The following is a 121,896-nucleotide window of genomic DNA, read 5'->3' as shown; positions in this document are numbered from 1 at the left end:
TTCACTCAGGGTCGCCTGACTTGGAGGTTTGCTTAGCCTGTGGCTGGCTTCCTTGTGCACTAAGGGCAGAATGAGAAGGAGGGACACCATTCCCAGTGGTGTAAGGTGCAGGAGATGCTCCTTGGGGATGTAGGTTAAGATTCCCCACCAGTCCATAAGGAGACTGTGTGGTTGTCCTACTGGAGGCCGTGGCACATAGGGTTAAGTCCCATCTGCATCAGGACATCAGAACATTGGGACAACCCCCAGGCTCCTCAAGGGCCCAAGAGTGGGATGTTAGCTAGCACCAAAGTACTTTTGGGGGTGATGGAAATGTTCTGAAATAGGACTGTGGGGACAATCAATATTGTCATTATCAACTCCAAAAGTTAACAACAACAACAGAAAACATTGCAATTTTGGGGAAAAGGAGACACCAGTCTAATAACCTGGGAGTCTCCCACTGCAATGGGAGGAAGACTTAGTTTTATAAGTTAAGGTTAGCATCTTTAGTGATGGACCAGATTGAAGGTCTGTAATGGAATGACAGTTTTTTTCTTCTGCCACATGGGGACACTTCAGAGCTTTCATGCAGTTGCACCTTGCGATTTGTGTACAATACCAAGAACTGATAGTGTGTGTATTTATTTTGTCAATGAAGCTACTGTAGGATTTATATCCTTTTTCTTTCTCCAAAATTATGTCAAGCCATTCTTTTGGTAGGTGCAGAGTATGATTAGCACATTCTGAACTAATGATAAATGTGTTGGACATATTAATTATATAGGAGTAGGGAGGTGAGCTTGCTTAAAGAATGTGTTTTTTGGGGGCCATAAACAAACAAACAAATAAATAAATCCTCTGCAAACAAACCAAAAGCCCCACCTAATTCTTGGACCTGTAAACTCTGACTTCCTTAAGAAATTTCCTAGAAGCCAAGGTTTTATTTCTCCCAGCCTCCAACCCCAACTACCCACTAAAGTAGTCATTAACCCTTCTTTCTTTGCTCTAGAACGAGGACCAGCATTCTCTAGTGCTTTGGATAAACCAAAGAAGTGGGAGATGACAACCTTCATTCATCTTACCTTTGCATTGTTATCTGTGAGCCAGTTCCTTCTCTTCTTCCTCTGGCCTGTGCCTCAGGATCTCTTCCTTCTCTCCCTTAGGGCTTTTTGTCAGATGACACTTTCTAGTCCTGCCAACTTATTATTCCTTCTCCCTACTGGTTGAGCTCTTGCTTCGGGCAGGATTTCTGTTGCCCTGCATCTCTACATAAATGCCAAGCTAGATTCCCAGAGAACATTGTCCTCCCAGGACAATGTGGCTGGACTTGCCATCCTGGCTCTGATTGGTTTTGACGGTGTGCTATTACCATGGGAAGGAAAGTGTGGTCTAATTCTAGTGTGTCATGATCACTTAGAGGAGGGAAAGAAATCCATTTATTCAACAGTAGGGTTCCTTTCTGTGTTCCTCTTTATACCAGGCTGCACAGATATCTCGTGGCAGAATAAGGTCTGGCGCTTGGGGGTTTGGAGGGAGAGAACGTATCTTCCCACTCACGGGCCACTGGGAATAAGGACAGATGGGCTCTTAGTTCTCATGTTGCTGGGTTTCCCAATGCACCACTTTCCCCTTCTGGGCTTGCAGTCCCTGCGGAGTTGCAGATTGTCCTGTTTTCATGTCCCTTTGTTCTGAACTTGAGGAAGTAGTTTAGCCTGCTTCTTTGTTCCTTCTTGGTCCTCATCCCCTTGCTTCACATGTGACCCTAAAGGAGGAGTGGAAACCTATCAGTGACACTTAGGAAGTGTTATCCCAACAGGAAACACTGGTCTAGCCTCTGCTATCACTTGACCTATTTGGGGCCAACCCTGCTGCGGATTATGGCAAATTTTTTCTTCTTCTTCATTTTACCCAACTCCAACCATATCATTGTTACTATATGGAGAATTTTCTCTCAGTTGCTCCTGTGCCCTGGATGATACACTTTGCCTGCCCCTGGGAAACATTTTGGACCCTTAAGTTGCCTCTGCTGCAGTTTGCAAGGAAGGTAGACAGACCTTGGCTCTTTGGCGAGAGCAAAGCCGACATTTCAAAAGGAAATTGCAGCCCCGCAGTCTGCTGGTGCTGGTATTTTTGACATGCTTGCAGTTCTCTCAGGGCTTGACAACCGCTGTCTCCAGGAGACAGACAAACCCGGTCTTGGCAGCAAAGACATCACTTTGAAAAAGAACATAGCAAGACAGTCCCTTGGCTGGGAGGGGCTGGAGAATGCCCATTCCTTCCCTCACCTCCAGGAAGCCTGCCAGGCACCTGGCTAGCATCTGCCACCTCGACGGCAGCTTCACTCTCCCCTGTGAACTGGACCCTGCTGTGCAGCCTCCCCTCTGAGGGGGGTTCTCATAGAAACAAGAAGGAGGCTCTCCTCTGAGAAAGACCCACCCAGCGCTCTCCTCGGGCAGTAAGCTCTAGAATAAAATGGTAAGGGCCATGAACGCCGGAGCCAGGTGGTTAGGTCCAAGTCCCTCCTCTGCTGGGTGACACTGGGGCAAGTTATGAAATTACTCTGAGCCTCAGTTGCCCTCTTGGTCAACTGGGGGGGGGGGTAAAAATAGCTCTGATAACATAGGGCTGTTTTGATGATTAAATAGATTTTTAAAAAATATTTATTTTTTAAGTGTAGATGGGGAACTCTACACAATGCCCTTATTTTTATGTGGTGCTGAGGATCGAACCTGGTTCCTTCTGGTTCTAGGCAAGCACTCTACCGCTGAGCCACAATCCCAGCCCCGATTAAATAGATTAATACACGTACAATGTTTAAACTCACAAGCACTATATAAAGATCGACTATGATGATCATGTGCCTACTACCACAAAACAAGGCAGGTAGGCGGGTTGTTTTCCTCTTTGGTGGAGAAGAGAAATTGAGGCTCAGAGGGGTGGTGACATGTTCAAGGGCACATGGCCATATGTGGTCTGTCACAGATGGTGTGTGGAATGGAGTGCAGTGAGCGTCTGACCCATACTGAGAAGAAGAAAGAGCGAAGCTGTGGCTCCTAATTGCATAGATAGATTTTTGTTTACGTGCCAATTTGTCTGTGATGGAGAAGCTGCAGGTGTGCTAAGCCCCTCCCCCATGGGGCTCTGAAAGCACCTGGAGATCTCTCCTGTGTCTGTGTGGATGTCTCAGATAAATAGAACGTTGTTCTACAGAGCCCTTTGTTACTCTGTTCCAGTCTTCTCCCTCTGGTCATCATCCTCACTCCCCATTTGGTTCCCGACCACTTTCATGTCCTCTCCACTTTGCAGGCTGTTTCAGCTTCCCTGTTCTTCTCAAAGGTGGAGAGAGAGGAGACCCTGAAGTTGGAAGAAGCCAGCTTCTTCTACAAATGAGTCTCATTTGCCTCCTCCTGGCTGGAGAGCAACTCTTGCAGCTTTCCTTGGGGGTCTCAGTGCAGCCCAGAATGCTCTGCATGCCCTCATCGCACTGCTGTGACCCCTTCAGCTTCTCTTGAAGGACCCAGACCAGGGCAGGAAAGCATGGCTGCCCTCCTGTTTCTGGATTCAGAGCTTGCCTGCCTTTGGAGTTGAACTTGGGCCTACACCTAATTTGACCTTGCTAAGCTTTAGTTTTGTCATCTGCAAAACAAGGAAGCTGATATCACTTGCCTCTTAGGATTGTGGTGAGGGTTACACGAGGCTGCCAGTTGAAGGGCTTAGCAGGAAATGAACTCTCAGCAAAGCACAGTTCTGATGAGTGACACTGAATGTCCACCTGAGAGCAGGCCCAGGCCTACCTGCTCTCTCAAAAGAAAGGCAGGGTCCTCACCTTTCTGTTTTGTTCTTTGACACAAACATTCAAATGAAAAATGATATAAAAAATAGACTTTGGTTAGCTCTCTGCTTTACCAGAAGGCTCTTTGCCTAGAAGAATCACAGCAGAATTTCTTTAAATAATTGCACTTAAGATATGAATGAATGTATAGAAATGTCATATATATATTACCAGTATATCCATCCTATTCCTCCGATAATCATTTGGATGACATTTCTATACATTCTCATATATGTATGTATGTATGTATATATATATATATATATATATATATATATATCCAACAAGGTTCATTTCCAACCAAAATAAAAAGGAGAAATTTTACTTAAACCTTTCTCTGAGCACCAGAGCATTGCCAAGGGCAGTACTGAAGGTCACAGACAGATGGGATGTGAGAGCTGGAAGGGGCAGTAAATGCCTCTTTTCATGAAGGAGGAAACTGAGGCAGAGAAGTGAACTGATTAACTCAAGACCCCACAGGTATGTGGGCAGAGCTGAGTCAGGAACACTGATTTACTGACTCTGATCCCAGCATCCTTTTTTCCCAGAAGATGGAAATCTAAGGATTACTTGAATATTTTCTTTTTAATGAATGACTTTATTTCCTATCCAACCAAACTCCTTAGCAGAACTTCCCATAGGAAATGGAATTAAATTGTTTGCAATTTTATCTTTCCCTCCCCAGACTTTCCAGGTTACTGAAGCATCAGGCTTAGCTAGAGAAACCCCTGTCAGAAAAGCAGGGGGTCGCTTGAGGCTTCTGTTTTGGATTCAGGAAGGAAGAAGGAATGCAAAAGTTTAGCATCTTACCCAAGAGTGCTGACTTCAGATGCTCTGGGAATTAGAAACTAGCGTCTCCACTCTTCCCTGCACTTGCTTGCCCTGGTAGAGAAGGAAAAGTTGCTTCTGGGTTATAGATGTCTTTTATAAATCACAGGACTAGGGCAAGAATGAACACAGATTCCAGAAGCCATGGTAGTCGAGCCATAAATCAGACAAGCACTCCCCAGCTGCCTTAAGGCAATTTGGCATTGCTGGAAAGAGAAGAAAGGTCTGGAATGATGGGGAAAATAGCTTGTGTTCCCTGCAGTAACTGCTTTCTGTGCTTCACAGCAGGGACCATATTCACCCAGGAGAGCACACACATTTGCACCTGTAGGAGACCAACACACGCACCTGGAAGTGTGTGTGTGTGTGTGTGTGTGTGTGTGTGTGTGTTGTTATTTATTTATTCATTTATTTTCTGCATATGGAACCTTCTTGTACATGACTTTAATGACTATAGAAGGAGCACAAGCAGAGTGCCTACCCTAAAACTGTAGGTTACTCCTTTCAATAGGTCCTAAGTCGTCAATTGGGTATGACAATAATGATGTGATATTAGGAAGTATTGGGAGATTTCACTCACAGTTCTGTATTTTTTGTATTGAAAAACAAAAGGTCTGGGCCTGATCTGCTTTCCAACAATCATCAGCAGGAGCTGGGTTATAGTTGTTCCCTTCAGAGTGAGTTGAGTCTCTTTTTGCTTCCAATAATCCTCATTCCTGATTTCCAATCCATGACGATTTCCTTTACCAAGTCAGTAAATTTAACAGAAAAAGCAAGTCTCTGAAAGGTAAAAGGACCCTTAATCCATGAGACCAGAAGCCTGGGGTCCTGCTGCCAAGGCCAGAGGCTGTCCGTGAGCCTTCTGAATGCGGAGACTGGGGCTGTTGGTCAGCTTTCATTATGCCCATGGCCTTATTTTCCTCATGGGTGGAAAACATTTCTCTATATGTCCATTTCTGCCAAAGGTTATGAAGCGAAAGAGCAAAGGGTGCCATGTTTAGGGAAACTATACTGACCTCTGTCATCCTGTGACCCTGTAGACTTTGGTGACTGTGGCCTCTCTGCAGAGCTTTCCTCTGTGATCTGACTTAACTGTGTCTCTGGTTCAGAGGTAGCAGGTTAGATGAGGTGGGAGTGCATGTGGCTGATAGAAAAGACAATGAGCATGGAAGTGGAAGCTTGTATCTGGGAGAAGATGATCCCTGTGACCTAGGAGAGACAGGATCATGAGGCTGAATGAAGACAGTACCACACAGTAACAAGAATGTGCTGTGTCCTCTGTCCAGTTAAGCAGGCAGAGAAATATGTGATGCAATTAAGGATTTCCAACTAAAGTGATTAACATGGCTTGTCAGGCCATGTTAGTCAGTTTTCCATTACTATAACAAATACCCCAGATAAATAAGCTTATAAAGACAAAAAGGTTATTTTGAGTAACAGTTTTGGAAGTTCCAGTCCATGACTGGACAGACACATTACTTTTAGGCCTCTAGTGGAAGAATAGCAAGCACATCATGGTAGGGGCTGGGATATGGAAGAGAGAGAGACAGAGGAAGAAGAAGGGACCAGGGTTCTACTATCCCCTCTAAGGTCATATCCCCTGATGACTGAACGCCTTCCCTCTAGGCTCCACCTCTTAAAGTTTTCACCATCTCCCAATAGCACCAAGCTGAAGATTCAAACTACACGGCAGGGCAAAATTCAGTATTTGGATATTTTTGATTTGAGAACTGCCTCCTATTTCCAGGGTATCAGATAATGAGACACCACTCTATTCCTTCTCGCCAGCACCAAGAGGGCGTGAGACAGGGACTCGTCACTTTCCTGGATAATGACTGGCTGTTAGCTCAGGTTCTGCGCTTGTCCTGTTGGGGGAATGACATCATCATGCTTCCCAGATCCTTTATGTTCCCAGATCCTGGGTGGTTCTCAGTATTTTGGCTTTGAGGTGGACTCTCCTGCCTTGGAAGTTTATTGATCGCAGATTAAATGGTCATAGATCTGAACCAACTGCTGTTGGAAGGAGATCAGAAAGACCTTTCTCAGCTTCTAGTTTTACCTGTAATTTCATTAAAATATTTCAGGGCCAGAATTCAAGAGGTCAGTTGCCAAAGCAATTAGAACTAGAGTTAGCTCCAAATCCTTGGGATTCCAAGAGATCAGTGACTTCATGTGGGTCTTCTCTCCTTGGGGATATCTTTTATATCTGAAAACCAGAATTTAAAAGGATCCTGCTGGATGCCCACCTGTAATCCCAGGGGCTCAAGAGGTTGAGGCAGGAGGATGGTGAGTTCAAAGCCATTTTCAGCAATTTAGTGAGGCCTTAAGCAAGTCAGTGTGATCCTGTTTCTAAATAAGATATAAAAATGGCTGGGGATGTGGCTTGGTGGTTAAGTGTCCCTGGGTTCAATCCTCAGTATATAACAAATAAAAAAAAAAGGAAAAGGATCCTCTACTTTCATTTCCCCCCAAATATATGCCCTAACTTAACTTTGTCAAAGTTGGCTCTCGTTCAGATGTAGCAGGTTAGATGAGACAAGAGTGCAAAAAAAGTTAAATCAGGCTGCAATTAAAAGAAATCTATCCTGAGCCTCCATTTCAATGTCTGTCTGCTTCAGTTTTTCCAGTATACACCTTCCAGAAAAGTTGTGTGTGTATAGTAGTATCATTTTGCTATCAGAGGTGCTTTTTCATATAAGTGGGCCCAGAGAAAGCAATGAGATGACTTGTCCATTCTGAATCTCTGGAATCATTTGAGAACTTCTATCATGCTTGGGGATTGACTGAGAGGTTGCATAACCAATTGTGGACAGTGTGCTCAGATCAGAAGTCCCTGGCCAATCCCTCTCCAGGGTTGGCCCTGGGGAGAAGAGCTCTCAAGAGCTGCTCAAGGACACAGGTGGAATCGCCTCCTCTACGCCTGCCTTTGATGATGTGTGAGGTTAACATGCTTCTTTGGAATTGTATCAGTGGAAAATATGACTCCATTTACAAATAATATATTTGCTTTATACACAGCATTTCAGGAATGTGTTTCATTTGCAAGTAAGCCATCTGCACTCACTTAATGGTACATAAATAGAGAACAAAGCAAAGTGACAGAGAATAATGGAGCAGGAAGAGACTTAGGTAAAACTCATGGAATCCATCATTCTGCATTTCTAAGTTATTACAGACCTGTTCTGAATATTCCCCAGAGAAGGAGCATCCCAGCACAGATAACTTTGAACTCTTTGTGTTTGAGCTTCATGATCTTTTTTGTTGAGTTGTTTTCCTCCTGTCTTAGATATACATCACCTGTCGCACTTTCGACTTCCTTTCTCCTATTTTGTCCTCTACTGAGATGGATGCTTTAACTGGCCCTGCTACCTACAATAACTCATGCCAGAGTTCCCCAGATGTGATTTGCAGAACTCTGGTCCTACATGGGATTCTCATGAAAAGCCATCCCCAGGCACTGAGCTTCAGAATGTTGCCTCTGGGAGACACACAGCACATGTGCGCCTCAAATTAAAGGCTCTGAGAAGTCTTGCAGCAAGTAAGCCCAGGTCAATTCTTTAACCCAGTAAATATTGTGACTTTTTATGTAACATAAATTAATAGATTGAGAGTTATTATGATGGGTTGTAAAAATTATTATCATTATTATTTTGCCTGTCTCTCAAGTTACCCTATGGAAAGTTTAATCCAAGAAATACATTTTGAGAAAGTCAAAGAGATCTGAAACTCCTTCCAAGGGATTTGAGTCCATGGAGTTTCTGCCATAAGAGATTTTTTCATATGGACCATGTTGTGGCTTCAATCCTCTTAGCGATCTCCACACACCTCTTCAGTTGGGCAGAAAGTGTTTGTTTATTCTTGGTTTTTGATTGCCCTGGGGACTGAACCAAGGGCCTTGTACATGCTGGGCACATGCTGTACCACAGAGCCACGTCTCAGCCCCTAATAGGAAACCCATTGTGAGTCTCCCATTCTTCTGTTTCCACTAGCCATTCTTGTTTACAACCTATCACAATAACTCTCAATCTATTAATTTATGTTACATAAAAAGTCACAATATTTACAATTATTGATAAGACTCTGGATAATGTGAAAGGAGACACCCTCTCCCTATGGCCCTTTATAGCCTTCTTGAATAGAAAGTCTTCTAAGAAGGTAGATGTGGGAGCTGGTCTTTGTAGATTCCGTTTCTGATCTACTTTGTTAGCAGTTGTCTACAATTTGGATGCTCTTCCGGGTGGATGAGGATGCCTGCATCACTTCGCTGTGGTGTGGTCTTAACTAATCTATGCATGTTCTTAACGAAATCAAAGATTGTCACATGTTTGTTTTCATGAGCACTATTCTAATGAACTAAACCTACTAATGAGAACATAACCTTACTAATGATCATATTACTCATTGTCATATTTACAAAAATCTTTTTTTGTGGGTGAGGTACTGGGGATTGAACTCAGGGCGCTCACTCCACCACTGGGCCACTTCCGCAGCCCCATTTTGTATTTTATTTAGAGATTGGGTCTCACTGAGTTGCTTAGGAGAACTTTTGTTTTAGAAGGAACATTTGTTACAAAGAGCTCCAAGCCTGCATTTCAGACAGCCTTACTTTAGTAGGCTTCACGAGGGAATTTGCCACAGTGCTTGGGACTGAATGTCACCTTCTCTTTAGGGCTTCCCCCAGACATCCTATTTATATGCACCTACTGTTTTGATGACTTATCTATCACGTAAACTGTCTCCCCTGGATTACATAAAGTTCCAAGCACATACTGGGTGTTCAAAAACGTCTGTTTGATAAATGAATGGATGAAAATCAGACTGCACGTGGTGTAAAGGAGGAGGACAGACTCCCCTCATACAACCAGGGCACGTGGCCAGGGAGCTCTAGTGCTCTCTGACTGGCAGTGCCATGGCCTGCCCTGCAGCGATGCCCAGTGGGCAAGGAAGCACACCACCTCTGCCACTTTTCAAAGTTGAGGAAGGTCAAGTATACCCCCCACCTCCCTCCCTATATCTTTCATATGCCTGAATACTTTAAATCATCTCTAGTTAACTCAGAATATCTACTACAATGCAAATGCTTTTTTTTAAAGAAAGAGTGAGAGGAAGGGAGGGAGGGAGGGAGGGAGGAGAGAGAGAGAGAGAGAGAGAGAGAGAGAGAGAGAGAGAGAGAGAGAGAGAATTTTAATATTTATTTTTTAGTATTTGGCGAACACAACATCTTTGTCTGTATGTGGTGCTGAGGATCGAACCTGGGCCACACGCATGCCAGGCGAGTGCGCTACCGCTTGAGCCACATCCCCAGCTCCCAAAGTAAATGCTATGTAAAAGTTTTACACTGTATTGTTTATGGAAAAACAATAAGAAAAAATGTCTTACATGTTCAGCATAGATTTTTTTTTTTTTTGGCACTTGGGATTGAACCCAGGGCCGTCTACCACTGAGCTACATCCCCAGCCCTTTTTATTTTGAAATGGGGTCTTGCTAACTTGTCCTGGCTGGTCTTGAACTTGTGATCTAACTGCCTCAACCTCCCTAGTCCCTGGGATTACAGGTGTGCACCGCTGTACCCTGCCAGATGCAACTTTTGAAAAAATGTTTTTGAACCATGGTTGCTTGTACCCAGGGATGTGGCTGGGGCTGTGTACACACACACACACACACACACACACACACACACACACACACAGAGTCACACATGGGCGTGCCTGTGAAGAGATTGAGAGAAAGCGGTAATCCGTATTACACAACTTTCACTGATTCACATTTTTAGTCCACTTTAAAAACACGTTTACAGTAACATGGAGATTGATGTTTGAGCTGCCAACTGGGCTTAACCAAGTTCATACATAAGATTAACCGTCAGGGAACCTCGTGTTTGTTTTATATTCTAAATGCTTTAAAAAAAAAAAAAGACACCTTTGAGTGGGATAGATGAGTTGGGAGGGTGAGCCACGAGAAGCAAACCAGAATCTCTCTGTGTCTCAGTGCCAGGGATGTTGCTCCTGGCGGTGGCAGGCTGGGGGAAGCATTGTGTCTATCTGGCAGCTGAGAGCCCCCCGACCTGGAGGTCTGGGAGGAGTGAAGCTGAAGACAGAGGCAGGTGACAAACTCTGTGACAAAAAGCTCAGAGAAGGAGGAACAGTGTGACCTGAGGGGCAGCCGTGTCTCCATGGCTCCTGGAAGCAGGACAGACCTATTCAGAACGTGGTGACTGCAGGACTGGTGCCCTTTCCTGGGATCTCTTCAGCTTGGGAGGGCATAATGGTAAGTTCAAAATTATTAATAAATTAATCATTTCTTAAGACATAATTTAAAAATAATAATGACATCAAACCATTCTTTAGTTCCGAGACATTAAAATCAACTTCTATTTTCTGACAACTCAACGAAAGTGTCTTTGGCTTTGAGTCAATGAAATGTGGCTTCTATCACAGGGAGTGTTTCCTGGAAAGAAAGAGGAAGGTTGTCCGTAAACCTCTGCCGAGGGACAGCAACCTGGGACACACAGGGCTTCAAACTCCTGCAGAGATTGTCCAAGGTCTTCAGTGGTTATAAACAGCCCAAGTCACAATCACTTATTTTCCAGATGATTAAAAACTTGAAGGCATAAAATTTAAGACTGTGTGTCTTAAGGACCGCTGTGTCCTTCCTCTCATTGTTGGACAGTCACCAGCCCGGATGCCCCTCCTGTGTTCCTGGTTGGATCCTGTCCCCACATGCACACAGCCGGGCCAGCAGCTGGCTCACCCATGCTCTCTCCTATCAGGGCTCAGCATGTGGTGCACTGCTGTTTGACTGCCCAGCTGGATCAGAGCTCAGCAGGGCAGAGGCAACTGGAGTCCGCACAGCACTCAGGACATGTGAGACAAGGGTGGTGACCAAGCTGGCTGTCCATCAGAATGGCCTGTCCCCTCCTCCTCTGTCTTCCAGCCTTTCTTGCAGGGAGGTGCAGCCATGAACTAAATTCCTGCAAATGGAATGTGGGGGCTGTTTCTGGCCTGGGACCCACATCACTGTGTAGGTCTTGTCTCCTCACCTTTCCCTTCCTGCTGCCTGGATTCCAGGCTTGGTGGCAACTCAGCTACATTCTGTGCACAGTGAGAATGGGCTAGGAGACCAGGCTGTGTCACAGAAGGGACCCTGCTTCCTAGGTAATGATGTGGAGCTGAGCCACACTGTGGACTTGGAATGCTGGGTAAGACAGAAGTGAATTTCCATGATCTAAGGCCACTTCAAATGTCTGAAGAGCTCACCAGGACACACACGTGGCGCACACGGGTTTAAGGAAGCATACCCCTGCACAGGGAGTGTGCAGGCTGGACAGCGGACTCCCCCTAAGACCCGGAGGCAGGTAGAAAGTAGGGAATGCCCTGCTCAGGCAAGGAAGCCACCTTTGGATGTCCAGAGGGGCAGGAGGAGCTCAGCTCCAGGTCCTCTTGTACATAGGCCCACATGTTGGCCAGAGGTTTGGCAGTCAGAGCTCTCAGGCCAGGCAGCTGAGGGGTGGGCTGACAGGCTGAGTCCATTAGCAAGCACCCAGACTCGGACTAAACAGAACCAGCCTGTAAGATACAAGTCCTCAGGCTGGCCTGGGTCCAAGGTGTCCATGCAGCAGGCGATAGCATCTAGAGACTGCTGTGGGTGCTCTATTCAGAGAGAAGGCAGGAGGGCAGGGCAGGGCAGGAGCGTCCCTGCATGCCTATCACATACCGGCTCGATGCTCTTATGCTCTCATTTAATCGTCAACAGCCCTATGAAGTGGGCCAATAACCCTGCTTTACAGCTAAGTAGACAGAGGCTCACTTGCCCAAAGCCACCCAGGTAGTAGGACAGCTGTCACCCAGACCTTGGGTCTAAAACAAACTCTCACTCTCCTGTACTGCATGGCCCCAGCATAAGCCACAGGCATGAATGCACTTTCAGTCAGGATCATGTGGGACTTTCTGCTCTGCATCGATGGTCCTCCCTGGTCCTTCTCCAAGGCCATCACTGTCCACATCTTATAGCAAGAGCCCCTCGTCCATATGGCCTGGGGTCTCAGGGCGGGGTATGTATACCCCCGAGGGCCAGGGCCTAAGGTGTCAGCCTTCTGGGGGACACTGCCATCAGTCTGCAAGGGACGGGAAGGGCTTTGATATGAGGACTCTAAACTGTTCCCAGGTTTCAGATCTTGTCCCGTGAGCAACAGCACCAGAGGGTGCTAGCACCTTACCACATCCTGGTCACAGCAGGAAAAATTATATTCCATGCCTTCTGTCCTGCACTAGAGACCCCAGGAACACATCAAACAAGGCCACTGGGTGCCCCTGTGGACCCAGCACTGGGAGTGACACGGGAGCCAGACAATGGCCTTCAGAGGGGCCATCAGAGAGACTGGCCCAGAGACTGGGGATTCTGATTTGACTTAAAGAAGGGTAGGGGAGGCAGGGCCTTCAAGGGTTCTTGGATGGACACCTGGAGAATTCTGGTTTTACTTATTGTACCCTCTCGCATGACATATCACCATTAGAGCTTAATGCCTTTAGATAAGGAAGACTTAAGATTTTGAGACTCCCCTTCCCCAAGACAGTCCTAGAGTCCCCAAGGAAGAGCAATGCCACAAGCTATCGCTATTTGAGGGTCAGAGTTAGTGACCTCTGGCATCCTGGCCCTGTGGCAGGGGACACAGGATGGGTACCTAAGATGAACAAGCAGCAGAAGGAGGAGGACGGAGACAGAGGAACAGGGTCCTCGGGACAAAACTCCCCCTCGTTCAGAGGCCTGGGCTTGGGTTCAGTTCTCCACTCTCTGGGGAGAGTTTTCTTTTCTTGCACATTTGTTAAAACACGTCTGCATTTTGTTCTGAAGGCCTTGAATTTTCCACTAACGAATAAAAATTATTCTCCTTTGAGTAGCACAGTAGAAATCAGTCTCCTAAAAATTTAGTCCAGATTCAAGTTTCTGCTGTTGCCCCAGCAACATCATGCCCGCCTAGTGGCTCAGACTCACTCAGTGCCGTAAGACATTCATATCTAGGTGTCCCCTAAAATCAGTTTTATAAGTGTAGCCAGAACTGAATAAGCACAGACAATTTGCTTTGAAATTCCTCCCTGGCCACCATACCACAGCTGTACACTAACTCTGCCCAGGGGCTGGGAGAGTGTCCCTCTCCCACACCAAGCCCTGGGAGGCAGGGAATTGTCTGGGGAATGATCCCAGCTGGCCACCCCACCTCTGTCCTCAGAGGCCCAGAAACTGCTTGGTTCTCTGCTGTGACCTGGGGCCAAACTGGGAAGAAGTGGAGGAGTGCTCCTTCTCCCTATGGGCTCTGGGATCAGGCTTTTGTGGAACATACCTTGGGATTTCCATCACAAGCACCTTTTGCTATTTTGCAAACACCCCCCGCCCCATCTTGGCTTGGACATTCCAAAGCCTGGGCCATGTGGCAGGGACGCTTCAGCCTCTGCTCTCTGTAGCCCTGTTGCGGGGGAGGCTGGGCAGGGCAAGCAGAGGCCAGGGTGGGCTCCTTAGCCCCAGCTGGCCTGGATTCCATCCCCACGTCCCTTTCCAGCCTTCAAGATGGCAGTGTTTCCTGGCTGCTGGGCTCTGCTGCCAGTCAGGAGAGACCGTCCACCTCTCGCCATCCGCACACATGTGCAGACATGAAATGCTTACATAGCAAATACTGGGCCTGGCAGAACCAGGAAAATATTGATACAGCCAGGCAGGAAGCAGCGCTCATTCCTTCTGTCAGCATTCACAAAGCACCTACCGAGTGCCAGGATCCTCCAGGTGCTGGGCAAAACCAACACGGCCCTGCCTCCTGGCAGAGGGGGCCGGCCGCCTGGCTCGAAGCACATTGAGTTCTAATTTTTTAAAAATGTTTCAGTGGCACAGAGCAGAGATTCCATAAAAATTTTCAATTGTGTGAGCAAGATCAGAGCCAGAGGGCAAGTTCACGAGAGCAGGCTCCTGAGCTGCCTGGAAGAAGGCATTCAAAAGAAAACCAGCTTCATTGGGTTTTCCAGCAACTCTTTCAAACACTTCATGGGGAGGGAAACAAAAATAATAATAATAATAAAATAAAAAATAAAACCAGTTTTCCTCTTGGAGATGGATACAGTATTGTTTTTCAATGTTTCAAACCCCGAAACAATCAGCCCCAAGGACAAAATGGGGATTTTGCTCCAGAATCGCCTGTCTTTATCCCAACTCACCTTTACGTTTCTTGGGCAGAAGAAAAACACTAACCAGAGTTGGGTGCCCATCCCATTAACCCTGAGAGGAAGGACGGGGAGGCTCAGCTTTCTGATGTCGCATTGGAAGGGGCTCGGCCTGTCACCTGAAAGCTTTTACCCAGCACAGGAAGGGCTTCCTGCTGGCCAGGCGGCCCCTCAGCAGGGATATAGGGAGGAGGAGCCAAGGAGGAAATTCTGAGCAAGACTTTGAAAAATGGAGCAAAATCCTTTATTGTCAAAGTGGAATAAAATTACTAACGACCTTCCCGGCAGTCCAGAGCAAGGGATCCTCCCCTCTGCAGAGACTGTTCAAATAATTTTGCTCTAGCAAGAGTTCCACAAGTTGGAAGCTTCATTCCAATTCTATTGGCCACTTGTGTTGGCTTAACCCAGTGGGGTCAGAATCCATTTGCAGCCGTGGATAACCCCGAGCTCAAAATGCCACCCCCTGCACCAACATAAAGCACAGCATCTCTTATTCTTAGCATGCTGCTTGTGAGGTGCTACAGGCATTTCTCTGAAGATTTACACTGCCCACTGAAGTCCCAGAGAAGTTCACAGTGCTACTGGACCATTTCCCTACCAGGAAGCCACATTTCATGTGTGCATGAAAGCAGGGATAAGACACAGTGGCAAGGTAACTAGGCTTCCTGACTACAGAGGACCAAGACGATATAGACAAAGCAACTTGTAAAAAAAGAAAAACAACAAGAATAACTGCCCCCAACACACACACAGTCTCCATATAATGGAATATTATTTAGCCTTAAAAAAGAGTAAAGTTCTGATACTACAGTGTGGATGAACCTTGAAAATATGCAAAGTGAAAGAAGTCAGATCCAGGAGACCACATATGGTATGGTTGCATTTATGTGAAATACCCAGCACAGGCAAATCCACAGAGACAGAAAGCAGAGTGTGTTGGCAGGGGCTGAGGACACAGAGAAATGGGGAGAGACCACTTAAAGGGAATGGTATTTCCTTGGAGGGGTGACTGCCCAGCATTGTGAGGGTACTAAATGCTGCCCAATTGTTCATTTTCAAGTGGTTAGTTTTGTGTTACATAAATTTCACCTCAACATACACACAGTTGTTATTTTGCAACCCCAAAAAATCCATGATTTGAGCCTTTTGATTTCTCCTGATGGCTCTTGAAAGCTCTATTTATGTTTTTAAAATAAAACTTTTCCAAGAACACACAATTTCTAAATTTTGATAATGTTTTCTTAGAGGTGTAGGGTAACATCTGGTGTGGGGCCCCAATTCCCAATTCTCTACCCACAGAATCATACATTGAAAGAGGCTTGATAAGAATAGTTTGCTTGATGCTTGATAAAATGCATCATGTCTTCACGATTAAAACAAAAACAAAAAACCAGAAATTCAGCAAGAAGGAAGATACCCCAACACAATTCAGGACACGCGTGACAGACCTACAGCTAACATGTATTGAACAGGGGAAAGTTGAAAGTGTTTCCTCTAAGATCTGAACAAAACAAAATGACCACTTTCACCATTCTTTTTTGGTTTTTGTTTGTTTTGTACCAGGGAGGGAACCCAGGGGTGCTCAGATACTCAGCCTTTCTTTTTACTTTTTATTTTTGAGACAGGGTCTCACTAAATTGCTTAAGGCCTCTCCAGGTTGCTGAGGCTGACTCTGAATTCAGGATCCTCCTACCTCTGGGATCACAGGCATGCACCACCCAGCCCACTTTCACCATTCTTGATTAGCATAGTACTGAAAGTCCTAGCTAGAGCAATCAGATAAGAGAAAAAACTAAAATGCATCCTAATTGGGAAGGAGAAAGTCAAACTACAACTGCTTGCAGGTTACCTGTTCTTACCTGTACATATGGAAAAACCAAAAGACTTTAAAACATTGTTAGAACTGATTAGCAAATTTAGTAAAATTGCAAGATATAAGAGCAACATATACAAATTAATAGTGTTTATATAAATAAATAACAAACACTCCAATTTACAATAGCTACTGAAAATAATTACAGTCTCTATAAATAAATTTAACCAAAGAAGTTCTATTAGCTTTCCATGACTATAACCAATTACCTGAGATTATCAACTCATAAGTAGGAAAGGTTTATTTTTGCTTGTGATCTTGCAGCTTTCAGGCCATGGCCAGTTGACCCACTGCTTTTGGGTGTGTGGTAAGGAGTGCATCATGGTGGGGACACATAGTGGGCAAAGCCATTCTCTTTATGTTGGCCAGGAAGCAAAATCGAGGAGGAGGTGGGACCAGAGTTCCAATATCCCCTTCAAGGGCACTTCCCCCCAACAACCTAACTGCCTCCCACTAGGCCCCACCTCTCGAAGGTTCCTCCACCTCCTGCTGGCTCCACAGACTGGTGACCAAGCCTCTAACCACATGAGTCTTTGGTTTGCTTACACAAACCCCAACCAAGGTGAAAATTTTTAGAATGAAAATTTAAAAACACAGATGAAACAAACTGGTGAGAACACACACATACAAAACATGAAAGACCTCCCACCTGAATGGATTGGAAGAATCGTAATGTTAGAATGTTCCTATTCCCCCAAATAATCTACAGATCAATGCAATTCCCATCAAAATACCAATGACATTCTTCATAGAAATGAAAAAGGAAATTCTAAAATTCACATAAAACCACAAAAGACCCCAATAACCAAAGCAATGCTGAGTAAAAAGAACAAACCTGGAGGCATCCAAACACCAGACTTCAAAACACACCACAAAACTAGAGTAACCAGAACAGTATGGCACCAGCTTCTGCCCAGACACATATATGGGCCAGTGGAATAAAAAATAACCTAGAAATAAATCCACATATTCATAGCCACGGTGCCAAGAACACACATTGGATAAAGGACAGGGAATTTAGAGATATAGAAGCCAAAGAATGAAGCTGGACCCTTATATCTACCATTTACAAGTAAAAAAAAAAAACTCAAAATGGAAAAAGATTTAATGTGAGACCCCAAGCTATGAAACTTCTAGGAGAAAACAGGTCAGGACAAGGTGTGGGTAACAGTCTTTTGGATAAGATTTCAAAAGCACAGGAAACAAAAGAAAATGGAATAGACAAACGGAATAGTAGATAAATGGATTAATACCAAACCCCAAAGCTTCTGCACAGCAAAGGAAATGGTCAACAGAAACAGAAGAAATGTTTGCAGACTATTCCTCTGACAAAAGATCAATGTCCAGAGTACATAGGACCTCTAACAACTCAACAGAAAAAAAGAAAAGTAAGAGGCCACACCGTCTGATTTTAAAATGGTCAGATTATTGGAACAAACATTTCTCAAAAGGGGGCATACAAATGGCCAAGAGGTGGATATTGAAAAACTGCTCCCCATCACTCATCATCAGGGAAATGCAAATTAAAACCACACTGAGATACCATCTCACCCGAGTTAGAACAGCTATCATAAAAAAAAAAAAAAAAAAACATGCTGGTGAGGATGTGGACAAAGGAGAATTCTAATACACTGCTGGTGGGAATGCAAGTCAAACAACCATTATAGAAAAAAGTATGGAAGTTCCTCAGGAAAGGTTTTCTAATTACCACATGACACAACAATCCCACTCCTGGGCAAATATCCAAAGGGAGGGAAATGGGTGAGCTGGAGACACATCTGCACCCCTGTTCATTACAGCACTATTTACAATAACCAGGATATGAAACCAACCTAAGTCCATCAGTGGATGACTGCATAGAGAAAATGTGGTACATTTACACAATGGAATATTATTCAGCCTTTAAAAATGGTAAGTCCTGCCTTTTTTCAATGTGGAGGAGCCTGAAAGAGTCATGTTAAGTGAAATAAGAACACAAAGACAAATACTGCGGTTTCCCATTCATGCAGAATCTGACAAGTAGAAAATAGAATATTGGATACCAGAGGCTGTGGGTGGGTTATGGAAAGAAACTGATTACTGGTTCAAAAAATACAGTCAGATGAAAGAAATAAGTTCTCATGTTCTGTAGCACAGGAGAGAGACAGTAACTAAAAGAATTGTCCTTTCCAAAATAAAGATGGGGTTTTGAGTGTGTGCAACACAAAAAAATAACGGATGTTTGAGGTGATGGATATGCTAATCATTCTGATATGGTTATTATATATTATAAGCATGTATCAAAATATCAGCACTGTACCCCATACATGTATGTATGAGTTATGTCAATCAAAAATAAAAGCACAAAACTTTTTAAAAGAACAACTTACTGGGGCGGGGTGGCGGGTATAATTCCAGAAAGTGTGGATCTCTCCTTTCCAAGAGACGTACCATCCACTCAGAAACAAGGGTGTGAGGCAGAGTCCCTGACCCCCAGGATTCTCACCAGCCCAGGGCCAGTGTCCTTTAGTGGAACGTGCCAATGACCACAGCTTCCTGGGAAGCCATGCCTCGCCTCTTCACTTCCACATCTGTGACAGGTTGAATGACATGCAGCTTCTTGTTTGGGTGCTCGAAGTGATACAGTATGTCAGATGTCACAGGACATTAAATGAAGCCATACCAAGATGGAAATTGGTACCATATTAATTTGGAAGTGCCAGAAGCTGCTTAATTGCAATTTGCAGCAACAAACTATTGATGGAGCACTCGTCTGATAGGATTATTTGTTTCTGCCATTTCTAAGGGGAGCCGTAAGCACCCGGACATCCTTTCCCAGTCACGGACAGCCAGAGGGGAGCCTGGGTTGGGTCATTCTTTCAGACTCAGGAATCATTCCAGGGCACCGGCATGGGCTCAGCATGTGCGAAGCCCTGGGTTGGATCCCCAGCACCTCAATTTTTTTTTTTTTTTGAGATTTACTCACCACACAGCTGAGGTGATTTATATATTATAAACAATGTCAGGCTTGGGTTTAAAGTTCCGATTTTTCACCCAGAGCCTTGGATGGAGAAAAGCTTCCTTGTCATCTGAGCCCCACACTCAAGAGGGTGTTGCTCGGACCTGCAGCCTCTCCACCCTGCTGCCCTGGCTTCTGTGACAACTGCTCTCTTCCTGCTGCTCGCGGGCCCTGTTTCTAGCACTTTCTCCTTGTGTAAGCTTTGCGCCTTCTATTTTCATGCAATGGTTTTCCAGCTTCTGTAGACATTGCATCCAGAGCTGTTCATGTCACTCAGGGTCACTGCCAGAAGTCCACAGCAGATACTTGGTAAAACACTCTAAAAATTAAAATAATACAGAACTGCATTGACGAACTACCATCCCAGAGAAACTGAGACTTCCCATCTACAGTCAGGTTGGCCAGCCCTGCATGTCTCTGGTTGTCTGAAAGACAGACAGAGAGCTGGGATTCGGCTCAGTGGCAGAGCGCTTGCCTCTTGTGCTCGAGGCCCTGGGTTCCATCCCCAGCATCACAAAAGAAGACAAGCAGATACTCCTCAACTCACAACGAGGCCATGCCCCAATAAACCCATCCCAAGTGGGAAATACTGTAAGCCAAAATGCACTTCATACTCCCGGCCCACTCCCTGGCCTAGCCACATGGCAAGTGTGGAGTGCTGGCTGTTCACACTTGGGACTGTGGCCAGCAGAAAGCTGCAGCTGGCTGCTGCCAGTGTCTAGAAAGAGTATCATGTACATGTCACTAGCCTGGGAAAAGGTCAAACTTTAAAATTCAAAATAGGATTTCTACTAAGTGAATGTCCCTCTCGGGCCATGGTAAAGCTGAAAATCCTGCCTAACCATGCCAAGTCAGATGTCTGTATAGAGAACATCCCTGGTGCCACTCACCTTTTTCCCATTTAGATTGCAAGTTTGTCCTCGTCAACTAAAGAAAAAGAACAATGATCTTGGCAGCAATCGATTGCCAGCCTAGAAGGTATTTATGTGCCGAGCGCTGGACTGCATAGCAAGTGCTTTATACACATGATCTCATTTGATTTTCACCCCAGCTCTGTAGGGTGACAACGGTGTTATCATAAAAACTTTCTCAATGCTGAACTTGTATGCTCCTGACGTATTTGCCTTGACTGTGTCCTCAGCTACTAAACAGGTGTGGGGGGCTGAAGTCAGGTCATTCCAACTTCAAAGTCTATTTCCACTAAAAGAAAAGGAAAGCAAGATGGCAGAACAGGTGGAAATCAGTGCCTCTCTTCTGAGCTCCATTGCCTTGGCATCCACAGAACCCTGGCTGTGAGAAGGCAGCCACAGTCATCTTGTCCTTTAACTTGGGTCCCACTCACCCCTCCCACCTCCTTTCAGCACAGAATTGCATTCACATTATTGGATGCTTTCTTTGGCTCATTCACAGCCCCGTTCCACCTCCACCCATCACCTTCATTTCCCTTGTACCAGGTTCAGATTGCTGAAGCCCACAATCTCTCATGCTCTGGTTCGTGAGTCTAGGTTTGCCACTAAACACTTCACAGGGTATGAATATTAATAATGCCTTTCATCTCCCCCAGCCCCCAACCTTCTTTCCAAGCTGGGTCTAGCACAAGAGCAAACCATTGGTTCTAGTTCTGTTCCCTAAGGTGAGCTGGGTCCGATGGCATGTTCCTGCCCAGAGGCATACACACGAGTGGCCTCTTCCTTGTGGCGCAAACAGCATTAAGTTTGCCTTCCGCAGATCATGGTCCAGAGACAGCTCAACATCAGCATCTGATTGCCCCACACTTCTTCCCAGGGAGGGTGGGATCTACTCTCTGCCAATCTAGGGCCATTCAGAGAAGGGCAACCTTTAGAGTTCCTGTACAGGACATTTTAGGGAGTGAAATGAACAAGGGGATAAAAGAGATCCTCAAGAGAGTGTCATGATGTTTGACAGATCCTGGTGCCAAAGCATGCATCACTTGGCTGGAATCCTATGGCAAAGCTCATGAGACCACTGTCACCTGGCCCCCTGTTCTCAGAGCTGCCCAATAACTTTTCCAATAACTTTCCATTTTCTGGTTTTGTTCTCCTGGCAAAACTTTTATTCCTTCCTCATCAATGTCCCAGATCTGAACCTGAAAAAAAAAGACAAGTATATCTACTCCCCCTCCATATCTGCAGAACACCCCCCACACCTGACAGCTGACAAAGGTGAATGTCTGTGTTTGTCATTTAGTAGGAGACCAATAGTGACATTTTAAAAGGTTATTTCCCTTACAGTAAACTGTAGAGCCCAGGGACAGTCACCTTGTGAGCGTCTTTATTCATGAATCCCCACTTCTCTTTCCAGGATTGATGAGTGACAGCTCCTCACTCCCAGCCTTTCCTCTATATATTTACAGTAGTCTCTGAAGTACATCCTTAATCAAAGGGGCCATGACTCACTGACACATCTTTGGAATATTACTGAGTAACTCATTAAAATTGTTAATAGCTTCTGTCCAGATGTATTGATCTTGATGTCAACTATTCTTGGAATAATAAATAAAGTTGAGTTTTAAAATTTTATCTTCCAAACATGCTGAGTGATAAGTGAGCCAAGGAGTGTCTGAGAGGAAATAATTCACTTTAGACGCCTCCAGCTCAACAGGCATCAAATAAAGAGGGTTCAATCAAGCAGCATGATGAAAACGTTATGGCAGGCAGTTGAGCTAAGTAGTACAGAGAGGGGGGAATGCCCCAAATCCAGAGACTATGGGTTTCTTTTTCTTTAAACAAATCAATCAACAAGGGTGGCTTGGAACCACTAATTTGTAACTATCTCCTGGCCTCCCCAAGTGTTCCACAGTAGGGACATCCATAAACCCAGACTGCAAAGGACCAACATTGGGGAGCTCTTTGGGGTGCTCCAAGACTAGAGCCTGCATGGGCTCCTTCTAGCTTCCAGCCACATGCCCCCAGCTTCTCTTCTTCCATGCTCACCTTCCCACATTCGGATATGGAGCAGGTCCAGGCCATATCTTACTGACATTGTGTCTTGCTGTTCCTCTGCCTGGAACCTTCCCCCAGCCTCAGATGTTCCCGGGGCTCTGGAAGGCCGGAGCCTTCCTGCTCTCCAGCTCTGAACACAGCTGCCCTCCTTGATGGGCTGCCTGGACACCCCATCCTGAAATAGCCCCCAGCCTGTCTCCCACCATGAGCCTGCGACATGAGCCTGCTTGACCTGTAGATCACACACCCCTCTTTGAGGTAACCAGTGCTGTATGCCCATCTCTCTTTCCATCTGCCTCCCCCCAGGACCAGCAGGACTGAGTTTCTTCTTCCCTCTGCCTCATCCACAATCTTACTCCTCACCATAACCCAGCACCTGGGTCCACTTTGGGCACCTGGTAGGGCTCATAAGCACTGGTTGAATACATGAAGGAAGGAATAAATAAATAGAGGAAGGGATTCTGGGAAGCCCAGAAGGAATTCAGCTGGAAAGGTCTCTACCAAGGAAAACAGGGCAGAGGCTGGGAGGGTCAACCACTCAAGAAATGCTTCCTACTCAGGCCAGAGAGGAGGAAGCGGCTCAGTTGGGAGGCGGGTCTGGACCCCCACTTGCTACCTGGAGCTCAGTTCCACAGGGAAAACCCTTCACATGGATCTGTGACTCAGGACCTGGGGAGCCGGGGCTGGAGGGCGCACTGGAGCCCTAAGTCAATGTTTCCAGAGCAAACACCACCACCTGAAGTGGCAAGGTCACTGACACACCACATGGCTCTCCCCAGCCAGGACCAGGTCCCTTTAGGAACATTGTTATCATTCCTGGATCCGCCATCCCGGCCCTGGCGCTGCCATCCCGGCCCTGGCGCTCTGATACTCCTCAATGGGTCCGTTCAAACAGAGCCCCATTTTGCATATTATTCTTAATAAACATTCATAGTTCAAGCCATAATGGCCCTTTCAAAGCTCCTGCTTTGAATGCATGTTAACGACAGAATGTCTTTGTATACTTACATGTAAAAATACACTGGCCACCCTGTGGATATGCAGCATGTATATTTATAAATATTTATCACTGAGTCATGGCTGACATTTTCAAAGTGCTGTATTTGAACTAGACCTCGTTTTTTTCTGTCTCCCAAGCTGAGAGGCCAGATGAGGTTAATTAATCCAATTTTGCCTAATAATGTGTGGCGTAATGATCTCCATACCCTGGTTTATTTGTCAAGGGGGAGGGGGCTCCTAGGGAAGGCCTCAGTGCCTGGGAGAGGAGGGGTCCTGGCTCCAGGCTGGATCTCCAGACAGCCTGGGGTGATGGAGGGTACTCATTGCACCGACTAGGGCAAGAGAAGCAACTGGTCGTGAATGAGACCTGTGTCCAGACACAGGTTGTCCTTGGGGAAGGGAGGGGACATAGAAGTGGATGGAGCCTCTCTCCTGGGTCTATCCTCTTTCCCTGCCCGAGGCCCTGGGGGATGCTCTGAGTATTCAGAAATGACATTCCAAGTGCACTCAGATGAATGGGGATGGGACTTTAATGCTGGAGTCCACAGGGGACACTTCACACCAGGATCTCGGGCAGACTGAGCATTGGGTTGGTAAGGACTGGCCAACAGTACTGCCTGGTTTTTAAAAAGTGGGTGCAGTGATGTCAATGGTTTTGGCTTCTTGCATTAGCTTGGTTTCATGGGGGAAGCAAAAGATGCTTTTGCAAGCCTGACCTCTCTCCATCATCCCCCAAGGGCCTCCTGACCTGTGTATTTTGGTCCATACCCACACCCTCTTCTCACTGGCAGAGGGAGGCAGCTCAGCCAGGACCGTATCTGGGGAGGAGGTCTTGACGCCGCCATATCTAGTCCCCTAAACTCTCTCAGTCCCACTCGGTTCTGCTCAGCTCCAGGTGGGACACAGCCCCTCCGGGAATGGCAATGTGTCTCTCCCCTGAGGTGGCGGTCACAGCCATCTTAGGAATCTCACTGGCCAGCCTCTGCTCTCCAGCCCCAGGTGGCTTCCCTGGTCACAAAACAGACCTCCCAGCTGACTACTCATCCTGCCATGTCACCTCTGGGCTGTCATGGTCCAGCTCTGGAGGGCCAGCAAGGTTTTCCATCCCATGCCACCTTCACCCCCTGCCTCCCCCATTGAGCAAAGCTGGGCCGACGGCCCGAGCAGCTCCCACTCTACATGGATCCAAACAAAACCTACGTAACAAAGTGAAACTACTTTTTTAAAAGGTCAGTTGGCAGGCCAAAGCCATGGAAGATTTTAAACTACCTCTTCTGGGGACCACTTGTGTGCCATGGGACTCATCAGCACCTGCAGCTCAGTGCTGATGGGGTCTGAGTCTCAGTAACAGTCACTCAACTCACCCCCCCAAAGGCTTGGTGCCCAAGTGGGTGTTCCCTGCACCCTGTGCTCACTTCCTCCTACCTTGTGGTCAGAAACCACTGACCATGTGGTCAGAAACTACTGTGTGGAGACCGGTGACCTTGCACCAGTTACCTGCTATGACTAAACTATAATTTCTTCAACCATGAAGCAGGGCCAGTCAGCTAATTCCACAGGGCGGTGGTGAAACTAAGTAAGAAAAGGTAAGAAAGTGCCTAGCACATGGCCTATTGAATCAGTGACTAATGGAGTGAATTTAGAAATGGGTTTATCTGTGTTATTTTAAATATGTTCAATGATACGTAAATAGATCCAGCTACTACGCCTTCAACCTCATAGAGATTATGGGCATTCCTAGACCTGTGAATGTATCCAGCGTTGTCCAAGCCAACATCACCCCTCATCTGGATCCCATGGTACCTTATTTATGTGGTCAGGATTGTGTCTCATTCCTGGACCATCCTACCAGGCTGGAATACCCTTCTTTACGTGCATAAATAATGCTCCCTGTGCATTATAAATCCCAAGCCATGGAGGCCCTTAATGAATATGTATGAGTTGGGTCTGAATGGGCTTGTGTTGGACACACCTAGCACACCCTTCAGATTCTCTTAGTCACCCCTTCCTCCAAGACCCTCAGTGCTGGCTCTGCATCAGTGGCAGACCAATCTCCTGGGCCTGTGTGGTTCAGCTGTCTGAGGCCAATTAGCTCCATGCGCAGAGTTCCTGGCTCATCCTCACCTCTCGGGCCCATAGGGCCGGCATCTGCCTCTACCTGGATGGAGAAGGTCATCACCTCATGGGCCCAGGGGGCTGGCATCTGCCTCTACTGGGATGGAGAAGGGGCCAGGGGAGGCAACTGAGGGTGAGGGGAGTTCATCCCCAAAGAGTGGGCTTGGCCCAGTGGAGACCAGAAGGCTGGGGAAGCCAGGCTGATGCAGTCTTCTCTCTTCCCCACACAGAGAACTACTCTTTCTTGCTGCTCCACAGAGCCCCTCTGAAGACAAACACCTCTGCACAGTGACTGCCTCTGTGGCTCGCTGTGCTGTTTCCCATCCTGCTCCTTCCGTTCTCTGTTCCCTCCCTCTCACCACCTGGGATTGCACCTCCCATATTCCATATTTGTGCGGGACCCTTGCCTCGGGCTCATTTTCTAGGGATTCAGTGCCAAAACAGGTAATTCAAGGATGTGAAAGTCAAAGAACAGGAAGGAAAACGTTTTCTGAATTGAGACCACATAAGAGACAGGCCACGACTGTGAATAAGTCCATTCGTCGATTTCATTAAGCGGCTTCATTGACATGATCATGCCAGCTGTCCCCTTGGAACCTAAGTCACCAGAAAAACAGAGGTATCAGGCTCTAGTGCTTCGTGCCAGCTCGCCTAACTGTGCCCCGGCTCATCCCAGACTGATGCTCCAGCAAGGTCTGTGTCCAGCCACTTGGGGTCTAGGACTATAGCCTCTCATGGGCTCTCAAACTTCAGCCCAGGAAATAAGCAAGGGTGGAGGATAGAGCACCTCTCTTCTTTGCCTTGTGCTGTATTTTAATAATGAACGCAGCAGACATGGGCGCGTAGAGAAGCTTCACTGTCAAGCAGTGAGGAAAACACAGGTGAACAAGTCAGACAGGTAGTAGCCCTGCCCCCAGACACGCCTGTCTTCTCTCCGGTAAGCTGGTCCCCAAGAAAGATCTCATTCTAGTTTTGTCCATAGAAGAGTTCAAGGGGACACAGGCCCAGTGTGCTTGTGATGACCAGGTTCCACTTGCCATCCCACACAAAGATAAAGGTTGGCTCCCTTTGAAGGATCTTATTGAGAACTCTTCCAAGTAAATTATAATTTAAATCCACCAAGAGGTAGCCACTCGGACAAAACACACTCCTTAGACTCATATCCTGCAGTTTCCAAGAATCCTCAACATGGATTATGCAGCTTTATAACAACCGCACAAGCTACATATCTCTGTGCCAGCCTTGTGTTAAGTCAAACCATGTAAAATGGATAATTTCATAAGTTGGAAATAGTTAAATATCAGCAGTTTGGTATGTAATTTAATTTATTACACAGTCCATGTCTGAATTCTGGGGGAAAGACCAAATGAGTGAGCAAGGGCGCTTGGAGAAGACTTTCAGGATTCAGGATGCAGGGAGAGGATGAGGAATGGGCATTAAATCAAACTGTACCAACAACCTCTGCTTTTCCTAGTAGGAGCTCAGTGCCATTTCAAGGTCAGATTTTGTTCTGTGTTCTTCCAACAAAAGAATCTTATTCCACATGTAAAAGTAGGTGTTTAGCAAGTATTTGCTGGCTGATGAATGAATACAGAGGTCAACAAGAGGACTACCTGCACCCCAAAAGGAAGAAACATAGAGCAAAATCATGGCTTGTTTGTCTAAGCAACAAGGGAGCTGGAACATCTGTGATTTCCAATAGGAACTGATTTGTCAAGTGACCTTGGATGAGAATGTTAACTCTCTTTTTATTGCCATGAAAAAGGGAGATGATATGTATTCCATACAGTGCAGTGCTAAAGGAGGATAAAGGTAATTGATCACCGTGACTGTGAGGAAGGAAGACGGCATCATAAATACTAATTATAATAACCATTCCTGGCTTTTAAAAAAACTGCCTTTAAAGAAGAAGAAGAAGAAAGTAAAGTGAAATTCCTCCAGAAGGGAGCCTCCTGGGCAGCCTTGTGTGTTTGAATGAACCTGAAGGGGAAAAGGCTTTGTGGCAGTTTGCTGCAGCTGAGTAGGCAGAAAATCTTATATTTTAAAATTGTTCTTATGTTAATGGCAAAAAAAATTGTTCTCATGTGAATTAACTTCATGCTTCAATTGCCAAATTTTCAGAAACTTAGATTAATAAAGTCAGGATCAAACTTGCAAATAATTATGTATTTCTTCACTTTCTTTACATAAATGCTAAATATGAACACTTAAAATGCCAGGTCATGGATTAGCCCCCTGCAGTAACGCTGTTCTAGTCCATGATGACTGTCTCTCTGGCATCCCCCAGCCCCTAGATCCCCTGGTTGGATCCTGGAGGGGATATCTCAGCACCCTGAGGTTTCGGGTGCGCTGTTCCATGTCCTAAACCCTCTGCAGGTCATCAGCAAACAAACAGGAACACATGGCTTGATTTTTTTCGAGGTGGATTTATCAACCCTGAGTCCTTTCCCTCTTGGTTCATCTCCTCCCTGCTTCTCGCACGCATGTTTACAGTGTGGTTTGCAGTGCTTTGAACCCAAACAGAACACTCGGGGCAGGGCAAGCACTGGCTGCTTTAGCCCACAGCCAGCCACATAAGTGGTGGTAACTGACGCTCGAATGCAGGACATGGAGCATTCCTTCATATCACGGCCGTAATTGAATACACATGAACCACCCCTGCATGGGTGACCCTGGAGTGTGCCACACATCTGGAATTAGTGAGGTTCAATTAACATGTCACCATCACTAATAGCAGCTACTGGTGAGAACCACCAGTCGGCTGCCACAGCCCAGCAGCCTGGGAACAGAGTGTCAACAAGCAAGCCCCAGGCTGCTGCTCCCAGCCCTGCTGTCCCCACCAGCATGTAAAACCTGGAGTTTTTTTTTCCAGAAAAACTTATTTGCTTTTAATTACTCTAATTAATTTTACTTAATGGTTTGGCCATATCTCACTCAAAGAGTTATTTGGGAGCTAAAATTACCCCAGTAGCAAAATGAGAAAAGATGGCAGAGACTCAGCAAAATTTTTGTGACAACATATTAAATATAAAAAAAAAAGACAAGAAATGGAATATGGCCTGAAAGATGGGACGGAAGGCGAGGAAAGGCAGGATGTGTGCCATGAATTCCCCTTTTCCCTTCTTTCACTCACTCCCAGGGTGCTGTGCACTGAGAATGGCCCCAGACACTGCCAGGGTTGGTGCCAAGAGCTCACAGGCTCCGGTGAAAGAGCCTGGTGAGATGGCGGGGGACTTGGGGCCCAGTGGAAGACAGGGTGGCCACTGAGAGCAGGGAACAGCCTCAGTGGTGCCTGCCCTGGCCTGGAGTCTCGGATGGCTTCCTGGAGGAAGTGGCATCTAAACTCAAGGAGGGGCCTGGGGCTATAGCTCAGTTGGTAGAGTGCTTGCCTTGCCTGCACAAGGCCCTGGGATCAATCCCAGCATCACACACACACACACACACACACACACACACACCTCAAGGAGGAACAGGAAGCAGAAGGAAAAGGGCCAAGGCGAGAGATCTGAGAGAAAGCGAAGGAACTTCAGGGGTGGGGAAGGTGGGGGAGGTAGGGAGGAGCTTTATGCCAGTGTCTTCCAGAAGTGATGGTCTTCCCTTCCTTTAAGCAAGTGTGCACACACAAAGAATATTCAGATTCAAAAAACCACAAGGTGTGATTTTGGCATATTCTGGGGAAAAAGAGAATTGATATTTTATAGTTTATACTTCCATTTGTATTTGATAAATCCCATTTAATTGAAACCTCGTAGCACTGTTTGAGTGGCAATAAGAGGACACTGTCCTCCCTGACCACGCCCCCAGCTTTGCTCTGCCTGGCCCCGCCCACACCCTGGTTGCTTCCTGCAGACTGGGATCTTCAGGCCAGGGTAGTTCTCTGGCTTCCTCTGAAAGGAAGGAAGGTGACTTAGGCACAGGTTGCTTTAGCACTTTGGTTGGCCTCCAGGGGAAACAGGGGCCCTCGGGACCTGCTCTGGGCCCTCTGGACACACTCCAGGCCTTTAAACCTCCTGAGGAAGAGATACCTCTGGAGAGGGGAATCAACCTAGGTGGCCCTGGGGGGCACTTCATTTTAGTGGTTGGAGCAGACAGGCGTTAACTTCTCCTTAATTCCCACACAAATGACAGTAAAGCCAGAAAAAGCACAAAAAGACCAGGAGAAGAAGCACAGAGACAGGAAAAAAATAATAACAACAGTTTGAAAGGGAAAAGAGGAATGGACTGATGATATTTAACTCAGCAGGAGGAAAAGAGAGGGCCCCTCCCGCTGGAGTGAGGGGGAGAAGGTTCAGTCATTGCTGCAGAACCTCAGAGAGGCTCAGGAATTGGGGTACTAGATATTTCTGACTGCGAAGGTACACTGCCAGCTGCAAACCGGGAGGTGGCCAGCGATCTGGGAGTGTTGTAACCTCCAGCCCCCTCCGCAGAGCACATCTGTGGTTTGCATTGCCTACTCTCTGAATGTCCACCCTTGAGCACTTCTCCCTCATACTAGAAGTTTCCTCTCTGACCAGTGGAAGCAGAGACTCAGCACTGGACCCAGATGAGGGTGGGGGACATGTAGAGCCCACTCACCTAACAGGAGCTAAATCCTGCCCTGTCAAACGACACTGCAAAGGCCTTTGCATTTTGGAGTGGGAGATCATTCCTAGAATTGCAGAATTTTACTAGTTTCCAGGTTGGAATTCATAGTTTGGCTTCTTTTAAAACTGGTGAGCCAGCTGCTATTCTCACACCCATCTCCATTTTTTTTTCACTGACTGAAAGGGAGAATCCTGTGGAGGGGCTTGCAGAAGGGAGGAACATAACAGGGGGGGACCCAGCAAGGAGGGAGTACCCCATAGGCAGCTACAACCCCCCAGTCTCCTGGGCTGGTGCAGAGATTGTGAGACTGAGAATGGGCAGCGTGTCTTCAAGGTCTTGCTCTGTCCTTAAGGTATTTGCTGTCCCTCCCTGCGGAGGGCTACACTTCCTTACCCTGTTGGCAGTGAACTTGCCACATGGCTTCCTTGACCAATGAACCATGAGTGGAAGTGATGCATGGTGCTTCTGAGGAGTAGCAATTACACAAGGCTTAGCTCTGTTAGGCCACCGCTGTTGGCTCCTTCTTCCTCCTCCACTATGAAACCAGCTTGCCCTGATTTTTATGGCTTGAATCTGGAATGTTCCCCCAAAGTCTCATGTGTTGAAGATTTGGTCCCCAAAGCAGCAATGTTCAGGGCTTTTATGAAATGATTGGGTCATCAGAGTCTGACCCCATCAGTGGATTAATCCATTTAATAGATTAATAGTCTGAATGGAGTATTGGGAGGTAGTAGAAACTGTAGGCAGGTGGGACTCCCCTGAAGGAAGCAGGTCTCGGGGCCATGCCCTTGGAGACTATATCTTGTCCCTGGACCCTTTCTACTGTCTTTCTCTCCTTCCTGGATGCCATGAATTGACAAGATTTCTTCTACCACCTCCTTCCACCATGATGTTCTGCCTCATCTCAGGTCCAAAGCAATGGAGCTGGTCAACCATGGACTGAAACCTCTGAAACTAGGAGCCAAAATAAATCATTTCTCTCTTAAATTGTTTATGTTAGGTATTTTGATACTGATGGACACTGGGTCCTGGATCTTTTGTGTGTGTCCAGGGGTGAGGAGAACTAAACCTCTGTTGAGTTGTGTATCTGTGATTTTTGGGGCTGTTTGTCACTGCAGCATACCAGTAGCAAAAACTCTGAAAGAGCTCTGGTGACAGTGCTGTCAGGATAGGCAGGAGAGGCATTCTCTGTCTCCTGCAGGGATGATCACCTTTCTTGGCTCCCCAAAGACAGCTGTGTGGGCCTGATGATGGCACTCTTGGCCCAAGCAGGACCACCTTCCCGGAGGGTGCCAGCAGTGATAGCATAAAGAAGTACCTCCTTCTCATGGACTGTGGGCTATTGATGTGTACAAGGAGGCCAGAATGGGAGGACAGGAGGAGAGCATCTCCCTTGGGGAATCCTAACCATGTACCAGAACTTTGCAAGGCCCGGAAGCTCCTGTGTAGGAATGTGGGAGCAATGAATGACCCTGAAAGAATCTGGACACTAACGATGCCAATTATGAGTTTCCCTTTCTCTATTCTTTTTTTTTAACTTTATTTGTTTATTTTTGTGTGTGATGCTGAGGCTTAAACCCAGCGCCTCCCGTGTGCAAGGCAAGTGCTCTACCACTGAGCCACAACCCAGCCCCTCCTCTCTCAACTCTGAATGTACTTCTACATTGGGCTTTTTGATGCTTACCACAGCAGGGGACGTGGGAGGACACTGAGAAACATGGACAATGACCTCAGAATGTCTGTCCCAAGCCCCAGGAGCCAGAGGGTTGATAAACATGTACTCGTTGAGTGCCAGTGTGATGCTCCAAATTGTATGAGTGTTGTGAAAGATACAAGATACATAAAATAAGGTGCTGCCCTCAGAGTGCAATCATAAGAGGGCTCTAGGGGACAACGTGCAGATCCAGGGAAGGAACATGTTACGAAAGGCAGAGGGTTTGAAAAGACCAGACTTCTGCCCTGCACAGGCTCACACCAGCGATCCAGGTGTCCCTGGGGCTGACACAGGTGCCAGGTCTGACCTCCTCCTGGTGGAGAGGTGGGGCTGCAAAGAGTTTACCCCTTTTGCAAAGTCACGGCAAATTACAGATGTCAGAGACTGGGGCTGGGGGTGGGGCTGAATGGCAGAGCGCTTGCCTAGCATATAAGAGGCACTGGGTTTAATCCTCAGCACAACATAAAGAGAAACAAATAAAATAAAGTCATTGTGTCCATCTACAACTACAAAAAAAAATTAAAATTAAGAAGAAAAGATGGCAGAGCCTATGTCAGATTTCCAGGAACCAACACTTTTTTCTCCATAAGAGCAAACAGAATAGCTGAAATTAATAGGATGGAGAATGTCAAATATAAGTGCCACCCAGGGACCAAGTTTTGAACACACAGGACTTTTGGGGACACTCAAGAGGAAACTGAAAAGGTGTCCGATATAATTAATCCTGGACTGAGGAGGAGAGAGTGGCTCATTACATATTCACTGCTGGCCGTCTTGGGACAGAACTGTAACCCACTGGCCCCTGGGACAGCAGCTGCTGTGACGCTTCTTTGACGTGGCAGTGGATTCTGTACTCACCCTTCCCTGCGCTCTCTCTGGGCCACTGTGAAGCCAGGTGTCCAGTGTGCGGGTGTCCCCAGGGCCTCTCCTGGGCCTCTCCAGGTTTCTGGCCTGCTTGATCCTCTGGCACTCAGGAGCCTTCAGAAGGACTGACTTCCACAGGGTCAGAAATACACTCGTGCAGTGAGTTCAGATCCCCCGACATTTGGTTTGGGGAAGGGACAGACCATCTGCTTTTATCTATGACTTACATGGGTGCTCCAGGCCATTTCTGGGGTGGAGGGAGTATTAACCTTGCCAAGTGGAGGTAAAGTCCAGCTATTTCCCATTTAAAACCTTTAAAAGTAACTGTTCATTCCAGAACCTCCCCTCCCTGTCTTCCCACTTGGGCTGCCCTCTTTCTTTGTGTTGATGATGTTCCCTGCCAAAGTCCCACCCCTGTTTTGGCTGGATCTGGCTTCTAGTTGATCCCACAGCCCAGGCCCACAGAGCCCACTCAGGGCTGGGGCCCACTTCTGCTCTTGCCCTCCCTGGGTCCTGGGGCTTCTGTGTTTCATCTAGGTAAGGAGGCCATCCCCTCATGCCTGGCTTCGTGGACCAGACGTGAGACCCCACGAGGGGCCCTGCAACTTGACTGTGCACACATGGGTTACATATACATGACCCAGATCCATCCTTCATCCAAGGAAATTCAATTTTAAATCTGCTTCAGGTCTCTTCTAGCCAAGAAGTCTTTTCTTCTGCTTGTCAAATCAAAGAAGTGTCTCTGGAGCCTATTTTGTCTGTCAAAGAACCTTCTTTCTCTTTCCTCTTTCCAATTCTCTCTGTGAAGTATAACTGAAGGAGAATTCTCTTTGCAGTATCTAATCAAATGCAGAAACATAAGAGATATCTCAAACCCACAAGACAGCAAGTTTGTTCCTGCAAGCTAAGTAACATGGAGAGACTAGAGTGGGCCCTTCGTATCTGTGGGTTCTACATCCTGAGATTCAACCAACTGCAGAATACAACATTTAGGGGGAGAAATTGCATCTCTACCAAATATGTGCAAAGATTTGTTTCTTTATTCCCTACAGAATATAGTATAATGACTAATTATAGTATAATGACTAATGGAAATAGTCATTATACTATAATTACATTATACTATATTTACATTGTAGTAGGTTTATAAGCAAAATAGGGATGATTTAATTATGTAGAACAACGTGTACAGGTTATATGAAAATACCATGCCACTTTTTTTTGTACATGGATTGAACTCAGGGGCACTGGACCACTGAGCCACATCATAGCCCTATTTTGTATTTTATTTAGAGACAGGGTCTCACTGAGTTGCTTAGTGCCTTGCTAAATTGCTGAGGCTGGCTTTGAACTCAAGTTCCTCCTGCCTCTGCCTCCTGATCTTCTGGGATTACAGGTGTACCATGCCATTTTATGTCAGGGACTTGCACATTGAGGCTTTTAGTGTCCAAGGGGATCCTGGGCCAATCCCCCAAGGATACCGAGGACAGCTGTCGTGTAAATGAAGAGACAGACAGGAAGCAGATGAGCTAAACAGCCATGCATGATAAGCAGAGGGACTGGAGGAAGAACTAAATGAATGGGGAATGACCAACAGCAGAATTACGGCCGACAAGTTTTGGCAGTGGGGACTCTGGCAGGGTGTGTGCTTGGGGCAAATGAGCCTTCAGTCCCCCATCTCTGAGAGTATACCAGGTGGGAGGAAGAGGGCCCTAGCCACCAGCTCAGAGCCTCGGTGACACCTGGGTGAGTTTCTGTGGCCCTGACGTCCTCACCCACCTGCTTCCCAGCTGGACTGGCCCCAGGGAGGACCCTGTCCTCCCACCACCACAGCCTCCTGTGGCTCTGAAGGTGCAGCTGCAGCAGCCTGGCACCCAGGCTGATGCTGGAAGTGGGAAGGCAAGCCCACCCAGGAGAGACGGGGAGGAGGCAGCAGTGAGTGGCTGGCCCACCTCCCCACCCACAGCTGGCTCCAAGCAGCAGCGGTTCATGTGGCTTTTCCCGAGGTGTCTCCTGTGGCCATACAGCCCTGGCATCCTGAGAAGACGTGGTCATGGGAAAAAGTCTCCCCTGTATTCACTGACCTTCCCTTGTTCACACCCCCCACTCTGACTTCCCTGGGATACACCACCAAAATCAATGTCAACACACATGCTTTCCTGCAGGCCATTTCTTAGGGCACTGCTGGCCTGGCCCCTTCAGGGCATGCCTCGGCAGAGCCATGAGGGCCGAATACTGTCGGTTATGACCTCAGTGATTTTCTGGGACTGGTGCTAGAGAGTCACCTGGGTATCTGTGGTAGTCTCTGCCAAGCTACCACATGCTGGGTGGCTTAGAACAACATAAATTCTCTCTCTCTCAGTGCCGAGGCCAGATGTCTGGCGTCCAGCTGCATTCCCAGGAAGGCTCTGGGGAGGTGCCTGCCTCTCTTCTTCTAGCTCCTGGCAGCTTCTGGCAGCTCCTGGCGTCCCTTGGATTGTGGCCACATCACTCCAGTCTCTGCCTCCGAATTCACCTTATCTGAGCCTCTGCCTCATTCCTTATCAAGACACATATGGTGGCACTTAAGGGGCACTCAGAGAGTCCAGAATCTCCTCACCTCAAGATCTCACTTAATCACCTCGACAACTTCTGTTTTCCAAATAAGTCTGCCTCCTCAGTCTCCAGGGATCAGGGTGGGTCATATTTTTGAGAAGCCTTTTTTCCACCTACTAGACTCTCCCTGCTCTCCTGGCTGAAGTGTACTGCAAGGAAGGAGGAAAAAAAATCCAGTGAAACTCTGACTTCACCACCCAACAATTCTGTGGAGGGAGAAGCTTTAGCAGGGAGAAGCCTAATGTTTCCACTCCTGATGACTTCTGGGACCCAGGAGGGACCTGACAGTCAATCTTCATGTCAACATGTGCTATTTCTTCCCTGAGAGAAACAGAATGGAACAGTCCAGTGTTGCTGGGTGGAATACTGGGCTCGTGCAAGACCAGAACGGGCTGTGAGCTCCAGGCACCTGGAGCTGTGACTCGCACACCCAGCCTCTCCTGCCTCCCCTGGCTCATCTCGGCTCCTTTGGGTCCAGCAGTCCCAGCCTTGCCAGAGCTGGGGAGAAACTGACAGAGCTCCATTTGCAATCCACCTGTGGCAGGCTCATAAATCACATCACAGAAAACTAGCTCCTCACGGCAGCGGGCGGAGGAAAGCTCTGCTCAGAGACTGAAACACATGTGAGTGGGTAGTAGGTTGTTTGCTTTTTCAGCAGGGGGTCATGTGTAAGAGGGTTTTGCACCATGTTCTCTCAACTTTTAATGTTAATAAAACCAAGAATAATCATAGGCTTGTCCCCAGGTGTACAAGTCTATGACTATGAAGTGTGACTTCAGGGGAGAAGGGACGGTCGTAATCCCCCATACTCCTCCCCTGTTGACCCTGAAAAGCCAACTAAGTTAAAACCTCAAATTCTACAAATCCTCCCTTTGAATTTGCCCATGGTCGAAATGTTAATATTGCTGGATAGAGTCGCACTGTAAGCATGGCTCTGTTTGTACTCTTCTCCCAGTTATTTCCAAGAATGAGGTGAGTGTGACCTGAGACACTGCTGCAGATGGGACAAGGAGATGCTGCTGAGGGTGGAGAGGAATAACAAGCCACAGTCGAGTCTCATACCTGGAGAGGGTCTATATGATTCTAACTTCACAGGAAAACCAACGTGTTATAAGTGAAACCCATAAGCATGTGCATCCGTGTGAAGGTAAGTTCCCCAAAGAACTGTGGGTGATAGCTTCTACTTCCCCATCATGAGAAACCAGCAGCTGGAGAACTGGCTAGCTCCAAAACAACACTATCTCAAACAGGACTATCTCTGCAGCTGAAGAGGGCTCTGGGGATGCCGTGAAATAGACACAGATGGACAGAGGAAAGCTGAGCCTCAAAGGGCAGGGGTGGCCAGGGGAGGAAGGGAGTCACCAGTAACTCCAGAAGTAGAGCAGGAATCACCCAAGATGGCAGAGGCTGGATGAGAAAGAAGAGGCTGAGGGGCAGGGAGACGGGGTGTGAGTCACTGAGAGCAGGGAGAGTTGTCCTGAGACCTGGTCCCTTGCGAACCTGAATCTGAGACTCTTACTTGGGGGATTCTGAGGTGATCTTTCATAGAGGAGAGGGAGTTCCTCTAGCTACTGGCGAAAACAGAGGTAGAGTCTCTTTGGAATCATAGTTTGTCTAAGTTGGTCCTGCCAGAATCCTACAAATAAAACATACTGTACTGATAACTTCACAAAGAAAAATTGACAAATAAATGGAAAGGCAAGTCATTGCTAATTAGAGCTAAGAGAAACAAGAGTCAACAGCCTTAGATCCCCAAGGATTACAGGTGTTTCTATATTTGCTACAACATGCAGAAGAGGTAAGTACAAAATGCTTAGAGAGAATACACTCATAAAGACGGGTAGGCAACAAGAAACTGTCAGGCATGAATAGATTGAATCAGGAGGGAAAAAATGGAACTTCTAAAACTTATTACTTTAAATATCAAATTTTTAAAAAGCTCAATGGATCAGATAAACAGTAGATTGCAATCAAAGAGAGAATTAATGAACTGGATGATAAATCTGAAGAAGTTATCCAGAATGCAGCAGAGAAATAAAGAGATGAAAATGTGACAAAGTACAAAGGATACAAAAACTAGAATGAGAAGGTCTAGTAGAGAGGTTGGCCTAATGTCCCTGGGTTATTCCTACTTGGCCACTTGATTCTTTAAATAGTTTTATTAGAATACAACCACACTTGTTTGTTTATATATTGCCTCTGGCTTCTTTCACACTATAACTGAGTTGATTTGAATCCGTAGAGACTGTGTATACTTCAAATTCAATAAAATATTTACTCTCTGGCCTTTTACAGAAAAAGTTTAGTCCTGCCTTGATATATGTCTGGGAACCCAACAGGGATGAATGGAGAAGGGAAAAAAATAGAGGCAATATTTTTAAAGAGAATGACTGAGTTTTCTAGAACTAATTGAAAACACAAAGCCAATGATCCAGATAGGACAACATATTCCCAGCAGGATAAACACAGGGTTATGTCTGCTTTAGTGCATTGAATTGTATTTCTCTAACCCACACCCAGTACCTGTGAATGTGAACTTACATGGAAATCGGGTCTTTGTAGATGTAATTAAGCTAAGGTTTTTGTTTTACTTTGTTTTGTTGTTTTTGAGGGCCTTTTTGTTTTGCTGTGTGTGTTTGTTTTGTGGTGCTGGGGACTGAACTCAGGGGCATGCACATTAAGCACTGAGCTGCATCCTCAGCCCTCAAGTTAAGGATTTTGAGATGAGATCCTCCTGGAATTAGGTGGGTCCTAAATTCAATGACTGGTGTCTTTCTAAGGAAAAAATTAAAAAGTGTGGGTGGAAGGAGATAAAGAGGGAGTGGGAAGGAGGCCAGTGATACAGAGATTTTGTCTCTTGTCTAGAGACAAGAGCTATCCAAGCCAGCAGAGTCCTGGAGTCACCAAAGTTGTAAGAGGCAAGGAGGGATTCTCCCCTAGAGTCTTTGGAGGGGATAACTTCATTTGAACTGTGAGAGAATAAACTTCTGTGTTTTAAGCCACTCCATTTGGGGTGATTTGTTATGGCAGTGATGAGGAACTCAGATTGTGTTGTTTAGTGTGGTAGAGTGAAAACGATTCCAAGGTCTTCTTTGTTCCCACATCAGAGATACCAAGTTCCTCAGCTCTTGAATCTGGCCAGGCCTGCGAGTGTTTAACCACAGAATGTTCAGAAGTGACGCTCCCCCAGCTCCAGGCCTAGGAAGCCCCAGCAGCTTCTGCTTTCACACTTCTGGGAACTCTGAGCTGCCACAAGTTCAGTGACCCTGCTGAAGAGTACATATGGAGGAGCCCCAGGGGAAGAAGAGACTGTGGGTCGTGAGGAGAGAAAGGGCAGCCATCAGCTTCCAAACCTTCTGGACACCCCTGGTACCCAATGCTGTAGAGCTTCTCTTTGGTTCTGTTTCACTTCTGCCTCATTCCAGAGCCTGGCTCTCAGGACTAGATCCCCTAGTGCCTTCTGGACCCCAGGGCACTTCTTTAGAGGCAGCTCAGCCTCCACCAGGGGTCCTGTCATATGTGGGTGAGCCTCTTGGTAGTTCCAGCCCCAAGATCACTGCAGCTTTAGGTAGCTCACAGAGTCACCGGGCGTTGGCAAGCCTGAGAAAGAAGAGGCCTTACAGTTATAGGTACCATGGGCTTAACAGGTGGAGACGATTGTTCTTGCTCCTGCTTTCAGGAGATGAGCTGATAATAATGCTCAGGCAAGTGCAGGTAGAGCTTCCAGACAGGAGCCAAGTCTCAGTCTCACTGCAACAGGACTTATTTTGTTAACATGCACAGGAACGTTTTATTGCAATCATCATTATCATTAATATCTTTTTTACACCAAAATAAACAAAAACTGAACAAATAAAACAAAATGTTCAATTAATCTTGTATCAAAACAAACTCCTGGTTAAATATGTGCCTTGGGGCCAGAAACTTAACCACTAGGTGGAACTCTAGAGGCAAAGTGGGATGGAAACCATGCATATTCCAATCAGAAAGAAAAAGTAAAGGAAAGAAGAGACAGAGGAAGGGAAGGGGCTCGGAAAGGGGAATGAGTTCACTGTCCTGAGACAAATGAGAGTTACCAAAATAAAGGAAAGCTTTTGCACTTTCCGAGAGCTAACTAACTGCCTAACAAAACCTGCACCCCAGGCGTTGGCAATGCTGCTGCCCGGAGATTTGCCGGATCCTTTGTGAATATGACAGTCATATTGGCTGTTTCTCAACCAAACACAGTTTAACTGTAAACTCACCAGCCTTGGTAATTTTGTGGACTTATTTTTCATTTAAATACCTACTTTTTCAATTAAATACCCAATTTTCTTCTTCTTCTTCTTCTTCTTCTTCTTCTTCTTCTTCTTCTTCTTCTTCTTCTTCTTCTTCTTCTTCTTCTTCTTCTTCTTCTTCTTCTTCTTTTTCTCCTCCTCCTCCTCCTCCTCCTCCTCCTCCTCCTCCTCCTCCTCCTCCTCCTCCTTCTCCTCCTCCTCCTCCTTCTCCTTCTCCTATTCCTTCTTTTTTTTCCCCAGGATTAAACTCAGGGACACACTACCACTGAGCCACATCCCCAGCTCTCTTTTGTATTTTTTAGAGACAGGGTCTCACTGAGTTGCTTAGTGCCTCACCATTGCTGAGGCCAGCTTTGAACTCTCAATCCTCCTGCCTCAGTCTCCTGAGCCACTGGGATTACAGGCGTGGGCCACTGCACCCAGTTTATTTTATTATTATTATTATTTAATGTAGTGTTGGAGATTGAACCCAGAGCCTCACACATACTAGGCAAGTGCTCTATCACTAAGCCACATCCCAGCGTCTGTTGTAATTTTTAAAATATTTTTTAGTTATACACAGATACAATATCTTTATTTTGTTTATTTTTATGTGGTGCTGAGGCTCTGTCACTGAGCCACAACCCCAGCCCCTCTGTTGAACTTTTATTTCATGATTTACTCCTTCTGAATCTGAAATTTTTGCAGAGGGGTGTGTGTGTGTGTGTGTGTGTGTGTGTGTATGTGTGTGGTTTCATTTTGCAGTACTGGGGATTGAACCCAGGGCTTCAAGCCTGCTGGGCAAGTACTCTACAAATAAACTACCTCCCCAGACCTTTGCAGATCATTTTAAAGCAATCTTTTTATTTTCCTTTTTTCCCCTATATGATTTTGCCTCCAATTCTTTCATTTCCAGAGGCCCTGAACTCAGGGAGAGAACCACAATGAGAGCCAGGAGTAAGACCCTGTGTGCAAGAGAGAAGCAGCTGAACATTCACTGCTGAATAGCCCCACTCAGCTCCCAGCCCTGGAAGTAAGATGTCTTTTCTCCAATCAAGAAACTGGGGGAACTAGAGAAACTAAAAGCCCCCAGTAAGAAGACTTACAGAGAATAAGAGCTGAGGCCCCAATAAGGAAATCCCAACCACTTTCCAGTGGCCCTGCAGAGAAGCTGAGCCACAGTAGGTCCCACCAAACACCATGAGCTTCTGGCCAGCTCCTTCCCATCTGTGCCCAAGATCTCCCCTTTTCCATTTGTTTGTTCTGGTTTCTGTTTGTTCTGTTAACCCTTATTTAGATACCACCCTCCAACGTCTTGTGATGGACATTTTTTCTGGCATTCTAATGTGAGGTGGTCTCTAATGTGAGGTAGGAAATAAAAAACAGGAAAGAAAGGCGAATGTCAGCAGAAGAAATCTTCAACAACGACAACAAGAATCCCCAGGAGAATACCCGTGCAGAAACGACGATGGAACGTGGAGGCAAAGACAGCCCAACGAGCAAGGCACATTCCTGGAATACAAAGATGCATGAGCTGGAATGAACACTTTGATAGTCTGGTTTGAAAACAGTTGGAAAATCACCCCCCGGGAAATAGGAGACAATGATGGAGAAAAACGAGAGGAGAGAGATGAGAAAATCAGTCAACACAGAAGCCAATATCCAACAAAAGGGGTTCTCGGAGACCATGTGGAGAGGAAGGAGCTACCAAAGAAAGAAGACCCACAAATGTCACCACCGAGAGGCACGATCCCCCAGAATGAACAGGCAGGGAGCACCCGGCACAGTGAACAGGGGGAAAGGGCACCCACACACAGTTAAAAAAATCAAAATATTTCAAAGAAGAAAAAAATAGTTCAGATTTTTAAGATTTAGAGTGATATCAACTGGGTAGGACCATTGGGTGCTGGAGTTATAATGCAATGGCTGCAATTCTGGCTCCCTCAGAATTCTATAGCTAATCTGGCAGTTCAGGAATAAGGGGGACAGATAGGCCAAATCTCAAACTCCAGTCCTCACAGGCGTCCTTCCTCAGGAAGTTCATTGGAGATGGGCTTCACCAAATGAGAAGTGGACCAGGTAAGACAACGGGAGAGAAAGAGAGAGAGAGAGAGAATGAACACATAAACACACAAGCTGGGTTTAGGAAAGGCATTTTATATCATCTCAAAGCCCCACAGAAATACTTACTAAAGGGAATTGGAGTAAATTGTCATAGGAAGTCTGAGAGATCCCACCTTCATCAAGGGATGAAATTCAACATCAACAGGGATGGGGCAAATGGAAGCCCTGTGCCATTTGATAGGATGCAATGAGCGCGAGGTGTCCCCTGGAACTAATCCCAAGGGACATCAGACAGGAGGGCTGAGGAGCCACTTCAGAATAAAGAAACTAACAAGACCGGACAACTAAATGCCGTGCACGTTCCTGGGTTGGATCCTGGGTTAGGTTACAAAGAACATTAGAGGGAAAATGAATGGAATTTGAATACAAACTCTTGATTAGATAGTAGTGTTTCAATAGCAGATTTCCTAATTTTAATAATTTCATAGAGGTTATGTAAGGAGTATTCTTGTTCTTACTGAAGTATTTGGGGCTCAAGGGGCATGATGTCTCCAACTTATTTTCAAATGAATGAGAGAGAGAAAGTAATCAAATGGGAGGAAATGTAAACGCTTTGTGAATCTAGGTGAACGGGTGTGGCTCCTCGTACTATTCTCGCCACACTTCTGCAAGCTGGAAATTATAGGAAAAGCTGCAAAATGTTTCTTCTATTCCATTAAGAGTTCACGTCCTCACAGTTTGCCCTTGATGGTTTTACTAAAAGCATAAATGAACTAGCTGGGCACAGTGGCACACTGCTATAATCCCAGTGGCTTGAGACTAAGACAGGAAGTTTGCAAGTTCAAAGCCAGCCTCAGCAACTTAGTGAGGCTCTAAGCAACTAACCTAACCCTAACCCTAAGCCTAACCCTAACTAATGAAATATAAGAAAGGCTGGGGATGTGGCTCAGTGGTTAAGTGCCTGTGAGTTCAATCTTTGGTACCAAAATAATAATAATAATAATAATAATAATAATAATAATAATAATAATAATAATAGAACTAACAGAGCTTAAGTAAGAGCAGCTATGCAGAGATAGGTTGGACATGAATTAATTTCCCTTTGTCTCACTTTCCTCAGCTATGAAATGGACTAAAAATAGTATTTACAACCCAGATTTTGAGGCCCACATAAGAAAAATGCAGTGTTCACACTTTCTTATTCAAAAGCTCACTTGTCCTGTTTCACTATCTCAGAAGTATCCACGCTCCAGTGGCCATTTATACAGAGAAGAAAGGCAAGCTGAGAGGCACATCCCTCTTTCTAAACACAAGAATAATCTAAGAGGCACACCCCTCAACAACTGGGTGTCCAAAACCAACACACCTGAGACAGTCGCCACAGGTCTGGAGACACAAGCCTGGAATCAAGGACATGCCGTGTATGACTCCTGTCCCCATCCATGAAGAAACAGCAGAGCGAACCTTACCCTAAGAATAAGCGTGAAAGCTGGGAAAATACCAACAATGGCCTCCTTGTGAGTTGAATAGTGTCCCCAGAGACTCCTTTCTTCCCAGAGCCTCAGAAAGTGATCTAATTTGTGTATTTAATAAATAAACAATTTGAGATGATATCATCCTAAATTCTGAGTGTTCTCTAAATACACCGGTTGGTTGTCACATCATGTGACAATGGAGGCAGAGGCTTGAGGGGTGCAGCCACAGGTCAAAAAATGCCTGGGGTCACCCAGAAGCCAGGTTGGAAGAAGCAAAGAGAGAGTCTTCCCTGGAGTTTTGGAGGCCGCATACCTGCCAGGGCCACGATTTCAGAATTCTGGCCTCCGGAAGTGTGAGAGGACTTATTTCTCTTTGTGTAAGCAACCTAGTATGTGATCACTGACAGCCCCAGAAAACTAGAACAGGTCTGGTGGTGCTGAAGGTACAAAAGTCAGGATTCAGCACCTTCCAGAGAGGAAGAAACCGGTAAGTATTCCAGGCGTCTAATTGAGACCCAGGAGCACTGGCCCTAAAAGAAAGGGGGATAAGATCCCACCTGGACACCAGAGGGGTCTTCTGACGGATGAAGACACCAGGGCCTGCATCTGGGTCATGGGACCCAGTGCAGAGATCTACGTATACACGTATGTATAACTGGTGGGGAGAAGGGACAGAGAGAGGACAGGGATGAGGAGAACCTCCAGAAACACTAACTGATGCCAGGTGCGGTGGCACATGCCTGTCATCCCAGCAACCCAGGAGGCTGAGGCAGGAGGATCACAGTTCAAACCCAACCTTGGCAACTTAGTGAGGCCCTAAGCAATTTAGTGAGACCCTGTCTCAAAATAAAAATTAAAAAGGGTTGGGAATGAGGCTCAGTGGTAAATTGCTCCTGGTTCAATCCCCAGTACTGAAAGAAAAAACCAAAATGATAAACTTCTAAAGGACAAGTCATTTTTAGGAAAAATCAGTAAAACTGATGAAAACCAAGACCAGAACAACAACAACAACAACAGAAAAATCTTCTTTTCTTCACCAACTTTATTGAGGTAAAAATTGACAAAATAAAAAGTATACAACACGATTTGATATAGGTATACATTGTGAAATGATTACCACAATCAAATTAACTCCTTTGCCACCATTTCTTATCATTTGTGGGAGGGAGAACACTTAATAGCTACACTTATCACATATTTAAAGTAAATAATACAATATTACTAACTACAATCACCATGCCATACCAAAACAAAACAAAGAAACTTAGAAGTGCAAAGGGCCCATGGGTTAAATCATCACTACAAAAATCAATCAATAAATGTTTGTGTGTGTGTGTGTGTGTGTGTGTCCTAGACAATGTGATGAGGCAACAAATAACTAGAATGAGAAATACAATGGATTGTAAAGGACCCAGATAGGTCATAAAAACAGCACAGCATTTTCTTCTTCTGGGTAGTGGTGAGACTCGCCCATCCCTGATGCAGGCACCGTGTGTGTGCAGATACCAAGGCCACCGTCCTGTGGGGGTCACCCATCCATGTGGGTTGAGGTGGCAGACTCAGGGGAAGGAGGGATGCCTGGCTTGCCTTAGCTACCTCTGGCCAGGTGCAGGACATCACTCTGGTGGCTGGCAGGAGGAGGAACCCAGCAGCTGATTGCAAGGTGGGGCCCTGGAGCATCTGTAAGAGTCTGAATTTTCCATGAAATAATTCTCATACCTGAGCAGCAGTGACACTAAATAACCAAAAAATAAAAACAAAACCAACCACCCATGACAATCAAGAGATGATGGCAGGAGAGAGGAGAGGTGTTGCACGTTAGTATCTTCAGTGTCTCTTCTTTCCTGCTTCTTGGACAAGAGTCTCATGATTGCATTTTCCTGGGTGCAGCTAATGATGGGCTTAGCTCAGACCAGGTGCCCTCAGTGTCCACCAGAGGCAGAGTTGGGGGAGCTGCAGGAGGAAACTCCCAGCTGAGACCGTCCTCTTGCTGGGGCCAAAGGAATAGAGCTGGAGAAGTTTGCTCTTGTCTATTATTTACTGAACACACCCAAGGGGGGCAGACGGAGAAGTCCTAACAATGGACGTACATGTGGGAGAGGGGGGTGTCATCCTTGGAGAACTAAAAAGTCTTACAAGACTCTAATACACACGGTCTCATTTAGATTTTCTTTTAGTTTCTAAGCAGTTGGTATGCATTTCTAAAAAACAAGAATGCTTTTCTTAAAATATACATGAATCATATCATCATTCATTGTACCTAAAAAAATTAACACGAACTCTTTGATAGCTTCAAATATCCAGTCAGTTTTCATATTTTCCTGATTTTCTTATAACATTTGCTGGAGCTCAGATGAAAACAGGTCCCTGCTTTCATCCAGCACCAGCTGATATGCCTCTGAAGCGTCTTCAACTACAATTCCTTCCTCCCCTCTTTTCCCTCTCCACTTAGCTGAAGAAACTGGGCTGTCTTTCCTGTAGTTCTCCACTTTCTGATTTTCCAAGAGCATTCTGGTGTGGTTTCAGTTATTTCTACATCCCTGGATTTCCTGAAAACTGGTACGTTAATCAGCATGTCTAGTTAGAGACTGAATCCACTTCAGCATCTCTGTTTTTGGTAAAATATTTAATAAGGTGTGTGCCTGGCATGGTGGCACACTCCTGTAATCCCAGAAGCTTGGGAGGCTAAGGCAGGAGGATCTGGAGTTCATAGCCAGCCTCAGCAACAGTGAGATGCTAAGCAACTCAGGGAGACCCTGTCTCTAAATAAAATACAAAATAGGGCAGGGGATGTGGCTCCATGGTTGTGTGCCCCTGAGTTCAATCCCCAGTACCCAAACAAAAAAAGATAAAAATAAAAGGGCTGTGTGCTCCATCGGGAGGCAGGCAAGATCTCCATTCACTCTGGAGAGATCCCTCCCTCTCCTACTCACCCCCGAGATTAGCAGCCCCTGACGGATGCTGCATGATCAGGAAGGAGATTCATGATTTCAGCAGAGGTTTACAACATACATGCTGTACCCCAGTTCTCTAGCTTTTGTTTCTATATGAGGTGAATTCTTCTGTTCACCATCTGTCTGCCCTTGACGTGCATCTCACACATGTTCTTTACCATTTTCTTTTCCTTCAGTCCCCATTGGGCCATGTCTGGTGGAGCTGGAGTCACTGTTTCCCATCACGATTCCCTTCTAGTTGTATGGACTGGTGAGATCTGTGATTGCCTTTCTCCATTTTCCACTAAGTTTTCTAAATTAACCAGGAAGGAATGCAAAAAAAATGATCCAGGGTTCTGCAAACTGCACGGAGCAGGCAAAGAAAGGAAAGTGCTAAGCTCTACTGGAGACTGAGAGTCCACCATTAGGCAAGAATCCAAAAGCGTCCTTCACTGATGGGATGCACCTGAGGCCAGACACGACAAGCAACAGGATGCCAGTAAGCAGTGGACAAGACCAAATCAGAGAGCGTCAAGGGTGCTCGGGCACATAAGGCCACATAAGGAGCCAAGCCTCACCCTTCTCCCAGGAGGGGCACGGGTCCTGGGTCTGACTCCAGCAAGCCCAGGGCGTGTTCCAGCTGAAGTGGAGGCATCTGTTCTCAGCATGGAACCCCAAGCCTCCAGGGGTACAAGGAAGAAAACAGGCAGACACAGGGAAAACCTGTGGGTACATGTCTCCCCAAGTCAAGGGCCTGGTGCTCAACATGTGTGCCTTTCAGCCAAGGAAGACATGTGGTTTTGTTTCTTTTGTGGTTATGGCTTTCTAGCATTGGACACTGTGAGTCACAATCGTGTTTAACGCATGAACTCTGGGCAACTTGACCGATAGGACAGACCATTACTATTTTTAGGGAATGGCTCACAATTATCAGAATAGACTCAAAACAGCAGAAATTCTGAGTAAACATGCAGAGAACTAGTCTTTAAAAACCAAGCAGCTCACCTAGTGCTCAACAGGAAAGGAAACCTCTTTGGCTTTGACCCATGCTCTTCCTGACCCATTAAAATATACAAGGGCATCAGTCATTGAAAGCTAAAATTAACGCCTCATGGGTCTTGCCAGAAAGTTCTGGTGTCTCTAGTGGGGATTTTCCATGCTCTTGCAACAGTCCAGCCTCCGCTGCTGTTGGCTTGCAGGGAAATAAAAGCTGAGTTTCTTGCCTGGTTTTCACAGCCCTTGACACATGGGCACCCTGCTTGGTCTTTGGTGAGAACTCCACTCTGGTCCCATTCACTCAAGGGCACCTATGATGTGCCTGATGCAAGGAGGTACACAAGACAGGCAAGAGCATCCGCTGGACCTGGGAACTCGGGCCTTCTAGACCTTCCACTCCTCACTGGCCACAAGATCCCAGGTCAAGTCTCAAAACTCACGTAGCTTCTAGGCTCTGGAGGGACTCCTAGTGAAAGCAGCATGCGCCTAGTCAGGTTGCTGGATTAAGTTCCCAGCCGAGCTCTCCCTCACCAGCTGTGTGACAGGAGCCTGCAGCCACTTAGAAATGGTCAGGAAGGAGCAAGTGGCTGGAATGGAAGTTTGAAAGGAAGATCAGAAAAAGACCATGTGTGACCATTCCCTCCTTTAATCCAGCTGTAACTTTCACAAAGTGAAACATAATAACATATAGACTCTTAGGAGTACTGCCCCGTGAACTCTCCACACAAGTCCCAAGTTGAGATATAGAACATTTCCAGCAGCCAGTAAAGGGCAATTTCAATGTGCAAATCCCACCAGTCAAGTCATGTGACTTCTGTGATGTTGCCATAATCGTCCTCCTGCCTGGCTTCAGAGCTGCTTCCTGAAGTGGAGATGGGTTGACAAGTCTCTCATGTCATTCCCTGGAGCCCAAGAGCACCACATATAGACTAGTCATTGGTTGTGGGGGTCACAGATAGAGTAGGCAGCATACAAGACCAAATAAGTGGGAGTCAAGGACACCAAGGTCACAAAAGGTCATGTAAGGGGTAAAGCTTCACCTTCTTTTGGATGGGGCACAGGTCCCCTTGTGCATCTTGAGTCTGTCTCCAGTGACCCAAAGGCAGCTTGGCTTGGAGTTTCAGTGTGTGCCCTGTTTACTGGCCAATGATGCAAGGACAAAATCTACAATATTGTCTTCCTCCTAATGTACTATGTAGACCAGATTTTCTTTGTTATTTTTTTTCAAAATACTGATAAAATTAGTACATGGTCAATAAAAGTTGGGCAATACAGCAGCGTTATTTGAAACAGCCAAAAGGTGGAACCACCCAAATGTCATCGATAGATAAGTGGATTACAAAATGTGCTCGCCCTGTGCAGTGGAATGTTACTCATCAGTGAAAAGGAATGAAGTAGTAATACAGGCTACAACATGGATGAACCTCAAAAACATTACATAAGTAAAAGAAGCCAGTCACACAAAAGATCTCTACTTTATGATTCCATTCATATGAAAATCTATAGAGTGTGGGAATATAGAGAAACAGAAAGTAGAGGAAATGCAGATGAAGGGTTAACAGCCATGCGGTGTGGGGTTTCTTTGTGAGCTGATGAAATGTTCCATAATTGACTACGGTGAGACTGGAAATATCTGCAAATATTCTAAGACCATTGGATTGTACACTTTAAATGAGTAAATTGTACAGTACATGATTATATCTCAGTGGTATTTTCTTTTTAATTTTTTTTAGTTGTAGATTGACACAATATCTTTATTTTAATGTATTAATGTGGTATTGAGGATCGAACCCAGGGCCTCATGCATGCAAGGCAAGCACTTGACCACTGAGCTACAACCCCAACTCATAAAGTGGTATTTTAAAGAAGAAAAAAGAAATTGGGGTATAGTTAGGGGGTAGAGGGTATGCTTAGCATGTGTATGGGTTCAATCCCTAGCATCTCTCCAAATTTTTTTTAAATTCAAGTTTTTTTAAGTTAAAATGGAGGCAAGAAAAGATAAATTGAAAGACCACTCCCAGTCTTACTACCTAAACATGCTCATGGCCAGCACCGTAAGGAACCTCCTTCTGGTATACTCCTATATATAGTTATGTTGTTTTACTTAATTATATTCATATAATATAGAGAGCCTTATAGGGCTGGCATGATTTCAACTTGTATCATTCAGGATTTAATTGCCAATATTAGGAATCACATGAGCTATTTGAAGAGAAAAGGGATTGAACAGAGAAACCTCAGCACTAACAAAATTATTGGGAGGACTGGGGAGAGCAGCCAGGCTGGTTCACCAGAAGAATAACACATGCAGGACTGGCCAGCCAGGGAAGCTGTGGATAGTGCCATAGCCAACGTTAGCAGGATAGGAAGCTGTCACTGTCATTGTCAATCCAGCAACAGCCTTGCTAGCTGGGACTCAGGATCAGCAAACCACCTCTGGGACTCTTGGCTTCACAGCAGTGTCATTGGGACCTCTGCCAACACAGCCATAAATGCATGTGTGCCCACATGTCACACTCACACACAAAAAAAGTGTTCACTTCTTGGGCCTCCTGGCAGAAATCCAGCAGCAGAAAAGTGACTTCCACCTTGATTCTTGAATAAGTTATTCAATTGTCTGCAAATAATTCACATCAGGAAGCCTAGCTTCAAGGGATTCTTAGAAGAGTAATTGTATATAGGAAGGTTTTTATCGCACCATCTTGTTAGAAACTTTAAAAATCTTTTTATTAGCTGCTTAATTTTTGTTGAATATCTGTATCAACATTTAATTAATCACCCCCACCCATTTATGAAAGTTTGCTTCCAGAGTTTAACATTGTAACTATTCCAGGCTTGGGTGTAGCTCCGGGTAGAACCTGCCTAGCATGTGTGGTCGCTGGGTTCCATCTCCAGCATGTCAAAGCAAATAAGTAAGATTCTACCGTTCAATATTACAAGTCATAATGTGATGATAATGCCAATAATAACAGCTAAAGTTTATTCAATCCTTGCTTCTCCCAAGCAGTGTGCTTGGCCCTTTATATTCATTATATTTATCAATGATTTTTTTACTTAAAACTCACAACCTCCTTATGAAATGGCTATTAATCCCCATTGAACAGATAACAAAACCAAAGGGCTTACGAAGTCAAACCTTGATTTGACACCAAGTTTTGCACCCTTAACTACTATACAAATACTCAGGCAAAAAGGCTTTGCGGGGGTATTATACATGATTTCCTTGGACACATAACCAGAAATAGAATTACTAGTTCAAAAGTGGTGAAGCTTTCTAAGGCCTTTGATACACATAATCAGGCCAGATTCTCACAGTCATTGTCAGGACCAAAAATATCCTCAGTGGCAGAAACTCAGTTTTATCATGCAAATGCCTGGCTCAGGGGTTTGGCATACTGTGGGCACTTGATGAATGTCTCCTGAATGAATAACAGTGTGTGTAGGAGGACACGAGGGCTCTCCAGGCCAGACAACTGCATTCCTTTGGCCACAAGAAGTGTAAGCTGCTTCTAAGTCAGTCCAGCACCGATTGCACATGGAAATGAGCAATGAGCCAGAACATGCAACCCATCACATTAGCCACCTTCACATGCCAGGGGAGTCACTACACCAGCCCAGGACTGGCTGACTGTGAAAGGACTAAAATGATCTGGCAAGTCATAAGTCAGGCACATGTGTGACCATGTATGGGGCTGGAGATGGCCTCTATTCTTTTAGGTAGATAAATGGGGGGGGATTTTTTGTTTTGTTTTGTTTTTAGCAGGTACAACCACTTTGATTTGGATTATTTGATAAGCTGATTGCTCTATTAAATGCTGGTTCTCTATATACATACTAGACACTAGCAACTAACATAGATTGTCACAGTCCACCAGGGCCCAAGGCAAGTTAGACTGGGAGGCCAATGCATTAGCTGCTGCTGACCTAAATACCCTTTACAAGCTCTGCCCTGCTTTTCTACCAGGAAGGGGTTTAAACCCACATAACCAACCACCAGCTAAATGAGTTGATATTGCCAATACGTTGCCACCTCCATGTACTGCTTTTCCCTGCAAAGGGTAGTAGCAGGAGAGTGGGTCCTGGGGATGTCACCACTAATGTGCAAAACACCTGCCACAATCAGCTGGCTGATAACAAGGTGGGTCTGGGTGGCAATGAGTGTGCTGTCTTTTGTCATGTGGGGGTTTCCATATTCCTTTTTTTGCAAACTTATCACCTTTTGAACTGTGCTATTTAGGGGCTTTTGAAGAAATACAATTGTAACTTGCATCATCAAGACTTTAAAAATACCTGAAGAAAATGTCCGTGTCATTTGATTCCTATTACCCAGGCTGTTCTTAAATCTGAGCATCTGTATCAGATCCTCCTGGTACAGTCAGAGGAAGGCTGGGAGGCAGTATTACCCAACCAGACCCTGATTTTATTTATTCCACATGGCCTAAAAACATGTTTGAACATAACATGCCATAATTTTTCTGGTGATTTCTATGAATCATTTTTAATTATGAACAATGTTTTTAGAGACAGTCCTGCGAAATTTTACCCAAGGTTCCCTTGACAACCATCCCATAAAGTATCTAAAGTGCAGCAGCTCCCATGACCCACACAGAAAACCAACCTGAAAGCATGGATTCCTAAAAGATTCATAAGTCATCTTTGCTTAGACCCTGTCTCACAATTCACACATGCAAAGGGTGACTGAGAAATTTAGATCAACAAACATAGCCAGAAAAAAGTTCATTTACTGTCAAATGATTGTTCAAAGGGTTTTTGTACAATATAAATTCCCAGCTCCACTTGGAGCCTTCATTCTTTTCTTAAAGCTAGGAATTTTCTATTTTAAATTATTGCCTTCCTGAGCTTCATTCTAGGGTTTTCAGCTTCTAAGAGATCAGCTGTGATTATGGCAGGATGCGTTCTTGCTCCGTAGCTCAACCCAGGTCACTTCCAAATTAAAATGTTTGATGATGAGTATGATTTCCATTTATGGGATTTACTTTCAGAAAAATATCCAGCTGCTCAAATCAAGTAGGGTCCAAATAAGGTATCCTTGGGATGGAGGGTGCGCTCAATGGTAGAATATTTGCCTAGCAAGTATGAGGCACCAGCACTACAAAGATAGATAGATAGACAGATAGATGAATGAGATACTCTGAAAGAACAGGATGGGTGGGGTTAGTCTAGGAATTCCAGCACTTTTTACAGGTGTATCTCTCCTGGAGTCCACATTCCTTCATTTGACAGTTGACAGCTTCTCTTTAAAAACAAAACAGGGAGGTGTTTTCTAGTCAATTACTGTAAGTAGACTTCAAAAAAACATTTTGTAAGTTATGCTTGTGTGCTAACAATGACATGGTGTTGATCTTTTTCCTTCCCAGCCCCCAATTATACAAGAATCAAAGCAAATTCACACATGATATTTCCAAAACTGGCAACCTTGTTTAAATTATTTTAAAGGTATTTGATGCTTTGGCTCTATATGCAGACATTGGGGGAAAAATACAAGACAAGTGGAAAATGGCTGTTTTGCCAGGAGAAACTAGCACTGAATGGTGATCTCCCCACTCGAACACCTGATATTCTTCCCCCAGTGCCTGGTTGGATTTACTCATATGTTAGATGTCTCAAAACACTGATCCCCTACGCCCAGCTCAGGACCTGGCAGATGGGAAGGACTCTCCAAAATAAATGCAAGGTTGAAATTGAAGCCTCTCACACTGCAATAAAACTGTTTAATTGGCTAAGACTTTGGGAGAGAAGTAGTACTTGCTCGATTCCAAAACATGGAACCGCGCACCCTGACCTCCTCTTGGGAAAAGAGTACAGCAACAAATGTGCGAGCCCAGCTGAGGAAGCCTCCAGAAGGCACACCCGCCTGGTTCAAAGGCTCTGGGAGAGAAAGCAGAGAGAACTCCGTGGTCAAGTTAAAGGATGCCTTTATTCTATACCGCAGGGTATAGAATGAGTTGGTGCAATAACCAAGATTATTTTTTCCGCCCTCAAAAAACTGAAGAGGGTGTTGGAATTGCCTCCTCCAAAATACATATATACTCAGAAACCTCACGGTCTGAATCTACTCTGAAATGATGCTTCTTCCTGGGAAAATAATCTTGAATTAAGGAGAAGTGCTTATTTTAAAAAGGCTTTCGTTTTACACGAAAACGTGCTCCCCTCTGTTCCTCATCCCCAGGGTGCTGGCTCTGGCACCTAGAGGAAATTCTGTCTGGGGGCAATTTAAAAGGGGAAAGGGACAAAAGGGGGATGCTGGACTCTCTTCCTCAATCCGAGAGTCTCCCAAAACTCTGCCTCCAGCGCTAGAATTCCAGATCCGAGCTGTGACTAGCACGAAAGAGCTAGGGCCAGCTCCGGAGGTTTTGGAGACGCTAAGAAGATGAAGTCCTCGCACCAGATACCCCATCCACAGGGCCGGGTATCGCTGGCTCCCGTCGCGATACGGGCCTCGCTCCCTCCTTCCTTCGGGTCCCTACCTCCCTTGTGGAAAGAATCTGGGGAACAGGAACGGAGCCCGGCTGAGAGACTCGAGTGGAAGAGGATGCGGATGGGCCGGGCAGCCCACCTCAGGGCTGGCCGTGGCCGCTCTGCCCCAGGCTCGCCTGAGAGATCCGCTCAATCCCACACGACCCCACCCCGAGTGCCTAAGCCCCAGGCCCCCTCCCCGTGCATGCGTACTGCACGACCTTCCTGCTCCCTGCGTGGACCCCCAGGCCGCTGGGCACAGGCCCCTTGCGCTACAACCTGCCGGCCCCGGCTGCGGTTCTAGTCCTGTCGGCCCTGGGGGACTCTGATGGCCTCAATTCGGGAAGCCCAAAGATGATGCCATCCCTGAGATGGCACCCTGCTCCGGGGACGGGATTACCCAGGCCCTTCTGCGGAATTAAGGAAACCTCTTGCGACGGAAGCCTGACCTCCCCTCCCGCCCCCTCCTGCCCCTGCAGCCGGCCTGGCCGCGTGCTACACTGTGGCCGGCAGCTCAGCGGTCCCCACTCTGGCGTGGCCCCGCCGCCGCTCCGCTTCCTAGCCCAGCTCCGCTGGTCCCGCGGTGCTTAACTTCAGTCCTGGAGTGAGTACCCCAGGCCCTGGACTTCACCCCCTTCTCCCCGAAGGCACGAGTGTGTTCCGCTTCAGACGCACCTCTCAGGAAACCCACCTTCCACGCCGGCTTCAAAAGGGAAAAATACAATCCGCCCGAAGGGGGAAGGTGCCCACACTCGGGTTTGGGGCAGCCACACGTGCCCAGGCCTGGCTGGAGGGCCCCAACCCAGCCCGCCCGCCTGCACACCCCCCCCCCCCGCCTGCACCACCCCCCCGCCTGCACACACCCCCCCCCCGCCTTTCCGCAACTTTTTCTCCATCAACTGGGAATGAATTAGCTAACTTCCTGAAAATTTGTTCAGAGTAGGCAAGACATTTCTCACCATAGCTTAGTTGTGCAAATAGATCCATTGTGCTAATTAAACGGAATGAGGAGTTTGTGTCCTTAAAGAACCAAAGAACCGGGACTGTCCTATATTGTGGTCAACCCTATATCAATATTAGGCTGTCACTACTAGGTGCTGGAAAAAAAATTGAGCCCACTGTGTTCGTGTTTTCTTTGATGTGCTGAAATATTTATCTCAGGTGGATAGGTTTTATTTGGTTCTTAAAGAGATTTTTTGTTAGTTGATGTTTTTGAAGGGATGTTTCGAGGACGCCCTTAATGAACTAATCAGTTTTGAGATTTCGAGGCGATGTGTAATTGATGTAACCACCGAGGACTTTCAGTACACACCAGACTAAGAGGCCTCAAAAGCGACCCCGAGCTCTCTGAAAGCCATGGGGGTTGTTTCTAGAAGAAAGTAGGGCTCTGGTGGAGAGTAGACGGGCTGCCTCTCCCTAACCCGGGATTTCATTTAAATTAACATAGACCAATAATGGTCTGGGAGAAAGCCTCGGGTCAAGGGCAGGTGGGAGGATGTCTGCGGGGATTTCTGCTCTGCCCTCTCTCCATTGGGAAGGGCCCGGCTCTGATCTCAGTTCCAAGAGATGGGAACAGCCATTTCCCCCCAAAAGAACCTGCCCTTCCTGGAGGTCACGAGGTGTGTGTGTGAGCACGTCAGCCCAAAGTGCAAAAGCCCCCCACCCCCACCTTCTTAGATACCCAAGAGAAAGTAGAACTGAGCTTGGGAAGAAAAATGCAGAGGAAAGGGCTCATCCCTCATCTCAGGTAAAATAAAAGTGTGCCCTGGCTGCCTTTACCCAAACAAGGCGGGGCTTCTGTAACTCCCTGTGGTCTTCTCTCAGGAATTTTCTAATAGCTATAATTAATTTCCAGTGGCAATAACTGTTTTTGATCACCCAATGCATCCCTTAAGAGAGCGTGAGGCCCCCCTGGACCCAACCCACCTTATCCCAGGAATCTGTAGTCATTCTGGACAACCAAGTCCAAAGAGAAGGGCTTTTCCTACCAGAATTCCAGGGAGCTGAGTCCATTTCAAGCATCCCAGCCCCCACTAGCCACCTTAGAGGTGGGCATAATCTCCCTGCTTTCAGGCCTTTTTGCTCTCTCCTCCTTTCTCTCCTTGGGAAAGGGAACTGCTGTCCCAGTTTGGTGTTCCCCAGCCACCAGTCCCTGGACCCAGTGCAGAAAGGAGGATCCGCACAACATTACTGCGATGGAATCAGATAATCAGTCACCCCGACCAACCTAAAACCAAACATTTTCTCCAAAGGAGTAACTTCCAGTAAAAGAAGTTACTATATTAAAAAAAAAAAAAACTGAAAAGAGAAACTTCTATCCCTCAATTACTTTAGAAGGAGTGAGCAGAGCAAGTTACTGCCTTGACCTCTAGAGGAATAAATTATTAGGCAATGGCTCTGGCTACCTGTAATTAATTGTAAATGATTAATTTATATTAATATTGCAATTAATATTGAAATGGTCCTATGCTCCTTTCTAGGAGTAGCAATGACCCCAAAGAAAGCTGGTGATGTCTCCATGGGGTTTACACATGGAAAGCAGTGAAAACTCAAGGTATTCTTTCAGAAAATCAGACCAGAAAATCATATATGTGATGCTAGACCGCAAGCGGAGTTTCTGAAATAACTGAAGTAACCACATTGTACTAATTGCCTGTGTAGACAAGAGCTTATAAATCACATAGGATTGAATCTCAGCAGCTCTGAATTTCCTGTTGCCTCTGCTTGCTCTGGCTGCTGAAGTTCTCTTTAAACTCTACTTTGGTAGAGGTTGGAAATCCAGTGCCTGTAATGGAGGGTACCCCACACACACCACCCCAACCTTAGTAACCAGGTCTCTGATATGCCATTGCAGAAGCCTCTTTGGAGCCCATTCCCAGCGGAACATCTGCGGGTCATCCCCCTTGATCTCACTCGACAGTCGGTTTTGGCTGGAGATGGGCTTCTCAGGTAGGCGCGGGCCCCGCCTGGGGAAGAACAGTTGTGAAGCATCTGAAGCGGAAAATCCAAACACATGTGGGGGTGGCCTGGGACCACCCCTTTCCTCTTGGGGCCTGAATTTCGACCAGATCAGTTTCCTAGTGGAAAATTTCTAAGAGATGGGGTACGCAGGGCATGCTCCCGGGCCCAGAAGATTGGAGCATGGTGCCTTGCAAGTAGGCAGCTCCTGGGAAGCTATGGACCACATCTTGTGGAGACCCCTCTTGCTACCTGCCCTCTACAGTTTCCTTCCTGGCCAGTAGGCCAACAGCGGTTCTGGTGATACCCTGGACTGGGGTTGATAGGTGGGGTTCACTGCATCTGTGCCTCTCCTGGGGCCATGAGCTGGTCAAATGTGTGGACCAGGAATCTCTCACCACTTCAAGAGGGAGGGACACGTAGTAGGTGTCCAACTTAAGGTCACCACGGGATGTTCCTAATTACTCCAATTAGCACTTGTTCACTGCTGTACCAAGTTTAAGCAAAGCTTCTAACTTCATACTGTCTCACATCTAGGACTGTCTGGGTGTTGTCCTAATTGTTCTGATCTGAGGGCCCCAGGCTTTAACTCAGGTAGGGAGAGCCATGGGAAGGCCCCAACCAGAGACTGGGATTTTTTCCTTTCACTATTCCACCTTACTATCACTATCCTTTCCACTTGGGAAACCTCAAGACTCCTGCCCAAGTACTTGTGGTACTTTCGATCATGCTGTCCGGGGACTCTAGGCCCATAGCCAGTTGTGTGTGTATGTGTGCCCTGAAAGAATGTTTGTGCCTGCTGGGCATCTGCTGAGGCCGACTTTGGGCCTGGAAGCATCCCACACCCTGATAACTTAGAGGCTTCTAACGCCCCATTTTGCTATCACTCAAAGGAGGCGATTTGATCCTGTCTTGAAGGTGCCTAAACAGTGGCTGCCACTGTAAAAACCCGGTCTGGAGAGCTCAAGTGCGCTTTTGGTAAAATCTGGGAAATTTGGTTTGAGCAAAGTTTCCGTTCTTGTTACTAGTCGGGATTCTCCCACTTCCACTTAGCCATGTTTCTGTGATCTAGGTAATCCCCTTCAAGCCGGGGAGGAATTCTCCCGAGTCCATAATTTAGGGTTGGAAATCGTGGGGGTGAGAGAAGCGTGAAATCCTCCTGAAGCCTGGGAAGTGCTAGAGTGCGCTTGGGAGGGAGGCCTGCAAGATGCTCTGGCGGGACCGATCCGCAGCCCTGCTCTTGGAGCCCCTTCTCTGTGAGGCCCCAAGCAGTCAACAGCGCCGCGCGGCGCGGGATTCTGGTCACGGAAGTGGGCCGCGGACGCCTGTTTTGGGCACCTGCGGACCCGCGCCGCTGACGCGCGGCCCCAACTCTCCACTCAAACCGCTGAAAACTGGACAGCGTACCTAGATCCAAAACCCCAAAGGAAAGTGCGGGTTCCACTGCGCTCCTGGGTCGTGCAGTTTCGCGGTTTCCCAGCACCATTCCTAAGAACATTGGCCACAGTGGGTTTAGCAGGACTGGGCAGGCTGATGCCCAGACCAGGTTTATGCTATGAAGCCCAGGGAGGGAACCCACATCTCCTCCAACGCCTCCAAACTTCGGACCTTCAAAGGGGTAGGGGAAAAGGTCAGAGCGTCTACTGCTGGCACGATAGCCGGAAACTGGAGAGGAACACGACAGCGGCAGACTCCTCCCAGCTGGAGGTAGAGCGGCGGCACCTACCTATCCCCCTATCCCTGTCCCACCTCCTAACCAGTGCCCACCCCGAGATCGGAGGCCTCCCGGCCCCATAATTCTACATCTTTTAGCACAGTGCCAAGAGCTCCCTTAGGGCCCAGACACCCAGTAGGAACTGCCCTCTGGCCTGTCCCTGACCTGGTGAAGCAGGGAAGCTGGCAACAGAACCGTCCTGGGGCGTTCAGACTCCAGGAAGGACCGGGGTTTCGGAGATGACAGTGGCGGGGTGTGTGTGTGTGTGTGTGTGTGTGTGTGGAGGGCCCAGGAGCCCGAAGGAGGAGTTGGGGAGGAGAGGCGGGATGTGACTCTTTAGGTCCAGTGTGGCCCTGCGGGAGAGCTGTGTTCCCAGTGCCCGCGTCTTCAGCAGCGCCTCCCTTCTCCAACTGCCTTCTGCCGACCACCACGGATCCCACCAACGTTCCCCCAGTGACCCTAGCTCAGTGACACTCTCCATGAAACGTCCACCCAAAAGCGATTCCCGAAATTTAGGCTGCGTTGGATCAGGCTGCGAGACTGCTCTGGGCTGCTGGAAGCAGGGCAGTTGGGCCCCGTTCCCAGCGGCGCCCCGGAGAGGCCTCGCAGCTGGGCTGGGTTCCCTAGACCCTTCCCTTCCTCTGGCTCGTGCGCCCCAGCGGTCTCCCGCTCCTATCAGAAAAGTGTCAATCCGGAGTTTCCAGGAGGAGAAAAGGCAGAAGAGTGACTTCGGAGCGTGTCGGGAGGGGAATCTTCCCTCTAGGCACCCCCTTTCCGCACGCGGAACTGAGGAGGAGGGCGTGGGACCAGCGCGGATTGGAGGCCTCGATCCTCCCCACAGGGCACTTGGCCGCCTGGTCGCACCGCCTCCTCTTGGCCGCGCCCGCCGGTGACCAGCCGGGTAACCACAGAAGAGGCCTCGACACCCCTCCCTCGTTACTCCTTCGCCCCACCCCGCAGCCCATCCTAATGCCCACGTCCCGCGACTCGCTCTCCAGAGCCGGTCTCCGCACCGCGCAGCATTCACTCACCGAGATCTCCTGGAGCCCGAGCCCGGGAGCGCGCCCGTCTTTCTCGGGACAGTCCCTGGAGGTAGAGACGCAGAGATGCGCCCGTGACTCCAGGGCCGCGGCGGGGTTGGAGGCGAGTATCGCCGCCCCCGCCCCCGCTGCGGTCCCTCCTCCTGCCTGCCCCCCTTCCCGGCCCTGGCTGCCCAGTGCTCCGCCCGAAGGAGGTCCGCCATAAACAAACGGTGCTCGGTCGCACGTGGACTGCGGAGCAGCTGCGCCTCCCAACAGATCGCGGACTCCGGCGCGGGGTCTTCAGGCACAGGGAGCAACCAGAGAGGGCAGGAGAGCGCGACCAGGCCTGGGTCCGGCCCAGCTGTCTCGGTCTAGCTCCCCTCGGCTCGGGTCCGCTCCATGACTCCGCAGCTGCCGCCGCCCCTGCCGCCCTCCAGATCGGAGGGGCCTCGCGGCAGCGAGTGCCAACACCCGGTTAAGGACTAAACTGCACCACCGCCTCTTTGCTGGACCTTTATACTCTAAGAAAAGCTGAGGCCGGGGAGACAGGAGGCTAGAAGAGTGAACAGGAAGCAGGGCTTGGGTCGCGGCAGAACAGTCCAGCTCCAGCCGCAGCCAGAGCACGGGGCGGCGCAGCTGGTTTGCACTGAGCTCTGGGCTGGCAACTGCGGAGAAGTTCCTCGGTGCCCAGACTGGTCCCGCGCGCCTATCCGTGGCTGGCACCCGGGATTCACCTGGCCCCCGGGTCCCCTTTCCTGGTCCCAGCTGCCGCAGCCTGAGCGGGACTCCGCGGGCCTGGAGCGCGGCCAAGTCTAATATGCCCAGAGCCAAGGCGCGATGAAGGAGAAGTCCAAGAATGTGGCCAAAATCAGGAGGAAGAAGGAAAATGGCGAGTTTTATGAGCTGGCCAAGCTGCTCCCGCTGCCATCGGCCATCACTTCGCAGCTGGACAAAGCGTCCATCATACGACTCACCACGAGCTACCTGAAGATGCCCATGGTCTACCCTGAAGGTGAGGCCGCAGATGGGCAGCCTGGAACTCCGGGGAGTTAGGCAGCCTGGGCCCAGGCAGGAGCCGGCCCAGAGGGGGCCATCGAGGTCTCCCAGCCAATACTCGGGTGTCTTGGGAGGGCCAAGCCTGGGACTTCAGCTGGGACCAGACTCAGGGAGAGGGGCCAGGGCCACCACGACCCAGGCGACCAAACCATCTCTTGGCTCAGGGCAGCAGCGGCAAACCAAGGATTGTTCCAGGGACCAGGGGTCCCCAGTTGGCGTTGGCATGCTGGTCCATGCAGGTTTTACGCTCTCTCTCTTCCTTCTTCACGCTCTGCTCCTCCTTTCCTTCCTCCCTCCTATCCTTTCTTTTCTTTCTTCTTTGTGAATCCATTTTAGTTTTGTTTTTCTTTTCCTCTCTTCTTTCTCCTCCTCCTTTCCATTTTAAAACAATTCTTCTTCATCTTCTTTTTCTTCGGTCTCTTTCCTCTCCTTCTCTTTCTCCTTCTTCTCCTCTTCCTCCTCCTTCCTCCTTCCCTTTCTCTTTCTCTCCCCCACCCCCTTCTGCTCTGGTTTGGTGTGGTTTTGTTTTCTTATTTTTTCTCTGTTCCTTTACTCCTTTCCTTCTTATTTACCTACCTCTTTTCCCTCATTCCTTCCTTCTTTCTTTCTTCAGCTCCTGTTTCTTTTTCGGGCCTTCATCCCTCCTTCTCTTTCTGGAGAAAAGAGAGCAAGCAAGCAGGGTGCTCGGTGAGGCCACAGCCACTGAGCACTCGTGGGAGTCAGTCCTCGGTGCTGCCCTCCCAGTCCTCTGGGGATCGGAGGTTTGGGTAGAAGAGATCGCGGGTTGCTGAGCTGAAACACCCGTGAAGAGAAAGGTAATTATTTCGAAAATGGCAGGCAGGGCAGAGCTTAGCAGTTCTTTTAGTATTGAAAATACACTCCTGGCGGACGAGGACTCACCATCAGGCAGAGATCGTAAGAAATGGTGGCCTGCTGGATGAGCTTTCCCAGCACGCACACGTTGGCCTCCGCCAGGGACTGTGGCCACCCGGCCAGACCTCCAAACAGCGGGTCCGGGATCTCACCCCCAAGGGACCCCGACACTGCCGGGAAGGGCACTGTTCAGGGTTTTGATGGGCGCCCCAGGATTTCCAGGCCCTGGAGCCACACGAGAGGACTTCGTGGTAAAGAGACCACTTCAGCTGCAGGGCACTGGAGGGGAGGGTGGCTGCAGTACAGGCGGCAGGTGTCCTTCGGTCACAGGGCGCCTCCATTAATATCATCCTTGGCCCGGCACTCGACCCGGTAAGCTTTTGCGCTTGGCGCCTCCAAACGTGGTATTTGCGATGGTTTCTGGGTCTGCAGCTGCGTTTTCCACGGTCTTCCTCGTGGAGCGCAGCGGGTCTTGTCGGCAATTGCGGCCTGCAGTCCTGCGGCGGCCCGGGTCCGGAGCAAGCGCCAGAGCAGCCTGGAGCTCTAGGGAGCTGAGCGGCCGGAAGCGGTGGCTGGGCCTCTGGGGAGCCTCCCAGCCTGGCCACGCGGTCCGCGGTCGAAGGGCGCTTTCCTCCTGTGCGTGGAAGCGCTGAACCTCCTGGGCTGGGGCCTAGCGCACGTTCCTGCATTTCCTAGTCCGATCCGCGGAGAACCTCTTCCCCAGCCCCTTGCTTCGCTGGGAGTTGTTCACCGTGGCGTTTCCTACTAGTCGGCCCAGCGATGAGTCCTTGGCTACAGAAGTAGAAATGATTCCTTTCCAGCTGAAGTTTCGGTGGACATTAGAAGCGAATTAGGTTTATAAGGGTCGAGTCTCCTTTCCACCCGGGAGTAGTGTTAGCTGGTTTGCTGGGATACGTCTATTCCGCTTGCTACAAAGCAGACAGGGTAATGGGATTCTATCCTCTGTCCTCTCTCTTCCCACCTTTCTTTTGGAGCAGGGGAGAATAAATTATCTGAAGAGTTGTTTGTTGCCAAAGATTTCTAATAAACCAGAAGTTAGCTAATGGGAGCGGTCTGGGGAAAAGGGCTTATTTTAAGCTATTCGTTGTTTTAGGGATTTCCAGGGAAGTTTGCTAAAATGTTGAAAAGTGGCAGATGTGCTGCCACAGCAGACATTTAAATATCTGTGGGGTGTACATCACCAGGCCTTTGGGTCCAGAATGACTGAAGACTTTGCCCCTTGTTGTGGGGTGGCGTGGTGTTGCTGGGGTTGATGCCTTGAGCAACTGCTGCCAGTGCTGTGTTCAGGAGCTGCCTACTCCAGGGGCCACCTGCATCTCCTGGGTTTTGATCCTGGAAGTTGGCTCTAGATTCTGTAGATGATCCTGTATCATAGTGCACAACTTGGGGAAGGGGGCAGTGGCCTAATCCCTTCCTACTACACTTCTTGAAGTCAGCAAGGGGAGCCATGCTGTCTTAAGCACTGTCCCACTGCTCATGTCTGGGACCTGAAGCTTTGGGCTGCAATGCCTACTCCCCTCAAGTCCAGTCCGGGTCTAAGGAGTTGGGAAGCTCAGGGCATAGGGCAAAGAGAAGTTGCGTTTAGGAAGAACTCCACCATGCAAAATAACTCTCTTGCCCTCAGCAGCTTTGAATCCGCCCCCCCTCACACCTTCATTGATTTAACCTGGGTTCTTGAAGCACCCAGGTTGCCAGGGCCCTGCTGAGTTGCTGGGGTCAGGACAATGACCCCACGGAGGTCTTAGAGCCAGAGAAAGTCTAGATATCAACCAGAGCACTGAGATGGCTTACAGCTATTGGCTGAAAATAAAAGATACAGAGTGAACCCATTTGCCTGAAGCAGGTGGGATCCCTGGGTAAAGAAAACCTTTGAGACCAATTTAGTACTTTGGGATGCAGAAAATGAATGGCACAGTCTTAAGGACCGGTGGGATCATCAGGAACCCTTCATATCTGGGGAAATTGAGGCCAGAGAGGAAACTGGCCTCCCCAAAGGCCCTGCAGCAGGGGGGGGGAGTAGGACAGTAACTGTGATGGCAGCCGGTTGCTGTATATCCTCCTGCTCTGCACTGAAGAGGCCAACAGGAAGAGGAACTTAGAGGTCCCACACCAAGGCAGAGGGAGGCACCAGAAACCCAGGCAGACACCTGCTGGCAGTCCGATTCTCAGGCTTGGGGAAGTCTTTCAATTTTTACATTTGGGTCCTAGAAGGCTCTGTCATCCTGCCCTGGTAGGCCTCGGTCTCTTTGTTAAGTGGCCCATTACCGACTCCACACCCATATAGGTGCACAGTGGAACCTTGTCATAGGTAGCAGTCCACTCTGGTTACCAGTCGCTGTAGACTCGGGGTGTTTCCTGGACCAGGCTAGGCTTAAATGGCAGTCGCAGAGGAAATCACTGCCCTGAGTCTAAATATCTGCCGCTTTCTGGGTGGCTACCTTTTCTCCCCTTCAACATAGAACTAAGATGTGGGAGGTAGATAGGGTGGGTAAGGGCAGGAGAGAGCAAGGTCGGCTTTGGAATTCGGGCTGGAAACTGAAAACTGGGTGAGGTTTAGCGAGTAGTTGGAAAGCAGGTAAACCTAGAGTTGCAGCAGATATGGAGTGCAAAGGGTCACCTGCGCCCCTCACAGTCTTGTGACCCTGGGTTCTGGAGAGGAGGCTTCTTGGAAACCGCAGATGTACGGAGGCAAGAGACCTGTGGGTGCTTCCTGGCCGTAATTGCACTGTGAACGCACTCTTCAGGACGTAGGGTAGTTTCCGTGGGTCAGAGGGCCAACTTTGGCGATTGGATTTCCCTGGAGGAGTCCCGATTAGGACAAGCGATGAGGAAAGGGTGGCGTTTCCTCCCGGACCTTGCACACCCACGGCTAGCTAGGACGAGGGACTAGCCTCGGGTCCAGCTCAGGAATGAAGTGGGAAGCTGAAGACCCAGAACCAGGGTGTGTGGAGGGGGAAGGGATTAAGGCCTGAATTGTCCCCGTGACTGGGTTGAATTCAGTTGCAGGCAGCGGGCTAACCGCGCACGCACCCGTACACCTGAGCTCTGAGGGGAGGAAGCGCACGGACTGTGGGATTATTTCCTTGGATTTAAACTATTTGATTCGAAGGGTTTGGTGAGGAAAAAGTCACCCTATGCCAACATGGCATTATAGATCTTCCTGTACTGAAGCCCGAAATCACGTAGGTAATTTTTAATGGACTCGTTTTGGAGTGAGGAAGATTTCACAACCCTCCCTCCTCTCAGTTTGAAGCTGGCCAGGCCTAGGTCACCGTAGGCAGGGCCGTGCGCGGCGCAGGCCCTGGAGAGAGTAATGGAGCGCAGGAGCTGCAGATCCAGCCTCTGCGCTCCAGAGCCCTGGACCCCGACACCGACCCTGGAGCGCCGGGCGGCTCTGGGTGCGGCGCGCGGCTCGGTACCAGCGGCTGCTGGGACTCCATGTCGCACTTTCAGGACCTACGTATACAGTCCTGGGGCCGCCGGGTCTTCAGGGCACGCACAACGCTCCTTCGCAGCTGGCCCGCCAGGCTGGAAGCCGTCTCACGTCCTTTCCCCTGTCGGCCGCAAGGAGACTTTCTTGGGGAGAATCTCTACCTACCACCCCCTTCACACCTGATCCCTGGTTGATGTGAACCAGAGTCGCTAGAAGGGCGAATTTTCCAGGGACCCCGAAGAGAACAGAAAGATTCCAGGACTGAGAAGAACTCCTGTGCGCTGGAGAAGTCCGAGACCCCTGATAATGTACACGGATCGTGGTGTCCAGAGAGGTGCAAACTATGGGTTCTACTGGATCAGCAAGGCGGTACCCAGCCCCAAACTCCTCCCAGCACAAAGTGACGAGACCCTTTTAGCCCTGGAAGGGAGATACCAGAGCCCGCCGCTGAGCAGGGACTGCGGTTGGAAACGCTGTTGGGGTGACTGGCTGAGACTAGGCCTCCGCAGCCTGTGCTTGGGTGGAGGAGCAAGAGGATCAAGCCATTTCTTACTCCAGCCCCCACACACCCTACTAGACTTTGGAGTGGTTTACTATGAGAATGTGTGACCTTGCATCCTCAGATCTCCAAGGGCAAGAGGTCGCGCTCCCCCAGAGACACACCCTCACACCCCTCCCCGCCAGGGAAGTGGTAATTGGAGGAGGGGAGGCTGAGGCAGCAAAGGAGTGAGCTAGACAAAGGCGATAGCAGTACCCACAAACAGCGAGGCCTCACTCTAGCCAGGCTCAGTGAATCCCCAAACAATCCTATTTTAGAGGCAAGAAATAAAGGTTAGAGGTCGGGGCTTTGACTGGAGATCAGACCCTGAGGCCTGGCCAAGTTGGCTTCTTAAACCACAGAAGGCAAGATCCAGGAGGTGAGATGCTGGGACTTCCTCAACTGTCCTAGATTTTTATACCCTTATCTAATGTTCCTGTGGAGGTTGGAGTCAGGGACAGCCGCCTCCCTGTTCTTAGCCCCATTCAATTTTCACAAGAGTCCTGGGGAAGTCTTCCTGTCACTGCTTTTTTAGATATACAAGGTTGTCCCATAGGGAGGTGAGAGAATGGTGGTCTGACTTTAGTGTTCTTACCTAAGTCCAGGCCCTAACTCTCTGCATCCAGACCCACAGGCATCCTTCTGGCTAGTCCAGAGGAAGGAGGATGTCCTCTCATCTGAGCAAAGCAGATGAAAACGTCACAGCGGGAAAGCGATCACCCTTTCTCTCCAAATCATATTCTTTTTGTAGCCCCATGTTTATGGTCTGTGACCTACATCCAGAGATACCCCAGAGCCTGACTGAAGACCCACAGGACAGTTGCTCATAAGCTGTTTGCTGACTAATCAGAGAAGAGGAACCATATTTAGGTGGCTTCTGTAGACAGCAAGTCTGTGGGGGTTAAACCAGAGGACAGGCAGCAGGTGAAAACAGACCCTGTACCCATAAACCCCGGGAGCAAGCAGGAAAGGAGGTACCTAAAGGCTAACTGGCAGAAGTGGGGCATGTGGGCTTGATTCCCTTTTGCCCTGACCTAGCAGCCCCAGTTTCTCCCTGTGGGCTCCCTATAGCCTGGCCATCCTTAAATGCCAGTGGCCAGAGGTCCGAAGCTTTTTCTGTGGAGGCAGGCAGGATTGGGGAAATCCAACCTGGGGGCTGAGAAACAACAGGTCTCAGCTCTGAAAGCAGTCAATACCACCAATAGCTCACCAACTTCTAACTCTGAAGGAGCTTAGCCCAGACTTCAATTCTACCCCACCCCCACTTTTCAAATAAATAAACCAATCCCTTTCCTGGGTTCAGGTAAGGGCCACATTCCTAAAGATTCACTTTTTCAGGGGTGTATATGGCTTTCTATTACCCAGAGGATGCTTTTTATTACAAACCTTAGTTTGTTCAGTCTCTGCTTCAGCCCAAAGTATATTTTTATGGGCTGAGGGAAAAAGGAACTCACCACAGTGGCTCCTAATGGAAGAGCTGGCAGAGCCACTGCCTTAGAGTGAGGTGGTCCCTAGGTGAGGAGTGCTTGGGGGAACCATTTGGTGACGCCTAGCTATCTCCAGCCAGGATCCTAAAGGGCAGTTGAAATCTCCATCAGCACATTAGAGGCATGGGAACTTGCAGAAAAATTATAGTGATATAAGAGAATAAGATCTCTCAGATATCTGAATATTTGAATAATGTGAAAAATCTATAACTAGTTAGCACATGCTTCATGGAGAGCCAAAACCTTCAGCCGGCTTTGAAACATTTGTGCCAGTGGAGCCAGGTCTGGAGACCATTACCACAGACCAAAAGTTTACTCCAAGTCTTTGGACCACTGACCCTGCAAGAAGCGAAAAGCCAGGAGGCCCTGCTCACCTTGGGCACTGTGTTGGGGCCAAGGCTGCTTCAGCTCCAGGGATCTGGACGGACTCTGAGCCAGGGAAGAGGAGGACAGTTACAAGGCACATTTGTTAGTTTTTTGGAAATCGGATTTCCTAGGTTCTTATTAAATTCTTTCTTCATCCACGTCCCACTGGTTTTAAATCTTGGTTCTTTCTATTGCCCTATCAGGCTTCCTGCCTGGTGTGGGGCAGGAAAAGCCTGAGAGTGAGGGTGGTGCCCTGGTAGGATCAGGATGCTTGGGGGTGGGAGCAGTCTCCTGGGGTTAGAGAGCTACCTATGCTCACCCAGTGGTGGCTTAGGCGCCAAGAATAAAAAGCTTCGAGCATGTTATATTTGGGGAGGGGGAATGTCAGGATAAGTGGAAGTTGACCACTTCCTTATTAGACCAGGATAAACTCTGATTCTTAGAGTCCAGGAGGAGAAATGAAAGGTCATCCCTTTTCTAGTTGCCTAACTGTTTCCAAGAAAGATCTAAAAGCCAAAGTCCTGGGCCTCAAGCTGCGTTTTCAGCCTCCTGGGTGGAGGCCTCGGACTCCCACAGAGTCAGAAAGGAGACCCACGGTGCCAGCGCAGCGACTCTCCGGGAATTCATGCCAGGCTCTCGGTTTAGAGAGGACTTGCCGCCTAGGGATCCACACTGGATCCACCGCAGCTGACCAGGTTTTCAGCCCAGCACTTCTCGCCTAATTCAGCCGACTCCTGACCTACAGTCCCGCACTCAAGGGCGCGATCTGGGTCCGGCCCACGGTTTCCGGGAGGACGCGTAAACCCTGAAGGGGTCAGATCCGAAAGGGAGCTCCCGGAGTAGGGAGAAAGCCCGAGGGCATATTCTCTAAGAGGGAGGTTAAGGAGGCTAGGGCGCAAATGGAGACGGCGGTCACCTGCCTCTGTCTCCTGGTGCAGAGGCCGAGGTGCTAACCGGAGGGTCCCCATAACAGAAGGATTCTGGGGAAATTTAAAGGTTCTTCTATCCTTCCTTACGCCGCCTCCTCAGGAGCTTTCTGGCTTCCTCTGGAGTTGGTAGAGGCAAGCCCGGAGTCTCCCAGTCACAGCGGCTGGTCCGAGCACGCAGGGAAAGAGGACTCGGATGCGCAGGGCCCCCATTCCCCTGACGCATTTTCTGCACCACTGGTGGCTGTAGGGGAGGTGGTGGGGAAGAGCAGGAGGTTCTGGGGATGAGGCAGTTAAAAAGCACAGGGACTGGGGGGCTCCTGATTGTGCGAGAACCGCCCCCTCTCCTTTACCTTCGAGCCTACCCTGGGCTCTCCCGGCTCTGGGCCCGTCCCGCGCCCGCCGCTGGCGGATATGGAGGGTGTTCCCCGGAAACCCCCAGGTAAACCTTCCTGAGTTTGGAAGGGGGACAGCTCTTCCGGGAAGCCAGTGAGAGCCGAGAAGACTATGGGATAACGTGGAGGGGAGGGAAATTTTCTTTTTCTTTTTTTTTTTTTTAATATGGGAAAAGCTGCCCCTGGACGGCGGGGCCTTTCCATCTGAGGCTTTCTGTCTTTGGGAAAAAGCAGAATTGCAGGCGACACCTGGGAAGGGAGGAAGAGAAGGTCCTTAGGAGAATATTTACAGGTCAAATCGATATCCCCATTCGGCTACGAGGATGGCCAATTTCAAAGCAGATTAGATTACTTTGTGGCATTTCAAATAAAATGGCAATTTCAGAGCTAGAGCACTTGGGCGACCCGAGGGAGCCTTCCACCTGCTTGGCTCAGTGAGCGCAGGGGCACTCTGCTGGAGCCCTCGAAGGGAATTCCTCCTCAGGTCTTTTTCTTTTAAACCGAGGGCAAAGGGGCGGCTGCGAGGGCACAGGCTGCAGCATGCTTGGCAGAGGAGAAGCAGGGGCACGCTCCAGCCTCGAGGAGCTCAGGGAGCTCAGGCTCTGAGCGCTCTGCGTGGCGCCACCGCCTCTTGCTGAACGCGGCCGTTTACTGGTTGTTTCATTTCCTTCTCCAGGTTTAGGAGATGCATGGGGACAGCCGAGTCGCACCGGGCCCCTGGACAGTGTCGCCAAGGAGCTGGGATCGCACTTGCTGCAGGTAGAACCACCGCGCCGGGGGAGGAGCGCCGCCGCCGCCAGTCGCCCAGGCGGGGGCTCCCTTCCGACCCTGCCACCCGAGTCTCGAGGTGCGCGGCACAAATCCACAGGCCGCCCCCAAGCTGAAGAAGTCCCAGGGGTGGGGGTGGCTCCCGCCCGGGAGGGTCAAAACCCAAGCGTGGATGCTTAGCCTGTCCGGTACAGCCTCAGCCCCAGCCCCAGCCTGCATCCCTCTCCCTCCCAGCGCCCCAGGAGTTTCTAGCTCACCCAGACCTAGGCGGAAAGGCGCCCCTGAACGTGGTTAAATCGTTTCAACCTTACTTCGGTTTGTCCCAGACACCGGGCCAGGCTCTGGAGCCAGAGAAGCACCGATCAGGAAGCATTGAGCCACAATGTGGCAGCGTTTAGCAAGTGTGAGTGTGTGTGTTTGTGTGTGCGTGTGCGTGTGTTGTTTTTGAAAATACATGTGCGAGGGAGAAGGGAATGGGGGAATATTTGAAACCCGGAACTTTCACAACTAGAGAGAACTGCGGTGGCATAGCAGCCCACCAGGTAACGCTCTCTGGGAGCCTGGCCCACACACCCTCAGCTCGCCGGCTGCCCGCCCTTCCAGCTTTGCTCTGGATGTTTTCCATGTTTCATACTGTCCACATTATAAGTGACACTAATATCAGGGACAACTAAGTGCTTGCAGGGGAACTTCAGAGAAAGTCTGGTGGGCAAAGTCAACACTTCCAGAGGTCTTACATTTAATTAATTCCTGAGTGGTGTGTGGAATGGCTGTCTTTGCAGTTATTATACATGTAAGTGAATTAGGTAATTGAAGCTAGGAAAGCACACTCCATGTTTTCCATTAAGAATATTATTTTTTAAGCTACTGCTGGTAACGTTTAGAATTTAATTATGATAATTTCTTCAATTTTATTTGTTTTCCTAGATGTTGCAAGAGATCTGTTTTGTTAAATGTATCTCTAATGGTTTTAGAGTTTAGCAACTATGCAAAATACATCAAAGTGTCTGTAACTTTAGAAATTGCTTTATAGTTTGTCCCAGATTCTGTTAGGAAAATGTGTTGTAGCTGAGTTAGAAACCTGAAAGTAAGACATAATCAAGTTGCTGATCTCAACCTAGCACAGGGAAAGGTAGTGATAATTTAGTTAGCAAAGAATTTTTGCAGCAAACGGTATTTGAGACAGCAGAATGTAAGGATATCTTTCAAGTTTCATTTCTGCTACATTCTTTATAGCCCACCTCCAAGGGGGGGGGTAGAAAACCCAAAGGTAATCTGGTTTCAATTACATGCTGTAAAAATAGAATTTGTGGCCATAAATTAATTTGGAATATTTTTTTTTGGGAGTTGCACTGCGGATTGTATGGGTCTTTCACAAACTTTATTGCTTTTCTTTGGTTCTGGATATAAAATATGAATGATTAAATAAAGTACAGTTTCCTTTTTCAAAAGTTAAGTCTTTGACACAGAAAAATAATCATTACCTTTTTATTTGTCTTAATTATCTCTTATAGTTTTATCTTATTTTTAGAGGGATTAGGTAAAAATCAGAATTTCATTTGGGTAGTTTTAATTTTTTTGGAAGATACTTTTTCTCCTTGAATTTGGCAAAAGTTATTCAATCTCTTACAAAGTTGAAATAGTTAATTCTATAGACTTTGGTAAAATAATCAGGTATTTTGTTTTATTTTCTGGGGAGCAGCAGTGGTCGGAATTTATTATTCAAATGATACTTATGGGTAACTAGAATATGGTGGCAAATAACGAGTATGTCCTAGTGGTATAAATGACTGCCAATTATGACTTAAATGGTCTATATAGTAGTGGATGTTCCCCTAAGTACCATAGAACTCCGGATTTGTGCTAAGTGCTAAAATAACTCCAAACAATAAAGCTACTACATTTAAAGTGAGCATGATAGGAATTCTCAAATGTTTCACATGATTTTTGTGATGTGGATGTAAGGTTGTTTTTAAAGTGCTTTAAAAGCATTTCAGAGCCTGGCTTGGGAAATAAACCTTGAATGTTGTCACCTTTGGTCCTCATGGCCCTGGCTTCTTTTTTGAATTTAACAAATATGCGTTGATTTTTTCCCCAGTTCTGGGCTCATGGATGCTGGCGAACACTTCACCACTGAGCTTTATGCCTTCCTCCCACTTCACCTCCAGCCCAGTGACAGCAAAATTTCTAGATTTAATGCTGGTGTAGAACTAACATCTCTTACCCTGATACGTTTTCTTTTTCAAACTTTGGATGGATTTGTTTTTGTGGGAGCATCTGATGGCAAAATCATGTATATATCCGAGACGGCTTCTGTACATTTAGGTTTGTCCCAGGTAGGTATGGCCTAATTTTATGTACAATCAAAATATTCGATTAAATTGTAGCAGATTGTGACAGCTTTGCCTAGCCTGAAAATGAGTCTGCATTTGTGTATGAACATTATTCATAACTGCAAAATACCCCCACCCCCACCTAGTGCTGGGGATTGAACAAGCTCTATGACTGAGCTCTACCCCCAACCCCAAATTTCTCTTTAATAGGATTCCCATGCAGTTTTCTTCTTCTTTTTCTTCTTCTTCTTCTTCTTCTTCTTCTTCTTCTTCTTCTTCTTCTTCTTCTTCTTCTTCTTCTTCTCCTTCTCCTTCTCCTTCTCCTTCTCCTTCTCCTTCTCCTTCTCCTTCTTCTTCTTCACATTTTTACCTTTTTCCTTTCTTTTTTCTTTGAGGCTTGTGACCACTATGTCTTCACTGTGGCCAGCCCTGTTCTGAGTCTGTCCTATGTATGCCCTGCCCTACCTGCTCACCTAGTGATGTTAGATGGCACAGAAAAGAGCTTCCCCAGGGGACCTCCAGTCAGTCCACACATGCTGGGCTGCACATGGTGTTGTGCGTTGCTGTGAGGTGAGAGGAAGCTGCTGTAGAACATGGATTTATGCGGCATGTGTTTTGGGGAGACAGAAAGGGAAGGGGTAGATTTATGAGTGTTCACATGGAATTCAAGGTCATTTTTCCTGAGTTTTTTCAGTTCAGTGGTTGTTTCAGTAAAGCATTTTATATGCTTGTGATAGAAACTCATAAAATTCAGTTTACTACTGTTTTGCACTGCAAGGTCCTGGTTTCTTTAGAACATTTAAATATTACCCATTTTTCTGGAAAAGTGAAACCATCTTCTGAAAAGGGGGTTCCTCCCTTAGAAGGAAGAGATGACCTCAGCTTGTGGACCCCCAGCCAGATGAAGGTTGGGTGGAGTGTCCGGCTGCTGTCTGGGCCTGTGGATGGCCTGGACAGGGAGAAGCAGACTGGGTTTCCCTTTCACATCTCTGATTTAACAAGTGTGGGACAGAGAGATAAAAGTCACATTTTTTTTATACATGCCAGGACTAAACGTTCCTTTATATTGTGAGCTCTCAGCGTGACTTTTCATCACAAGTGAGGACATACTTCAGTGAATGACAGAGACAGAACAAGGGCTCGCGAAAGGCGTGTGAGTGACCTGTTCTGTCCATCCTCCTCCCACAGTTAAGCCCAAATGGAACATGCCTATTAATGTTTCTTGAGTTTTTCTCATTGAAAAACAAAATTACCAAATTTAGGAACCTGAGTTGGGTGTATTCCTTTTCTTTTTCTGCCAGTACATAAAAAAAAAAACTTGTCATTATTCTACAGCCATCTCTTCCAATGTATGCACATCCTTCTCCACATCCAAATGGGCTTATGTGTTTCCTATGCAAAGTCTGTTAAAGGAGATTGCATATTAAAATAGTTTAGAAGGTTGTTTCTTACTCTCTCTTCTCTTATGGAATCTGCTATCCCAAATAGTTTATCAAAGCTTGATTCTTTTTTTTAATGTTTATTTTTTAGTTATAGGTGGCACAATATTTTTATTTTATTTTTACATGGTGCTGAGGATTGAACCCAGTGCCTCACATATACTAGGCAAGCACACAACCCCAACCTCCAAAGCTTGACTCTTGCATCTATGTGAACCGAGGGATAAATATGTGTACAGATTGAGAAATGTTTTGAGAAGATTAGATTTACTATTTCTATGGGATTGGAGATTGTAGCAGCTTAGTGGTAGAGAATGTGCTTAGCTGAATAAGTATTGCCCACTCCTCATCCCCAATCCTCCACAAGTAAATGGAAAGGAAAGAAAAAAGAAATTTATTACTTTACATTTTTTAGAATTAATCAGAATTATTTACTTGCACCTAGACTGGTTTCTACTTCTGACCTAATCTGTGGATTATTTACCTTTTAAAATTATAATTTACTTTTGATAGTCTTACAATATTGTCACAAATAAGATAAAATATTTCATATATTTTTAAGATGATTTGTCAAAAAATTTTTGATCAGGGGCTCACACTGGCATTAAAGTGTTTTTGTAGCTGCAGATGGAGGCTAACACAACCTCATCGAGGAATCAGAAGAAAATCAGTTGCCCTGCATGATCAACTTGACTTATTTTTTTTGCAATTGTCTTCTCTACAGGGAACAAAGAAGCTAAAGGAATCTACAACTTTCTTAGAAAATGGTAGTACTAGCCCTTCCTCCCTTTTAAAACAAGGATACAAAGTTTTATTTCTGCATATGATCACAGAAATCAATTTGACCACTATTTTTCAGTATTAAATTTATATCTGAGATCCCTAGCAGTCAAAACAAAATGGGAAATAAATTCAACTATCCAGGAATTTAATGTCCTGGGGTTATATTTTAAATAATATGGTAATGCCTGCTCTGTCTCTCTTTCAGATCATGCTGGGAAACAGATCAGAATAACTATTTTGTGTGATTTGTGAAGTGTAGGGAGCTATACAAAAGCCAGAAAGCCTCACTTTCATTAAACACAGTTTGCAACTAGAGTCCTTTGGTGGGCATCTCTTAGGGTTGCTCGGTCACTTGGAATATGTGGGCACATCTTTAGGTACTGAGCACAACTTAAGCAATCTGTCACTCAGGCAGCTCAGCCTACCAGCCTACCTTGTACTCCACACAGACTCTTTTTATACGGGAAAAAGAGTCTGTTGATTATGAACACAATAATTAAGAATGACCAACACACAGGAAAGGTAATGACTAAGCCTTCTGTCAAGATTAACTCCACATGAGGAAATGGAGGCAACATAAAAGCATGATGTTTCTTTTTCATCATATGCAAAAATACAACTTTGTATCGTTGTTTTAAAAGGGAAGAAAGTCCAGGTATGACCATTTTCTAAGCAAGTTGTAGAGATTCCTTTAGTTTCTTTGTTGCCTATGAAAGGACAATTGTAAAAAAGATAAGTCAAGTTGATCATGTAGGGCAACTGATTTTTTTCTGATTTCTCCATGGAGTTGTGTTAGCCTCCGTCTGCAGCTACAAAAACACTTTAATGACAGTGTGAGCCCCTGGTCAGTGGCTGGGGAGTGTTCCGCAGTGAACTGTTTAAATAAGCAACAACAAACTTTTCTCTTAGATCTGCCTTCTGTTCATGATTAACTCCATAGAAGGAAATCTAGGTAGAATTGCAATGTGTATTTTTTCTGTCTTCTTTACTTAAACAGTAAAATAAAGTATTGAATAGGATGTCAAATACCCAACTACTCTTTTAAAAAATGTTTTGCACCCTTTAGATTATTTTCATTATTAGAAAAGAATTGGACAAATATAATAAACCAAAAACCTTAATAAAATAGGCTTACGGACTGGGAATAGAACTCAGTAGTAGAGTTCTTGCCTACTCTGCGCCAGGCCCTGGGTTCAATCCCCAGCATACACACAAAAATATTAGTAAAATTTTACCCAGTAGACAGAGTAATGCTTTAAAAGGTTTTCTGGTGAATAGCAATTGTAGTAATAGCTTATATTTACATGGTGCTCGTCTGTGTTCCTAGAACTTTCAATTACTCTCAGTGACATTGTCTCATTAAGTGAGGTTCATGTTAAGTCAAGGTTACACTCCTTGGTAGAGGGTCACAGGAACATACCTTCCCCCATCAGTTCTGCCATAATCATGTGAAAATTCACAGCAGAAGGGAATTGTTCTGTTTTGTCCTGCTTTTGATCTGTACTATCTAAATACCTGAATTATACATTTGAGGATGTAAAAATGATTCTTTATATTCTTCATACCCAAAGCCTTTTTTTTTTCCTTTTAAATGCTGGAGATGGAACCAGAGTCTCTTCCATACTAGGCAAGTGCTCTACCACTAAGCTATACCCCCAAACCATGTTTATTTTATTTTGAGGCAAGTCTTGCTTAGTTGCTCAGTCTGCCCTTGAACTTACCTCATTCTCCCAAGTAGCTGGGATTGTAGGCATGTGCCACTGCACCAGGCTTAAAAAGGATTCATTAAACTTTTTTTAATTCCAGTATTGGAATTTTTAAAAATCTACGTCTTATGACAGTGTATTTTTTTTTAAATCTTAAGCTAGTAAACAAGAGGTCATTGTTGCTAAACTGTGGTATTAAAAACGGCAGAGATAAGCAGAAAATACAGTTAGTTTGTCCACCTAGTCCAGAGGCTGAGCATTAGAAAACAGTTGCATCCAACCTGGGGATTCTGTCAGGTTTGCAGGCACAAAAACATACAGACATATTTTAATATGTTGGAAAAAGTAGTGCCGGGAAGCACTCTTACCCATAACATTCACTGAACATTTACCAACAGATTTGATTCCTTTTTTGTTCTTATTATTGTAATTATTTTACTTATATTTAAGCAAAAACAATCCCTGTATAGCTACTATATATAGTTTTAAATATTCTTGTGGTTCAGATTTCCTTACCAAAGTTCCATGTTATATAACATTGAGGTTACTGGTATACATTTTCATATAAAATAGCTGTTTATGAGACACATAAAGAAAAATGTAATATTTGAGATTGATACCAGAAACACAATAATACAAACAGCAACCGTGTAAGTTAGAGGCACAAGACCAAATTCTTTCACTTTTGAAATAAAGAGAAAGGACGATGTTTTATATTTTTTGACATAACTTGAACCCTGAAACTCAAACCATCTTCACCATCTTATTTTTAAATGCTCAATTTACCATACTCAGCAAAACATCCAAAACACAGTAATGTGCATTTCCCCAGTGCCGAGTGACTCTGCCCTTCCCCACAGAATATACCCTTTTAGTGTTGTATTTATCATAGGCAGTTTTCTTGGCAGGAGGAAAAGCTATTCAGCAAAACATAAAAAAGCTCTTAGTAGAAAAGTCATTCATTTTGTAGTTAGCAGGGTTCTACAAATAATAAGGGATCACATCGAAGTTCTGTTTTAATAAGTCTGATGTATGAGTCCAGGGAGTCTTATGGCAACAACTTTCTCTCCTTCTCTAGACAGACAGACAGACAGACGGACACACACACACACACACACACACACACACACACACACACACACAATATTTTTCCTGCAAGGTAGTCACATTTCTTCCTGCATTGAAAAGCATGAATAGATAAATAAATACAGGAAACACATATCAACCATAATTTTGAGTTAAGGTCAGCACTGTTTTATCATTCCAGAATTTGTTCTGTAAAAACATTTCCTTTATTTGACAGCTGTAAACTTCCTAGACAGTCTTAGTGTTTTCCTGTCCGTTTTATAATGGACCCAAGAACTCAGAAAATCAAGCCCTCCTTCCCTGCCTCTTGCCCCTCCTGGTTCTCCAATCTCTGATGAGAACAGCAACTTTGGAAATAGAAGAAAAGATTTGGGGATTAAAACACAAATCCCATCCCTAATTAGTAGAGATACAAGTTTTCCTGCAAGTCCCTGAAGGTGTTTCTCAACAGAGACGTTAGTAAAGTACTATTTTTTTTTAAATTTTTAAAATTTTTGTTGTAAATGGATAGAATATCTTTATGTATTTACTTCTATGTGGTGCTGAGGATTGATCCCAAGGCCTCACACTTGCTAGGCATGTGCTCTGCCACTGAGCTACAACCCAGCCCCGCAAAATACTATTTTTCTCTCAAAAAGAATTTCAGGCAAACCACAATGATCATTTTTTTCCCTTAAAACATGGATAAGGGTATCCATTACAGGCCAATACTAAAACATTATTATTATTATAATTATTTTAAAATAAGCTGGACCTCAATGGCACAGTGCTTGTCTAGCATGCTTGAAGTTCTGGGTTCAGCCTCCAGCCCCCAGAATAAATATATAAATAAATACATATATAATAAGTCATTGAAATAATGATTTTAAAAATCCAGCTCCTTTAGTGTTTAGCTCGAAACTCCCCATTTTGATAACACTCTATAATGTGCCCCATAGCTCTGTCTCATGTGGCTGACTTAAATGTTGCTGGTTTATTTAAAACTTTTTAAGGGGTAACAGGAATGACTTGAAAGAAGAAGGTTCATATCTCTCTCTCTCTCTCTCTCTCTCTCTCTCTCTCTCTCTTTTCCCAACAAAATGACGTAAACGTTTTTCACATGGGCCAATCTCCATTGAGGTCGATCACAGAGGCCCAGATTCGGGAGGTGGCTGTGAGGAGGTGACAGGGGGATATCAGTAACAGAATTCTCTCTGTGCTCTGCTTGCCTCATATTTGAAGGAGATGCTCCAGGAACAATGCCGAGAGTGGAGCCATGCAAGCCTTCTGAGGGGATGAAATTACTTAGCAGACCAGAAACAATCTCTTCTGAATAAAGAAGGCAGTTTGCCACATCTTGACAGATTAGGAGAACTGGCTGGGAGGAGCGGGATACATTACTTCACCTCTCCAGGGCCCTTTGGTTCCAAGTGAAGAGCTGAGGGCCCTGGAGGCTCCAGGAGAACTTCTCACTGAGCCACTTGGCTGGCCTTATGCAGCTGTGGGACCTGGCACATGGCACCTGCAGGGCTACCCCTTCGTAGATGACCCTCTGACTGACAGCAGGTAGTCTCCAAATGTGCCCTGGCCAGACACAGGACGGCCACAGCCTCCTTGTGCTCCCTAGGGTCACACCTCCCTTGGGCAGGGCTGTGAAGACTCTTCCGACCCACTCAAGGTCCTTTGCCTCCAAAGGGCACTATTTCAGCTGGGCTTTGGGGTTCCCACTGGCTGCGTTGAAATTACCATCATTCTTCCTGATGCTCCTCCAAACAATACTAGAATACACTGCCAACTGCCCTTATCTGTCACTCCCAACTCTACTAATAGGAGTCTTAAAAACAGGACTGCGCCCCAGTGCTCAGAAGACTGCCCTGGTGGCTCTTTCTGAAACTTTCTGTGCCTTTGCCCATTTGTGAAGGGGTGCAGGTCTCCAGGACTCAATAGCATATCCTTGAGTGGCATCCGTGCTTGGGAGAACATTCTAAAGATGCTCGCAGTCAGGAACAGGACCTCCAGGGCCCTCTGTGCAAACATTCCAGTAGTGGGGTTTTTCTGGAACCACCCATTCCTGCAGAGCCAGGTCCAGGCCAACACAGACACGGCTGGAGGGCTGCCATGGGGCCCCCCTGTGGGGCATGTCTGGAAGGAGGCGTTACACTGGTGTTGAGGTAGCAACCCCAGGAAATAACCACCACGTCATGTGGCTGGCTGGAGTGGCCCCAATCCCTCCTGCAGGTCACACAGAGACACAGCCGCACCCTTGGGCCAGAGCTGTAGAATTTTCACAGTCATCTTGGACCAGGAAAGCCAGAGATACATTTCTGGCAATGTGAGAGAGGCCTGGCAGTGCCTGAGGCACACGGTTCAGAGCTGCTGAAGAAAGGGGCTTTGTCAGAGTAGAGCCTCCCGTGGTCCCTTGGTCAGCTCTGAGAGGTGGAGTGGACGCGGCTCTGGGAGGGAGCACAGTAGGGCTGCAGTGGCTATCTCAGGCAGGCAGCATGTGAGTGGGGGTGCAGGACAGAGCCCAGAGAGTTGGAGTCCATTTTGAGCTGTCTCTGAAGGACGCTGCCCAGGCCCCTCCAAGGCCCCTCCAGGGCGTTCCTTTGTGCTCGGGCCTCCTGGGCTCTGAGCTCAGGCCTGGCCCTCTGGCTTCTCAGGCATGGAAGGCAGTTCAGAGCTGGGCTGTGGGGAGGCAAAGGTTCCACGTTTGACACAGGTGTGGGTCGTGGGCAGACTCCAGTCCTGACCCCAGCAGGGTGTGAGCATGTGACACACCCTGCACTTTCCCCTGGTGCCAACCCTGGAGAGATGGTGACATTTCTGTTCCTCCCACCCCTGCAGGTGGAGCTCACAGGCAACAGTATTTATGAGTACATCCATCCATCTGACCACAACGAGATGACAGCTGTCCTCGCCGCTCACCCGCTTCTTCACCATCACCTGCTCCAAGGTAGTTCCTTCAGGTGAAAGTAAACAAGGCCACATTCTTAACTATGACCCAGGGCTTGGATTCCCACAACTGCCAAGGTCTAGGGGTTACCAGGGCAACACTTGGCCCCATCAAGTGGGAGGTGCATTTTGGCCCCTGTCTTTTAAACCACATTATTTAAACCAGCCCCCATTACTGCCAAAGACTATTCAGAGCTGCTGGGGATGAAGGTGCTCGTGATTTAGAATTGCAGGTTGCAGCCTCACAGGTTTAGACCTGGGCTGCAGCTTCTGAGGATACAGCCCAGGGGGCTGTGAAACTGCCTGGGGGAAACTACACCTGAAATTCCCCTGGGTGACAGCAGTTCCTTTGCTATGACCACAGACTGTAAACCATCCTGAGAGCAGGAGGACAGTGGCTTTGCTATTTTCCTGTTACCTTGTAGCCATGGTCAACATATCATTTATGCTTGTGGCTACTGCAAAATTCTGGAAGTCATGAGACCCACCACTGAACCTTGTTTTTTAATGTAGTGATAAAATAGCACACTTACATCCATGTTCAGGGTGTGCCACTATGTGTTTAAATACTGGGATAACTACTTTCCTACATAGTTGGTTTGTTTTGTAACTATATGCATTTTATTTTATGCATTTAAAAGTGTTACTCTGAGCAGGGGTCTGGGTTTTTTTTGCCATAGCACAAATCAGTTAAGATGCCCTGGGCATCACAAAATTAGAACAAATGCTGGGAAGATACAGAAGTTTTCCGGGACCCCGGCCTTTTAACTTCGTGGACAGCTCAGAGAGGCCAGCAGGCTAATGGGTCTCACTTATGCCTTAGACTATAGTACCCAATGGGGCCCCAATTCCCCAGTGGATCAAAATGTAAATAAAAGACTTCAAAGTGGTGAGGACATTTAGCCATGGAGGAGAAATATGGCTTTCATTCTTATTGCTCCCTCCTGGGGAAGATTACCCTCAGGCTCGGAGGAGGGACCACAGAAGCGCATGCTCAGTTGTCCAGCAGCAGTTGATCTCGCTGTTCCTTTCCAAGGAGAGAGTCTGGTGTGCCAGCTTCTGAGACAAGACGGGGCCCGACTATAACTACAGCCTGTGATAGTCGTTGGGATGGGATGGCGTCTAAATCAACATGAAAAAATGATGCTGAGAGTCATTCCCAACAACAATGACTAATCTTTCCACTCTGGTGTGTTTTCAAAGCTGGACACAGACAGCAGGAATCCTAGAGAATTCCTCAGAACACCATGTTGTTGCTTAAAACACCGCACAGGGTGCCCCCTGCTTGGCAGTGGTCTTCTGCTGCTGCCCTGGGTTTCATGTTCCCCTTCCTGTGTTGTAGCCTCTGGAAAAGTGGTGAAGGAATGAAAGTAAGTGAAGCTGGGGGGACATGAGGCCCGTCTACTCCTGTTTCTGTGGGGTTTGAGGCTGAGGTGGAGAGCAGTCCTAGAGGAGAGGCAACAAGCTGGGGGCCTAGGGTCCCGTGCTGACTCCCTGCAGCGCCAGCCCAGGGGTGCATGGAAGGCTCCCGAGCACACGGTGCTCTTCTCTCTCACAGATTTTCTGCCTGGATGGAACCCCATTGTTTTATGGTGAAATGTGTGAGAAGTGCGCCATCCCCCCAGATGAATAAGACTAGGTGGTACTTTTGAGACGTGAGCTTCCACACCTCAGTGACATCTGTCTGGTTCAGACAGGAGGACTGTGGGTAAAGCACATAGCCTGTCCAGCTGGGGGAACCAAGGAGGCCTCTGAGTCGATTCCCAAACTTCCATGAGGCAGTGCCCTCAGGGACAGTAGAGGAGGACCTTGCTCCACTCCAGCCTTTTTTTTTTTTTGGTACTGGAGATTGAACTCAGGGGCACTCGACCACTGAGCCACATCTCAGCCCTATTTTGTATTTTATTTAGAGACAGGGTCTCACTGAGTTGCTTAATGTATCACAGTTGCTGAGGCTGGCTTTGAACTCACAATTCTCCTGCCTCAGCCTCCAAAACCACTGGGATTACAGGTATGCGCCTCCATGCCCGGCCCAATCCTTTTTTAATGATAAATTTATCACCAGGCAGAATGGTGCATGCCTGTAATCTCAGCCTCTCAGGAGGCTGAGGCAGAAGGATCACAAGTTTAAGGGCAGCCTCAGCAACTTAGTGAAACCCTGTTTCAAAATGGAAAAGGGTTGGGAATGTAGCACAGTGCTAGAGACTTGCCTAGCATGTGTGAGGGCCTTGTATTTATTTACAAAATAAATAAATAGATAAACTTATTAACCTCCAACAAATGTCTACTTAGAGTGGAGTGACAGCCCCTCACTCAGAGGTGTGGCCTTTCTCTATTGCTGTCTCTGAGCGCTGGTGTCCTTTAAAGCCAAGGAGGACTCCTGTATGTTTGCAAGAGTGAGAACTCTTTATGCACAGGGCCTTTCAAAGAAAGGAAAGGAAGGTCTGGCTTAGCTAAGCTGTGAGGGGTTCCCTGGGGAGGTGGAGACAAGGGTTGCTCCTTCCAGGGCCAGAAATGAGGGCCAAAGCTTTGCTCTGGCCATAGTGGTTCTCGGCACCCAGTGCCCACAGTGCAGGAGGTATGAGTGGCTGGCCCCCTCTGCCAGGGAAAGAGCCTACGCTGTGACTGACACTTAGCATCTGCTACCTGAGGGGAGTCAGACTCTTCTGGGCCTTCACGGTATCTCAGGCACCCACCCCAAGTCTGCCAGGAAGTTCTCCCGATGCCAAGCCACTCTGTGGCCTCTAGGAGGTGATGGTGGCCGGTGGAGCTCTGCCAGGCCCAGCCCTTGACTCCAGGCTGGCCTCCAGGCTGTGGCTGAGATTTGAGCTGCTTTCTTTTGGGGCTTGTGGAAGCCACACCAGGACAGGGCCAGTCTCTCCCCTCCTCACCCAGACCTTAGCAAGTTCTCAGAGTCAGGGTCAGGCATAGAGGAGCAGGCCTCTGACTGTGGCCCTGGGAATTTCATGGTGCTGTGTGTGGGGAGATGGGAAGCAGGTGGGACCATGGCCCATGGAACCTCGCTCCTGCTTTCAGAGTACGAGATAGAGATAGAGAGGTCCTTCTTCCTCCGAATGAAGTGTGTCCTGGCAAAAAGAAACACGGGCCTGAAGTGCAGTGGATACAAGGTATGAAGGGCCCTGGGGGGATGGAGAGCTGGTCGTGTTCTGCACTGGGTACTTGGTATTCCGCCTCACACTCAAGGATGTCTGCAGAAGGGAAGCCTCGGGAAACGAACATATCATTCCCACCAGGGCAAAAGTCTCCAGTGACTGGCTCATGGCTGCTTCTGAGGCCCATGTAAAGGCTGGTGCTTTAGAGGGATATTCCAGCCTGGCTGGCTTTCGTCCCATGAGACCAGAAGTGGCTGTGGCTCAGGTTAGACTTGTCTTCCAGACAGGTCGCTTGTTCTGGCTAATTCCAGCGTCTAGGAGCAGGTGACCTGCAGAGCCGGCTGGCAATGTCGTTCCACAATGTCAGAGGTAGCTGACGTGGGTTAAGGAAGTCTGCTGTGCGCCAGGAGCCTGTTACCCTCCGTCCTTTCTCTGAGCTCCCCACTGCCTCCAGGATCCTCTCTGCTGTCCTCCCTGAGAGGCCACAGCCATCAGTCACTCTGCAGTTGGAGACAGCTAGGAAGATTTTCTAGAAACATTTGTTCCTTTGAAGAGGAGGGAGGAGAGTGGGGAGAAGAGGAGGCATCTGTGTCTTTGTCCTCTCTTTCTGGAACACCCCTACCAAGCCTCTCCCAGCCCCTCCCAGGGTCTTCCTTCCCCTCAGCTCCTCCCAGTGCCTTCCCCATTCCAGGCTGACACTTCCCCTTGGCCCTCCTCGGCCATCCCACTCTGAGCTCTTCCCTTAGACATCGACCCCCTCATTTGTTCTGTTTTATTTTATTTTTGCCATAAAAGGGATGGAGCCCAGCGCCTGCCACCGAGAGGCAAGAGCTCTACCACTGAGCTGCTCCCCCAACCCCTGCTCCCTTGGTTTTTAATTGTCCCAGGCTCTAAGCCGCATTGGGCCAGGATGGGCAGCCACCAGCCCGGCCTCTCCCAGAGACATTCTTCAGGAGACTTGGCTCTTGACTTGTTTCTGCTGCTTATTGACGGTCCAGCTGTCTAATCTGCAGCAGAACATCACCTGTCTATCTTGTCCTCACTTCCCTGCTCAGTAAAATGGGAGAATAGACTACAAGGATTTGGAGATTTCTTCTAGCTCTTCAGACGATGAATACCTTGAGGGATCCTGGAGAAAGGGTTTATGAACAGAGAACTTGAAGGCTAAGGATGTTAGTCTGTACCACTGCAGTTATGATGATTGTGATTCCAGCACGATTTTACTGACTTAATATGTTTTTGCCATCCTGGATCCCAGAGTCTCGTGCAGGCCAACAAGCTATACCTTGCAGAGCTATGCCCCAGTCTGTTACTGACTTTAACTGGCATAAATGCTTCTACTCACCAGGCTCCAGGTGGTATAGAGGTTCCTGTTTGAACTTGGTGCGTTCTTGCCTACATGGTCTTTGGCTCTAACTGGAAGGCTTTTAGATAGCCACTCTGACTTGTTGATTATTAAGATCTTGAATTAAAATACATGAAATTAAAAGACATAAAAATGAAGATTTAAAAAAAATCTATTGAAAGGATTCTTAATTTACTGGAGTGTAGGAGCATGTCAGGTGAGGCAGAGGTCAAATTCAGTCCCAAAGGAAGGTGGGAAGCATTTTAGTTACTGAAGCGAGCATTAGTGAAACAAATGGCTGTCTTCCAAGAAGGTCTTGCTGTGTTCTCTAAGCACGACTCTCAGTGGGTTCCTTACATATAAACTCATCCTATGTCAGAGAGTCCTAATTTGTGACATTCCTTACTCAGGGTTGACAGAATAAGACATCCCTTATATTTTACTGTGACACTGTCTGCTAACAAAGGCATCTGTCAGCCTATTGGCCACATTCTCGGTAGAACCTGGGTTGGGGACATTCCATGAAAGGAGTCAGGAGGAGTGGGTGCCACGGCCAGCTGACGTGCCCTCTGCTCCCCCAGGTCATCCACTGCAGCGGCTACTTGAAGATCAGGCAGTACATGCTGGACATGTCCCTGTACGACTCCTGTTACCAGATCGTGGGGTTGGTGGCAGTGGGCCAGTCCCTGCCTCCCAGTGCCATCACAGAGATCAAGCTGCACAGTAACATGTTCATGTTCAGGGCCAGCCTCGATCTGAAGCTGATATTCCTGGATTCCAGGTGAGTTGTGGCACCTGCCAACAACACTGCTGTGACATTCTGGAAGATACCGATGATAGAAATTGGCCCCAGAGCTCCGTGATGTTAAGCCAAACTATAACAAGGAATAAGTCCTACTTAGAATGTGGGTTAGAAAGGGATTTAGTGAAATCTAGTCATGAATGGAAAGAATTAATTCAGCTTTGGACTCTGGGACTTATTTTAATTAATTAAGTTATATTTGAATCATTTCAGCGGAGTTTGGAATGGGAATATGTGTTGTGGGCACAAGTTATCCTTTTCTGAAGGCCCACAATATCAGAATTATGTCTCGTCTCTCCGCCAAGCCGGTAGGATTTTAAAAGCAATGGGTTTTCACACTGAGCAGGGTGAGAAGCCCTCAGATCCCCCACAGCCATGGCAGATTGGATGCTGGGAGCAGAGAGGTCGCCTTCCCTGGGGGAACACTTGACCAGAGCTCAGCCAGTGCCCTGCCTGTGTCTGGGCTGGGGGAAGGGAGCGTGAGTGAGGCAGAGGCACACCAATTCTTGTCTCTGGAGGCTGTGCTAGAGAGGCCTCGGGTCTCTCCCAGGGCAGGCTGCTGGCCTCAAAGTCTTTGTACTTTTTATTATTTTTTTAACTAAAATTTATTTTTGCAAGTAATAACTGTATTTTTGTGGGGGATAATGAGATGTTTTTGCTCATGTATGGTCTTGAGGCTTTGGCTTGTGGGGCCTCTTCCATTTTATTATCTGCAAAATGAGAGACCTGTCCATGCACTGGCTACCACAAGACTAGAGAAGGATGAAATTAGATGAGAGATGAGTAACAGAAAACTCAGAGCCTCAGCTGCAAACCCAGAGCCTCAGTTGCCTGCAAGGCCACCTTGTTTTTCATCCCATAGATTCCTGTACTGTGCAGGCAGGAATGAGCTGTCAGATCCTTCTTTTAACTTGGCATATGTGATTGAGATTTCTAGGAGAGGGGATATATCCATTTTGGTTCCTGTGTGTCCTGAAGCTAGGATTTACTGATTATATTCCCCCCATTTTTTTTGTTGAAACAGGGTCTTTTTATGTTGTTCAGGCTGACCTTGAGCCAGAAGTTCAAGAAATCCTCCTGCCTCAGCTGTCTGAGTAGTTGTGATTACAGGTGTGCACTACTGTGCCTGGCTACTACTTGTTATTCTTACTTTTTTACTTTTAAAAGACACAGCTAGGTAGGGGCAGGAGGTAGAGACAGAAATGACTTGAGCTTACCATGATTGTATCTCAGAACCATCCAAGACAGAGGAGCAGCAAGAGGTGGTGTTAGAGAGTCACCATTATTGTCACAGAAACTGCAAGCCAAGGGCAACTAGGACTCTTTGGGGGAGCTGATGACACCTTTGAGGGTGGCCCAAGGGTGAAAAATGCTCTTTTCCTGCCCTGCAGAAGGAGCCCCTATGGGGAGGAGGCCAGGCCAGCTGCCTCCTGCAGTGGGCCATGCAGTGATAGGAGACTTCTTTCCCAACTTAGGAATCACTTCTGAAAGCAGGCTGGAAATTGGCTGTCCAAGGTCATTACCGAGGGAACTAGGGAGAATCCAACTACTTTCTTCCTTGTTTTGCCTCCTAATATTTCTCAGACAATTAAAAACAAACAAACAAACAAAAACCGCCCTGAGATCCAGTGAATTCTCTAGAAGAGGAAAAAAGGGGTGTCCCAGAGGGAAGATGTGGAGTCTTTTCAAGTTGTTCAGCCCACACCACTGTGAAATGCAGAGGGTCTTCCAGCAAAGGGTGCAGGTGGTTAGCTGCAAGACAGGCTGCTTCCTGTTCCTCATATACGGCCTGTGGGGTACCAGTGAGGGCCTGTGAACCTCCCTGTAAGAGCTGCACCCCTGGAGAAACTAGAGAAAAGGGGTGAAGATCTCAAAGGCTGGGTGCAGTGGTGCACACCTCTAATCCCAGTGGCTCTGGAGGCAGAGGCAAGAGGATCGTGAGTTCAAAACCAGCCTCAGCAATTTAGTGAGGTGCTAAGCAACTCCATGAGACCTTGTCTCTAAATAAAACACAAAAAAATGGGCTGGGGATGTGGCTCAGTGGTCAAGTGCCCTTGAGTTCAATCCCCAGTACCCCTCCCCCCCCTGGAAGAAAAATGAACTCAAAGGAGACTTCCTGTCCCCACCTAAGCCCTGCAATACTTCCTGCTAATTATCAGGAAGCTTCTAGTAAAGCCTAAGGCTTTTCTAAACTCCTTCATGGAGGAGGGCTTCAGGGGCCAAAGAGCACTGGAGAATTCCTCATGGTCACTGTGGTCTTGCTTTGGTTGCAGTTCCTATGGTTTTTGAAAGGCCTCTGGGCCAGGGCATAGTGGCTTGGGCTGGCCCAGTACTGGGGGGACAGCAGTGGCCAGGCTGGGTGGAGGCGTCAGCTTCTGGTCCAAACCCCAGGAGCCACAGCAATGGCTTGGCCAGAGGCCCAGTGGCTCCAAGTCACAGGAGCAAGGGTGGTAGGCTTCAGGGGGCCCTCTGGCATGCTACCCAGGATGGTCCCAGGCAAAACTGAACTCAGCATAACCTGACATTAGGTACCTAGGGGTTTGTGGCACTTCATTTTGAAATTGTAACTGGAGCTTTTGCTAAGTATGGGTGAACCCAGCGATGTTTGGGGTTTGGCAGATCCTTGTGACAGGTCTTCAGACACTAGAGGTTTGGAAAAAACCAAGAGGGCATCTTGCCAAGCCCTTCCCCTTCCCTTTAATTTTTAAAGCCAGTATGTACTTTGATGAGAAACTCAATACATGTGTTTCTGATTCACTTACACGTTCAGGGCCCTTGTTCTATAATTTGATGTCGAGGAGGCTGTGGAGATGTCTGTTTTTCTTTTTGGGGGAAGCCAGACATCTCAATTTCCTGCCATGGAGTTTGACTCCGATGGGGCTTGAAGTTCTAGGTGGCCCTTAGACAAGTCCCTTGAACCCTGAATGACTGGACTGGAGGCAGTAAAGTCTCTGCCTCAAGCCCCATTCCTTTCCCACCTTGTAGGAACACCATGGGGATGTGCACAACAAATTGGGAGCCCCTCCTGGGAACCCAGAGGCTTCCAGAGATTTACCACCCAAAGCCCCAGCAGAGCTCAGCAGAAGGGGAAGCGGGCTCGAGAATGGTCTTGAGGTCATTGACCAGTTTAATTTGCAGCTCATATTTTACATATTTCATATCCTGGCTAGTAGGTCCATAGCCCAGGCCCTCCCGGGTGCCCTGGCCTTCCTGGGTGCTCCCTCTTCACTGCTGCCCCCAGGACTGATTCTCACCATAGTCTCACAGCCTTTGAAATCTCTTCTTGTCCTCCTCTTTCATCTGTCTCTGCATATCTGTCACCACAACACTGGCTTAGGGCCACCCCCTCTAAAGGCACAGCTCCCAGCTCGGGGGCTGCAGCTGGGGAACCCAACCATTGCCACATGCAGTTTCACCTACAGACAGAGCCACCCCAGGCCGTCAGTGCAGAGGTGGTCTTGGATGCTGACAGCTACTGTTCTTCAAAGAGCTGGAATTGGAAATTAATCTGCCCAGGGCTTGACGGAATAAAGAGGGGTGGAGTCCCACAGGCACTGGATAGAGGCTCCCATTTCTATGGAGAGCTTCGGGTCTTCCCTCTAGTCACAATATCCTCAGATGTTCCACTGCTCCTGGGTGGTCTGAGATAATCTTCTAGTGATATGAGGCTTAAACATCTGCAATTTTCCATAATTCCCATTAGTAGGAATCACTCAACTGCAGGGTCCCAGAGATCAACTGTGTCCATTAGGAGTGTCCAGCATGGAGTGGAGATTTAAGCAACCCAAGTGCCCGTCCACAAAATGCAAAACGTGATCTCTGCATGAAACAGAGGATTGCTCTCATCATAGCCTCTTCCTCCCCATTTTGGTATCAAAGTTCACTCCTATGTGCCCTCAGATAAGCTCACCCCTGAAAAAGCCCGCAGTCCTAAGCCATCCCAAACACACTTTGAGCCAGGGGTTTCAGAACATTCCTGCTCATAAATAGTGCTACATCCTGCACTGGGCGAGACTTCAAAGATTTGCTTCTTGTAAAAAAGATCACTCTCAGTTTCCAAAATCAACATTTCCCCCCTGAGCCTTTTAGCACTTGATTAGTTGGCAAAACCAATATTAGTTTAAATGAAAGGCAATCTGCAGAGCAGAGTGACTCACGGAGCTGCCGTCCTCCCCCAGGGTGACCGAGCTGACAGGCTACGAGCCACAGGACCTGATTGAGAAGACGCTGTACCATCATGTGCACGGTTGAGACTATGCGCACCACCTCCATGAGTAGTACCACCTGGGCCTGGGAGGCAGCTGGCCGGGGAGGGGGCATCCCTTGCCTGGCACAGTGTCCAGAGGAGCCTGAAGCCTCAGAGGGGCTTCCTCACAGGTGCCAGTTCTTGAGCATCCTCTCCAGAGCCTGCTCATGAAGCTGGCAGGTGCAGGGTGTTGGGGAATTGCCTGGATTCCAGATTGTGGACTTGGAATCCAGCTTCTCTATGAAGTCTGCACACCAGCTATGAATAATGGCAATAACCAGAGAAGAATTGACCCCTGAGCACTTAACTGTGGTCAGGGACTGGTTTAAGGGATTAAGCAGATTACTAACCCAGTGAGGGGGAGTCTCGTGTGCATGCTTCTCCTTCTACTGTTGAGGATGCTGAGGTCCAGTGAGGTAGAGCCACTTGCCTATGGTCACTCATCAGGGAGGTGGCAGATCTAGGAGTCAAACCTAAGCAGAGTCCAGTTGCTGAACCCCGACCCTGCTGGCGATGCTCATGTTCCACGATAGAAATCAGCTTGGAGTGAGTGAACAGAACAGTGTTTGATCGGCCAATGGAGGTGATTTGGGGATATCTGCATGTTTCAGAGGGGATGCTCCAGTCACCGAAGTATCACTATCAAAGTGACACTCCGAGAGTCCAAATGAAGCAAAGAATAATTTGGATGGAGTGGAACACCTCCTCCTCCTGCTGCTGTTTAGTGGGTACATACAGTTGGTCAGAGGAGCTCAGTCTCCTGCAGAGGGACCCAGAGGGCTCATCCTTTATTCTCACTTTGCTGGGTTAACTAAGAGATGTTAGAGGACAAGTGCTGGTATCTTGTTGGAGGTGGGCAGCAGGTCCCCGGGCAGTTAAGTCTGCAGCCACATTGTGCAACATAGAACATGGCATCACTCGGGTGTGGCTGCTGTTTTCTCCTCCCCGAGTCACCACAGGCAGAGGCTGTGGCAATCAGGACTTTCAGCTGGACAGACTCCTTGCTCCCGTGTGCACATGAAGATTCCGAGTTGTGAACCATCCTTCCTCCCTTCCTTCCTTCATCCGTACCTTCCTTCCTTTCTTTCTTTCTTTCTTTCAAATCACAATCTCGTAAGCATCCCTGTTACTCCTGAGACCAAGGTGGGTAGGGAAGCAACAGCTTAGCATCTGGATGGAGTCCGTAGGAGAGCCTCACCCCTGAGGAGCTGGAAGTGGTTCTGCCAAGGGGGCAGCCATCCCACGGGCTCCTGGGGAGGAGCGTGCTGGGAGCTTCTGCTGCAGCATTGAGCTGCATGGGAGAGAGTTGCTCAGAGTGTGGCTGGACGCTGCCCATGAGGCCTCCGAGCGTGGGGAGAGAGAACCGGTGGCGTTGAAAATCCTCACTTTTTAAATTTTTATTTTATTTGTGGTGCTGGAGATGGAACCCCTTTCCCTGAGAGAAGGTAAGAGGATTTGTGCTTTGAAAAATCATAAAGGTCCCAGTGACGCTAGTCATGTGACCCTGGCCAGGGCCAGAATGGGCAAATCAAAGAAAACCAGAAAAGGCCATCGTGGCCATGATGGTGACCGTTCCGGGGCTCTTACGGTGGCTGGGGCTGAGCAGCTCTCCCAGAGACCAGGGGACAGCAACCCTCTTCCCGGGCTTGGGGAGGGCAAACATGGTGGGACCCACTGTGAGCCCTGGTGACTGCCCAGCCTCCCCTCTGCCAGGGTGTCCTGGTGCATAGAGGGGCTGGCATCAAGGAGTCCAGGCGTTCACCCAGCAGAGTGCCGGGAGCCGGCCCCGAATTCACGCCTCGCTTCCACATCGAGACAGGCCCTGTGCCTGGGCAGCACCAGCCCTCAGTGCAGCCATGACCCCAACCTGGCAGTTTACCCTCAGTGTCTGTCACTGTGACCAAAATACCTGACAAGGGCACTTAGAGGAGGAAAGATCTCTTCTGGCTCAGCGTGTCAGAGAATGTAGCCACAAGCAGCTGGCCTGAAGGCAGAAATGTCATGGGGGAAAGGCGTGGCCGAGGAAAGCCCTCCCCTCATGGGAGCTAGGAAGCTGCAGAGGAAGAAAGAGAGGAAGGGCCGGGGACAGGCAAACCCCTGCCCAGTGAGTGCCTCCTCCAACGGCTCCATTCACCCATCAATGGACTGGTCCCTGGGCTGATCCACTGATGAGGTCAGGGTCCCCGGGATCCACTCACTGCCTAAAGCCCCGCCTCTGAACCTTGCTGTGGTGGGAACCAGGCTTTCACCAAGAGACTTTGGGGGTCATTCCAGATCCAAGCCCTAACCCCCTCCTCTCCCAGGCCAGACTCATCAGATAAAATAAGGACACATGGCCAGCAGCCGGGGTGGTGGGGTTGGGACTTCATGATGTGACACTTTGGCAACTTCAAAACCTCCTCAGTGTGTGGTCCCAGAGGCTCCCCTTTCTTCCCCAGGCCCAGAACTGGGGCAGAAAGGCCAGCGCCAGGCCTCCTGGTCCCAGCTCTCCATCCCTGGGTCCAGATGCACCTGTTATATTTCCTTAAACTCCAGTTACAGACACTGAGCTTGGAGTACAGGGGCAGTTGTTTAGTTGAACTGAAACATGGGTGGGGAGAGGGAAATGAGCAGGGAGGAAGAGTCTGCCTCTATGGGCTACTGCATGGGTGGCTCATGCTCAGTCCCCGGGACTCTGGAGCCTGTATGGCCCCTGCCCCAGAATTATGGAGCCCACAGGGAGAGGGAGCCCATGTAGTTAGATTCCAGCCCCTGACAATCACTGCCTGAGGACTGATCTCAGGGCAGGGCCTGAGGAGGGAGAGCAGGCAGGCAGCGGGAGTGGCCACCGTCTGTTGCCTAGGTCAGCCTCCCCCAGTCCCTCCTTAGCTCCCACATCCCCTGGCCACCATCTGGGGCTGTGTGACGCAGTCCAGGCACTGGCCCTGCACCAGTTCCCCTCTCCTGCCAGCCCTGGCTCTCGACTTCTCTCTGTTTGGTGGGGCCACACCTCTCTCAGGGGCACTGTCACCTCTCTGCCTTCTTTGCCTGGGACCCTGTTGGCCAGCTGCAACGTCCTCCAGTCCAGCTCCTGCTTGAGGGCTGAGGGAGCCCCCACACAGGCCAGTTCTCTGCACTCCAGCTGGATGCCAGCGGCTGCCACCTCTCCTCCTGGGGCCATGTGTCCAGCTGCTGGCCCCATAGAGCCCACCCAGGGACCCAGGTCCTTTCTTCCCTTCACCTCATGGGGACTGGGCGAGATTGTGAGGGTGGCCATGACAAAACTTGCTGACGAGGTGGCCTTAGTGACAGACACTTATTTTTCCACAATTCTTAGTTGAAAAGTCCAGGATCAGGGTATCGGCAGGGTTGGTTCCTTCTGGGCCCCTCTCCTTGGCTTGTAAGTAGCGTCTTGCCCTGTGCCCTCACATGGACGTCCCCGTGTGCATCTGTGGACCCCATCTCCTCTTCTTGCAAAGATGCCAGTCACATGAATGATGTGACCCCAGGCCTCTGTAATCACCTCTTTGAGGGCCTGTCCCCCAGCACAGTCACATGCTCTGAGGTAGTAGGGTGAGGCCTTCCACAGGGAACCTCATGGCAGGGGACCCGATCCCTCCTGCTTCTCACCCATGTCGTGGGCTGGGCTGCCTCAGTCCAGCTGGCTGGGCGGCTTGGGGAGCATGTGAGAAGCCTGAGAAGGCTGAAGGCGTAATTGTGCAATGTGATTTTTCAGTCTTGTCACACGGTGCTAGGGCTCAGGGGCCTGGCCCGAGAGGAGGCCCCCAGGCTGGCCTGCTATTCTAGCCTCCTGCCCTCCCATGCTCCACCCAGAGCTGCATCATGGCTACTGCCGACCCTGCACTTGAGTCCTTTGCTCTGATCAGCTAGAGCTGGCCTGCTGGCTCTCTTAGGAACACAGGGACATTGGCAGCCTCTTCTGCTCCCGCTCCATCCTCCACAGATGGCTGCAGAGGCCTGACTGGACACGAGGGCCATAGTCAGCTGGTTTTCACACATTTTTTAAAGATGTTCTTTATTGAGAGTCCATGGGGTCTGCAGAATCGTGGTCCCCAAGAAAAATAACTCACAGCCTTCCAGAAAGGCAAGTGTGAGCAAAAGCAGAGCCTGGCACTGCTGTCGGGAGGCCTCTGGGGTCAGTGTGAGTGGCACTGCAGCCCAGGGGGGCTTCTGTGGGCCACAGTGGCAAGTGGGCCTGGTGTCCCAGGGAAGGTCTCCAAGTGAGGCTGTTCCAGGTCTACCTCAGAACCTTCCATGACCACAAGTGAAGACCTCACAGGAGAGACTGTGGCCTTCCCACCCCCCCCACCTCACTCCTGTGGGGCTGTGGAGTGCCTGGGGACCCCAGGCACGATGCAGTCATCTGGCTTCAGACCAGAGAGGCCCCGCTCCCCCAGACACCCTGACAGGCTGGTGGGGAGGGCTCCGTGTCTGCGCACCTGATGATAGGTGTTGAGGGACACCTGGTGGGCTTCTGTGTCCATGGTTCAGAAGAATCATGACCTTCCATAGGACTGAGAATTTCACCTCTTTTGGTAGGCCCCCAAGCCAAAATGACAGAAGAGAATGCAGGCCATGTCCCAGAAAGGCTTTGGGGCCTGAATGTGTAGTTTACAAAATTTTAAGCAGAACTGTTATGACAAAATTATAGGACATTAGAGTAACTTGTATAGAGCCGAGAAGAACACTCTCTGAAGGACACATGGTAGTCATAAACTCAGATGCTTAGGGGGCCAGGCACGTAGCAGGAGTGGGGAAGTTAGTATAAGGCAATAGAAAGTGGCAGAGTCTGGGCTGGGGATGTGGTTCAAGCGGCAGCACGCTTGCGGGTTCCATCCTCAGCACCACATACAAACAAAGATGTTGTGTCCTCCGAAAACTAAAAAAATAAAAAATAAAAAAAAACCTCTCTCTCTTTAAAAAAACAGCAACCAAATACCACAGGTGGGGTGATTTATAAAGAACACAGGTTTATGAAACCCATGGTTCTGAAAACGGAGAAGGGCAAGATCAAGAGGCTGCTAGTGGCAAGGGCCTTCTTGCTCTTCCCTAGGAGACTCCCCTCTCCCCTGGGTTGGCATGTCTTCTTCCTGGTCCATCTACCCCCCAACTAGCAGGTGTAGTGTTGGGGGTGGGGGAGATTGTACTGGGAAATGGAGACCCAGTCCCAAAAGATGGGTTTCATCACCAGCTACATAATCTCTGGAGTCCCATCTGGTAGAGGAGTCCCATGGAGGGCACAGGGACTGCTTGTACCATTTTTTCCCAGCAGGGAAAGGGATTCGTTTCCTGCAGCTGCTGTAACAAATTACCACAAACTGGGTAGCCTGAAACAACAGGAAGGTATTGTCTCTCTGTTCTGGAGGCTAGAAGTCGGAAGTCAAAGAACCGCAGAGCCAAGCTCCCTCCAGAGGCTCCAGGGGAGGGCCTTCCATCATCCTCAGTTTTGGGTGGCCTCACGTGTCCCTTGGTTGGGGCCACATCACTCCAGTTGGCCTCATCTTCACATGGTGTCTCCTCTGCGTGTCTTATAGGGACACCTGCTGTTGGAAGTGGGGCCCACGGACCTTGTCTTGAGATCTGTCACTTGCTCACATCTGCAAAGACTCTTTCACACATCCCTGGTTGTAAGGATTAGGATCCAATATCTATCTCTTTTGGGGGAGACACTGCCCATGCAATCCAGGACAGGCATTGCAGCATCCTTTTCTACCCTTAAAATGTAAAACAGAGATGGCGTGCTGAGGTGGTGGCTCAGTTGCAGAGCACTTGCCTAGCACATGTGCGAGGCAGTGGGTTCGATCCTCAGCACCACATAAAAATAAATAAATAAGTAAAAGTCCCTCTACAACACACACACACACACACACACACACACACACACACATATAAATATATATATAAATGTTGGTGAGGTGGTGCAGCCTGCAATCCCTGCTCCTTTGGAGACTAAGGCAGGAGGGCAACTTATCAATGGCAAGTCTCAAATTAAAAATATAGAAAGGGCCAAGCATATAGCTCAGTTATAGAACACGCCTGGGTCCAATCCCTGATACTGGGAGGTAAAGAGGAGTAAAAGAAAAAAAAATCTAAAACAGAATAGAAGTATGCCCAGACCTGCAGGAGGAATTCTAGAAGGACCAGGAAGGCTGCCTGTTTCTCTGGACAGTATATTTATGGAACTAGAATTTCTATCCCAGCATGGGTGGGAAAAAAAAAACAGAACTAGGGGCTTTCATCTAAGCGTGGATCACGCAGAATCCAGGACGTTGCCGATGGTGGTGTTGGAGATGCCACACACCGAGGGGTGCAGCACGGGCTTCTGCCCTCGGGACTCATGGTTGAGGGAACTCCTCGTCCACCACCACCACAAGAAGGGATTTACTTTATAGTTCTGCAGCCTGGGGTCATTTCAGGCAGCTAATCAAGGATGACAGACTGGAGGGAGAATTGATGCACACCAAGGAATGTTGTGACTAAGTGTCTAGGATTTCGATTTGGATTGATGTGTTGACTATTGCCATGGGTCATAGGGAAGCAAAAAAAAAAAATCAAAAAAACCAAATATTTGGTTGATTGGTCTCTGTATCTAGCCTGATCATAGCAGAGTCAAGAATTAGACAAAAATGATAGTTGGGGAAGGTCCGAGATAATCAGGTCTCAGCAATTTCTGTAATTTGATTCTTAAAATATGCAGGATAAGCTGGCTTCATTTTATCCAGCTTGACATGGTTACGAATAGTTTTTTGGAGTGTTGTAAGAAATAAGAGGAAGTAAAGTATAAGATCAGAGATAAGAAAAGCTCAGGTCGTATTCCCATGGTGCTTTACAGGCACTGCTACTCATGGATTTTTTTGTTTTCTGTACTGAAGATTGAACCCAGAGGCACTAACTCACTGAGCCACATCCCCAGCCCTTTTTTGTATTTTATTTAGAGACAGGATCTCGCTAAGTTGTTTTGGGCCTCACTAAGTTACTGAGGCTGGCTTTGAACTCCTGCTTCAGCCTCCTGAGCCACAGGAGTTACAGGTGTTCACCACTGTGACCGGTTTAGGCATAGATTTTAAAGTCCAGGAGACCAGCAAGCATTTCTGTTAAAGAAAGAAGAGTCTGGGACTCCAGTTTGTTTAGATGGCATCTCTTGGTTATATGGGAGCCATCAACAAATCGGCTCACCCCAGAGATGGCTAAGAGAACCTTCTGGAGTCCACTAATTCTTCCTCCCACAGTTCCATGTGTCCTCAGCTACAGTTTGTGGTAATAGAGTAAACAAGGCAAGGCATTTGGAAAGAGCTGGACATAGAAACCTTGGGGATTTTTGTTAGTTCATTTGGGGTTATTATTGCTTAAAAAGCAAGCCCCCAGAGGAGAAGCGCTACAAAGTTTCTCTCAATCCTGCCTCTGCCTACACTCATCAGCACTGATTTTGCCCCTGCCATGTTGATTCTGGATAGAAAGAGTAGGTCTCTACAACATCCCAGAGGAAGCTGCCTCTCCAAGGGGATGGGATGGCTGTTACACAGCAGGACTGTCCTTAGGATGTGGCCCTGATGGATGTGGCCCTGTATTTCTAAAACTCACACCTCCTTCTTGTTGAAAATCTAGCAAATGAAGAAAAGCTGAAATGAGGAAAATGCAAATTACCTGTGGTTTTACCAGTCAGAGACAAGTGAGCAGGTACTGATCCTGTCATCTGTGTCCGCCACGGCAGAAATCTTCACACGGAGGGCCTCATCCTCCCAACAACCATATGACATAGGGCTAGGGATATCCTTCTTTTATAAACGAGGAAACTGAGTCACAAGAGGGTCAGTAGCTGGTCCAAGAACACCGTTGGTTCATGTGCAAATGCATGTGAGCTCATTCTTTTATGATCAGGGTTCTGCTCTGTGCACTCCTGAATCTCGTCTTAACACTATGTCATCTGCATTTCCCACTGTACCACAAATTCTTACGAATCACTGTTTCAGTGGCTGCATAGTACTCCATAACTTATTTACCCTGTCCCTCATTGTTGGGCAGGTAAATCTCTCCAAAACTTTCTTCTTCTGTTTTAAGCAAATCGAATCTCTTTGTACATTAGTCTGTGTTTACATTGCTCATAATTTATTTCCATTGGATCAATTCTTGGAAGTAGAAACCTGGAAGGGGATGAGCCACCACATTGCTTTCCCAAAGGATCAGGCCGACTCCCTTCCATCAGCACAGGGAACACCTTCTCCAGAGATTAGCCAGATTGCCTGTTGCTATTTCTTTTTTTTTCTCTCCTTTAGATAAACTCACCTTTTTAACCATTTCCATGGTTTTTGGTGAGTGTTGTGCTGCCATAACTTTTTTCTAATTCTGGAATATTTTCAAGGTCTCCAGAAGCAGCCCAGTCCTGTTACCATTCTTTCCCAATCCCCCTCCCCCTTCAGCCCCTGGCATCTGCAAATCTTCTCTCTGTCTCTGTGGACTTGCCTCTTCTGGACACTTGGGATAGAGGGAGTCCTACACTGTGCTGATTTGATGGATGGGCTCTCTATGAGTCAGTTCAGTGAGTTGAACACATGTTCATTACTTTGCCCATTTGTGTTTCTTCTTTGGTGAATTGTTTGTTAATGTCTTTCCCTTGTATTGCTTTCGGGGTCTGAGTGTTATAAATTGGCAGTAACTCTTTATATATTAAGGTTAATAATTCCTTGACTATATTTGTAGCATTTTTTCCTTCTGCACCAAAATATTTTGATGTGGGTGTTAAAGTGGACAGAAAGCACAAATGGCAGGGAGAGCCGGGGGAATGTTTGGGTGGGGATGAAAGGGGGGCTTTGTCTTGTTGGTACAATACCACAGCCGAATGAGGTGGTGCTGATAGCCAGTACAGTCACAGACTTAGCCCCTTTGGTCTCTTCCCCAGATCTCTGCTCAGGCGGCTGCTAGTTGGGGGCCTGGTGCTAGGCGTACCTTGAGAAACAAGAATGTTCTGGAGCTGGGGGTGGACAGATGGGGCGGAGCTTTACTCTTTCCATTTCCCACACACAGCTTCTGGCGCTTGCCTCCCCCTCCAGGCCGCCTCCATGGGCCTCCTTGAGAGCTATAAGGGAGAGTCACAGTTTGTGGGTCCACTGAGGCTTTGGGTGAGCTGCTCAGCACTGAGGTTTGCACCCATGCATTGAAGATGGGCCCACAGGCCCAATTTTCAGGAACTCTGTCACCAAGCAGAGGACTTTGCTACCCGAGCAACACAGGAAATGAATTGGCCCCAAGAAAGTGGGTAATTGGGAAAAAAAATTTAATGGCAACAGAGTAGCAAGCGATTTCGCTGTGAATACACAGTGTCTGGGTATCAGCAACATTTGACTCCTAGCCCAGTGCCCTGCAGTTACTTTATTTTGTTTAAATAACTACATCACTCACCCTCTCTACCATTAAAGATTGGGGGGATTAAGACATAATTGTGACATGTTGGATTCTAAAAAAGCAGATGGATGTTTCTGCCCTGCCAGGTACCGAGTTGCCAAGGGGCTGTTCCCTGCAGTGGAACAGTGCTGTTCACTCGGGGGTTTTAGTGGACTCCTTGAGGTTGCAGGCAGCATCTGGGTGTGAGTGTGTGTGTAAGCGTGCCTGACTCTTCCATCAAGTTCAGAGGGGTCCTTGGCCCCAAGGCCCAGGATGCAGGTCCTTGGTGGGGTGGCATCCCAGAGTGGGGCCCGTGGACTCGTCACCCTGTGCTTGCAGTGTTGGTGAAGGGCCAGGTCACCACCAAGTACTACCGGCTGCTGTCCAAGCTGGGCGGCTGGGTGTGGGTGCAGAGCTACGCCACCGTCATGCACAACAGCCGCTCGTCCTAGCCCCACTGCATCGTGAGTATCAATTATGTCCTCATGTAAGTCAGCCCTATTGTTCCTCCCCTTGCTCTTCCTCCTGTCACTCATTGCATCGCTCCAAAAGTGTCACCTAAGGCTCTGTCTCTTTCCAAAACTCTTCATTTGTCTCCTGTTTTGTTTTTATTTGAACAAAATAAGAGTCCAGTTTGGGGGGAGGGTCCAGATTTTCCCACGCTCAGCAGAGAGGAGTGAGTGCTGGGGGGGGACTCAGATCCCAGCACAGAGCCCAGGTGGGGGGTTGGGGGAAGGCCCCACCTTGAACAGGGTACAAAGAAGTGCACATCTGGATCAGGAATACAAGCTCACATAATCCATGTCCACAAACCTGGATCATCTTGAATGCTTCTACGATTTGGGACAGAGGAAATCTCTCATTTCCCATCATCTATCCATATAGCCTGTTGCAAATGACAGAGAATACTGAAAACTCCCAAAGGTCAAGTTCAGTTGCAAATACATTTAAGGCCATTGGAAGCAATTGAACATGAGTCACTCTGCCCACCAAAGCTATTGTGTATTAAACCACCTTGACCCCAGGCTTAGTCCTGTACTCGATGCACTCATGGTCCCCCAGCACCCCAGAAAAGAGTCCTCATTTGTGTTCTAAATGCAGTGGTGGGGCCGAGAGTGCAGAGCACTTGCCTAGCCTGCAAAAAGCCCTGGGTTTGATCCCAAAAGTGGAAGGGGAAAAAAGGCAACGAGGAGTTAGGTTCCAGGTTCTGCGCAGAGCGACCGCTGGGTCTCTGTGTGTTAGCTGCACAGTGGTCCCGGCAAAACTGTAAGGGAGAAATGATTCGGCCTAGTTATTATTCTCGAGCACCAAGGTGTTGGCTGGACGTGGAGGGCCGCCTCTCCTTCCAGGAACAGGATGCTGAGTTGGCTGCCAGGATGCTGCAGCTGTCAGGAGCCTCTGGTGTGAAAGCCGACAAGGCCAACTCCAGGCTCCCGGCCCTTACAGGGCCCCTCACTCCCGCTTCCCGGGTGCTCAACGGGAATCAGCTGGGTCACAGATGTGCACCAGGGATGAGATGATGTGATTAGTGGCACTTTGGCCCTCCCTTTTGCCTTGACAGCCTTAGTGGCCCAGGATGTCCCCAGGAATTGTGTTTGGGTTGTATGGGATTGGAGAGGGCTCTTCTGACCTCCCTCGATTCCTGCCAAATAGCACTAATCTTGCCAGCATTCCTGGGTCACCCTCTTGGGGCTTCAGGCAGCTTTTATGACAAGATTGAGCTGTCCTGTCCTCAAATGCCACCCACACCCAAGCTCAGTGAGAGGATCCGAGGAATTTGGAGAAGGAAATCACTCAGGGGACAGAGCCAGGGAAGCCACTCTTCCTCCACCACTCCTCCTCATGACAGGCCTGCTCTCCCTTTCCAGGGACATCGAATACAAGGAACTTCAGCTGTCACTGGACCAGGTCTCCACTTCTAAGTCCCAGGACTCCTGGAGGACCACCTTGTCTACCTCACAAGAAACTAGGAAATTAGCTAAACCCAAAAACACAAACATGAAGACAAAGCTGAGGACATACCCTTACCCCCCACAGGTAACCCACCGTGGTACGGGATGCAGCTGACGTCTGTTCCAGGGGCTTGGGACACCCTGGGTATGCTAAGGAGTGACGGCCCTCTGAACATGTAGCTGGATATCTCTACAGAATGGAGCGGGTCCCCAAGGATGTCCTGCCCACAGGGTGGTGACATAACCTGGGGACAGCTGACATCCACGTGGACTTGTCAAGAATAGGAACTAGAAGACCACTGGGAGGGCACATGAGCCTGTTAGACTCCATGTAAATAGGGGTTAGAAGCACATCACATGTGTCATGTTTTCATAATATTTTTTTAAAAATGAAAGCCCTTATTTATTTTTTTAGTTTTAGGATAGAACTCAGGGGCACTATACACCTGAGCTGCATCTCCGGCCCTTTTTACATTGAGACAGGGTCTCACTAAGTCTCTGAGGCTGGCCTCAAACTTGTGATCCTCCTGCTTCAGCCTCCCAAGCAGCTGGGTTACAAGTGTGCTCCCTCTCCTCCCCCTTTGAAAGCACTTGGTGTTCTGTCAGATATAACAAGCGTCCGTGTGCATTTGGGGTGGGGGTCTCTTTCCATCCAGAGGGTGGGTCACTGGGGAAGGCCCACCTTGGCATGGGGCAGGGATATGGCTTACCCACAGCCCCTCGGCTGGCCTCCGTCCATCTTCTTTCCATGCAGCAATACAACTCCTTCCAAATGGACAAACTGGAATGTGGCCAGCTGGGAAGCTGGAGAGCCAGTCCCCCCGTCAATGCCTCGGCTCCCCCAGAACAGCAACTCCATTCAGAAGGCAGTGACCTTCTGTACCCGCCATCCTACAGCCTGCCCTTCTCCTACCATTAGGGACACTTCCCTCTGGACTCGCATGTCTTCAGCGGTAAAAAGCCAATGTTGCCAGCCAAGTTCGGGCAGCCCCAGGGATCCTCATGTGAGGTGGCATGCTTTCTCCTGAGCACACTGCCAGCCAGCGGCGAGTGCCAGTGGCATTATGCCAACCCCCTAGTGCCTAGCAACCTGTCTCCAGCTAAGAACCTTTCCGAACCGCCCATGAACACTGCCCGGCACAGCCTCGTGCCAAACTATGAAGGTGGGTCCTGTTGGCAGGTGGGGACACCAAGGGGAGGACTGGGAACAGCTGGGGGCTGTGGCGGTAGGTGGTGGTGGGGGCAGACAGAAACGGAGTCCTCGGGATTTGGGTAAACCTTGCCCTTCTCTGCTCCTAAGTACAGCTTCCCTGCTCTCCTGTGCTTCACAAGAGAGAAAGTCACCTGTGCCTCGTGCACACCAGTGGCACTATAAAGGGGACAGGGTTCTGAACATTCAGACTCCATATAAATTCGGCATCCTCCACTCCACAGGGAGGCCTGTGATTTCCAAACCCCCTCCCAGGTTTTGAGAACCCCCAGTTCCAGTAATTTATTTATTACTTATTCTTGTTTTGCTGGGCTGGGGATCAATAGGTCTGTTGTTTTACATGATTACTTTTCACTTTACCCCAAAATGATCTTGAGAGACAAAGAGGCTTCCAATTTCCTTCTCATGCTGCTTTCAAAGTGCAGAAAAGGAGTAGTGATAACCCATGGGCTCAGGGACAAATGTGCCACTCACCAGATCTAGAACAATAACAAACTCTCCAGGCCTCAGTCTCTTCATCAGTCAGATGGGATCATAAGCCATGTGATGTGTCTGTCTTGACTTGCCAGTTCAAACCACAACAAAGATCAGAGTGGCTTTCTTAGCCTTCTCCCCCTGATGGCAGGTAAGCAGTCCTTAGTGGAGTGCCACCAGTTGCTCAGGACACCGGCCAACTCCTTTGACTTACTGGACCAACCCCAAGAAGAGGGTGGAAGGTGGGGACTGAGGGTTAGCTGCAGGAGATGTATACCTGATCCACCCAGACCTGACTGAGGCTCAGACTATAGACCAAGATGGTGTGAATGTCCTGTGGCTGTTACTAGGATAGCAGTAAATGTAGATGATGTGCCCAGGAGGGTGATAGATTTCATACCAACCTGAGATTTCATGGGAGAAATCTAACCTTCTTGATGATCATGAGGAAATGTTTTCAAAAGTAGACAATTTAAAAAGGACCACATCGGCCATCAGGGCCTGCCACCCTGTCTTGGGCCTGGGCCTGTCCTAAGAACCAGATATTCCTCAGATTTGTATTCCCAGTACCCCCTGGTCACCGGGTCCTTCACAAAGCCAAGAAAAACAAAGTGAAGGGTTTTGACAATAGTTGACAATATTACTCACTTGAGATGGACTTAAAAATAATTGTTTTTTCTTTGGGGTTCAGTATTGATATGATACACAGAATTTGATTTTTATTGATATTTTATTGATATCATATTTTATTGATATGATACACAGAATTTGATTTTTATTGATATTTTAAAAGTGAAGGAGGTTAATAACTACCTACATATCATAAGCTTGGTGGGAGGGGGGACACCAAAGATGTTAATTTGAGGCAATTTGGATCAACTTCCTAATCATTTGGGTATTAAAGGAAGACAAAGGTCCTCATAAAGTAAAAAGCCCAGATTGCTAATTGATGTCAGGCATGTAATTGAGAAGGCTGGTTTAATTATGATCCTCTCAGCAGGATCATAATAGCGCCTCTCCAGGGATAAGCAAAAACAAGGGTAGACTGGAGGGCCCTTGGTAGCCTCTAGACCCCTGTTGTTCAATAAGGTGGCATTAGCCGGCAAGGCCATCTATGGACATGGAAAAGCGGCCAGTGCTGTTCAAGAAAGAACCCTCTTCCCCACCAAAGAATAAACAGTTTTTAATCTGGGTCACCATCGACGTTCCCTGGTATGTTGCATTAGGTACATTAGTCCACACGAATCCCACCTGTTTTTTAACACAGCTCGCAGGACATTTGCAATTGTCCCTTGTGGTTGTACAATGCGCGCCTGGAATGCACGCAAGAAGGACGGTGGCAGCCCGAGGGTTGGGCGCGGGTGGCCCAGGGGTGGCGTTGCTTGGGGCAGGCCTTTCCCTCCCTGGATGCCAGCATCTAACGTATCGCCTGTCCCCACAGCGCCCGCTGCTGCGCGCACGTTTGGCAAGGACACCGCGCCCCCGCCGCCGCCGCCGCCGAGCTTCCCGAGCTGCGGCCACTACCGGGAGGAGCCCGCGCTGGGCCAGGCCAAGGCCGCCCGCCAAGCCGCCAGCGACGGGACACGGCTGGCGCTGGCCCGCTCGGCGCCCGAGTGCTGCGCGCCGCCGGCCCCCGAGCCCTGGGGCGCGCCCGCGCAGCTGCCCTTCGTGCTGCTCAACTACCACCGCGTGCTGGCCCGGCGCAGGCCGCTGGGGGGCGCAGCGCCCACCGCGCCCGGCCTCGTCTGCGGCCCCAGAGCCCCTGAGGCGGCGGCCGGCGCGCGGCGGCCCCGGCACGCAGGCCCCAGCGCCGCCTCCCGCCTGGCGCGCCCCAGCCGCACTACCTGGGAGCCTTGGTCATCATCACCAACGGTCGGTGACCCGCCGGGCTGGCTCTGCCCAGGCAGGGCGGCCGCAGGGAGAAGCCATAGGCCAGGCCTTCTCTGGTTCCTAGTTCACAAAGTCCAGCGGAGGAGAGGGGCGAGCTGTGTAGGCACCAATAAATTAATTTATACAGAGACAAATATTTTAATAGAACGCAGCCGACCTTGAGGCGTGACCGTAGCTGCCCTGTACCCCCGTGGAGAGGACCCGGCGCAGCCTGAGGTCGGGACATGGCCGCCCATCCTTTTTCTCCAGGGGCCCATCTTCAGACAGAGCCCAAGGTCGCGGCATTTGACGTGTGACCTCAAGCTATCGGTGCCGGGGTCTCGGGTTCGCTCACCTTGAAATCCAGCTGAAGGCATCGAGCCCGGTCTCTGATGCTCAAAAACTGGGCCTTTAAGGCATCGCAACTCCATAAATACACTTTAAGGAGGGCGACCTCGCCCTGGCAGCTAGCATGCAGGAAGAGGAAGCCTACCGATTTCTGAGCCCCTTTTGATTCTTAGGTACAGGAAGAATGTGATCATTGTAAGTCCCATGAATGACAACAACTCCACTGTCTTTAAAAGTCATTCATGATTTTAAAAATTTTTTTTTTTAGTCCTTTCTTCAATACAAAACAAGCCAAGACCTAGGGGGTGTGTAGCCATGGGTGTGCTTCCCAAGTACACGGTCAAGCTCTTACTCCCCCTTCCCTTCCTTATGGACTCTTGGTAACACCAGGAATAGCACCTTCAGAATATATTGAATAGGCATTAAATGCAAAAAAGAATATATAGCCAGATATTTTATGAGAATGACCTTGTCAAGCTTAATTCCACAGCAAAGTCCCTCTGTCCCACACAGATCTATAATTCACTAGGATCGTGTTTGCTACAGGTAGTGCTAATGAAGTTAGTTAAATTGCATGTGCAATATGGAAAACTGTCATGGACTGCACCTTGTAGAAGACAAACTTGCTTCAAGGGTGTAATGAAAATGATGGACACATTTTAAACATTTTCTGCATTTTATACATAGCAAGAGCGCTTCATATGAATGTGTCATGTGTGTAACAGGTGAACAGAGACCCTTTTATAATGCACCAGGAGTATTTTCAAAATAAACTTCCAATACTTTTGGTTTCACTCTTATGATTTTTTTCCTTAAAGATATCAACATTGGATCTGAGGGAATAGATGCATTGAGCTACCACTTTTCAATTTGCTCTGCACTAGAAACAACTGTACCCCTTTGCTGCTTTTTCAAAGCTTATTTAGGAAATTCTTCCACATTTCTGAATAGAAAGAGGTTTCACATACTTTTAACTCATCCTTCTAGAATCAAAGTGAGAATGCATAAAGTGTTCTCACAACGTGAACTGATCTTTTGCCAACCCTGAGTCAGCAAGGGCCCTATGTAATCTCTTCAGGGTATCAGTTGGCTTTATAGTATGCAGGTTAAATTTTGCAAACTTAGGAACATGTGTCATGCACAAGGCGACTGGATCACAGATGGGTACACACACCTCTCTCCTGCACTGAGCTACACCTCACTAGATGCTCTGATGGACTGTGTACACACATAAAAGAAACCAAGGGTATTCTTTTTTATGGTCGCAAGTCTCATAATTAAACCATGATTCTTGCAAGGTATAGGTTTAATTAATGGGAGACATCACCAACATTTTTCAATAAAGTACCACAAATGTTTTAACATCTACCTGGTTATTAGCCTTGGGGCTATATTTAGTACACACAAATCAGGAAGCCTTCTGGAGCAGGTTAATAGCAAAGGTTACCGCTGAGGAAAATGGCCCTGTTATAGATTTACAAATGACAGTGTCAATAGACTTAACCAAGAGTGTGTACTTAAAGATAAAATGTGTGCTCGTGGAAAATTCCTCATCTGAACAAATATCAGAATTTTCACAGCCTAGAACGGGAAGGAGGATTCCTCTCAAAGCCCCTTTTAAGACGGCCTAGGGCTCAATGCAAAGTTGGCAAGCAGTTACCACGGCAACCTAATATTGTTCCCTCCATCTTCAAGAGTCTGCACACTGAAGCCATCGCGCGGTTCCCCGACTTCTGTGAGGCTCTAGCAGGGGAAGAGGAAGCATTTTAATAAATATCCCTCCCTTTGACAAAAAAAGAAGAAAAATCGTACTGGGCCCTTACATGTACCATGTTTACAAAAATACCAGATCAAATGGATTTGAGACATAAACCCAATTCAGGACTGGCTTGGCCCTCCAAGGGGCCTCCCAGGGAAAGGAATTTCTTTATATTCTTGGAAGCCCTTTTCTAGAAAAGCCATTCCATTCATACCTCTGCAGGGATGTGAGCGGGTATGAAGGGCCCTGAGGAAATCTGTAAGAGCCCCTATTGCCCCCACCCCCACCCTTTCATCCCTTTAAAAGTCCTGTCAGCCATGCCCCCCTCTCTCCCACCTAAGGAGGGATTTCCAATGGTCCATACATAAAATTCACCCAGGTTGTAATTTATTGGAACTGTACATTGGAGTAGACTGTGGGGGCTACTTCTGATAAGATGGAAGCCAAAGAACATTTTCAAATAAATGCCATAAAATTACAGTAGCTTAAAATTTTGGTGAATCATAGTCTGTTGGTTATTTAAAATGCATGGGTCAATGTGTTCCTGAGCTTAGGTATATGCTATGTAAGATTAAAATCTTGGGGGGAAAGCTTTTGACAAAAATTGAACAGTTTTCACAAAAGAGAAGCCCTAAAAGAACAGAATCTAGAAGTTGTTAGATTTCTTTCTCATCGCCACTAAAGCTTTGTTGTTGTTTTGTTTTTTTCTTTTAACCTTTGCTAATTTTTTTTCTTTGGAATAACAAGATTGCTCTTTTGTCAAAAATACATAAAAACAAAAACACATCAAGCTTCTTAATATTTAGAAATATATCCATATTCCTTATTACGTAAAACATTTAATTTATTTTTGTAAAAAATTCTTTAAATATAAACATAAAATACTGTAACTAAAACAAGTGCCTATTTTAAAAAATTAAATGTGTAGTAGAAATATGAACAAACTCAAAACATAGAGAAAGTACATAAAGTTTATTTTGGTAGACTCGCTTTTTATAGGCATTGGTTTAAAGTGATTCTTTTCACAGATGATTCTTTGAGAAGCTAAAAAAAAAGCAAAGGTTTACATTTCCTTTTATTTTAAAGATGCATAGTAATGACCTGGAAATAAGGATTCTGCCATTCCTGTCTGGGAGAGCCAGCAGATGGAGAGAAGGGAAGCCCCCTGGCCTCTTGGCCCCCTCTGGAATCCCCTTTACACTCTGTGAGGCTGGTCGCTCGCAGACACTAGAGTGAGAGGCCATCATACAGTATATTTGGGGGTCAGGGGCCACCAGAGGCTGCAGCCCCTTGGCTTTCACAGACCTGTGCATCTACCCCTCACCGAGGCTGGATAGGCAGGCTATTTGCTCCTGTGTCAGGTCATGCCAATGTTCTATGGCATGATCCACCAGACCCAAATCCTTCCTCCTTCCTTTACGTCCCTGCAGGATACTCACCTTGCTTCAGGGGGCCATATGAAAGCCCCTTCCCACTGTGTCCTGTTCTGGAGCATTTCCTCACCAGTCCAGAGGGGGGATACCTCACCTTTTAACAAAACCTGGGAGACACTCAATGAAACTGGGGGACAATCTAGTGATCTACAGTTTAGTGGCTACGAGTGAAAAGTTATGAGGAAACACAAAGTTTCCATAAAGACTTTAAAGCTCCTTGAGATGCCAGATCGCTGAGCACAGAAATCCCCCAGTTGTAGAGTGTGGGTAGCCTCTGGCAGACTTCCCCAGCTCTACTTTGCACCTTCATTCTCTACATATGGCAGAAATTCCAAGTCTTTGGTTTGTGTGAGGCAAAACCAGGTTTATGGAAAACACAGCATCTGCTTCATGTCTATTTTGTCTCCCTCAAGACAACTCGATGTCCTGATGAGCAAGAGTACCCTTAAAAAGCTCAACTACTAAGGCCAAGCATTGCACCCACAACATCTCCGGCTGCTTTGACATGGCCACACTTCATTAGTTTTAATTTACAGAAAGGAAATTAAATAATAACATTTTTTTCCCAAAGCAGAACTGTCCAGAATAGGCCTTCAGCTTAAAACAAAACATAGCATGTTTTTAATTAAATAATTCCCTAAAGAAATTCAAAATTCAAAATGCCAGCTCTGAGGGATGACTGGCCTTATATTACAAAGTTTAAGAAATGAAACTTGCAACGTTAGCTGGAGATCTTTGTCCTTGATGATATTCTGCAGACTCCCTCTCAAGGGTGAGTCCATTTTCCAATTTTGGGGCGGTGTGACTTTTATTTTAACTCATCACTAATTCCAAAAGAAGACCTGGGCATTTAAGAGAAAGTGATTTTTTTTAAAGAAAAATAATTCTAATCAGAGCCTTATTTGCAAAAATTACTTTTGAAGTTCTTTTTTTAAAAAAAGTTACATTTCCAAAAGACACATATTGGATTGGTGTACTTAATGAAACATGTTATTTTTTTCCTCCTATGGGGCTGTCTGTGTCTGACTATGTAAGACCTGGATAAAGACGGTGCTAGTTTACAATGAGGGGATTTTGTTCAAAGCTGAGGGCTCCATCAAGTTTTCTTTCCACTAGCTTCAATTGGGACAAAAATTGGCTCTTTAAAGCTGAAAAGTAATGGGTGTGATTCATACGCTCAACAGAGATAGGAGTTGTGTGGAAAAAGTGTGGGTACATCTGGAAATGGCCAAGGTACAAAGGCTTCCTTCCCTTTGTTCTTCCATGGAGACTTTTAGCACTTGGATTTTGAATGTTTTCTTTTAAAGCCACAAACACATACACACACACACACACACACGCACACATGGAGAGAAAGAGACACACACACACACACACACACACTCCCTCCCTCCCTCTCTCTCTCTCTGAACTGATGGCACTCAGTATCAACATCATTTTCTCTCTTGGCAACATAAGGAAATGGGGGGCAAAACACCTTACAAACGCAATGCCATGGATTGGATCCTCTGTGTACTGAGTCTTGTAGGAATGCTACACATTTTGAAATGAGCCTGAAATTGGTTTAAAAGCTTCAAAAATCCTCCCTGAGTGTGAGACTGAACCTTTATCTCCAGCTGTTGGAGCCCAAGTATCTACTCCTGCCTCTAAGCAGTGCCCCACCGATGCTTAAAAGATCTTGAACTTGATCAAATCTCTTCAGAATATGCAGTAAACTTGAACTTGGGAAGGAGAGCACATAAAATAATGTCGAAGTACTTGACTAATTTCCTCTACAAGTCACTGTGACCACGCCAGTTGGATGCCTCTCTAAGCCTGTAGACATGGTTACGGGGCCACCACAGCGGAGAGCAACTCTTGGAAGCCTGCCTTCTCTTTTCTTCACAAACACAAATGTAAAATAATTAAGTGCCACTGTCTGTTCTGGTGGAAAAATCTCTCCCTGGATGCTCAGGAACAGTGATCAGATACCTCTAACCCTCTGCTGGCCCAGGCTGCCATGTTTTGATTTGCCTTTTTTTAAAAAATCTATAGTATATATATGTGTATATGTGTATGTATGTGTGAATGTGTATATGTATGTGTGTGTGTGTATGTATGTTACAGATGGACACCATACCTTTTTTTATTTATTTATTCCTATGTGGTGCTGAGAATCAAACCTAATGCCTTCCTAAGTGCTAGGTGCTCCACACCTGAGCCCCAGCCCCAGCCCTTGATTTGCTTCTTAATAGCCTGGTGGTAAAGGTCTCCTCTCCTGGGAGAGTATCTGACTTAGTCTTTTGCTGTTTCCACATAACATTTCCCCCCCAATAAACACAAATTCAAGCCCAAAGGGGGAGAGTGATTTCACACCTGTCGAGGGGCTTTACCTACACTGAATCTTCCACCTGTCAACCCTCTATCTAGAAGCACCGTCAAATACCTGATAAAATAACAACCACAAAATAACCAGAAAAGCCCAGAAATATAGAAAAAAATAATGAATTATGAAATGACTTGGAGGGAGAAAAAAAATCCACCTAGAACTCTACATTAGTCTTCCAGCTCCCCTGGTGAGGAAAGGCGGCAGCGAAACCCGCAGAGCACCTGTGTGGCTCTGCCAGGCCGCTGCAGTCTGCAGACACGCGCCACCAGGCTCCTGCTCTACCGCCGCTTGGGCAGGATGAGGTTCCACAGCATGTCGAAGGTGTTGCCGTCTGGGTGCACAGTCACCACCTCACCGCCCTCCTGATGAACCTGCAGGAACCTGGAGTCATGGAGGCCCACTATGGACACCTTCGGCCCCTCGGCACTTCCCAGGCGAACTTGTTGACCGCTGAAAAGGAAGCACAGCAGGTCAGGCTGGCTGCGGAGAAGTAGCAGAGTGATTATCCCATTATGCAAAGGTGGGGTCCTAGGTGACTGGTTAACTACTACTCAAACGACAGGGTGGTTGGTGGGTTGGACTCTCTTAAGCCACTGACACTCCCGATTCTGATCACCCTGCTGACTCCCTCACCCCCTCCACCCCTCAAAGGCACTTCTCTGGGTTGTTGGGTTGAGACTTGGGGCAGGAAGGCTGAGTCAAAATAAAAGCCTGGTCTTACAAAATAAAGCTGAACAACATCAATTACAAGATAAATGAATTCTGATCTTGCTTTCTTTGAATATTTTCCAGATGTACCTGTTTATTACATCCTTGTTAATTGTTTTCAGAATGGAGAATTCCCTCATACCTTAATTTTAATTTTGTATCATTAAAATTTTTATTTACTTATTTATTTATTTACTAATTTATTTTTAATGGTGCTGGGGACCTTATATGCTGGGTAAGCTCTTTACCACTGAGTTTCATCTGTAGCCCCTCAAATTTTTATTTTGAGGAATTCCAAACCTATAAAAAAATTGAAAGAATAGTCCAACAAACCTCATCTCCCTTCATTTATATTCATACCAAATAATAAAATTTTCTGTATTTGCTTTCTCTCTTCTCACACACACAAACACATTTATTTTTTCTGCATCATTGAAAATAAGTTTCAGGCATCATGATACTTCATGCTTAAATACTTTAACATATATCTCCTGTGAAGAAGAACAATCTCCTATAAAACCATATAACACCACTGTCACCCTTGAGAAATCTGGTCTTGATACACTAGTGATATCTAATGTACATTGTACATATTACATACATGCTATCTCATATATGTGTAGCTAGTCTTTGTTCAGATTTCCCCATGTTCAATGGCTATCCTCTAAACACAACACGTTTACCTATCACACCTCTTTAGTCTTCTTTAATCTCCAGCACATCTCGGCTTTCTCTTTGTTTGCCAGTTTGAAGACACTGCCTTCCCAAGGGTGGAGGCTGGTCATTACACCTCAAAGGTTCTCAAAGCTTAGCTGTAGGAGAGTCCCTGGAGCATCCATCCGCACACAGTGTGCAGCCAGGATTTAGTAGGTCCTGGCTGCGAATTTGCCTTTCTAACAAGTTGCCAGATGAGGCTGCCCCTGTTTCCTGGAGATCTCACTTTGAGAACCACTGTTCTAGAACATTCCACCACTTAGATGTATTTGATCATTTTCTCTCAGAACATAATAAACTGATTTTAAACACTTTCAACATTGTGTCCTCCTCTTACATCCTACCGGGAGGTATGAGATGCCTGTGTTCCCACTCCTGGCAACGCTGAAACTTGGTCACAGTGGTGGAGCCCACTGGGATTCTCCATCATGAAAGTGAAAACTAATTACTCAGACCAGGATCCATGGCCTTGTTTTAAGACACTATTTTAACCAAGGAATTTTAAAAGAATGGAGACAAATGAGCACTGACCTGGGTATCCAGTATTTGTAATAAAGGGGAAGAACACCATTGGGCCCTTTGTCCTGGAACGTGTGGATCAGTGTCTCCAGCACCGTCACCACCCTGGCGATAAGGTAATCCGCTCGCAGGGGCTTTAATGCTGCATTGTATTGCTTATTGTATTCTGTGACAAGATCATTGATGCAGATGGTAGGATTATTTTTGGTTACATTGAATCCACAGCCTGGGCAAAAATAAACAAATAATTGATAAAATGAGCAGTTCAACATCTTGATGGTATCACACATTCCTCTCCACCACCTGGAAAAAGTTAGTGATTGTTTTGTGGTTGTTACTGCAGTGCTGGGGATCCACCCCAGGGCTTTGTCCCACGTCAGGCAAATGCCCTACCATGGAGCTGCATCCCATCCCCATAAAAATTGTTTCACTTCCTTATTGTCATTTCATATCTACAGTCTCTGGCTACTTAGAGACTGATATATCTCTGAGACCATTTCCTTTTTATCCTTCCTATATAACTGAGGACCATCTCAACTTCACTAGAAAGAAGAAGTTGGGGGAAAAACTCACATCTTACTAAATTTAATTAAGCAGAAGCTATTATTACAGCAGAACTTAGTGTTATTTCTGAAATAATGACTCTCATGTGGTCTAACTAGGAATTGTGTTCTGTATCCAGCCCAAAATGAAGTATCCATTTATTTTCCTACTTGAATAGAGAGAATACATGCTTGAAGAGAGAGAATTTTATTCAGGGCTTAAGGCGTAAACTCTGGATTCACAGATTTCAAATCTTTGCCACGAGACATCCCTAGAACACAACTAATATTTTATCCTTGGAAGCCTCCGGGGCTGAGGCTCTGCTGTTGGAAAGGAACAAGTTCCTAGGTGTGGTGTTTGAATGTGCTCCTCTGTGCTTACTGCTCCCATCCTCTGGGGGAGGGGTGGTGACTTCAGAGGAGCCCAACCTCAGCCTGCAGCAGGTCCCTGAATCAACCTAAGAGGTTTTAAATAAGAAAACAGGACTGCAAGAGCTAGACCAAGGCCATCACACAGTCAGTGCCTCTAAGGAAAAAGTCCCCACAACATTTGCTTCAGGTGCAATGACACACCTATAGTGATAGGACTCTTCAGGAAATGTTTGGCCTTTATTAATGTAAAGGGATGGATGGGCTAGCCTCTGATTTTTAAAAGCATATTTCAGTTATTAAAACACAAAGCAATGTAAACTGCACTGGGGAAAAAGACCCAGTATTTATGGTAATGGGCAGAATCTGCAGCTGTGCCTTTGTCCACTCATCCAGCAACATATCTGAAGCACCTATTGAAAGCTGAGCATTAAACTGAGAATGATCTAATGCTGAAAATCTCCCCTGCATTCAAAAACTTGAAAGTCCTAGGGAGATTAGTGATATTAACTACTGTCAACTTAGGCTCTGTCCTGCCAAGGACCAAAGAACACCCTGCTGACAACTCTGAATCTTTCCCTGGTTGAAGATTGCCCCTAGCCTCCAGTGGCCTTAAGAATTTAGTAAAAGCTACGAATTCATTCCCCTTTGTAGACAAAATTCTTTAGCTCCAAAACTAAATTAATTTCTTCAATTCCAAAGCCATCCCCAGGCCTCTCTGATATCTGTGAACACCACTTGGAAATTTTTTGCATCTACCTCAATAATTCATTGAAAGATAGGCAACGGAGCTGTAAGCTATGAAGTAGCTTGCCCAGAATAATACCGCCAGTTGGTAGCAGAGCTGGAAACATAAGCCTTGTGTTCTTTGGCTGGCACTTCAACACATGGTCACATGTTTTCTGTCCATTACTGATTTCTGAACACCAATTAAATTCTACTGGGCATCAGGGGCATGTCAGCAGTTAGACGAACAGGGACCTAAGAACTTCTGGAAATGACTCTGTATCATTCTTCTTGCCTGATCTGAATATGCAGAGGTGAAACAGGTATTCCGGACCCCACCTTGACCAGCCTGCAACTGCTTTGAAAGGTTAAAAATAAGGCAACTCTTTCATGGCTGGAAAGGTCAAGGTTCTGTGGCACAAACCTGTAATCCCAGCAGCTTGAGAGGCTGAGGCAGGAGGATCACGAGTTCAAAGCCAGCCTCAGCAATTTAGTAAGTTGCTCTAAATAAAATACAGCTGGGGATGTGGCTCAGTGGTCGAGTGCCCCTGAGTTCAATCCCTGGTACCCCCTCCCCAAAAAGAATGTAAGGTCAGTAGGAGAACTCTTAGAAATTAACCTTCTTATTACATAATGGTATATTGTTTATTTTCATTTCAAATTCAATGATAAGCTGGAGTGTGTGAGGGATAAGACCACACCTGTTTAATGTGATACCATCTGGCGGTTTCCATGGCCTTAGACAGGAACTTCTAAGCCCTGGAATTGCTCTCGACCACCTTGGTCCTCTCTGCACATTACCATACTCTATAAGACCCAGAAAAGTTATCCCATTTGACAATCTGCTCTTCCCATTGTAGGCATGAATGAGCTGTTTTAATTTTTGTTGTTTTATTAATCTAAAAACTGCAAATGGAAAGGCTTTAAAAACTTACCGATAAGTATGTAGAATGTTTCTCCCATAAGGGTTGAGTTAACCAGAACTCCTCCCATCTTCATAAGGTCACTGTAATAAATATCGTTGGGTCACTTCACTTGTAAGTTGATATCCTAAAGGAAAATCTGCACATTAATGAAGCAATCAAGGACACAGAGGGATCAGATGGAGTCATTGAGCCGAAAGAAGATGAGCAGAATGCTCCTGAAACTACTGCATCAGGGGCCTCGCCTAGGCCCTTCTCCGTTTTCAGACAACTAATCACTTCTTGGGGACATTTCAATATTAAAGCAGCTCTTGGGGCCAGAGGTGAGAGACCTAGAGAACATACTTAGCACAAACCCCAGAATTCTCCCCTACACCCCATCACTGCTTTTCATCATCAAAGACACTTTCTGAAGATGCCTCCTGTGAGTCAAGTTCATCAATCACCTCAGTATCAAGAGCCTCCAGCGAGGTGTGCCTATGTGCCTATCTCGTGCTAGGTGCAGGGGGCAGGAAGAGAAGGCATTCTCAGGGTTCACTCCATTCAGAAGATGGTGCTCAAGAAACAACATGGCCCTGAATTACCAGCATCATGAATGTTAATTCAGGCCACATTGTTGAGACACTGTAGAAGTGTCTTGAGCAGAATGCTATGAAGACCCAGAGGAGGGACTTGTTTTACTGAGTTATTAGAGAAAACCCTGAAGATCTGCCAACAGTCAACTTGGACAACAGAAGTGGACTTGTCATTGGTCCATTGCCACTCCATCTTGGGGATCTGTTTGTGCCCTGGTCACAGTAGAATGGACCAAGAGGAGATACTGCTTTGAGCGAGACCACCCAGGCCTTCACCACCCATATGAGCAGAGACACGACTGGACCATGTGGACGTCATAGCCACCAGGCTCAGACCTGAGGCTGGCAGCTAGATCTGGCCATGTGGGGTAAAGGAGGCTCCTCTGGGGACTTGAAGCTGGGAAAGAGACACTGGGCACTATGAAGCCAGAGACCAGAGAGCAGCTGGTGGTCTCCAGGTTCCGCGGGGCTCATCATCCTGCACTGTGTCCCAGGCACAGCACCAAGCCCCTTCTCAGCACAAAACTCGCCTGCTGGGACTAGTCTCGTCTGTATGGAAGAGATTATGAGGCTGACTGAGGTTCCAGCACTTGGAAGTGCGGAGCTGGGATTCAGACCAGGCCTCCCCGACAGCCAGGCCTGGGTTACAACACTGCGCCGTGGGGCCTGCTGCTCCTGTGAAGCTCTCCTTTCTAACAGGTTCCTTACCTCCATTGCTCTAGAAGCTCTGCGGTCCTAGCACAGCAGCCTGGGCTGAGAGCAGAAGTGCAGGAGCAGCCCAAGCACCAATAGGATGTGGGATGCTCACAACGGGACCTTTCAATGACAAGGACCTTTATGTCTCTTTTCTGCATCGAGTCAGGGTTCTCAATGTGGGGACGCATCTGTCATCCTGGTTGTCACAGCTTGAGACAGTGCACTGGCATCTAGTGGGCGGAGGCGGGGCTGCTGCTGCATGTCCCCTCAGGCCAGCACTGCCCGAGGACAAATATGTCAGCAAATTATCAACAGGCCTAAGGTTGAGAGGCTCCTCTAGAAAACCTGTGAGCTGGAGACTTGAGCCTTTGTCACTCTCCCAATTCTCCAAGGGATTTCTTTCTCTTCTCTTCCTGCCACCTGTGTCCCCACAATGGCACAGTCAAGCCTCTGCCTCCACAGGAGGACAAAAGAGTTCCCATAGCTCAGACATGGCTCCTCTGCCTGGTGGGCGGCAGCTTTTCTGAGCTGGCCCTGAGTGCCAGCTCTGGCTAGGCTTCATGTTTTCCGATTTTGTATGGGAATGAAGCAGCTTAAGAAATTCTGGGTTCGCATGAGGGCAAACAAGAACGTCTATCCCTAGATGAAGAGACAGGCCATGTTCTCAGTTTTTCTTTTCCCAATCATTTATTCAAACAGCTGCTGTGATCCTCCCGTGGCTAAAGCAGTGTGCTCAGTACTGTGGGGACCCAAGGTGAAGGAATCCTGCCTTCAAAGAGCTGGAACTTCATGGGAGACAGACAAGAGCCCACATGACTCTGCTTCAAAGCAATGTCATAAAAGTGTTTCAGACACTCAAGGTGCTCTCAAGCTGTGGAAGGAGTGACCGCTGAGACACTCGGGGAAGGCACCTCCCTGAGCTGGGTCTTAAAGGATGAGCAGAAGCTCAAGATGCAGAGGAGAGGGAGGAGCAGGGATGCAGGGAGGGATGGGCAAGAGCCCAGGCAGACGTCACAGAGAGAAGGAGCAGAGGGAGCCGGAGCAGGCCTCCCACAGAAGCTCTGGAAGGAGGTGGGCCCTGCAGTGATGTGCCTGGGTCTGGTCTTGGTTTCCACGCTGATGTGACATCTAACTAGGGGCCAGCTGAAACCCTGGTGAAGGTCACAAGATAAGTGAACTCTACATAGCTGGGGCCATTTCAACCATTGAATAGTGGCTCTATATAGGCCAATGAGGCTATATTAAAAATAAATCCAATTCAAAATCCAAGTCACACACACAGGGGTGCTGAGGCAATGACTGTGGAAACAGGCTGGGAACCTTGGTAGTAGAAGTTTCTTAAGGTGCACCACGGAGGGCAAGCCTTCTCCCTCCCCACAGCCTGCTGCCCCCAGAACTTGGAACAGCCCTGTATACAGAAGGAGATCAAAGAATGCTGCTAGGTTAACCAGTGAGGCTACAAGGTCAAAGCCCTGAAAAGGTGAACAGATTCATTTAAGATTCTAGTCTCAGTATTTAACTTACTTTCCTAAGCCTCATTACCTGTTGCTCGGTTGACAATACTTCCTCCCATGATGGAGCTTTGGATTCTGAAGCTTCCTCTGAGAAGTGTGCAGCTCAGGTGCTGCAGACCTTGCTCCTGAAGGTCTGTGACTGTCTGAGGATCCCCCAACTCTACAGACAGTAGGGACACTGAGCGTCTGGTAATAAGCATACGTCAGCATAATGTGGGGAACACAGACTTTGGAATTATCTACACCCAGGGGACAGCAGAGACACATGTGCATATGAAGTCGTGGCCACAGGGGATGGCAGGTGAGAGGCAATGGAGAGGACTTTTCTTTGAATACCAGTGGAGGACCTCAGCTTCTCTGAGAGTCCTGCTCCTAAAATGTTGCTCCAGGAACCCATACGATCATGAGAACTGCAGGTGGGAGGGAGTGGGAGGACCTCCTTTCCATATCCATGTGAAATATTTGCAGGAACATTTAGGGGGGCATGCGGGGAGGCAGGGAAGGAAAGGCTCCAGTTATCATCATCCTCTTTTCCTTGTCTTTTTAATAACTGCCACCAAAGCATCCCTCAGTCACAATGACACAGGTACCTCTGTCCTTACTTTGGGAAAGACAGTGACTGACAACCCTGGATGCTGAACTCAGTCAACCGTAGACAAAGGGTAGCTCTGCTGAGCAGAGACAATGGTAAATGCAGGTTGGAAACGAGAAGGGTTTTTTTTAGTCCATAAAATAAGACTTTTTAACAGAAAACACAGAAAAATAGCTCCCATCCAGTACTCCATCAGAAAGAAAAAAGGAAAGCAAGAAAGCTGACAAACAGGAAGGACAGAGCATTCTGGGGACACAGGCACTCTGACAGGGCTAGCAGAGACACCTGGTGGTGCTCGTAAAACTCCACTCTGCAGCCAGCAAAGGGCAGGTGGAGTTTCAAGTCCAGCTGCCAATTCTGCAAACATATGCCACAAACCAAACAGGCTGAGCTCTGCAGGCTCAATAAGAAGGTAAGAGGGAGCTGAACTACACGTACCTGATACTCGGGAATGGACCGCACTGCCTCCACAATGGCGAGGGACATCAGGTGCTGCACAAACGGAATCCTCTGTCCCAGCTGAGACCTCAGGGGGATGGAGACCAGCACAGTAGAAAGGGTACAGTCCATGGAGCTCAGCCAGGCATTCCGTCCCCACCCTGGAACATAGACCATTGGGAATCTAGTGCTTCACCAAATGGACGCTCTGAGGTGGGAGAGTGCCCCACTTAGTACATGCCTGCATATTCTGGGGTGAACTCAATAATCAGAAGGGCACTGTAAAACTTGAAGCTGTGTTGATGAAAGGGTTTCCCTTAATTAGCATCATGCCCTGTGGCATATCATTTATGCTTTGATGACTGAATCTTACAGTGTCTGAACATCGGCCTGCCTCATTCTCACTGCCCGTCACAGGGTGAAGACAGACATGCTGGGAAACTGGAGCAATCTACACTGATACAGGAGAAGTTCTGCAAGCCACTTTTTCAAAGTGATCTTGTTATGGGGTTGTCCACACAATCCAGTTAACATTACTAAACACCACAGCAGTTTGCTTCAAGTGGGGGGACTGTATACCACATGCTGGTTATCTCAAGAAAGTAGTTTTTAAAAAGTGACCCCTAACATTAACTCTCTGAGTTGTTACTTTTCTTAAAATTTAATTTAGGAAAGTAAAATGATCAAAATGAGAAGTATGATTAATCAAAGTTCTTTTAGAATGTCTTTAAAAATCCACCATACTGAGTCCCATAGTTTGAATCATTTTTTTTCTTATTGAGCTATGTTCAAGAGGAATAAGTGTAAAATAACAGATTTTTATTTCTCTGCTTCTTCTGAAAAAGCTACATGAGCCTCTGAGAGCCTGGCTGGGGATCAGGAGGGGCAGGGCCTACCTGCTGGTGTCTCTTACAGACACTGGGCAAGGAACCTGGGGCAGACAGCACATGGGCTCTGGAGGATCCAGGCTCTTGTTCCACAATCAGCGGGTGGAAGAGGCCCAAGCAGCACTCTGCTTCTGTGGTCACTTTGCAAAAGATCATTGATCTAGTGTCCACCTCATGAAAATTCCAGTGCTGGCAAGGGTGGGAATCCACAAGCGAGAAGCCCTTCCACATGATACTTAGAGACACAGAAGGACCCTCGGGAGGACCTTCAGGAAAATAAATCTAACACAGTTATGATTTACAAATGCAAAGACCAGAACACATCAGAGAGAAGAATTTACAAAATGTAGGCCTGTGGTTGTTAAGGCCATCAGAAGCAAATGTCGAGTGACCAACCTACACGGCCGTTTGAGAGAGTATTTTGATTCTGCTGAGGCTAATGCTTCCCAACACAGTTTCCTTCCCTCTGGCCCCATTTCAGAGGGCTGTGAAAATGGGAAAGACTCCAACTCAAGTTGTCTCAGTGATCAGCACACAAGATCAGTGGGCTCTCTGGCCAAGAGAATCATAGATTTTAGCAAAGAAAAACAACAAAAGATGACTGACCTTTGCCCTGGGTTTGCCGGACTGCAATGGCAATTAAGCCCATTTCCTGTGGCATCTCAAACATCAACCTGCAAATGGTGGGAAAAATTGGTCAGCTGGAACAGGGAATCGTGCAGGAGGAGCACAGCTCCGACAGGAGGGGACAGGGCTTGTGTTCACAGTGTGCGTGTGGCCAAGGAAGTTGAGTCGCACAGCTGGAAGGGCTCTGCCCTCCTTCACAGCCTCTGCAGTGAGAATGCCCACAAGAGCTCAAGAAATGCCCGAGGGCACCGAGCGCAGAGGAGGGACAGAGGCACCTGTTGGTGTCCTCAAGACTGGGTCAGATGATCCATCTTAGGAATATTCCACCAAGTTCTTTCTTCCCCCTCTGGTGCATGCACTCTGCTCAAGTGACAACTAGCAATTGCTGTCATTTGTTTCTACTTACAGTGAGTTTCTGTTCAAACACCAGTACACAATCACAACAGAAGTTTCTGATTATTCAGAAAACCAATATGGTGGCAATAAAGACATTTAAAAGATACACCATCCCCTGAGAACTAATTAGGCTTTAACTATAGTAAATAAATCTACACCTTCTGAGAACCTGGAAGAACCTGGATCATTTTAGGCTTTAGTCCCGTGTTCTAAAAATCCTATATCCAAAGTGCTTATATGCTGAATACATTTTAAGAGGTGACTATTTTAATATACAATTTTAAGCTGACTTTTACACACATTTGTTGTATTAATAACTTGTAATCGTTTACATTTTTTTCTGTTTCAGTATTCCAAGCAAGGAATTGGGGATTTAATTCTATTTAGAAAAACATTTGTCTTATTTTAGTCTATTCATGGTTGTTGTCTTCCATCTTAAAATATCAACCTTAAAAAAGATCAATGTTTATTAAATATTTAGTAAAAAGTTATCCAGTCATCCTTTAAATGGAATTTCCCTGAATAACTTTAGTTTAAAAAATAAAATTATTTAGGTCTTGAGATAAATTTCAGAGCTTCCCTTAACAACACACCCATGATTTAATAATCCCATTCACAGAAAAAAATTGCTTAGATTCCTTATGTTATATATAAACTCTTCATGCTCCAAACAAAACACATGTCCCCTGGTTGCATCCTCTGCAGAGATTGAGAACAGTTGGCCACCAGCCTTTCTAATAAGAACCTTTGAGTACTTGAATTTCATTACTAAATTTCCACTTAGTCAATAAAAGAATCTATTTGTAAAAGTTCCTGTTGGGGTCTCTTAGGCAGCCCAATGTTATTAAAATAATAGCATTTCCTATGTACACAACAGAAAATACACTTGGATTAGAACTTTTGTAAAAGGCTGGTCTTGCCACTGTTGAGAAAGCTTGTTAAGGAATTTTACCTTTAAAGTAACACCCTTCAGGTTCTTTGTGTACTTTTGTCATTATTGTTGTTGGGTTTTTATTTTAATTTTAATTTTATTTTATTTTTTATTTTTTTGCTGAGGCTGGCTTTGAACTTAAGATCCTCCTGCCTCCCAAACTGTTGGGATTATAGCCATGCACCATTGCCCATTGTCTTTATGTAGTTTTGCTGTGGACATTTGTTCCTCTTGCACCAATCATTTGTCTTTATCTTGTTAATATTAACTGCTCCTTTCCTTCTGAATCCCTCCCTCTCTCATTCTCAGCCACAGATTTTGGGTGAGATGGATTCCATTGTTAACTCCAGGTGAACCCTAAGTGCTCAATTGGTTCTATTTCATTCCCCTTTAATTTACCAGAGCACTACCATCTTAACTGATGGAAAGAATGTATCCACACTGTTTTCATTAGGTGAGTGACACACAATGGGGGAAAAAGTGTTTTCTCTGTTGCCTGAAATAGCAGCAGAACAGATGCTCTCTTTTCCAAATGGTTTATGCACTGTGGCTACTAGGAGAATAGCCACACTGGAAATTAAGCTGCTGAGGGAGCCCAGAGCATAAAACCAGGGATCTCCTGATAGAATGAACTGACTTAGGCCTGCTGCAGAACTGGTACATTACTATATACACACATAGCTTGCTTTCTTGCTTTCTTTACTGGAGGTGGGAGGTTACTGGGGATTGAACTCAGAGGCACTCAACCACTGAGCCACATCCTCAGCCCTATTTTGTATTCTTTTATACACAGGGTCTCACTAAATTGCTTAGTGTCTCACCATTGCTGGGGCTGGCTTTGAACCCAGGATCCT

At 47.3% G+C, this 121,896-nt stretch overlaps 2 long non-coding RNA genes and 1 pseudogene across 3 annotated transcripts; 2 read left to right on the top strand and 1 right to left on the bottom strand.

The window, feature by feature from the left end:
* Positions 1 to 1,075: 1,075 nt before the first annotated feature.
* On the bottom strand, positions 1,076 to 59,588 carry LOC144373992 (uncharacterized). The gene is made up of 3 exons (XR_013433523.1): positions 59,457 to 59,588; positions 4,625 to 4,696; positions 1,076 to 1,744 (listed from the first exon to the last, which is right to left on the bottom strand). It is a non-coding gene; the product is annotated as an uncharacterized LOC144373992 (long non-coding RNA).
* Positions 31,844 to 43,495, top strand: LOC144373976 (uncharacterized). Its single transcript, XR_013433519.1, has 2 exons — positions 31,844 to 36,699; positions 40,725 to 43,495. It is a non-coding gene; the product is annotated as an uncharacterized LOC144373976 (long non-coding RNA).
* Positions 59,589 to 68,561: 8,973 nt separating the features above from the next.
* On the top strand, positions 68,562 to 105,119 carry LOC144373981 (single-minded homolog 2-like; annotated as a pseudogene). Its single transcript, XR_013433521.1, has 10 exons — positions 68,562 to 68,589; positions 69,150 to 69,301; positions 79,481 to 79,589; positions 82,625 to 82,716; positions 84,628 to 84,827; positions 89,027 to 89,136; positions 98,812 to 98,959; positions 100,341 to 100,509; positions 101,179 to 101,587; positions 103,550 to 105,119. The product of XR_013433521.1 is annotated as a single-minded homolog 2-like (transcript).
* Positions 105,120 to 121,896: the final 16,777 nt, after the last annotated feature.

Source organism: Ictidomys tridecemlineatus, unplaced genomic scaffold, assembly GCF_052094955.1.
Source record: "Ictidomys tridecemlineatus isolate mIctTri1 unplaced genomic scaffold, mIctTri1.hap1 Scaffold_54, whole genome shotgun sequence".
Lineage (NCBI taxonomy): Eukaryota > Metazoa > Chordata > Mammalia > Rodentia > Sciuridae > Ictidomys > Ictidomys tridecemlineatus.
This window is presented reverse-complemented; position numbering and strand designations above follow the sequence as displayed.